At 40.6% G+C, this 144,179-nt stretch overlaps 10 protein-coding genes across 17 annotated transcripts in view; 5 read left to right on the forward strand and 5 right to left on the reverse strand.

The window, feature by feature from the left end:
- Window positions 1-3,206, forward strand: part of LOC124132584 (retinol dehydrogenase 16-like) — a 5,683-nt gene extending 2,477 nt beyond the window's left edge. The window contains exons 2-7 of the mRNA XM_048392524.1: window positions 1-162; window positions 452-649; window positions 1,490-1,642; window positions 2,041-2,234; window positions 2,540-2,770; window positions 2,997-3,206. The exon at window positions 1-162 is cut by the window's left edge and continues 58 nt beyond it. Coding sequence (XP_048248481.1) covers window positions 1-162; window positions 452-649; window positions 1,490-1,642; window positions 2,041-2,234; window positions 2,540-2,770; window positions 2,997-3,119 — 1,061 coding nt within the window. The 3' untranslated portion in view covers window positions 3,120-3,206. The remainder of the gene's footprint in view (window positions 163-451; window positions 650-1,489; window positions 1,643-2,040; window positions 2,235-2,539; window positions 2,771-2,996) is intronic.
- An 8,864-nt stretch (window positions 3,207-12,070) lies between these two features.
- On the forward strand, window positions 12,071-23,188 carry LOC124132582 (D-beta-hydroxybutyrate dehydrogenase, mitochondrial-like). 5 transcript variants are annotated; one of them, XR_006860809.2, is made up of 8 exons: window positions 12,071-12,454; window positions 12,828-13,028; window positions 13,798-13,950; window positions 14,381-14,574; window positions 16,024-16,260; window positions 16,797-16,902; window positions 17,595-17,734; window positions 18,825-18,961. XR_006860809.2 is itself a non-coding variant. In XM_048392526.1 (7 exons), exons 1-7 carry the CDS (start codon window positions 17,693-17,695, stop codon window positions 22,952-22,954), a joined length of 1,077 nt encoding a protein of 358 aa, XP_048248483.1. In that variant the 5' UTR covers window positions 17,595-17,692; the 3' UTR covers window positions 22,955-23,082. The 5 variants fall into 5 exon arrangements, 3 of the variants coding, with proteins under 3 accessions (XP_046352509.2, XP_048248483.1, XP_048248482.1); XR_006860810.2 differs by lacking the exon at window positions 18,825-18,961 and adding an exon at window positions 18,379-18,448; XM_048392526.1 differs by lacking the exons at window positions 12,071-12,454; window positions 12,828-13,028; window positions 13,798-13,950; ... (1 more) ...; window positions 16,024-16,260; window positions 16,797-16,902 and adding exons at window positions 20,034-20,186; window positions 20,548-20,741; window positions 22,129-22,365; window positions 22,644-22,714; window positions 22,951-23,082 and having other exon boundaries at window positions 17,595-17,909; window positions 18,825-19,025.
- A 592-nt stretch (window positions 23,189-23,780) lies between these two features.
- On the reverse strand, window positions 23,781-33,091 carry LOC124132581 (D-beta-hydroxybutyrate dehydrogenase, mitochondrial-like). Its single transcript, XM_046496552.2, has 7 exons — window positions 32,812-33,091; window positions 30,263-30,477; window positions 28,576-28,776; window positions 27,162-27,314; window positions 25,881-26,074; window positions 25,128-25,364; window positions 23,781-24,332 (listed from the first exon to the last, which is right to left on the reverse strand). Exons 2-7 carry the CDS (start codon window positions 30,474-30,476, stop codon window positions 24,228-24,230), a joined length of 1,104 nt encoding a protein of 367 aa, XP_046352508.2. The 5' UTR covers window position 30,477; window positions 32,812-33,091; the 3' UTR covers window positions 23,781-24,227.
- LOC124132580 (D-beta-hydroxybutyrate dehydrogenase, mitochondrial-like) lies at window positions 32,890-41,975 on the forward strand. Its single transcript, XM_046496551.2, has 8 exons — window positions 32,890-32,907; window positions 33,069-33,194; window positions 35,466-35,679; window positions 36,220-36,420; window positions 38,409-38,561; window positions 40,087-40,280; window positions 40,523-40,759; window positions 41,822-41,975. The coding sequence occupies exons 3-8, from the start codon at window positions 35,466-35,468 to the stop codon at window positions 41,918-41,920; spliced, it is 1,098 nt and encodes a 365-aa protein (XP_046352507.2). The 5' UTR covers window positions 32,890-32,907; window positions 33,069-33,194; the 3' UTR covers window positions 41,921-41,975.
- Window positions 41,976-45,533: 3,558 nt separating this feature from the next.
- On the reverse strand, window positions 45,534-51,956 carry LOC124132579 (arrestin domain-containing protein 3-like). Of its 2 annotated transcripts, XR_007219977.1 has the most exons (8): window positions 51,740-51,956; window positions 50,454-50,600; window positions 49,333-49,559; window positions 48,357-48,539; window positions 47,838-48,020; window positions 46,967-47,144; window positions 46,326-46,535; window positions 45,534-46,292 (listed from the first exon to the last, which is right to left on the reverse strand). XR_007219977.1 is itself a non-coding variant. In XM_048392527.1 (7 exons), exons 1-7 carry the CDS (start codon window positions 51,855-51,857, stop codon window positions 46,384-46,386), a joined length of 1,188 nt encoding a protein of 395 aa, XP_048248484.1. In that variant the 5' UTR covers window positions 51,858-51,955; the 3' UTR covers window positions 45,534-46,383. The 2 variants fall into 2 exon arrangements, 1 of the variants encoding a protein (XP_048248484.1); XM_048392527.1 differs by having other exon boundaries at window positions 45,534-46,535; window positions 51,740-51,955.
- Window positions 51,957-56,022: 4,066 nt separating this feature from the next.
- LOC124132572 lies at window positions 56,023-60,792 on the reverse strand. The gene is made up of 2 exons (XM_048392528.1): window positions 60,577-60,792; window positions 56,023-58,873 (listed from the first exon to the last, which is right to left on the reverse strand). Exon 2 carries the CDS (start codon window positions 58,728-58,730, stop codon window positions 56,556-56,558), a length of 2,175 nt encoding a protein of 724 aa, XP_048248485.1. The 5' UTR covers window positions 58,731-58,873; window positions 60,577-60,792; the 3' UTR covers window positions 56,023-56,555.
- A 7,431-nt stretch (window positions 60,793-68,223) lies between these two features.
- On the reverse strand, window positions 68,224-71,840 carry LOC125378004 (E3 ubiquitin-protein ligase TRIM56-like). The gene is made up of 3 exons (XM_048392529.1): window positions 71,705-71,840; window positions 70,331-70,631; window positions 68,224-70,046 (listed from the first exon to the last, which is right to left on the reverse strand). Exons 2-3 carry the CDS (start codon window positions 70,629-70,631, stop codon window positions 68,395-68,397), a joined length of 1,953 nt encoding a protein of 650 aa, XP_048248486.1. The 5' UTR covers window positions 71,705-71,840; the 3' UTR covers window positions 68,224-68,394.
- A 9,662-nt stretch (window positions 71,841-81,502) lies between these two features.
- LOC125378089 lies at window positions 81,503-82,722 on the forward strand. Its single transcript, XM_048392938.1, has one exon. The coding sequence runs from the start codon at window positions 81,503-81,505 to the stop codon at window positions 82,658-82,660; it is 1,158 nt and encodes a 385-aa protein (XP_048248895.1). The 3' UTR covers window positions 82,661-82,722.
- A 6,760-nt stretch (window positions 82,723-89,482) lies between these two features.
- Window positions 89,483-131,466, forward strand: LOC124132626. 3 transcript variants are annotated; one of them, XM_048392531.1, is made up of 18 exons: window positions 89,535-89,604; window positions 92,150-92,286; window positions 93,363-93,411; window positions 95,915-96,075; window positions 96,228-96,312; window positions 98,834-99,012; window positions 99,590-99,671; window positions 102,712-102,863; window positions 105,035-105,140; window positions 106,801-106,982; window positions 107,637-107,694; window positions 107,807-107,991; window positions 111,865-111,928; window positions 119,408-119,583; window positions 123,891-123,975; window positions 126,162-126,433; window positions 127,085-127,148; window positions 127,512-131,466. In XM_048392531.1, exons 3-18 carry the CDS (start codon window positions 93,372-93,374, stop codon window positions 129,257-129,259), a joined length of 3,639 nt encoding a protein of 1,212 aa, XP_048248488.1. In that variant the 5' UTR covers window positions 89,535-89,604; window positions 92,150-92,286; window positions 93,363-93,371; the 3' UTR covers window positions 129,260-131,466. The 3 variants fall into 3 exon arrangements, with proteins under 3 accessions (XP_048248487.1, XP_048248489.1, XP_048248488.1); XM_048392532.1 differs by lacking the exon at window positions 92,150-92,286 and having other exon boundaries at window positions 89,524-89,604; XM_048392530.1 differs by lacking the exons at window positions 92,150-92,286; window positions 93,363-93,411 and having other exon boundaries at window positions 89,483-89,604.
- Window positions 131,467-138,572: 7,106 nt separating this feature from the next.
- Window positions 138,573-140,830, reverse strand: LOC125371570 (protein lin-41-like). The gene is made up of 2 exons (XM_048392533.1): window positions 140,708-140,830; window positions 138,573-140,669 (listed from the first exon to the last, which is right to left on the reverse strand). The coding sequence occupies exon 2, from the start codon at window positions 140,637-140,639 to the stop codon at window positions 139,857-139,859; it is 783 nt and encodes a 260-aa protein (XP_048248490.1). The 5' UTR covers window positions 140,640-140,669; window positions 140,708-140,830; the 3' UTR covers window positions 138,573-139,856.
- Window positions 140,831-144,179: the final 3,349 nt, after the last annotated feature.

Genomic DNA, 144,179 nt, shown 5'->3' on the forward strand with positions numbered 1-144,179 from the left:
CAGTCTTCTGTCTGCTTTACGTGTCAACATTTGGACTGATCCTTCCGAGTTTTCTTCTCACTGGAATAATTTCTATATGCTACTGGGTAATTCGAAATGCAGGCACAAGGAAGAGGATTGATACACAAGGGAAATATATACTCATTACTGGTTGTGACACAGGTAGGGTTTAGTTTGAAGACCTCAAATAACACAAATACAGGCGTTACCAGCTTGGCTTTAGAAACTATTAACAAATACCTGAGAGTGATGACGAAGGCTTTTTAAGTGAGTAGTTAAATTGAGTACTGAGAGTCAAAAATATATCTTGTTATTAATCTTATCTGTGAGAGTGTGCATGTGGTTGTCACATGGCTTGTGTGCATTTTCAGCGAAGCTGAACACGTAAATAATAATCTATCAGCGTCACTGCAAATTATTCATTTTTTTTGTAAATGTTTTCTTGATTCAGGTTTTGGAAATAGTCTTGCACGACTCCTTGATAGCAAGGGTCTTAAGGTCTTTGCCACCTGCCTTTCTGAACAAAGTGAAGGTGCCAAACTATTAAGGGAAAATGGAAGCAAGCAAATGCGTGTATTACAGCTGGACGTTAGTTCCGATGCGAGTGTTGATGCCTGCCTTGACAAGATCAAGCCCATATGTCTTGACGGTATGTACGGTATGTACGGACATTTCATGGAATGCATACTGAGACAGCTTTGTAGATAATCTAAAATGTTTTATTCACATATCTAGGCATATGATATATGCGCATGCAGAAAGAATGGTTAACAACGTAACCTTCACCAAAACGTAAATTCTTTTCCCATGCCAACCTAGTTTTTTGGAAAGTTGTTATTAACAAGCTTTATGCATAATTATTGAACGATGGAATTAAAGATATATACTGACCATCAAAAGAAACGCGAACCATCGACACATACAGAAAAGTAGGTACGTAAAGAAGGGATGTTTCCAATGTGTACCACTTAATGACAAACCTAACAACCAGCCAAGTGTTACCACAGAGTGTCTTTGTTCTCATCAGGATATGCTGCATGTAATTTCCAAAGTTTCCACGCAGATCATGCACGAGACAAATGGTGCATCTCGAGTCACGTATCTATGACGTCACATGTGATGCGTTCATGAGCGCCGGTTCAGACAACATAACAGTATGTTCGTTTGTGCATCAAGCAAATGTAATATCACTTGAGTATGAGTTAGTCTTCATATATTAACCAACATGTATTGTACTCGCGGTACTTTTGTCGGTGAGTATATGTACAGAGAACAATGCAGTGCTATGGTCCCTACGGTCACCAGCATATTGGCCCTGACATACCACTTTGGTACTAAATAATAATCTGGTAAGAAATTATCAGACATTATGGAATTCAAATTCTAAATCCAAACCTTTGAAATGTAAATTTGAAAAAAAACAATCATACTTAGTTACTGCAATTACCTTTTTAGCAATGGTGCATTTATGGTGTATATATCATTTCAGGTCTATGGACCTTGGTAAATAATGCTGGGATAATGGGCAAAGGCGATGTGGAGATACAGAGCATGGACACGTACAAGAGAATTGCAGAAGTCAACTTATTTGGGGTGGTTCGAATGTGTAAGGCTTTTCTGCCCCTTGTCAGACAATGTAAAGGTAAGCTTAGATTTGTTGATTTCAGTTATGGTTATGAGAATAACTCTACAAGATGTAGAACCATAATGATCCGGGGTAGAATAAGTCTTCAGCAACCCATGTTTGCCGTAAAAGGCGACTATGCTTGTCGTAAGAGGCGACTAATGGGATCGGGTGGTCAGACTCGCTGACTTGGTTGATGCATGTCATCGTATCCCAATTGCGTGGATCGATGCTCATGTTGTCAATCACTGAATTATCTGGTCTAGACTCGATTATTTACAGACCGCCGTCATATAGCTGGAATATTGCTGAGTGCGGCGTTAAACAACAGACAAACTAAAAAACCAAGATGTAGATGTTTTTAAAAGTCGAATCTTAGATTAATGAAGACAAGACATATGATGTATATGTTTTAGGTCGAGTTATTAACGTTACAAGCGTCAGAGGATTACAAGCGTTCTGTGCGGATTCGGGTTATGTTATGAGTAAGTTTGCTCTCGAGGGTTTTACGGACTGTCTGAGACTAGAGATGAGGAGGTTTGGAGTCAAGGTCATTCACGTGGAACCCGGAATGTTTGGGCTCAACACTGGTATATTCAATGATGAAAACGTAAGTTAATTTTGTTCTTTGCTGTCTAGATATTGTATCTACATTCACTTGACTACATGCTATATATTTACATCGAACACTTTGTGTCATCACTGATGTTTAATGATCCATATATATATTTTGCCTTGTACAGCCAATGGAATCTGTTTCAGCGAATCATCAAGACTGGTTATTCGCTAGCGTCGATGTAATATTGCGGGATTTCATATTTGACATGAACACTTATTGATCATAAATCATGAATCATCATGTGGTTGTATAAAAAACTACATGTACTATGAATTATTATTAACCAAAAACAACAGGTTGAGCGATATAAAGACTTGAACAAGAAGCTGATCGACAACGTCGGCGATGAAATTAGGGCAGCGTATGGACAAGAGTACCTAGACACATATATGCGACTGCCCAAGATGCGCCCAGGATCTTCTGACAAGGATCTTAAAGCAGTTTTGGATGCCTTTGAAGATGCCATACTGAGTCATCGGCCAGACAGTCGTTACCTTGTTGATGGGAAGAGGTTTGACGGCGACTGTGTGAGTCTACATGTATTTGAAGTATAATGAAGACTATGATCACTATGGACTACTTTGATTACTGATCAATCATGTAATCAAATCCTATGCATTTATACATCATTTCGGAAACTAATAAACAAAACTGCCATTATGATTTTGGTAATATATATTTATTAAGTTGTTCTCGTCTTGTATGTTGCTATTTTTTGTTTAATAATGACCTAAACTTGTCTTAACCTTTCAGATGATGGCTCGCCTGAGAAATATTCTGCCTGTTTTTATTATGGACCCACTGTATTTCTACCTACGTCCATTGCCAAAAGAAGCTTTCTATTCATGTACCACTTCAGGGCAACGAAGAAACTAAAGTTTATGATATGCATTTGTCAAAAGAGATCGACATTGATAATGCTGAAGAGTGTTAATAAAGCTTTTTGTATCTCCTCCACATCAATTGGAATCCATATTTCCGGTGTGGGGTGTGGCTGGGGGTGATTGAGGGCAGATATTTCTTTTAGAAGCCTGACATTAATTTTGTCAATCACAGCTTCAAGATATATATGTGAACCTTTGTTATGAAACAGTTATGAAACAGTTATGAAGGTATGATTGATAAGTTTCTGACCCTCACATAGAAGGAATTGAGTAAGAGTGAATTCTTTTGCTGTTGATATTACATATCAGAGGGGTACATCCTAAAAAACTGTCAAATTAGCAAACTATTTGCAAGTCATTAATATTAGCAGTACACGTTGAACGTGCAGTGATCGAGTCAGAATTCATTAACGAAAACTACAAGGGAAGGATGCCCCTTTCTATGTCACCTTAAAGAGATAGTCATCAGAATGTAAGCATTACAGGGAGTGCCTTGAATCCGAACCCTGACCTGAAAGGCCTATACCGCCAGCAACACCAGAAATGAATGACCGACCAGCGAATGACTGAGCCTCATATTGCTAGTTCAGTATGCATTTCCCAGGAGAGGACACTTCATTATCACAGAAAATCTGGCAATGACGAAAGTATCAACTCGTCGGGTTCCAAAGCTTCTGACAAAACACACGCCATGCACAACATATCTCGTGATAATCTAGCTATGTTTGAAGCTGATCCAAATAGTTCTTGCATTGATTTGTGACCAAGGGGGAAACCTGGGTTTAAACAACAATCACAACAAAGCATTTGACATCACACCACCAAACAAGGCAAAGACTGTCCCATCAGCTGGGAAAATTAAGGCCCTCTGTGTTCTGGGATGCTGAGGGTGTCATTTTAAAAAAAGATAGATAATAAACGGAGCATATTATGCTGAGCTTTTGAGGCAATTAAAGGGATGAAATTAAGACTTGCAATTGGCGACGTGGTAGGCTGATAAAGGTGTCCTCTTCCATCAGGACAATGCACCAGTGTGCAAGTCAGGCTTTGCCATGGCTACTGTTCACAACTGTAGCTTTGAACTCCTTATTCTCCTGATCTGGCTCTGTCATACTTCTATCTGTTGCAAAACATGACGAAACTCCAACCCGAACCAAATTCGATCGAACGACGACGTCATAGCATATGTGGAGACAGCCAAGAGAAGGACTGCTACGAAACTGGTATAAAATCATGATATTGTTGAAAAGGAAATGATAATGTCCTTTGTGAAGTAGTTCTTCGTGGGGCTCAGAACATACCAATCACCCCTCGTATTGTATTTCTCGTCTTGAGAAACATCACAACTCACCCATAGGTAGTTTTGCTGTCATTATATGCGTCGTGTCGACTTGACAAGTGTAGCTGTTCATAAAGAAGCTTATCAGTGTTATTAATATTACTGGCTACATTGCACAGCTATGCATGCGGAAATGGCTGATTCACGAGCAACAATGACATTTACAGTTTGCTTTCAATGGCTGTAGCAGATTAAATTATGAGCATGTAATATATGCACTTTAGTGATCGTCATGGAGACAACATTGCAGTTTCACGTTCCTATTGGTTTCCGAAATTTCTTTCAAAATCGTGATATCGGATGCTGTGTGTACAAAGGACACTGAATAGTAGAAATATCATGCTTGCATCCAATTAATTTTGTAATACATATGTGACAATTGCAATTTTTCAATGGAACTTCCTGGTCAATCATGTTTTAGTGGATAGTCTGCGATCTGAGCTTGGTAGTAGTTCCAGAGGAGATATCGAACATAGGGAGTGAGTGAGTATGGTTTTACGCCGCTTTTAGCAATATTCCAGCAATATCACTGCGGGGGACACCAGAAATGGGCTTCACACATTGTACCCATGTCGGGAATCGAACCCGGGTCTTCGGCGTGACGAGCGAACGCTTTAACCACTAGGCTACCCGACCGCCCCTCGAACATATGGAAGTCATTACTGACAGACTGACTGAGGGGCAATTATATATCTCTCGTTTGAAGAATGAATAAGATAGAAATTATACTGAGTCAAATTAAAAACTTTACATTTTAAAACGTAATCCCATATATACAACGGACAAATGTATCAGAGAAGGTAATTTTAATCATTAATGTCCAAAGAAATATTTTAATTAATGGTGGTAACCATAATTTGTTCCAAGCACCACGGTATTCGGTAGTAACATCAACAGTTTAAATCATAAGTCCTAAGCACGAGAATCTGATGGCACACAAGTTCAGTAGCGTGCATGGCCACCATGTGCGTTGACAGCTGCCACACAACGTCTCCGCATGGACCTTGTGATGCTTGTGAACACATGATTGGAAACACGACGCCATTGTTGCTGCAAAATGGTGCCAAGATCTTGCAAATTCTGTGGTTGGTTCTGGAGAGTGCGCAGACTTCTGCCAAGAGCATCCCAGACGTGTTCGATGGGATTGAGGTCGGGAGACCTTGACGGCCAGTCAATGACGTTGACGTTGACTGAAGGAATTTCTTGTCAAAATTGCTGTGTGGGGTCTGGCATTGTCGTTTTGGAAGATCAAACCGGGTCCATGTGCTGCCATAAAAGGCAGAAATTCTGGTGCCAGTACCTGGTCGCGGTAAGCAGCAGTGTTGAGGTTGCCACGGATGACAAAAAGCCTGGAACGTGCATTGCCACAGAAAGCACCCCACACCATGACACTTCCGCCTCGAAATCTGTCAACTTCCTGTACACACTGGACGTAACGTTCATGACGGCGCATCCACACCCTCGCCCTACCATCAGCAAATCGAAGATTAAATCGGGATTCATCACTGAAGACGACTTGATTCCATCGTAAGTGTCGCTGTGGCCACAATTGACCTTGACGTCTGTGTAATTGAGTCAGAATCGGCCCGCAGTATGGCCGTCGTGCTTGAAGGTGAGCAGTTCTCAGACGGTTTCGAACAGTTTGCGAACTCAGTCCACCCCTAAAGAGTTCATTTCTGGTTGATGTAGCCGTCAAAAATCGGTTACGGAGGTGACGTAAGACAATCTGACGATCCTCTGCATGTGACGTCACACGTGGTCGACCTGGCCGAGGGCGATCAGCGGTGGTACCCGTTTGCTGTAGATGCGTCTGTAAATCATAAACAGTCCGTCGACTACAACCCATCGTCCTTGCGACTTCAGCTACAGATGTTCCCGTTTGCAACATGCCAATGACACGTTTACGCTGCACATTTTAAAGGCGTGGCATGACAAATGGCCGTAAAGACTTTTTTTCTTGTGTTTTTTCTGGCTGAAAACACGTGCGGTATTATGGCCACGTGACCAGCTGCACGTGAAAAAACACTTTTGCCACTATAGTGCTGTGCACATGATTTTGATCGATTCACCTGCACAAAAACGGGTGTCATCTGAAGATAATACGTGGTCATTACTGTTTAAATACACAATAAGGGCCCACAATGATAACTGGTCAAAATGTTAAAATGTTAGGATTGTGAAGTTTTTAATTTGGTTCAGTATATTTTCTCCTAGCGGTATGTCTATCAAGGTGATTATGTGCCCCTAGGTGGCGTGATTAAGGGAGTATATAAGGGGTAGCACAATTTTGAATTGTTCTCTCTCGCTCACTGTGCATACACGGCCTCACAAATGTTTTCTTCAATATGGATACAGAAGCTAAACTGGACGCCACTTTGCAACAGCTTTATTCGAACAGAACAGAGTTTCAATCCCCTCTTAATGAGATTGGTTCATTTAGGGAAGAGTTTATACAGACGTCAAGAGATTTAAAGAAGTTGAATGCAGAAAAAGATTCTACATGGTCAAGAGAAGGGAATAAAATTCAATTCAACTTGAATCAGGACAGTATAGATTGTCTCAAGACAATTCTGGAAGATATCTAGTCTTCTCGTCTGGACGAAGCAGGAGTTTCCGTAACGTCAGAGCTCGACAGGATGAAACAGAAGGAACAAGCTTATTAAAATAGCAGATACATCTGAAGGTGGATGGCAAACGGTTAAGAACTATGTTTCGCATGAGCTGGCGGATGATTCCGATGACGACAAACGTATCAACAGAACTGAAAGCAAAGCTGTCCGGAAACTCAAACAGAAACGTGCCAGGCAAGCGCCGCACTCTACAAATAGGTCAAGACGTTCGGCGACTGTCACCCATCCCGTGCAAGTTGCTGTTCAACCTGGTTCTACTTTACATCATATGCAGCCAATTACAAACCAGCTTTTTCGTGGAAAAGGGCAACGATCAGGGGCCTGTTTCGCATGTGGCGAATTCTCTCACTTTAGGAAAGACTGTCCTTGAACAGGTCAAGGGGCGACAGCCGGCGGACAGGTTGCCTCAAGTCAGCAACGCCAGTAGTTCTGGTCAAGATTTGTCAGTTAAGTATTTCAATGATAACTTTGTTATCAATGATAGCAAGTTCTCTGATAACTATTTTGAGTATGAACAAGGGACAGCTGAAATCTTAGTCAGGGGCCGTCTCAAAAGTAATATACAGTATTGGCGTGAGATAGGTGCATCTCTATGTGTTATTGATTGGATTGCTAATGGATATATAATTCCGTTTATTACGACTCCGCCTAAATTGCATAATAAGAATAACAAGTCTGCTATTAAACACAGAGATTTTGTCTCGCAGGCTATTGGGAGTTGTTGAAGAAGGACCTGGTGTGCCAATGTGTTGCTCCCCCTAGTGTTGTTAGTCCTTTGTCTGTTTCAGTACAGTCGTCAGGACAAAGACGTTTAATCCTTGATCTTAGCTGAGTCAATAACTATATCTTCAAGCCGAGTATTAAATATGAAGATTTGAAGACTGCATTAGCATATATTAATATGAATGATTGGTTGATAAAATTTGATATCCACTCAGCATACCATCATATAGACATATTTCCATCTTATACTAATTTTCTTGCTTTTGCATGATTAACGAAGCAGGTAGGATGAGCTACTACAAATTCTTGGTTTTGCCTTTTGGTTTGACGTCTGCTCCATATGTTTTTGTACAAAAAGTCATGAAACAGCTAGTCAAAAAGTGGATGTTTGATGGCCATAAGATAGTTACCTTCCTAGACGATGGCATTCTATCTGTATCTACGGATATTGGAGCGCAGACAGCTGGGTGTCATATAAAGAGAGATCTGCTTTCTTCAGGCTTTGTTCCTAAAGTTGAGAAATCACTTTGGCTACCGTCACAATCTCTTGAATGGCTTGGTTTTGGTATCGATACTACTTCCATGACTATGACTGTACCTCTCAGGAAGGTTGACAAGGTCAAACAAGCTAACCGTGTATCGGTTACATCTGTAGCATCAATTGTTGGTCAATTAATTTCTATGAAATTAGTGAAAGGACCAGTTATACAACTCATGACAAGAGCTGTGAGTATTGATTTTGTTGCTGCTTCATCATGAAACAGTCTTATATACTTGTCAGATACTAGCATCAAGAAGTTGACATTTTGGCGTCGCAATATACATAGGTATATTTCTAGAACGATTGTGATGCAAGCCAAAGTGGTTATGGTGGATACTGCGTGGATGTAGACTATGTCGTATCCCATGGACAGTGATCCAGTGATGAAACTACTCGCAGCTCTACATGGAGAGAGCTGAAAGCTGTGTTTCTGGTTCTCCAAAGCTTTTTGCAACCCTAGGTCATCAGAGAGTCAAATTGTTTACTGACAATCAAAATGTTGTATCTATTATTGAGCAAGGTAGTATGAATCTTCATTTACAATCGCTTGCTTTGCAGATCTTTGATCTATGTTTACAGTACAGTGTTGAGCTCCATCTCCAGTGGATTCCTCGCTATGAGAACATGCAAGCTGACTATCTTAGCAAGCTTATTGATTACGATGATTGGGGTATTTCCAAAACTATTTTTCAGGAACTAGATGAGAAATGGGGACCCCATCAAGTTGATAGGCTGGCTTCATATAATAACACAAAAGTTGTCCAGTTTAACTCTCGTTTTAGTAATCCTGGATGCCAGGTTTCACTGTTAACTGGAGAGGTACAATTAGTTGGGTTGTTCCCCCTATTTGTTGGATACCGCGAGTAATCAAACACATGGCAGAGTGTCGTGCAATTGGAACGTTGGTCGTCCCAGAGTGGCATTCAGCGTGATTTTGGCCACTGTTATATTAGAATTCTGAGGGCAAATATATTTGCCTTGGGCCAAAGAAGCTTATGTTGCAAGCAGAATCAAAGATGGTTTGTTCGGTGAACACGATTTGCAATTTGATATGATTGCACTTTAGGTAGATTTTAGGTAATATTTTGTTGTGTATTTACAGATATCCTTCTGAATGCCTAAAGTGATGAACTTGATGAACTCCCTTTGAATGTACGCCAGTTAGCTGGACAGCTACCAGGTTTGTTGGCACGGTCCAGGGCAGATTCTACATATAAAACATATAGCAATGGATTTGCTGCTTGGAAAAGATGCGCAAACGCTAATAATGTGTGTGATCTGTTGCCCGTTTCACATTTGCATTATGCTATTTATCTGTTGTCTGTTGTGCAACAGAGTGAAACATTATCACCAGTGTTAACGGCATTTTATAGTTTAAGGTATGCTCATTGTAGCATTGGACTAGAGAGTCCCACTGAAAATAGCCTTGTCAAGAATGTTTTGGAAGGAGCAAGGCGCAAACTGTCTAAAACCAGTGGTTAAAAGGAGCCAATCACAGTTGATATACTTGAACGTTTGTATGATTCAAAAATGATCAATGCATCTTTAATGGATCTGCGAATAGTATCTATGTGCTTATTAGCTTTCGCCGGATATTTAAGATCTGCAGAATTAATTCATATATCTCGATCTGATATTTTGTTTTATAAGTCACACATAGTCGTTTTTATTGAAAAGTCAAAGACGGATTTATACAGGGATGGCGCATGGCTTGTTATTAGTAGGACAGTATCTATGTGTTTATTAGCTTTCGCCGGATATTTAAGATCTGCAGAATTAATTCATATATCTCGATCTGATATTTTGTTTTATAAGTCACACATAGTCGTTTTTATTGAAAAGTCAAAGACGGATTTATACAGGGATGGCGCATGGCTTGTTATTAGTAGGACAGATTCCAAGCTGTGTCCAGTACCTTGTGTGGAGAGATATTTACAAGCTGCATCTATTCATCCAGATTGTGATCAGTACATTTTCAGGAATGTAAGCAAATGTCGTTCAGGCTATGTTCTTAGGAAGGACAATGCTCCACTGTCTTATACCAGGTTAAGGGAACTATTTATTGATGCTTTAACTTCATTTTGTTGACAATATCAAGAAGTATGGTCTGCAAAGCTTACGCAGTGGTGGTGCTACTGCAGCTGCAAATAATGGCATACCAGATCGTATGTTCAAACGACATGGTCGTTGGAGAAGCGAAAACGCTAGAGATGGTTACATCAAGGATAGTATTGATAACAGAATGAAAGTATCACTTTCCTTAGGCCTATAACTTTCTTTGTACATCTCGGCCGTGTATCACACAGCGTATTCCTATGTTTTTGGTGTTGTGTCTTGATTAAGTGTGTATAGGATAAGGAGAAATAATATTTCTCTCGTTTGAAGAATGAATAAGATAGAAATTATTTTTTCCTAGCGGTATGTCAATCACGGTGATTATGTGCCCCAAAGTGGCGTGATTAAGGGGGTATATAAGGGGTAGTACAATTTTGAATTGTTCTCTCTCGCTCACTGTGCATGCACGGCCATACACGTGTTTCTTATATTTATTTTATAAACATGTATATAAAAATTATATTATATATTTTTTTTAAAAACGTGTTCTTCATTTTATGATTTATTGATTTCGTGTGTTGAAGATAATCGTAGAAATGGAATGCACATTTGAGGGTAATGTGTACTGTTGTAAGTGATGCTATTGCTTGGCTGGCGAGTCTTTACAATACAGCGTTGCTTCATTGAGAAAGTCCATAGTTGGATGCAGGGATGTTGCTTGGCCGGCGGGCCTTTATAATACAGCGTTGTTTTATTGTGAAAGTGTGCATTGTTGGATTCAATTATATTGCTAGGCCGGCGGGCCTTTATAATACAGCGTTGCTTCATTGTGAAAGTGTGAATTGTTAGATGCAATGGTATCGCTTAGCTGGCGAGCCCTTATAATACAGCGTTGTTTTATTGTGAAAGTGTGAATTGTTGGATGCAATGATATTGCTTGCCCGGTGGGCCTTTATAATACAGCGTTGCTTTATTGTGAAAGTGTGCATTGTTAGATGCAATGATATCGCTTAGCTGGCGAGCCCTTATAATACAGCGTTGTTTTATTGTGAAAGTGTGCATTGTTGGATGCAATGATATTGCTTGGCCGGCGGGCCTTTATAATACAGTCTTGCTTTATGCATGATGTGTAATTTGTACATCTGTTAAAACTATCATTTTGCTGCAGAGCCCTTATATCACATATCTTCAAAATAAGACCATATTTACTAAGCTGCAGAGCCTTGATAATACTGCATATACTATGCGAGTTGCACTGTATATAATAAATTATAAAAATCATTTGTAACATGATGTACATGAATTGTTAGTATTTCTGTTTGGATTTGCATATACATGTCATGAGTATACTGTACACCCTCCAGTATTTGCTGCTGCATCAGTTGAGGGAACACGGTTCCAGATGTTTTCTTAAAAAAGTTTTTATATCTGGTTTTACGTGTCGGGCTTCAGCAAAATATAAATATTCATAGCATATTGCTGACCATGTATATACAAATGTGTGGAAATGAATATCTTTGTCTTTTACTATACGCAAATAAATTTGCCGTGTATCACACTGCGTATTCCCATGTTACTGGTGTTGTGTCTTGATTAAGTATGTATGTGATAAGGAGAAGACGACGTGACATGGCGTAAACCCATTTTAACCCATAGTTCAGGTGGATCACATGATTTACGCATTTAAGCACGAATTAGGTCAAAGAGGCTGAGCATAACTTTTGCGGTATGAACTGGTTTTATCACAGTGGGTTTATCATTGGATTAAGTAACTTGAATTGACCTACTGACCTATTATCCTTAGAGGGAATCCTGTTCTCTCTGGTAGATCATGTCTACTTCGTTTGGTCTCTGCGTCTTCGAGACTATTTTATGCGTGTCGTTTATATTGCTGGTATTCGTATCAGTATGGGGTCATACTGTCTACACTTGTCTACTCGGTGCTGTGCTATATGTCTGTTACTGGATCATACGCAAAGTAGGCAGAAACAGGGTTGACATACATGGAAAATACGTTCTTATTACGGGGTGTGATACAGGTAAGTCTCCACGTCTCTTAGATATTACAACATAGGTTTAGACTATACATGTAAAAATATAAGAAAGCCTGCTTAAATAGCAAAACATAATGGTTTGTTCAAATATGTCATCTTATTTGTTGTCCAGACACCAGGAGGTCAAGACTATTTTCGTAAGAAGTTGCTAATGTAAACAAAGAGAAGACTAACTAAATACATAAAAATGGAAAATATACACAATTACATCATTATGGAAATGTGCGGTGTATCTGTTCTTGTAAGTTGTAAGGGGGTGTGATGTTATGATTCCACAATTTCGGTATATCAGACATTGAAGTTATATTGTCACTGATGTCAAGCTTAACTTCCACATAATGACCAATGTCATATACAGGCTTTGGAAACAGCCTTGCTAGATTACTGGACATCAAGGGACTGAACGTCATCGCCGCGTGTCTCTCTGTGGAAAGTGACGGTGCCAAACAATTGAAGACAACAGGAAGCAGGCGCATGTGTGTTTTACAGCTTGACGTAACTTCAGACGAAAGTGTTGCTTCGTGTTTTCACACGGTGAAGACTCTATGTCACAAAGAAGGTACAGTGTGTAGTCTTAAATACACTTTATATGTTACAATGTTGTTGACCGCCTTCGGTGTGTAGTTGATAGAGCGTCTGCCAGAAGAACAAAAGGTCAGATGTTCGATCACCTGGCCTACCAAAACGACGTTGAAAGATGGTGCTTGTTGTTACCCTGCTTGGAGTTCGCCATTTAAGGATAAGGATAAGGATAAAATAAGGACCGGTCTGCTCAGTGTCAGTATGCTGTGTTTGAGTGGGATATACATGTTTACCTGAAACAAAATACCGGTGAAAATCAGAACCGGAATAAGGCCCAAACAAAACGCAGTCCAGTTCCAGGGAAACGTATGATTAGAGCTAGTGGGTCAACTTAACCACCAAATACCTCAAACCCGTGGCTTTGGACAACATCAATTGTTGAGGTATGACTGAAAACAATAAATGACTGTGTAACCTGTAAGTAGTAGTAGTAGAATGTTGTTTAAACGCTGCAGTCAGCAATATTCCAGCTATGTGACGGCGGTCTGTGATTGACAATGTCATCATGAGCATCGATCCACCGATCCTGCAGTCGACTCTTACGACAAGCATGAGTTGCTGAAGACCAATATTCTAACCCGGAATCTTCACAGGACGTAACCTGTAAATAAGGACATTTTGTATTAAAATATCCTCTTTGGTTTCTGACAATAAGTAACGGTTTAGCAATGGGCTTGGTTTAGCGCCGTTTTATGCAGTAATTTGTGTAAATCACATTACTTGAAAATTAAAATGTTACGTTTCAGGATTATGGGCCTTGATAAACAATGCCGGGATACTTTACACAGGGGATGTGGAAGTACAGACAATGGCTATCTACAGGAGAGTTTCAGAAGTCAATTTGTTTGGTATGGTGCGAATGTGCAAGGCGTTTCTGCCTCTTGTGAGGCAAAGAAAAGGTCAGGGACTCACGTTTTTTATTATATATTATATTCAAGTTGCTGACATAATTCGAATTTATGAAAAAGTATACACATAAATGCTACGTTCATTGCATGCGATTATATCTACAGAATATACTTAAGTAATAAGAACAGGGTTTTTTTTGCAAACATGAGACACCAGAGAAAAACCTTGGGAAAAGGCTAGGAACGTTTTATACTTAATGTATTCATACTGAGATAATTCGAATTCATTAAATAGTATAAACATAAATCATACGGTCATTAGATGCTGCCATACCAACGAAATATATTAATATCCAAATGTGTATAGCTCTTGCCAAAGCATGTAACAATGTCTCACTATGTTTTTGACAATCAGAAATGAAAGAAGTGATCTGAATATGGTAATCTCCATAAATGACCAATTGTGTGATCTTTTGTCCAGGGCGCGTAATCAACGTAACCAGTGTCCGTGGTCTACTGGCAGGTCCTGCTCACTCAGCTTACGTCATGAGTAAGTTTGGTGCAGAAGGATTCACAGACTGTTTAAGGCTGGAGATGAGGAGGTTCGGGGTCAAGGTCATCCTTATACAACCCGGCAGTTTTGGGCTCAGCACTGGTTTATTTAGTGTGGAGAATGTACGTATTACTTACAGTGTGTATACATTGTCAATTATCTAATTTATATTTAAACATTAATGAAACAAAATCAAATAGTATAATATCATGGGTAAGACCCCCCTCCTCCATATGAGGGGCGGTCGGGTAGCCTAGTGGTTAAAGCGTTCGCCCGTCACGCCGAAGACCCGGGTTCGATTCCCGACATGGGTACAATGTGTGAAGCCCATTTCTGGTGTCCCCCGCCGTGATATTGCTTGAATATTGCTAAAAGCGGCGTAAAACTGTACTCACTCACTCACTCACTCCTCCATATGTATATACTGAACCGCAAAAGAAACGTCACCCAAAGTAACATTGCGTGAAATGTTGTCATTTAAATATCACACTACTGTTGCAAAATGTATGTACATGTAATTGTTATATCCTCTGAGGTTCTTTGGTATCAATATATTGATATTCTTATATTTATCTGTAGATACTTGTGTAATTCTTTTGTTTCGATTTGTAACTTGCACCTGGAAATTGTTCGCGCCAAGCGCACACAACACTCATGTAGCTATGTATGACTTGATTATGTAACTATAGTCAATGATATTAAATGTATACAGTCCTTGTGGGTATTTATCAAAATTGTTGTATCAATCGATACGTCACACCATGTAATATTCACACACTCCAGAAAGGTTGCGTTCAGTAACAATACGTACATATTTGTTCTGAAATACTGAGCGGGATGAGCAAAACACAATACATGTACTGGAATATATTTATATATAAATAAAGCGACAAAATTAAAACCCTTTCCATATCCAATAGAAATCTCTGCATAAAGCATAACAATTCCGACAATATCATGAGCATGTGTTTATGAATCACTATCAAATTGTAATGATACCAGGTGTTTACGAAAACGTGAGCGTATCCTGCCCCACCAGTGGTACCCGTCATAAACACATACAAAGGCAAGTCAATTGTTCACCTCAAAATAAGAAATTTCATCGGACAAAAGTTTTGTCACTGATGCGTCAAATTTGGAAATGTCCTCCACATGTCTACCATAAAACTTTTTGAAAGCTTTACTAAGGCCTTGAATGCTGTAACCTTGATCAAACAAATTCCAAGCAAGAGTTACAGGACCCTTTTTGAAATCTTTGGATAGTGGATATTTAATTCTTTATCAACGATATCAAATCATCGATATGCCTGAAGCTTAAGATGGCCAAATCACCTTGTTTTGACTTTGCCAATCCGAACAAAAATTCCGATTTATATGCATAATGAAAAAGATCCGCATGAGGGAGGGGGGATAACTGGTGCCCATGGGGATGACTACTTCTTGTCACACACGCGCTATTTAACAGCAAACATCTTGAACATTTCCGAGCTTTAATTACCTCAACGGTATTTTTCAAACCATTAGATTGTGGTACTCACTGTCGTTTGTTTAACATTTTTCCTTAATCACAGGTTCGGCGCCAAAAGGTGGCGTACCAGCAGTTAATAGACTCTGTAGATGATGAAATACGGGCGGCATATGGGCAGGACTATTTGGATACATATCTGCGCGTCCCAAAGATGAACTCAAGGTCCTCTGACAAAGATCTCAAGAGAGTTTTGGATGCATTCGAGGATGCCATATTGAGCACTAATCCAGACAGCCGATACCTGGTGGATGGAATTCGCCATTGGATTGACGTATTATGTGTAAGTCAAACCTTTTTATATTAATTTTGTCATTAATGTCCACAACATACAATCATCCTATTGAAGCTACTGCAAAAAATACGATTCCTATTAACTGTAACCAGGACTGCACTTTTAGCATGAATGCAACTATTCCCTGGTCCATCCAAAGCAAAACGGGGGTCATGGGTAGCCTTTTCATCTAAGTTACATTAATTCCAGTACAGTTGCTGCCCTTTGTCGTGTTAGGATCCGACGATCATTGGTTAAAAATCTATGTGCCTTGGTTTTATGAGCACACCTGCTTATGACAGTCAATGAAGTAAAGTGGTAAGGCATAAAGCCTCTTTGAACTGTGATATCGTGGCGTGTCAGCCTAACGTTGTAGGTGAGCATGATGGTGGTTTTAGAAGTTGACAGCTATAGTGAAAGTTACAGTTGAGATACCACACATTTATAATTGAAATACACTTCAGTTCTTACGCTGTTTCAGCTGAAACTAGTCGACAACTAATGCTGTTATATAAATGTTACTATAGCTTGAAGTATGTTGATAGATGATGGCACGACTACGCAACGTTCTTCCGGTGTCCCTGATGGATGCTCTTTACCTCTGGCTCCAGCCAATGCCAAAAGAAGCCTTCTATAAAACTTAATCGTGAAGTAAGGTATTATTATACCTAGCCAATGTAATGGATCATTTATGATTTGAATAATAAAATGAAGTTGCTTTGCTCGAGGTATTGCGTTCAAACTTCAAACGTAACACAGTCTATGCATTAACACAACATACTCTCTAGCTGTTATTCCCTGTAGGCGTCTGTCACTGTAGGCATTAGTAGACCTAACCACTGCAACAACTACTGCGAGACGTGACCATAATAGTTAAAGTTCAGAGCATGTATGATGTGCACCATAGTGATCGTCATGGTCACAACACTGCCGTTTCACTTCCTTAATGATTTCCGAAGGTCCTTGAAGTTAAACATTGCAGTAGCGACTACGTGTGTACAAAGTCCATTGAATGTTACTACAATCACGCTTGCTCCAAATCCAAGTTAACAAGAAGATAAGGAAATGGACAAATCACAATTTTCAATTTACTTTCCTGGGCAATCCTATGTTTTTAGGGGATCGGAAATATGTGGTCAGACAGGGTCTAAGCATGGTAGTAGTTCCTGGTGAGATATTGAACGTATGCGTGTCATACGGACAGACGGGCGGAGGAGCGGACAACAAGGCAAGAGCTCATTTTTAACCTCGTTTCAGGTGAGGTAAAAGTAGACCATGCCATTTACACAGATAAACACGAATTAGGCCAAAGAGGCTTAACAGAACTGTTCCTTTTTGAACAGGTGCCGCCACAGTGGGCATATCCCATACCCTATTTCACAGGTGTCACACTGCGAATGCTTATGGTGTAGAAATGGAAACCGGTTCCCTACACTAGATCATGTCGAGTTTGGTGGACATACTTGGTGTGTGGGTCTTAGAGGTCACTTTTTACGTGTCATTTATATTGCTGGTATTTGTCTCAGTACTGGGACAGGCGCTCCAAGCTTGTCTACTCTTTATTGTATGCTATGTCAGTTACTGGGTCATACGCAAAGCAGGCGGAAATAGGGTGGCCACACAAGGGAAATACGTTCTTATTACGGGGTGTGACACAGGTAAGTCTCCTCGTCTCCTAGATACTCTGAGGTTCAAAAGTTTACATGTAAATTAGTCAGAAGAACGGTTTTATCATTTAACCTTATCTTCAGTTCATTCGACATTAAAATATTGTATTTTATCTGTTATCCAATATTTCAAAGTTGAGGCTATATTTTAAGGATTTGCCGAAACAAACAAAAAGAAGATTAGTATTTGTCTTTTGATAAACCAACTGATTAAATACAATAAACATAGAATGTGTGTAAAATTTTATTATTACAATCCCCGTGAAGATCTAGGTTAGAATAGGTCTTCAGCAACCCATGCCTGACTTAACAGGCGACTGTGCTTGTCGTAAGGGGCGGCTAACGGCTGGTCAAGCTCGCTGACTCGTTTGATGCATGTCATCGTATCCCAATTTCGTGGATCGATGCTCTTGATATCAATCACTGGATTGTCTGGTCCAGAGTCGATTATTTTTTACAGACCGCCGACATATTGCTGGAATATTGCTGAGTGCGGCGCTAAACAGACAACATAGCTACGGAATGGTGTAGTGTGATCTGTTCTTGTACACTTGTAAGATGGATGGTATGTAAACTGATTCAACAATATCGGTATATGAGACATTGCGGCAAAAGCTATACTGCTACCAAGACTAGCTTCCACATAGTGACCAATGTCATACACAGGCTTTGGAAACAGCCTTGCTAGATTCCTGGACTAATTGAATACATGAACATGGAACACATATATAATTACATTAGTACGGAAAGGTGCAGTGTGATCTGTTCTTGTGAAGTCGTAAGGTAGTGGTGGTGGGGGGAGGGGGGTGATGTCATGATCCCACAATTTTGGTATATCAGACATTGCAGATACATCGTCACTGCTGTCAAACCAAACTTCCACATAATGGTCAATGTCATACACAGGCTTTGGAAACAGCCTTGCTAGATTACTGGACATCAAGGGACTGAACGTCATCGCCGCGTGTCTCTCTGTGGAAAGTGACGGTGCCAAACAGTTGAAGGCAACAGGAAGCAGGCGCATGTGTGTTATACAGCTTGACGTAACTTCAGACGAAAGTGTTGCTTCTTGCCTTCAGAGGGTGAAGACTCTATGTCACAAAGAAGGTACATAGGGAAGACTTAAATATACTTTATATGTTACAATGTTGTTGACCGCCTTCGGTGTGTAGTTGATAGAGCGTCTGCCAGAAGAACAAAAGGTCAGATGTTCGATCACCTGGCCGCGTCCTACCACAAGACGTTGAAAGGGGGTGCTTGATATCCAGCTGTCTTGCGTTCGGAATTGCGTGGCTAAAGAAAGGACTGGCCGGTTCAGTTAGCGTTTTTGAGTGGGGCACACCATGTTTATCACTGGAGTGGTATCTCAGCGGACTATACTATAAATCTACAGCCCAAACTCATTAGTATTTGGCGAGTATCGTGTCGCGCTCGTACGACTGCTCTCTCTCTCTCTCTCTCTCTCTCTCTCTCTCTCTCTCTCTCTCTCTCTCTCTCTCTCTCTCTCTCTCTCTCTCTCTCTCGTGACGTTAAACCCCATTTTCACATCACCACCTATATGTTTTACTCAGGCAAATACACAGTCCAAGTCCAGGGATACGTTAGTATCAAAGCTATTGTGCCGACTTAACCACCACATACCTACAAAACAAAACTGTGGTTACAAATATCTTGTCATTATATTTGTCATGATACCTTGACCTTAGCTTATTTCCATAGGCGTCGTATATGACCACATTATGTGCATTGTGTCATAATATCATGTTTGGTTTCTGTGAATGAGTAACTGTTTAGCAGTGGATGTTGTTTATAGCCTCTTTTAGCAATATCATAAGAGACACTAGTAATTGGCATCACACATTGTACGTATAGGAAATGGAACACGGGCTTTAGGCGTGACGAGCGAACGATCCAATCACCGGGCTACCAATTCATGAAACTGAAAGGTCATTGACAGGATGCAACAACGAATCTAATTAACTGACAACTTATTAATGAAAATATAGACAACAGTTTTAAAGTTCAACATGTATTAAACCTATATATACAATTGTATATTCTCTCAAAATACGGCGTGTAATATCATGACTTGAACATTAAAATGTTACGTTTCAGGATTATGGGCCTTGATAAACAATGCCGGCATACAATACACAGGGGATGTGGAAGTACAGACAATGGCTGTCTACAGGAGAGTTTCAGAAGTCAATTTGTTTGGTATGGTGCGAATATGCAAGTCGTTTCTGCCTCTTGTGAGGCAAAGAAAAGGTCAGAGACTTACGTGCTTTATATATTATATTCAAATCGCTGAGTTATTTCGAATTTATGAAAAAGTATACACATAAATGCTACGTTCATGGCATGCGATTATATCGACAGAGTATACTTAAGTAATATTAACTGTTTTGTGAGAACATGAGCCACCAGAGAAAACCTGTCTCGATTATCCGACGAAACAGATTCCATTCCGTAAAAGGCAAAATTGTTGTAGGCAATTATATAAATGGATCACTGAAAATCGGTGATGCCACCAGATGTTCGTAAAAAGGTAGTTTGACGATCAGAATGAAAAAAATATTCTGAAAGATGTAATCACCACAAGTCACCCATACTGTGAGCCTTTGTTCAGGACGCGTAATCAACGTAACCAGTGTCCGTGGTCTGATAGCATGTCATGCTCACTCAGCTTACGTCATGAGTAAGTTTGGTGCAGAAGGATTCACAGACTGTTTGAGGCTTGAGATGAGGAGGTTCGGGGTCAAGGTCATCCTTATACAACCCGGAGGTTATGGGCTGAGCACTGGTTTATTTAGTGTGGAGAACGTACGTATTACTTAAAGTGTGTGTGCACGGTTCAGTATGGTTGTGACTATTATTTAACATATTAATTAATTAAATAAAATAAGAAGGGTATAAAATCATGTTTTTATAACAATAATATCTTTAAATACATTACATACTAGTTAAACAAATAGTAAATGTAATTGTGACAACCTCTAGGATTTTTTTTGTAAAAACACATTTAACTATATTACCTTCACGGGCAAAGATATCTTGTTTTCATAAAGATCGTATGTGCCTTAGCGTTAGATCACGTCACAAGAAACAGTGTATTGTTTCCGTGATTTCCGACCTCCGTGATGAATGCCTCTCCACACCATGACGCTTCCCGATCCACTTGCTGAATGCAATTTTCAGCGGAACGTTCGTTACGACGTCGGTACACACGGGCACGTCCATCAGCACGTCTCAGCATGAAACGGGATTCGTCTGTAAAAACAGGTCACGGCACCATCTCCGTCTACATCTTGAGTCATGTAACTCTCTGACGCGTCAGGATGTTACGCCGCACGGGTCTCCTGGCTAGAATACCAACGGTGGGGTAGCCTAGTGGTTAAAGCGTTCGCTCGTCACACCGAAGACCAGGGTTCGATTTCCAACATTTCTGGTGTCCACCGCCTTGATATTGATGGAATATTGCTAAAAGCGGCATAAAACCATACTCACTCACTCACTCAGATTTGTTTTGGCGGTTCAATATGTTTCTCTCGGTTAGTCACAACACAAATGGACATTATGGGTTCTTGAGTTGGTTCGCACTTAATGTCACTGTCTTAATGTTTAATCTTATTGCATTAAACATTCTTTTTCGATATTAGCGGATATTATGATATATGTAGTGCTCCGAAATCACATTTCTAACAAACGGCGTTAGCCAGAAGTTACAAATGTAAAAACCTCCTTGCCTCGATATAAAATATGTTATTTTAAAAAAACAGGTAAATCTCCGTAGCACTCTCTTTGTACATGTACTCTAACAGTTGTAATACCGGCATAGTGTCACTGTGATATGCTTTAAAGACACGAAACAATGGCTAGAAATATGAGTAGGTTCATCAATCAAAGCCAAATTGGTAATATGTAAATATTTTTTATCAAACGTAATTGTTACTGTAATAGTGTGTGAAGCCCATTCCTAGTGTTCCGTAAATATTGTATAAATCATCATTCAATCAATATCAAACTTATATGATATTTATCTCTCCATGTGTCGTTTTACAAATTTGGAAATGAAACGAAACAATTTTATTTATCAAGAAAAGTGACAAGTCGACACGACATTCGAGCCCAGAGCCCCCAACAATATATTTCAACTGATAAGATTGGAGCTGTCACACTTATTCGTTTTACAATGTAATGTTAATCACAGGTTGAGCGCCAAAAGGTGGTGTACAAGGAGTTAATAGATTCTGTCAATGACGAAATACGGGCAGCCTATGGACAGGACTATTTGGACACATATATGTGCGTCCCAAAGATGAACCCAGGGTCCTCTGACAAAGATCTTAAAGGTGTTTTGGATGCATTCGAGGATGCCATATTGAGCACTAACCCAGACAGTCGATACCTGGTGGATGGCATTCACCCCTGGATTGACGTATTGTGTGTAAGTCAAACCATGTCATATATCACTGTATTCAACATTATAAACCGTCGGGTAAAAGACGTTATACACCCATGTTTGATGGTGGCTGAACATGAAACAAACAAGAAATGGTTATTCGGTGGTAATCCGGTATTATAAGCCACATTACACTCATATAAATCAGTATCTCACATGACGACTAAAAGGGTACGGAGGTCGCAATTTCACAATTTACAGTATACGTAGTGAGCAGAGTGAAATGTGAATTTTGCAAATGTTTACTTTCTTTTGCCATGCAGTTTACAATCATCTTATTGAAGTTACTGCTTACTATCCCTATTTACTATGAACACGACTTCACTTTTAGAAGGTAAGCAACCGTTCCCTACCCCAATCCCAAGCCAAATAGGGGTCACTGGGTGCCTAGTGGGTGCAGTTACGTCCCTTTGTCTTCAAGGATCCGACATTCATGGGTTAAAAAACTATCAACTTAACAACTTAACTGGATGTTAACAACTTAAAAAGCGTCAGCTGTTTCACGTGGGAAATGAAACTAATGCTGTTACAGTATAATAAACGTTGCTATAGCTTGAAGTATTTTAATAGATGATGGCACGACTACGCAACGTTCTTCCGGTGTCCCTGATGGATGCTCTTTACCTCTGGCTCCAGCCAATGCCAAAAGAAGCCTTCTATAAAACTTAATCGTGAAGTAAGGTATTATTATACCTAGCCAATGTAATGGATCATGTATGATTTGAATAATAAACTGGAATTGCTTTGCTAGAGGTATTGCGTTACTTGTCTTCTTCGGATTGACACATTGTTGGTGTAAGTATCCATGTCTAGGAAAGAGATACATTGATGGCTCTAACACAATGATTATCAAGTCACTATGCTGGAACATTTAGAGTGAGTGAGTGAGTGAGTATGGTTTTACGCCGCTTTTAGCAATATTCCAGCAATATCACGGCGGGGGACACCAGAAATGGGCTTCACACAATGTACCCATGTCGGGAATCGAACCCGGGTCTTCGGCGTGACGAGCGAACGCTTTAACCACTAGGCTACCCGACCGCCCCGGAACATTTAGATGTGACCTGCAGCTGTAGGTAATAGTACCTGGGCCGTGAAACTAATCATGGTGCTCCTCTACTTCCATACCGATCAACGGATCCATTCATTTGTAAGCACCGTACATACGGGTCTGTTATCTGTTCTATGGTCCATACTCAAGTATTCACAGACCCCCGTCATAAAGCTGATATATTGCTGAGTGCGGCGTCAATGAACAAACAAGCAACCAAATAAACTTGTACAAATATATAATGGAAAGTAATATTGTATACATTTCTATAACAAATAAGGTCCACAATGGCATTAAAAAACAAGGAAACTGCGATTTCTACACGCGACTTCTTTATATTCAAAATAGTTTTTCTCATTCATGAATTACTTATATCGCAGTGATACACAAAGTGCGATGAACATTTTCTGAAGGACTAAAATATGCGTTTGCGGAACATGACACTTGCTTTCCTTTCGTCAAAATACTGACAATCCAGAAACTACTTTTTTGACACTCAATCAAACTTAAAGAAAAGTATGAAACACATGGTTTTACATTAAACAGCAAACATGTTTCTAAAACTTAACAAACAATTATATGCATCTGTCTATCAGTGGTTAAAGAGTTGCTTCCCCTTTCCCTATCCTAGAACTGGTGTTTGGGGCATCCGTCCAACACAAAGAATCACGTGGAGATATTTAAATGTGTCCTGGTGCATATTCCGAATACTATTACTCTCGTCCATTGTGCATGTCAAACTCGGTACACTCTGGGACATGCCGCTGTTTCACAGTCTAAGCACCATCTCTGTGTTTCAATGGAACTCCGGCTGTGCAGCAACTGGAGGTGGACCTCGCACCTTCAACATGAGATAGTCCAGGATTCCTACGGGGACGAAAGGACGAAGACGGGCCATAACCTGCCATAAATGTAGAATAGAACAACCGTATTACAATATCAAGATTGTGTTTTAAAAGAAAACAAATTAATGTACCGAGCACATATCGTCATACATTTTATGATTGTGTGAATAGGATTGTGTTTTCATTGCTGTGTTGTTTACATTAACGGCAAGACAGTGGCAATCGTCCTATAACATAAACTTTTCATCTGAATACGCCATCCTCGATTAGCCAGTACGGTATATCTTCATTGTATAATGAGCTTAATAAATATTCTGGACCCACTCTCCACTCAAGCCCGATACGGTGCTAAAATCAAAATGATCATGATCATGAGCGAATCGAATATTTACTTTTTTTCGAGTTTGGAGAGATTTAGAAGGTAACGTCGCTTCCGAAACGAAGCTATGGTGACGGATGGTTCCAGAGTATATTCGAATCCAGATATTGAGTGAGTGGGTGAGTTGGGTTTTACGCCGCTTTTAACAGTATTACAGTTATATCGCGGCGTGTCAGCTTAATGTGGGAGGAAATCCCGAAGTGATGCAGGTCTCAGACGTTTACCACTTCGGTGAAACCCACCAGCACGGGTATGGTGCTGACAAACCTAGAAACATAATCAGGGCGTTCGAACCCACAATCATAGGTTTCTGGCGTGCCCAAGGGACGCAACTCTGCACAGCGAATCGCGGCGCCTTAGACGACTGGGCCACCCGTGCCCCCGAATCCAGATATAGTACATATGCCAGTGAAAAGTGAGTTGACTTAGGTCAGAAAAATATGTGTTACATTGGTTGAACACCAGGTCTTACACAGTCAACGTCGAACCATTGGTTGCTGCCATCAACGAGGTATCGGTTTTGAGGAGAAATGCTCCTGACAGAAGCAACGAGGGCCGCCATCACTGGTTCGAGGTTGGGAAATGAGGTGGAACATCCTTTCACAGCCCTTTCGAACATCGTGTCTAGGTACTGGGGGCCATACGCTGTGATGACGTCATGACTAGCTGCTGACATCATTTCTGTATTAGCGTTCCGCATCCTCTGAACCTATATGACAAAACAAGTCTCATCTGCATAGCTGAGAAGATGAACCTAGTGAACAACATATCCATTTTGTAATTACCATATGCATTCAACGTTCCTTATTTCTTTCCAATCCTACCATGCATTTATCAACATTCAAAGATACAGTTTGTTTGACGTTTTACGCCGCATTAAGCGATATTTCTTCTTTATTACTGAGTCCAGACAACCATGTGGTTAATATTATGAGCACAGTCCCACGACGTCGGTGTGCGAAAACACGCAATCAACCAAGCCCTCGATCCTGACAACCTGATCCATGTAGGTCGAGAGAGCTTTGGGTTCATTATACATGTTCATCAAAACGTAAATAGATTTCTTGAAATAGTTGTACCTCCTTAGAAACAAAATGTATTTGTACGAGTTATTCGGCATTTGTTATAATAACTTTAAGTTTCAAATATGTTGGTAGATACCCTTTGTTTTGTTTATGTCTCAGGTCACTTCTGCATCCGAATACCCAATTCCTCATATACGTACATTGGCGTCATCCCAGAGTGCTGTAGCCCCGCCAAAGTTCCCTGGTTCTACGATAACGACCTTGACGCCAAACCGCTTCATCTCCATACGAAGACAATCAGAGAAGCCCTCAGCCCCGAACTTGCTGACGACGTACGTGGAGTTGGCCGGAAAGGCAACAACGCCTCGCACACTTGTTACGTTGATGACACGACCTTTCCAGTAATCAAAATACATCACTTTATTTTATGCTTCATTTCAGTCATTATAATTCTATATATTTTATTATGTTTTACTCAATAGACTAAATCATTTGTCTGTTGCTTAACGGTGTGACGTGTTCATTATTATTGCAGGCGGTGGTCTGTAAATAATCTAAACTGGACTAGACAAACCAGTGATTGATGTCACAGGTCTCGCCATCTTTGGACTTTTGTTTTGAGATGCAGCGGTATATTTAACCAGTGATGTAGTAACTCTGAATAAATCACATGTGCACTTCGGTGTGTGTGTTTGGCCTAGGCCAAGGCGCCGTAATTCCCCGTGTCGCGTTCCATAGGCGTGCGGACTAATGCCGGTTTTATAGTGCTATAGGCGTGCTGACAAATTCCGGTTTTGTAGAGCTACCTTGCCGCAATTTAACATGCATACCCCACTCAGACACAGTACACTGACACAGTACACAGGGAAATGACAAGTGCCATCTTTCAACGTCTTTTAGTATGACGAGGACGGGGATCGAGGCCCCGACCTTCCGCTCCGGGCAGAGGCGCCATGCATTTCACCATTGAGACGGTCGAAATGTTAAAGACTTGTAGATGGCCTACAACATCACCTTGCTGAATGGGGAATGGAATGTCACAGCTAAAAGGTCCAACAAAACAACAGCGTAACTAATTTAAAAAAAAAATTTTTTATAATTCTATATGTAAATGTACTCTTTTATATGCATTGTTTAATATCTATACATCACCTCACAAGTCAAAACCCGTATAGGTGGTAGAAGGACGAGCGATGCATAGATCCTCAACACAGCTACCCGTGAAGATCAGGGGAGGATAGGTCTTCAGCAACCCATGCTTGTCGTAAAAGGTGACTAACGGGATCGGGTGGTCAGGTTCGCTTACTTTTGACTTTTGATGCATGTCATCGTATCCCAATTGCGTAGATCGATTCTCATGATGTCAATCACAGACCGCCGTCATACAGCTGGAATATTGCTGAGTGCGGGGTTAAACAACAAACAAACAAAAAACACAATAACTACAGCCCTAGCTAGCGCTGGATATGTGAATGACTTACCTTTAGTTTTTCGGATCATTGGTAAAAAGGCCTTGGTGGTTCTAATCATTCCGAAGAGATTCACATCGGCGAGTCGTTTATACATGTCCATGGTGAGAAGCTCTACATCTCCCATACCTATAACACCTGCGTTGTTGACGATGGCCCAAAGACCTGAATAAAACCATGCGTTCGCTCTTTATTTCATTGTATCAGTTCTATATGCATTTCATTAACTAAAGAGGTTGTTGTTTGTACATATATTGCAACAGAAACTAAATGAGGATATTTTGCCACTATTTATGTATATTCTGGTATGGACTGTGTACTGAATTCACAAACATGGTAACCACGCTTGTGCTATGTACGAGTAAAGTGTTAACACAAAGGGTTGAACACAACAGAAATAATTTAAGGGAGCAAATGAGATGCCTCATTTCTTTTACTTGAAATCTGCAAATACCTCAAATTATATTCTTGACATACATTGTTTATATTGAACGCATTCGTGACACGCCGTATGTCATCGTGCTGTGTGTTAATGTCTGTTATTGGTATATATCACATAACAATAACAGCACATAGTGAACATAGGAGTGAGTGAGTGAGTGAGTTGGGTTTAACGCCGCTTTTAACATTATTCCAGTTATATTACGGTGTGTCAGCTTAATCAGGGGGGAAAGCCAGAAGTGATGCAGGTCTAAGACGTTTACAACTTCGGTGAAACCCACGAGCACGGGTATGGTGCTGACAAACCTAGAAACATAATTGAGGCGAACCGGGATTCGAACCCACAATCATAGGTTTCTGGCGTGCCCAAGGGACGCAACTCTGCACAGCGAATCGCGGCGCCTTAGACGACTGGGCCACCCGTGCCCCCCAGTGAACATAGGAAGTAAAGGCATCTTAAGCAGTGAGTGAGTTGGGTTGAATCGAGCTTTAAACAGTGTGCAAGTTATATCACGTCTCGCCAACTTTATGTTATTGTGAAGGTCCGAAGTGATGCAGGTCGTACGTTTACTACTTCGGTGAAACCCACGACTACGAACACCAAGAAACCTCGAAACATAATCGGGGCGAGCCGGCATTGGGAACTCATGACCATAGATTTCTTGCGTGCCCAAGGGACGCAACTCTGCCTGCACAACCAGACGACTGGGCCACCTCTACAGCAGGTAAACGTACACACGATAACGTGCCCCACGCATACACTATAATGGCATTCTGCTATCATGGAACTATATGTAAATTATTCAAACCCAAAAGTGATTTTGTCTCACTATATCTCGTGCTGTGCCCAGGTTTCGACACAGCATATGTTTTATTCCTTTAATTGTCTGAGAATCTACAACAGTATTCTTAACAGTTCAACGGGCAGTGCGCATCCATAGTTTTAACATCCCAGTCTACTGACATGCATGTGTGTGTTCAATACCTTTATCACCGAGTTTCTGTTGAACTGTTTTAACGCAGGCTTCGACACTATCATCGGAAGTGACGTCAAGAGGAAGCACGTGCAGTGTTTCACCTCCATTTTCCTTCAGCTCAGATGCACCGCTACCGTTAACATCTAAACACGTGGCCAGTACGCTGAAGCCCTGAGCGACCAGTCGTTTGGCAAGAATTTTGCCAATACCTAGGTACCAGTAAAAGAAAACAACAAAGGTCTAAAAATATAAAAAAATAAAAATGTGTGCCTGTTGTAACAATTCATTAAAATGAAACAGTTACACATTATGATATGTTCATTCGAAGTAATGCATTAATCTGTAATAAGTCCCTTACATTTATTTAGTTACTGGTCGCCAATTCATATCGTGTTGTGAGTGAGTGAGTGAGTGAGTGAGTGAGTGAGTGAGTGAGTGAGTTGGGCTTAAGGTGGTCATAACACCACCTGCTGAGTGAGTGAGTGAGTGAGTGAGTGAGTGAGTGAGTGAGTTGGGCTTCAGGTGGTCATAACAACATTCAAGACATCGGGGTCACTAAGAATGGATATGAGTGAACTCATGATGGGAATCGGTCCCGTGCCCCCGACGTGACGAGCTAACGTTATTACCACTTGGTTACCCCAACTCATCATATCGTATAAACATATATAGTTCATGTGAGTATCTTTCAGTCTCATCTCAATATACCGTATTCGACGTAATAAGCGCCCACGGCGATAATTGCTAACATATTGAAAAGTGAACAATCCCAACTAGCACCCCTTCCGATTGATCAATGTACACAAGACTTATTTATTCGCGTATAATACGGACTCGTGTGTTATATGCACCCTTAATTATGGGCAATGAAATTCTGGAAACATTTATCTGTCGTACATAAAGATTTCAGGCTGTCAGCATAAACCACGAAATTAAAGATATTAAACGTCTCGATTATCCGCCGAAACAGATTCCAAGACACCAAAGAGAAATATATGCTGTTTGAATTAATGATATTTCTATCTCATGAAGATAACTTAAAGATGTACCACCTACGATGTTATTACATGTTTTACATGTACCCATATGTTATTGTAATAATATGAAAGAGGTGAGGTGAAATGGGGTTTAACGTCGCGTCCAAGATTATTGCACCTATATAGCAACGTGCATGTACGTGTGTGTGTCTCTGTGTGTGTGGCTGTTTGTACTAGTCAGGACTGATGCCGATTTATAGTGCTAGCTTACTGAGATACCATGCCGCAGTTTAACGTGAATATCCCACTCAGACACAGTATACTGACTCCGAGCCGACCAGTCCTTGTTTTAGCCCTTTAATGCCGGGCGCCAGACAGGGTAGCAACAAGTACCATCTTTAACGTCTTTTGGTATGACGCGGCCGGGATCCGAACCCCGAACCTTCCGCTCTCTCGGCGGACGCTCTACCACTAGGCCACGGAGGCGGTCTAATATTAAAGAAGAAATCGCAGGACCTATATTCTATATCAACGAAGGGACAATTAGTACGTCATAAAAGAAGGATTTCATTACACGGGAACCTTCTTGCTGTTGTATACTCCACTAACGTATGGACCTTTACTTATAATAACATGTATTCATTCTTCAGTTTGGGTTTTCGTTGGTATTCACTTAACGGCCAAATCGATCGAATGGTACCCGTGAAATATATAGTACCTGTATCACACCCTGTGATGAGAACGTGTCGGCCATCTGGCGTTATCCGTTCCGTGCCTCGTTCCTGTATGACCCGGAAGGAGTAAAATATGATGAGGCCGACAAGACAACTGACAAGCACAGCTTTCTGGAGACAGGCATACACCAACAGGACCACACACCCACAGAATGTGACCTCAAAGAACTGCAGCCCTAGTGATTCGACCAGCCCCATACTGAAACAGACATTTTGTATTGTCACATTTGCAAAGAATTCGAAATACTTGTATACATGAGTTCCCTAATTTGACTTGTACCATTGTTCCCATGTTGAACAATTGACTTGCCTTTGCATGTGTTTGTGCCGCGTGCCCCCGGCGGGGCAGGATACACTCACTTTTTCGCGAACACCTGGTGTCATTACTATACTACCCATCAAAAGTTTAGACTCACCAGTGTAAATGTAGCCACTCACTATACTCAACTGTTTCAAACCAGATAATGCCAAATATTCTAAACTTTTGATGGGTAGTATATTTGATAGTGATTCATAAGCACATGCTCATGATATAGTCGGAATTGTACAATCGACTCTGCTTTATGCAGAAATCTCTTTTGGATATGGAAATGGTTTTGTCGCTCTATATATACATACAAACACATATACTCACCGCCAAAAGAAATGCGAACCATAGAAACATATAGAGAAGTTTGTACGTTAAGAAGAGACGTATCCAATGTGTCCCGCTTAATGACAAAACTGACAATCAGTCAAGAGTTACCACAGAATTTCTTTATTCTTATTACCATATACAGCAGGTGATTTCCAAACTTTACACGCTAATCCTGCACGAGAAAAATAGTGCATCTCGAGTCATGGATCTATGACGCCACATGTGATGCGTTCATGAGAGTCGGTCCACACAATATACCAGTATGTTCGTGTGTGCATCGAACCAATCTAATATATCCACAACATATATTAACCAATATGTATGGTATTCGCGTTTCTTTTTTCGGTGAGTATATGATGCATATGCATCTGTATTTCTGCCACAGGAGTTCTTAAGTTGTGCATGTATTTATAATATATTCACAAATGCTTAATTATGGCGATAACTGCGGTGAGTGACAATGAAATAAACCAGTCTAAATCAACGTTGTCTCAACAGTTCATCGTGTACATGGGGCGGTCGGGTAGCCTCATGGTTAAAGCGTTCGCTCGTCACGCCGAAGACCCGGGTTCGATTCCCGATATGGGTACAATGTGTGAAGCCCATTTCTGGTGTCCTCCGCCTTGCTATTGCTAGAATGTTGCTAAAAGCGGCGTAAAACCATACTCACTCACTCATCGTGTACATGTCGTGCGATTTATACAACGAAGTCGGATATAATTCGATTCCCCAAGTGCAGTTAAATAAAGTTATTGTTTACACGAACATCGATTTATATAAGAATACGTTCCGTTATCTCGAACAACAGCAACTGGTGATGATGATGCTATTGTTTAACACGATGTCATATTATTGGATCGTTTGTCGAGAGATACTGATTACTCGATGTGATCTTGCGAGTTACCAGGATTTCGAGTAACGTTTCACTCTACAGAAACGTGTATAGCACATGATGTACATTGCCAATGCCTGCGAATGTAAGAGACACGTCTCGAGTTATGCACCTGTGATCTGATCATGTACTGTTATCAAGAATAACACGGGTGCCTAATGCTAAAGTCCCATCTCAAAATGGTAACGTATATATTTCCACAAATACCACACAAACAGTAGACACAACTTATGGATGTTTGTCACGGTATTAAGATATATACCGAAACGTCGCCTTTACAGGAGCTAAAGAAGATGTTATCCATATTGTGTCTACTTTGTTTGTTTATTGACGTCAACTTTGTCATCCGTCAACTTCTATGTAATGCCACGCAAACCATACAAACATGTTTGAACCATGAGTGAATGAATTCGTTTTACGCCGCTTTTCGTTATATTCCTGCAATAATACACTAAGGGACGCCAGAAATGGACTTCACACATTGTACCCATGTGGTGAATCGAACCGGGGCCCACGGCATGACAAGCGAACGCTTTAACCACTAGGCTACCTCACCGCCCCGTTTGAGCCATGCCAAATACATCCAGGGATTACAACTACAAGTGAGTGAGTGAGTGAGTATGGTTTTACGCCGCTTTTAGCAATATTCCAGCAATATCACGCCGGGGGACACCAGAAATGGGCTTCACACATTGTACCCATGTCGGAAATCGAACCCGGGTCTTCGGCGTGACGAGCGAACGCTTTAACCACAAGGCTACCCGACCGCCCCTACAACTACAAAGACGGTACTCGAGTTTGCATACATTTTTAGTAAGATGATATGTTTTCTGAATATCTCTATACAGTGAATGTATTCACGTCAACCCTTATCTGTTGATAATACTGACACGTACACCTATACACATATGTGACGTGTACACCGAAACTGAACTAACTTGAATGTAAAACATTCGCTGAATTATTACATAAAGATGACACTCAGTCAAATTATTTCTACTCACGTTGGTTCGATAGGGTATGTCTCCACAGCAGCATACCATCAGACACTGGGGTCGAAGTTCACTGTTAGCGCAGGGTAAACACGTGCTGTGTGGCTGGTATGTCTCCTCGTCTCAAGGAAAGTCCATTTACATTATTACGACGTTTTAACATTACAAAAACCGTTCGTGCAAACGTCACATGTAATGCACTGCTGTATCCGATTGTAATATGTCATTTAACATGGTAATCATTATTAAAAATCGTTAATACTCTTCAGCGTGATCCCCAGATGTGCAGCGCCACAAAGTGATAACAGCTGTGGCCTTGGCCCATGTAGAGAAGACACCCACAAGCAGCATACACACACTCGGGGAGCGTGGATTTGTTAATGTGACCTGACAAAGTAAGAATTTTGACTTGTATCACACTCTATTATTATGTTTCATGAATAGCTGAAAATTTACCCTGGGAGTCTGCCTATGACGAGATATGACGAAACATAAGACCATCACGCACGTGACATACTCACATGCATGTGTCATATTTGGGAGGACAGTGTACATGTTTCTTCTGTCGGGTGAAAATATATCAAATCTACATTTGTTCCTTCTTTCATGCAGATTAGTTTGCATGTTGACAACAGACAACGCCATTGAGGAGAGTCTTTATCATCTGTTCGTCAACAGAAACCGTTAGTTGTGAGGGTCTGAACGCATGGTCCAATCACCATCGAACTTAAACAGTTAAAAGTGTCCTTGCTGCTTATCAAACAACTATAACCTGTATTTATGCAAGTTCTTTTCATTATGTGTTAGTTTTATGATGTTGTATCTTTATAGACGTTAAAATATTAGTAATGAACTAGTTCATGTTTATGATAACTGAAATCGTGGTACAGTATACTATGTTTATAACGAACACGCCTATAACGAACTGACGGATATAACGAACTGTTTTTTGGCCCCGTCCATTTGATGTGTATATGCTGTGTATGTGCTTATAACGAACTACGGTTATTACGAACTAAAATTAGTGGTCCCTTTAAGTTCGTTATAAGCGTGTTCGTTATAAACATAGTATACTGTACCACGATTTCAGTTATCATATAGTTTACTGTACTTTAATATCGAAAATTGCATGTGTATGTGTGAAGTACTGTTTTAAATCTCCACTGAATATAGTGTATAAAAAGCGTACATAATTATATATTTAATTCAATCTGAATATGTCCATCAATACTCAGTATATGGAACTGTTATATATGTTACACTTGCTCATAAAGATAAGTGTGTGTTAAACACAAATATAGACAAATATATTGAGTATGGCACTAGTAATTTCCTAGTATGAGGACATTTACAATGATAAACATGAATATTGCTTAAACTGAATTTCTTAGTTGTTGGGTAAGGTCGGCTTGCTTCGTCGCTAGATGAATGGGGATGCTTCTCAATGCGACTTATAGCACAACTCACACACTCACACACTCACTCACGCACTCACTCAAGCAGTTTAATGACATATTACGCATATTTAAACAATCATATTATTCGCATGTGAGTTAATTTATACACATATTGCTCCGTTTACGGTTGGATTAATGTACAAAGCTACGTCCGACACAAGAATTAATATAATTACAAATATACATCTTAAAGAGGATTAATGTACAAAGACGTTTCTTAAACGAGGATTAACGAAAACGATGTATTTAACACGAGGATGTACAACGATGCATCTAACACGAAGATTAACATACAAAGATGCATCTAGCACGAGGATTAATGTGCATAGATAAATCTAACACAAGGATTAATATACAAAGATACATCTTAAAGAGGATTAATTGACCAAGATGTCTCTAAAACGAGGATTAACGTACACAGATACATTTAACACGAGGGCGTACAAAGATGCATCTAGCATGAAGATTAACATACAAAGATGCATCTAACATGAATATTAACATACAAAGATGCATCTAACATAACGATTAACATACAAAGATGCATCTAACATGAAATTAACATACAAAGAGGCATCTAACATGAAGATTAACATACAAAGATGCATCTAACATGAAGATTAACATACAAAGATGCATCTAACACGAGGACTAATGTGCATAGATAAATCTAACACAAGGATTAATATACAAAGATACATCTAAAAGAGGATTAATGTACAAAGATATCTCTAAAACGAAAATTAACATTCAAAGAAGCATCTAACACGAGGATGTACAAAGAGGCATCTAACATGAAGATTAACATACAAAGAGGCATCTAACACGAGGATGTACAAAGAGGCATCTAACATGAAGATTAACATACAAAGAGGCATCTAACACGAGGATGTATAAAGATGCATCTAACATGAAGATTAACGTACAAAGACGCATCTAACACGAAGCTACATCTTTGTACGTTCACCCTACCCCCTTAAACAAATCAGCATCCGCTTACTAAGTTTACTGAAACGTGGTTTAAAGCAAGAAAGAAGTTGCTATCCAATCCAATAAAACGTTTTATGTCTTGACATTCTCCCAACGTATAACTGTCTATCAAAGATTTATACCGTGACATATAGTGACTATTCCTGTGAATATATCAAGTAGAGACCTGTTGTTTGTTTACACGGCGACACTCTCACAATTTACCGTTGTGAACTGTAGATGGACCTGCTCCAGACTTTGGGACCACAGGCCTTTGAGGTGACTTTCTTCCTCTCCTTCCTACTGCTGCTATACTCGGCCATAAATCTCCACATGCTAATGTCCATGGTCTTATTTTCTCTGCTCTACTACACGTACCAAGTCATCAGAAAGAGAACTGTCAAATATACATCACCTACAGACAAGTATGTTCTCATTACCGGCTGCGATACAGGTGAGTGTGAAGTTTGTTTGTTTGTTTGTTTAACGCCACACTCAGGAATATTCCAGATACATGACGGAGGACCCTGAATAATCGAGTCTGGACCAGATTATGCTTGGACGTACAGAATGAGGATCGATCTACGCAATAGGGATACGATGACATGCGTCAATCCTGTCTGACTATAGAGTCCATTTTGTCGCCTCTTACCACAAGCGTAGATTTGCTGGGGACCTATTCTAGTATGGAATCCACACGGTCGAAAGTGCTGATTCAGTTACATCCCAGTAATTAGGTATTTGTTCAATCGACGTTAAAAACGAGTAAGTTGAATGTTTAATTCCATATATGAGACGTGATTATAAAATTTAAAAAATTTAAAATACAATTACAAATACTTGTTTTTAAATTTATTAACAACTAGCTTTTCCATTTCAAAATCTAGATGGAGGAGAACATGTCTAAATTATCTATGTTTTTTTATAAACGTAGTGCTTAGCTATGAACACACGAATGCTTACAATTGTGTAAGCTATTCCGCCTTCTTTCAAGGTATCGGACACAGCTTGGCTATCACCCTAGACGACATCGGGTTCAATGTGATAGCCACATGCTTGCATGCAGAGGGAGAGGGTGCAAAGCAACTGAGAAAGGCGGGGTCGAAGAGGATGCATGTATTGGAAGTGGACGTCTCAAGTGATGACAGTGTTGCAAAATGTCTCAAATATGTCGAGAACGAATGCCAAACAATGGGTAAGCATGCAGCTTAAAAGTTGTATACTATTTTCATGATTATGAAGATACCAATGCCTATTCAGATTATGTAGTAGTATTGGCGTTTTGTTATTGGACTTGGTATAGGCCCAAAGTCAATTAGATAGGCGGGATATGTTGGTCAGAGGCAGCTGTTGTCATCCTGGTCCTGAGAGATCTGTTGTCTTTGTGGCCCAAAGCGGGTTATATTGGCCCGAAATAACTGGTTCATGGCCCAAGGCGAGCTATGTTAGCCAAAGGAACTGTTGTCATCATGGCCCAATGCAGGCTATGTTGGCCCCAAATAACGGTTTCATGGACCATGGCGGGTTATGTTGGCCAGAGGGAACTGTTGTCATCATGGTCAATGGCGGGTTATTTTGGCCCGAAGCAGCTGTTGTCATAATGGCCAAGTTCGAAGGCAGCATGAAAACATCCATATAACGGCACTTTTCTAATGCCCTAGTCTGCCAAATAACTCAAAATGCTCAAGATCCTGGATTCTCATACAATCACTGTCTACTCTCTTGACACCGGGGTGACCTCACTTTCGTAAACGTTTAATATTTTTAGTCGCTTCACATTTTATACTTCATAATTCAGCCACTACGAACATTTTAGAGATATGACACACTTTTATGTAAGATGACAAATAAGTACTTGTCCGGGTTTAATCCGACTTGACCTTCTAGTTTCCTTATTTATGGTTCCGGCTGACTTGGGTGTAGTATTGTCACTTGATTCATAACATATGTGGGGGCACGGGTGGCCCAGTCGTCTAAGGCGCCGCGATTCGCTGTGCAGAGTTGCGTCCCTTGGGCACGCCTGAAACCTATGATTGTGGGTTCGAATCCCGGTTCGCCCCGATTATGTTTCTAGGTTTGTCAGCACCATACCGTGCTCGTGGGTTTCACCGAAGTGGTAAACGTCTGAGACCTGCATCACTTCGGGCTTTCCTCCCACATTAAGCTGACAAGCCGTGATATAACTGGAATCACTTGATTCATAACATATGTTACATCTACTGCACATCAAACGGCCGGGCACCTGGCTTGGCATTATATCTCGGTCGCTGTAATGCATGTGGAGTAGTTCCGGTCAGTGTCAAGACGAGGCCAGATGGGAACAAATATTGTATTCTAAGTCTCCATCCACGTACAAATAATTGCAGATAGTCCATTCATTAACGAATCTTCTTAGCTCGGACCGACTGACCAACTGTTGTTCTGGTTGTTGCTTAACGCCGATCTCAACAATATTCCAACTATTTGACGTCGGTCTGTAAATAATCGACACTTAACACAATCCACGCAACTGGGATACTATGACACGCAATAAACTCAAGTCACCGTACCCGTCCACCAATCTGGGCCCTATATTTCACGGGTCTCGGACTATTTCAGTGTGTATAATGGTCATAATGTACACTAAAATGTTTTCATGTTATAATGCTAGTTTACTGACGAAATAGTTTTATATATCTGTTGGAAACCGAGTAATTTGGGGTAATTATATAGTGCAAAGGGCCATGAGTTAGTAGTGGGGTTCGATCTAGACAATCCGCAGGGCCAGTGCACTCTGCTATCACTGGGCCGCTTCAGGCTGGCCACGCCTATTACATCCAAGGGAATTTTGAAACGTCTAATTTTTTTCCAATTTCATCCCATGTAGGTAGTACAAAGTTAATTTTACTGGCAGCGTGTAAAGATATATGTCGGGTTGGCACATGCGCTATATCTAATACTTATTGATCTCTGGATAGGTTGGTATGGATATTTGCGATATATACTATATCAATAACACCTGTCGCCAATATCAGCACGCCATTGAAACATAAAGTATGTTATAGATCTCTCGACAGACATCGAGACTGACACAGTAATGCTATATGATTGCATTACATTTCATGTTTTACGAGACCACGTATCGTATGCAATGCACAACATTGTATCGTAATATTATTAAATGCTTTGTGTTCACTGTTATAGGATTATGGGCTCTCGTCAACAACGCTGGAATAAACTTTTTGGGCGATATAGAGCTTGCAACAATGAAACAGTACATCTACATTAACAATGTCAATAATTTTGGTCCTCTAAGGATGACGAAAGCATTCCTTCCTCTCATACGAAAGGCAAGAGGTATGTCAATGTTTTTATTTACAAACCAATAATACGTTGTACAGCAACTGAACGCAGATTACATGCATCACACACATCCGGAGAGGGGTGGCTGAAAAAGTCTGAGCCTCATGATCACTACGAAAGATGTACATTACATCCTCAACAATTTACATGTCTTACGTACACTAGTTCCCATGCTTACAGACGACATTTGAACCAAATACACAACCTGGTAGCATATTTCCGCAGACATCAAAGTGACTAAGAATGCTGTTGATTAAAATGGACAAAATTGACATCAAGTATCTCAAACTGAAAGGGCTAACTCCATCATCTACGGATGCGGACATGGTGTCGAGTTTAGGGATGATTATCCTTCCTTTGTCACGGTTACAAGGTGGGCAGTGAAGAGGAGAAGAAAGAGCCTCAAATATGACCCAAGATCTGGAAGACCACCAACTGCCACCACTGAGGCAAATGTTGATAAAATCCAAGATATGAATGTGAATGAACAACCACTCATCACACGTCTCCCATGAGAGAGTTGAGAACATTCCGAATAATGAATTGGGCATGGCAAAGGTTTCATCACACTGGGTTCCAAGGCTTATTCCTCCTGATCAGAAACGTTCCGGGCTGACCATCATCTCTCATGATGATGTACGTCCTTAAGAAGTAGCTCCAGCTTATTTTTTCACCAGGGATGAGTGTTGGGTTCACCACTAACAGTCAGTGCAAGCATCTAACACCTCCTCTGAAGAAGGCAAAGTATATTCTTGGATTCAACAGAAATCCTACTGGTGGCCCAAAAGTCACTTTGATAGCCATTAAGAAGTTGGAGTACTAAATTAGGATTCGATTTATGGATGAACAACTTCTTTTTACAATTAAGAGCGACGTTTTGTTGTAGATTCTAATACTGTTATCAAGCAAGTGATGACTTGCTTGATAACGCTGTTAGAACCTTATTTAATTAATGGCTAATATTATACTAATCTGCTTAGGAGAATAACAGTGTCGTGGAAAGCTCAACAAAGGTGTGTTCCACGAGGAAAATGCATATGTGTACAAGTCTGTTGCCGCCATGACTGCAGTGCATGACTGTTTCTTTGAACTTATTGAACATTCTCCATATTCACCAGATTTGGTCCCCGACAGCTTCCCCCTCCTTCCAAACTTGAAGCTATACCTCGATAGCAATTTGTAATACACAATGACACCCTGTCTGATATGGAGGAGTTTTTACATCACCAGGAGGAAACCTTCTACACCAGTGGGATCCATGTACTCCAGCATCGGGGATTATTTTGAAAAACTCCATCACTGCAGGCCATCGTTGTTAGGTTCAAACACTCCTCGAATAACACCAAGAACATGTTGACCATATCATAGTAATGTGAACCATACCACAAGATATAATCTTGGAACTTGCTTACCGTTACCCTTAGTATCCAGCTATATGAACACGAATAACCTCTATCTCGTTTTTAACGCATCAGGCTTGTTCTTTGGTTTCAAATAGATTATCTTCAATTGGTTTCAGGTCGCGTCGTGAATGTGACCAGCGTCAAGGGTAGGTTTGCCTTGCCCTCAAACGCTGCGTACAGTATGACCAAATGGGCAGGAGAAAATTTCTCAGATACTCTTAGATTAGAGATGAAGAAATTTGGGGTCAAGGTCATTATCATGGAGCCAGGGCATTTTGGTGGTGCCACTGGGTGCCTGAACAAAGAAGGGGTATGTATCAAAAGTTTAAATCGTTAAATGCATTTCAATCACTTCACCGTACGCCTTATATTGCATGGACAAAAAATGGGTTTTGATATTACCTCTTTTCAACGATTAAAACCCATCCACTAACCTCTTTTTGAAGGACTACTGTTTCCTTTGAAACTCAAGCAACATGTATGTTATATATAAGCCACTAATCAGACTACATGTAGTTTGATGTCACTCATGGTGTCTCCCCTGGACTGCAGGTTGCCCGTATAAGAAAGGATCTTGACGAGCAGTGGGAGGAATCGTCCGAGGACGTGAGATATACCTACGGGAAGGAGTACCTTGACGAGCAGTTCCAGGCAGCCATCTCCTCCTCCTCCACCAGCTTCCCTACACTGCATCCCATTATGGCAGCTTTCAAGGATGCCCTTTTGAACGAGCAGCCACAGAATAGATATCTAACGGATGGCAGCAACGGCTTGTACGATCCATATTGTGTAAGTAAATCTGCCCGAACTTTCCAGGGTGGTTGTTTTTGTAATAATACATATCTATGCCAGAATTCCTGTATACTTGCGGTCAACTGCTTTTCCTTCACAAACACATTCTCTGTAAATAATCATCTTGATACGGGCTCAGAAATAACGTTCCACACTTCCCAGTGATTCTACGATATTTGTTGATGGATAGTTTGTCATATGTCCTAAGTGTACTGCCTAAATATACCATGATCTTATGATCGCACTAATTATCATGTAACGCTCTACGGTATCTCTGCTGAATCTAACCTAAATACGAAAAGAAAATTTGAATTGGGAGATGCTATAGGTTTAATCATCTATGTCCGTTGCCCCTTTCAAAGTTGTGTGTGTTTGTGTTTGTTAATTATACTCTAAGACTATATTTAAGTTTATAGGTCAAACTTCATGAATACTGGCACAAACGTCAGTTGTATGTGCCTCCTCTCCTGATAAACACTACATAGCAAAGTACACACGGAACATGCACAAACGGCCACACAACAGGGCGACGTGTGATTTCAATATGGCTGCCATGACGCTTATCGAACCTTGAGTTTAGTTTCAGTTGCTCAGTATTATCCTCGGATATATAAAACGTGAAAGGTTCAAATGAATGTACTTAACGAAGACGGACAACTGGTCGTTGTAATGAAAAGAACCGACGGATCTTATAATATTGCGGCTCATTAATTTTGAAGTGATTCTGTGTCAGATTATGGTAACCTGTTGAGACAAGGATACAACAATTAAAGTCATATTAACGCAATAAGGACTAACCGAACAACCCGATTATACAGTCAATATCTCAGAGAGAAACTTGTTTAGTTGCAGACAGGTTTTAGAAGTGGTAGTTATGTTCAAAGAATTTATATATTACGCAAACAGAGAGGCACTGACACACTGACTTATGACTCTCCGCCAATATCTAACAATCTCGCTATTTCATACTGACTTTTTCTTCTTTCTTATCATTTAACAAACAAAAATTATCTTGTATATATTGTAAACTATCTCAACAATGTTTATTGTCTGTTTCAGTTGTGTGCCCGCTTGTATTGTGTTCTCCCTGAGACGTGGATGGATAAGATTGTAGACTATCATTTTGGAAGAGGGCCAGTCGTTAATGCCCTGAAATAGGAAACATGAGTGTAATGACGCTGGTTATTTTCCCAAACAAAACTATCTACCGTGTTGTGTTCATTTGAGTTATATATTCATCCTCAGACATCAACAGGATTGATAGGAATCAACAAGGGCATTCACACCATTGGAACACACAGCCAAACGAACGCACTCACACACACACACACACACACACACACACACACACACACACACACACACACACACACACACACACACACACACACACACTAGTTATATATTTATCCTCACACATCAACACGATTTTTAGGAATCAAAAAGGGGATTCGCACCATTGGAACACACAGCCAAACGCACACACACACACACACACACACACACACACACACTAGTTATATATTTATCCTCACACATCAACAGGATTAATAGGAATCAACAAGGGGATGCGCACCATTGGAACACACACACACATACACACACACACACACACTAGTTATATATTCATCCTCACACATCAAAAGGGCTAATAGGAATCAACAATGGGTTGCGCACGCACGCACGCTCGCACGCACGCACGCACGCACACACACACACACACACACACACACACACACACACACACACCACCTCAACACTCACACACGTCTCCGGATTGCGTATGTTGTTTGCTGTTTAACGCCCCCTCAGTAATATTCCAGTTATATGATGACAGTCTGTAAATAATCGACTCTGGACCAGACAATCCAGTGATTCACACCGTGGCATCGATCTACGCAATTTAGATACGATGACATACATCAACCAGTCAGCGAGATTGACCACCCGAACCCATTAGTTGCCTGTTACTTCAAGCATGGGTTGCTGAAGATCAATTCTTACCCGGATCTTCACGCGTATGTAGTTGACGCTATATGTTCAATAATTCGCTTCGAAATATGCAGCATTTTCTATCTTACTCAGATATTCTCAATGTTCAGGGATTCTGAATCATTTTTTGATTTAGTAGTAGAGTAATAATTAGTTGTAGAATATTAATACTCTGGGATTTTCCAGCATACACCCAGGAATACACTTGCAAACACACGGAGATTTTTTTTATACAATCAGTGCTTCTCCTTCACTGCTCTATGATTCTCTAGCACACACAGGGATTATCTACCAACTACTCTGGGTTTCTCTATCGAATTCTCAAGGATCTCTGTCATATACTCTGTTATATGTCAGGAATTCTTCATAGTACACCAATAGAGGTTATCACGCGAGTGTGTTTGGGGATGGTAAATATTCTGCATTAGGAATAAACATTGTATTTAGCGAGCCTTGGCGAGCTAAATACATAGTGTTTATTCCTAATACAGGATATTTACCATCCCCAAACACACAAGCGTGATAACCTCTTTATCATATCATGTCATTCTTTAATTCTGTGTTTCAAAATCGCTTTCCCTCTCTCATAAACATTACCGAAACATTGCGAGTTTTCCTGGAATGCGCGCATTAATATTTATTACGTCACAGGGTAAGTGATGTGTCAGTCGGACAGTGACAGTAGCCAATATAGTTCCAACTGAAATCTGTTTCTTATACAGTGGCGAAGCAATATATACGCAAAACAACAGTTGTTTGTAAATGCCTTTCGCGGCAATCCATCGGTCTGTCCGCTAGAGAAACTGCCCTTTGTCAAAGGGAAGCTACTCTAAACCTAGTCTACGAGACATCACGGCCACGGTCAGACGTTGTTGACAGTCGGCCTGTCCTGTCATAACGTTAAGAAGCGCAATCAATGTACAGACAGCGACAAAACGAAACAAGGTAACAATTCAAACATATTTCGGCCAAATCCAACTGTTTTAATTTGTGGAGAAGGTTTCAAGCACAGATATGGCTCCTGATCCCGCTTGGCTAGACCTCGTGCCCTCGCAAAATTGTTTCTCCAAAGTTGCCAAAACTTATAAAATGCCTTCGCTACGTCACAGTTAGACACTGATTTTCAGTATATTAGACTCTTCTTTTGATAATAAAAGCAATTATCTCTGTAGTTTATCCAGATTCCCGATGGTTAGGGCGCATGGGTGGCCAAGTCGTCTGAGGCGCCGCGATTCGCTGTGCAGAGTTGCGTCCCTTGGGCACGCCTGAAACCTATGATTGTGGGTTCGAATCCCGGTTCGCCCCGATTATGTTACTAGGTTTGTCAGCACCATACCGGTGCTCGTGGGTTTCATCGAAGTGGTAAACGTCTGAGACCTGCATCACTTCGGGCTTTCCTCCCACATAAAGCTGACACGCCGTGATATAACTGGAATACTGTTAAAAGCGGCGTTAAACCCAACTCACTCACTCACTCACTCCCGATGGTTAATTCTAACTCGATCGCGAATGACAAGGGCGACGCCATGTTTGTTTATAAACAGTGAAAGTAGTCCCTACTTGACCTTTGATATTTGTATCTCTATCCGCATATGGCCCCAACGGATATCGTTTTTATCCGTTGGCTTTATCCTGCCGAGAAACTTACCCATTACATGATAAAGGGATATATCCAGCGAGACTCATCAGGTCCATACTTGTATATATAAACGTGATAAACGAAACGAGACTTTAAACTGATATTTTTCGTAAAAATCTGATCATATATAGACAGTCATGTATATACAGGTGAATGACAACTCTATGATTACACATGTTGGCAGCGATTTCCAAGTTATAAAAATAAATCATGAAATAAGCCTATGTACAAATTTTAAACATATGTATATATGTGACATAAACAGAAATCACTGTGGAGTCATTAGAAGATCATGATGAAGATCTCCATTGATGCGAATGTTTGAGATTGTCAAAGAATATATATTTTTGCATCATCGGGTAAAAACTACTTTCCATTTACGGGTTACATATAAGATGATAATTCAGCAACAAGAACATTTGGATACACAATATCAGTAAAGCATGACACGTACAATGTACTTAGTTGTTCGATTACCATTAACTATTTTTTCTGGAATATTACTAAAAGCGTCGTAAAACTATATTCACTCACTTACATACTACTGCACAGATACGTTATAACTATGCTAATTTTGTAAAGCCTCACAATGATGTGACGTAAGTCACCATACGCCTCACAGAATTATACATGTATAAGACAGCTGATATCCCCTTTTCTGGAATAGTATACAGTGACAAGTATCACAAGAGCGCTTTGGTATCAAAATGATTTGGTCACTGCCAATAGGAGCATATACTGTTGTATACAGTCAGATCACATGGTTCCAGTTTAATCGGGAGATGCTGCATTTCGACTCCTAGATTTTGTTTGTTGCTTACATCCTCAGGAAGATTCCAACTGTATCACGGTGTCCTGTAAATTAGCGAGTTTGGTTGATATTGTGATCATCGTCCCACGACGTTGTGGTACCACCATGACACGTAATCAGCCATATCACCGAGCCGCGCCACCTAGGACGTTTAGTTGTTCATTACCAAAAGCATGACTTCTAATATAAAATTCGGGGGCACGGGTGGCCCAGTCGTCTAAGGCGCCGCGATTGGCTGTGCAGAGTTGCGTCCCTTGAACACGCCAGAAACCTATGATTGTGGGTTCGAATCCGTGTTGGCCCCAATTATGTTTCTAGGTTTGTCAGCACCATACTCGTGGTCGTGGGTTTCACTGAAGTGGTAAACGCCTGAGACCTGCATCACTTGGGGCTTTCCTCCCACATTAAGCTGACACGCCGTGATATAACTGGAATACTGTTAAAAGCGGCCCTAAACAAAACTTACTCACTCGAATATTATTCGAATCTAACGCTGTGGCTGGGTGTGAAATAGTAGCGATGAAGATGCATCTTTTGTGCTGGAGTTGATGTCTAGGCTTCTGCAAGTTGTTACAGATGCTACTGGTGAAGATGTATCTACTGTGGAGGAGCTGAATGCTGAGGTGGTGCATGTTGAACATTCTCGCTATGAAGATCGAACTAATGTGGTTGAGTTGATGGCTTGGCTGCTGTATGGTGCTACAGATGCTATTGAAGAAGATGTGTCTAGTGTTGAGGAGCTGAATGCTGAGGTGGTGCATGTTGAACATTCTCGCTATGAAGATCGAACTAATGTGGTTGAGTTGATGGCTTGGCTGCTGTATGGTGCTACAGATGCTATTGAAGAAGATGTGTCAGGTGTTGAGGAGCTGAATGCTGAGGTGGTGCATGTTGCACATTCTCGCTATGAAGATCGAACTAATGTGGTTGAGTTGATGGCTTGGCTGCTGTATGGTGCTACAGATGCTATTGAAGAAGATGTGTCAGGTGTTGAGGAGCTGAATGCTGAGGTGGTGCATGTTGAACATTCACGCTATGAAGATGTAACTAGTGTGGTTGAGGTGATGGCTGGGCTGCTGTATGTTGCTACAGATGCTATTGATGAAGATACGTCTTTTGTTGAGGAGCTGTCAGCTGAGCAGTTCCATATTGTTTCAGATGCTATTGAAGAAGATGCATCTATTGTGGAGGAGCAGAAGGCTGAGCTGTTTGTTCCCAGTTGTAGTACGTGTACACTGGAGCATAGTTCATTTCTCCTTTGGTATACTCCGTGTCGGCATCATCCTTTATGTCCACTGTGCCGAACACACTTTCTGCGTAGGATGGAGGTGCTAGAAGAGAAAAACGGTACGTTTACATTCCGGAGTTGGCAAATCACAGAGATTTGTACGTAAAGAACACGATATCACAAACATGTTATTATAGATCAAAAATAAGAAACGTGGGGCTTGTTATATAGCAAAATCACATTAGAATGATAGGTGTTTGATGATTGTTAAAAACGTCAGTGTGATAAATTTTGAGACGACTGTGGTTACTGGGGTATACATGTATATATATCATTTGACACTTTGATATTGTGACGAACATTTGCAAAGGAGTTCTGCCAGGACTGTGAAAATATACATACTTTCACAGTTTCCATGGGATAAAAGGCCCACAACATGAAATATTGTTCCAGTTATTGCTCTAGCAATTTTAGCCGTTTTATGTAGAAAGTTGTTGAAAATTCCAAATATGATGATATTCCAAGTGAGCTCACGCATTGTGTATTGAGCTGAAGCCTGTGCCCCTCCCTGGTGCAGCTGGGACTGGTCGGGGCCCTGGGGTGGAGGAGCAAACCCGTACTGCTGGAGTGTGGACCTGAGTGGTATGGATCCGATGATCAGCCTGAGCGGTACTTCTAACTGGAATGCGGGTCCAGAAGGATTCACACAGAACTGAAACATTGTAAATTGTCCATGCAAGAGAATAAACAGTCTTGATTATCCACCGAAATAGATTCCATTTGGCTTAAAGGGAACAATAGCTGTGAAAAGTATATGACTGTACCACTGAAAATCAGAGAAGACACCAGGTGTGAGGGAGAAAGCTAAGTACGTACCACTTGTATAATATACTTCGTTTATGTTTGATTTCGAGATGTAGAAATCAGAAAAAGCTGTGAGTGAAGTATGCTAGATATGGAAATCATACATTTTTCATTTATGATGGTATCGGGGGCGAAAGGAGTGCGAATCTTTGTGGGAATTTGTTTTGTTAAGACCAAATTTTCCGAATCAAGTGCTAAAGAATCCGATCATTAGTTCACATTTAATTGGGTCAAGAACCTACGTGTCCTTCTTTCGACTGGAATATCAAAGTTCGCCCAGCCTTATACTGACACGATCTTCTCTGAAAGTTGGTCAGAACTTCACGCAGAGAAAATCGTATCATGGTAAACGATCTGATTTAATTAAATTCATTTGATAGCACAATTCTACGTTTACTAAATGCTAAATGGAACTGTAATTGTATAGTATCCCGACATGGAGTTTTTCCTGTGAGAAACAGTGATGACCTTCTGAGCAGGAACACAGCTCTGTTTTGGTTATATTATTATGGATATTTACAGAACTTCAAAAAGACAATACCTTTACGAAATACTCAATTTCGATTATTCTGCATCCCTGTAACTTGGATGGCGGCACTGGTGGTATCCTCAGAAGGTCCCCATTCCATGAATCAGAGTCACCAGGAAGGATTTCTCCATGTGATATTTCCCCTATTTTCTGAAAGTTTGTTCGTGACTTCCGTGTTGCGTGGTACTTCACGACCTAAAAACATCGACTGTGTTTTCAAAAGCAAAACATCGTCAGGCATCATAGCGTGAGTAGAAATTTTAAAGTATATAAGATATAAGTTTTTGCTTGTCATTTAGAATCTTGAAGAACATGCAATCATGACACTTTCATTTGGTTCTTAGTCACGACGTTTCAGAGCTACTTCTTCCTCTTTCATCCCTCATTCACGTGATGAAGGAACAAGAAAGAGCGCTGAAAGAGTTGTTCATTTGTCGTATTTAAGGTGGAAGAATAATGGCATTGGACGTGTACATAAAGCTCTATTGTCAGAGATACGATATATTTTCTTCACATACTCTCAATACTGACCATGTATAATTCAGCATATGATCTGGTCATTCTCCTGTTACTGTGGTTGATGATCTCAGCTTTGATAGGAATTGATTCCCCCGGAACATAGCCACATCGGTCAATTTCAAACCTACAGCTGATTGGTCCAGATTTGCAGCATAAGCAACACAGAGTCTTTTCATTTTCACCCCTTGCACCTTCCTGCAATCATAGATCGCAAACATCCAAATAGTATATAGTTATACAAAACGATAACGTACATTCAGACAATTTATCTAAATAACATTTTCTTTTTAAGTTTCCATTTGCTCGGGGTGTGTGGAAGAAACAATGCATGGGATAGCTTAGCGGCAAAAGTATATAGTAGAGGAATGGCCTTTCTTGGTGGGCGATCAAATTAAATCGACATTCAGGTAGGTAGGTATTCATTCAATTAAAATTAAACTCGAGACATTGTATCTAGTGGTGGCTATCGAGGGCATATCCTTACTATTGCAATAATTCAGTTATGCAATTAATGCATGAGTAACTCTACCGTTTTGCAATGTAGATTTCCGTGATTTATTCGACATGATGACAAAGCCTAACAAGTCCGACAAGTCTGACAAGACTCAGTCTTATACTCAAGACATATACTTGTGGCTTACCTGAATGGATTGAAAAATGGGAAGCCGTACATTTTGAAAGCGAACGACCAACAGTTGCTTACAGTTATCGAATGATACGGTGTTTTTAATTAATTTTCATGTTGAGTTATCATTTAACTGGTGATTATTAATTTAACTTGCCCTCAATTTCACATGTACATGTTTATGTTTAAAGGCAAATAATGCTTGGCCTGAATATTTGTCTATGTCAGGCAAATGCTCAGACGGAACTATAAACGAAAGAAAACGCGTTTCGGATTGAAAAGTCATATTATCACATCACATTAGACACGTTACGTTAGATACATAATTTATACGTTAGATACAATTTCCTTGAGTTCACTCACCATAGCCCCAAGTTCAGTGTTGAGGTCCAAAAGATTGACAACTGTAAAAGCCCTTTTCGTTGTGTGGTCAAATTTCCATGGCTTGTCAATGATACCACTGAGCCAATATCTTATCCTCCCTACAGAGCCCTCAAACGAGGAGGGGAGTCCAGCTGGCAGTTGGTATCGGAAGGGGTATGTATAACGTCCTGCCGGTAGAGAAGGGTTATCCCCCCCTTGTCCTGACGCTGCAAAATACCAAAAAGAACCTGGTTGTTCTGTTCACTATAATTTCTCTACAATTTTGCATAATGACCTAAAGTTTACCTGCTAAAATGTACGTTCCAAATGGCTCGCGAATTCATGACTCAGAATCAACTGCAACAACAAGAACGTGACGTCATAATGGTTTAACCCGGGTTAACGAATGTCCAGTTAAATGATTCAAACATACGTTGCAATATCTCTTTCTTGAATATATGTTCCGCGAAGCAGACTTCCGGATTAACGTCGTCCGAATTAAAGAGGTTTCACTGTTCATTGTAACGAGCAGGACACCCGTTCCTGTTTCCAACTCCGCTTGTGTCAGATGTTAATTATATATACGTTTGATTTAAGTCATGATTTCTATATTTCCGACTCTTTTCGTGTTTCAGCTGCACAGAAAAGACATGTCAAAAGTTATTTTCAATTGGTTGATTTTACATGCACGCTACAAATCAATATTCTTGATAAGGATTTATATCAAGGGTGCGTATCATAATGCTTTAGAATTTTTTATCAGTGGTACTATCATGAAGCGGCAGTATCTATATCAAAGGTAGGTATCATAAGAATTCAGTAACTATATCAATGGCACATGTATGTATCATGAAGCTCAGATCGTCTTGACTGGGCGCCGCCATGTTGTTTGATGCAAATGCAAGTGATATGAGCAATGGAATCTGATTGGTCAGTAGGAGGGACATAGAAGGGACATAACTCGTAATAGCCACTGGTGGCGCTAATATCGAGCCTGGAAATTCCAGCGTAATTCGGCAAGGGTGGAACTGGTCTTTATAGTCAGTTAAAGCCTTGCCTCGGGAAGTTGGATCAGATATGACTTCTGTGGAATGTTTATAATAACTCGTGGGTTTTAATACCTTTCCCAAATAAAACCAGTTCATAGCTGAAGTAGTTCTCCTGCGATGAGTAAATTCTAGTAGTAGTCCGTCTGTTCTTCCCTGATCCCGTCGAATGTGACTCCGACCATCTCACAGTAGCACCACCGAAGAATTGGAGCCTTATGCCTGCAAATAAATCAAATTTTCGTCTTACATATTTCTGCCAAGGCGTATTTATTGCGACTGGATTGGTCTGCTTCTTTCCTTAACTTATGTTTGTTTGTTGTTGCACTCAGCAACATTCCAGCTATATGATGACGAACTATAAATAGTTGAGTCTGGACCAGACCAAAACAAGCAACGGTCAACGCCGTCGGGGTACGATGACCTTCAATCAACCAAGTCACCATGTCTGACCGCTCGATCCATCAGTCACTTCTTACGGCCAGCATAGGTTGCTGTGGACCAATGCTAACCCGGAAGCCCTAATTGGATAGCGTGTCTATCATTATGGTATCATGAAATCCCGTTAAAGGGGGGCAATGCTTGGGTGATTTGGTAGTACTGACAAGTTTGATTCAAGTCGTTCGTAGACTATTATATATGACTCTTGTCCTGCGGAATGTTTAATCACAAACACTGAACTTTATAAGGGGAAATATTAGTGTGACACATTAGTTTTCCCAAAGTGTGAACACAACACACGTCACTCGACAGGAGAGTCATGTCGATTTACAGGCTAAATAAATATTATGTTGATCCTCGAAAAGAAATAGGTCATGGTCGGATAATGCTAAGTATACTACTATATGCAATATGTATTTAATGCATTACTAATATTGATATACAAATATTACATTCAATGTTCTATGTACAATGAATTAACCCTTAATGCTTTATCAGTTCATCGGATAATGTTATCTGTCAAATAATATCAAACAAACATACACATATATACTCTCATCCCCCACCTATGGGATAAAAATGTCAACTGTGCTTCATATGTTCGTTTAAAGCAAAGTGATTTTGTCCTGTTGTCCTCACAACCTAGATACACACACAGACACACACACACACACACACACACACACACACACACACACACACACACACACACACACACACACACGTTTCGTTTTTCATCTTATAGATATTTCAACTGTTGGTGATCATTTGAACAACGTTCCATTTGTCATGCCATGACAGTAAATAGTATGCTTGGAAACGGTCATTTTCATCATACTTCATACTTAAACTTCAGTTGGATCACATGTTGGTTATACTATTTGAAACTTGTTTAGAGATAGTTGTTATTCAGTACTGACCTCTCATTTTCATTTCCCCATTCAGTTCCACTGTGACATGTCCCTCAAGGACCTGGCCCGGGTAATACACTCCTTGGGGATTATTTAAACTTATTGCAAATATGTTCAGTTTGCCCATGGTAGAAACTCCTGCGTGTAGACCGGTGTAGGTTCGCGATCAGACAATATGGAGGGAAGTATATGTTATCTATGCATTGCGACATATTGACATACAACGTCACGACAATCACACCGCCCGCTAAGGGGTGTGTGTCCTTGACAACGTGGTGATTCAGGTCACAGCTAGATAGCGGTTATTAACATACAATCTTTTGCGTTCGCGCTTCCTTCAGCCGTATATGTGAATATCAGTACGACAAACAAATGTTTAAAGCAGTTGACGTTTTGGCCCTGTTGTTTTTATCAACTGAGGAAGAAAGGAAATTATACCGAGTTTGTTTTTTATGTAATATAAAATTAAAAGAACTGTTGTTAAATTTGAATCTTCATGTTAAGCCGTCACTCAATCCTGTGGTAATTTGTATAAAGTAATCTGTGGGGAATTTTTGTGGAAAAATAAATAGTGTTTGAAAGGCATTTAGAAGTGATACATATAAGGAAGAGAATATATGGATGACTGACCTCTCATTTTCATTTCCCCATTCAGTTCCACTGTGACATGTCCCTCAAGGACCTGACCCGGGTAATACACTCCTTGGGGATTATTTAAACTTATTGCAAATATGTTCAGTTTGCCCATGGTAGAAACTCCTGTGTGTAGACCGGTGTAGGTTTGGATCAAGGGAAGTATATATATGGAGGGAAGTATATGTTATCTATGTATTGCGACATTTGATATGATGTTAGCACAGCGAGTGGTCGACAAAGAGGCTCTCGTAATACAATCATATCAGCGTCGACATATTTCGCAAGGCCTCGGCGTCACTACACTTACGCCATCCTGTCAGGAAGGTGTTTCCGTGCCAATCTGATGATTCATGTTTCAGCTTATTACTATACAACCTGTTTGACATTTTGGGTGCGACTCACACATGTTCAATGCAGTTGACGATTTGGCCCAATTGCACAATATATATTGAACTTTTCAATCAAACCCCAGCATCCCACCCCCACTATATCAAATGGTCGGTCCCTTAAGGTTTAACTGCCAGAGTGACACATTCTTGTATTTGGTTAAAGCTTCATTTAACGTACGCGTTGTGGGCTATGCACATCATCGTTAGTCTGGAAACCAACATATGTGTGCATATGTTAATGTATGTATAATATATACATATGTATATAATATGTGTATGTATATAAAATATGTATAAAAGTGTGTAATACTATATATATAGTATTACAAGTTTTGACAAGCACGAATATCTGGCCCCTGTTTTTGTGTATATTTAATACTTAAACACCTGATGAAATCACTTGTTTAAATATGTGTGTGTGTGTGTGCGTGCGTGCGTGCGTGCGTGCGTGCGTGCGAATGTATATACATTGGTCGGTCAAAGTTCGCGAAAGGTCGTTCTGTATCTTGTATCTTGATTTGAATGAGATTGAGGTAATCTAAGCATGTGATTAATCTTGTTTGGTTATTTAAAGCATTAATTGTTTATTTTTAAGCAAGTATATCTCTGCAGCCGTTGTAAAATGCAGCTACTAGCCGACTCATCTCGAATCAAAACACGCGATCACTGTGTCGGATAAACGAGACTGATTCATGAGTGATTTTAGTTATTTGTTGCAAATTAGGAGTGTCAGAGTCGGAGTGCGAGACTTCGAATTAACGGGTTTAAATAGCATTGATATAAGTCCATCATTAGTGGGGTTATGGGCAGGAAGAGCGAAACCTAGCCATAATCAACTCTAAAATCTCTTCGCTTTCGTGAAGCTACAGTAAGACTGGTCACGCTACAGTAAACACGGGATATTGCGTATACACAGAAATGCGTATACCGTAATTACAGTAGTAATTTATTAGATGCTGAAGTATAGTATAGTTGCTCAAAAGTACTTTACATTTAACAAATTTAATAACTCTAATACTTTAATATTTCATAGATGTACATTATAATTTCTACAAAACCAACAATAACTTATATCTTAAAATATAATGGTAAATACATAAATATATTCTATAATAAATTTGCGGTTGCACTGGCATACACGTTGTGTTCAAGTCATTCACTCCAAGTGGATCAGGTCACCAACGTGATCTGTGTACTCAACGTCGCCGATGACGTTGTTGACGAGATTATCTTTCAGAGCCTGAAGACGGTTGTCAATCAGCCGGTATCTTCTCTTTCTGGGTGGTGCTGACCAGTGGGCTCCAATTCGTTGAATGGCGACTTCTACGTTGGATTGTTCTCTTTGACAACTTCCAAAATGTTCGGATGGCTCTTCCTGGCAAGTTTGTTGAGTTTGTGATTCCACCCTATGTCTTTAAGATTATTATCATCATTATCATGTGCGTTATTTTCTTACCTGCAAAGCCGCTTGAAGAATGCCGTTTTCAGTGATCACCGACGCTCTGCAGGCAGCAACAACGCAGTTCCAATACTTCTTCTCACGGACCGTTTTCTTACAACGAAACTTGAATCCCTCATAAAACAAGTGCTGACCACCTCGCACGGTATCAACCATGGTCACTCGAACTTGTGCATTAGCCATTTTGGACATAGATAAATAAGTTGCACTCTTTATATATACCATCAAATACATACTGTATGTATTCTTAAGAAACGACTCTTCTCTAAACCCACCGGTACCATAACCCATATCAACTAAGAAACTAATTGTTTGTTCAATTAAGAAACTGATCATCATACATACATACATACATACATACATACATACATACATACATACATACATACATACATACATATACAGTCAGGTCTCGTTAATCCGACAATCGGCGTTATCCAACAATATTTATATATGTGTGCTTCTAGGATCTGTTTCTGTTTGTGTGTATACATGTATATGCCTGAGCGAACCGTATTGTGCAGACGGGATATGATGGTATGTGTTGTGTATAGTTTCTTTTATCTCTCGTCATTTTCCAGAGGGTCATTTTCAGTTTGCATTTCACACCATATCTCTTTTCATATTACACACTTGTCTTCCTTATTCCTCACAAGGCCAGTCAAGCCGCAAAAGCGATATTTGCACGGGTCCTTATTAAAGACTCTAACGGACGCAAAATACGACAAACATGAATATGTTACATATATGCATGTAATTATACTCAATACCGTATTCGACGTAATAAGCGCCCCTCTGTAATAACCACCCACGGCGATATTTGCTGATATATTGGCTAGTGAACTATCCCAATTAGCACCCCTTCCGATTGATCAGGGTACACAAGACTTATTTCTTTGCGTATAATATAATGTGTTATATGCACCCTTAGCTATGAGTAATTGATATCTGGAAAAATATATCTATCGTACATAAACATTTCAGGCTTTCACCATAAATAACATATGTTATATTTGGGATAACACTTTCTTAGTAAAGTACAGATTCTAGTACTTTTTGGGGGTTGAGTCCCGTACGGGATTCGAACCCACACCTGCCAGGGTGAGGCACCTAATCGCCAGCACACAAAGCGAAGAAACATTTTCATCTTTAACCCCATTTTACAACCTTGTGCAAGTGTACGTTCCACTTCAATTCGAGAAATGATACAACTAACTCTCACATTTCTTAACCAGTTTTACCTCCAACCTATGCTGGTGCTAACCTAATAGACACTACTACTACCGTATTCGACGTAATAAGCGCCCTGCTCTAATAAGCGCCCACAGCGACATTTGCTAATATATTGGCTGGTGAACAATCCCAATTAGCATCCCTTCCGATTGATCAATGTACACAAGACTTACTCATTCGCGTATAATACGCACTCGTGTGTTATATGCACCCTTAGTTATGGGCTAATAAATTCTGGATTATATATATTATATCTGTCGTACATAAATACTTCAGTCTGTAAAAAACACGAAATTTATCTTTCAACTCTGTTTTTTACACCAAAATAATATTCTAATAAGAGCCCCCTATTTCCAATTTCCTGGGCGCTTATTATGTCGAATACGGTAATTCAGACCAAACCTGTGGCTGTCACTGACTTCAGTTGACTTTCTGTTGAAAAGGTTTTGGAAATAAACGCATTTCCCGAATCAGCCGTGTTTGAGAAAAAAAATGTAACGAGGCTTAAAATAGATTAAATTCTTCATTTGCAAAATGTTTTGTTCAGGTTATAACCTTTGTGTATGTGCCTACCTATGACATCACATCACTGTCATAGCGGGTAACCGAGCGTGATGACACATACACAGTGTCACGATGAATCGTTATCATAACATTCCCCAAGGCCAGCCCCACGACGTGTATAACGTGATAACTAATTCCCGAGGAATCAGTTTCAGATTACTTGAAGTAGACGAGTTGTAAAATGAGATATTGAACCTGCTTACAAATGACGTTGTACTAAACAGGTTTGTAACTGAACCACGTATGACAAGGCGTAACAAAGGTACACCTGAATCACCAATACATCCATAGAAATGATTAAGTTGAGTTTTTCAAAACGGTTAGTCGTGGAAACTCAAAACGAGATTTGACATGTTAAGTACAAAGTAACACAGTTTCTTTACAGACTCTAAAATATTCCTATTCATTAAAACAGTTCATTTGAAGTGAAAGGAACAAAGTTGTCACGATCACGAATCCTCTTTCAGCAGTCCTTCACGACTTTTTGCCTTAGTTTTGACGCCCATTTCTTGAATATAGTCTCTTAAATTGGGAACAGTTATGCTCACGGATCAGCAGGTTGAACCGCTTGACTGTTTATTTCATCCAGTTTTGCTCGCTTTGCGCTTCGAACTTCACGTATCTCCTCATTCCAGTATTTAGGTCTGCGCTTGGTGTATTGTCGCTTGTCTCTTTTGGACTTGGAACTTTCTTCCATGCGTTTGCAGATCTGTAGGGCCTCCACGGTGGGGTCCCACTTGTTAGATTTCCGCTGATGTATTTTCTTGACAACATCATTGTGCTTCTCAAATGCTTGGCAGCTGAATTTTCTCAATGTACCAAATTTTCGTAGCATAAACGGTACGTGGTACACCATGCAATGAACATAAGGGGTTACGTTCTTTTCAGTGTATCCTGATAAGTGAGGGCCAAGTGACAAGAACGTTTCTACCCAAGTTTGTGATAACTTGAAGACTTCTTCTGCTCTCATGGGCTCAGAGGCGGTAATGGTGCTGTAGATATCGTCTAACAGCTTCCACAAGCTTAGGACTTTCTCCTCAGTGTTTGATTGAAGCTTCCCTTTCAATGCTTGTGGAAGTTTAGACAGAAGTTTTCTTTTTTCCAGCCCATTCAAACTTGTCCATTTCAGTTTCTTTGTTTCCTTTTCCTCCCAATAAGAAAATGGCACCCCACAGGATTTGATAGCCTTTACAAGTTCACCCATATGTTTAGGGTTCTCCTTCACTGCTGCACGCTCTTTATCTCGAGTCATTGCATCATTTATCAGGTTCTTCTCCAAGACGTCCGTAATCCGGAGCAGGAGATGCAGCTCATCCAGAATAAAGTCCTCCATCTCTATTTTCAGGAAAGGAGTATGATGGACCCCATACTCGCGTTTTACAGCATGTTCTGTTACTCTTTGCCAGTTCCTCATCATGTTGTCGCTGTTGAAGTAGTCCAATGGGTGTGTCATGTTGTGCCTGTCATCCCTATGCACTAAGCACCAAGGACAGGAATGATTGCAAGAGACTCCCCCAAGCCCCATCATTGTGAGGATCATCTTCATGTCAGCACAGAACACAATATTAACTGCTATCTCCTTGTCATCAATATGAACTCGCCCTGCTTCAATGACTGAGTTAATTTCTTCGCATAGAGGCTGTAATGAAGTTTTGAGTTTGAAATAATCTTCTCTGCAGTTTAAGATAGCCAGAGTTATGACGTTATCAGCACTGTGATTATCCGTGTACGTTGCGTCTACCAACCGAAAGGCAAATATTACGTAGTTCGATATGCGACTTACATGGGTTCCATCACTGCTTAATTGAACCATGACTTCCTTCAGATTTGGGTTTTCAAGTATTTTTTCCTTCAACCTTTTATCTAGTTCCTGTCTGAAGCTAACCATCGCTCCATTAACTTCTCCTGGCACTCGACTGATGGCGAGAGTGGCAGTCATTTCTCGACGGGTATTTATCACGGAATGAGTGCGTGGTAGATTTGGATATAACTGTGTAATTTCATGATAGGCAGCCTCGCTTACACAAAACCTGTCCATGACACCGACGAGAGAGCGGAGGCTATCACACGTAGACCCCGACGATTTATCACCTTTATTTTCAAAGTTGATTTGAACCTCTTGTCCACAGGACGAAGTACTGATGATGGCTTTGGGGACCAGTTGATACTGGGTGAGAAAAGACAGACTCTTCTTGGATTGTTGCTTGATAAGTGTCCGTCGTCGATGCTGTTGGCGCTTGTTCAAATCGTCATAATTCTCCTGTTTCTTAGGAATACTTGCATCAGGTTGACACCTAACTATTTCTAAGGATGCAACCTTATCCCAGTCAAAATAAGACAAAGGCTCATTCGGATCAACATTTTTGTTCACCAATTCATTTGTGAACAAGGCCAAAGAGAACGTTTGAGTTTTAAGAGTGTGCTTGTTGCTATCTTTAGTTTCATATCTTTTGCAAACGTCTAAACATTGACAAAGAAGAGTTTGCTCAATTCTTTCACTCTGCTGTAGCCTTGTCTTTGTGAGCTGTGTATTGAGCAGGTCGATCATGGAGCAAGTTTCATTTATCTCCTTGCTGATTCGGAGGTTGACCATAAAGGGGTAGGACATTTCGAGGGACACTGTTCCTACCCCTCCTCCATTGTTTTTCTTTTTACTGGGGCGTGGTCCTGAGGCTTGACTTTTTGGAATTATATTTCCTAGATCTGTACTGTTGGACATCTGTAAGGGATAGGAACCTGCGTTTTAATGAGTCAGCGTGTTAAGACAACGTAACTTGCGTGGTGTTTCTGACGATAGTACTTGCGTCAGTTCGACTACACGCACAGAATGTTACACTTCCGAATGGCTGTCATAAACTGAAACTGAAACAGAGAAAGTACCATTGAGACTTTAATATAGCGTGAGAGTCATGTGTGGTGAGGTTAAATGGGGTTTAACGTCGCGTCCAAGATTATTGCACTTATATAGCGACGTGAAAGCACGTGTGTGTGTGCAGCGGGTTGTAGAAAAAACAAAGCCCGATGCTCTTTGACACGTGTGTGTGTGTGTGTGTGGGGGGGGGGGGGGGGGGGGGGGGGGGGGGAAGGGGTGCTTGAACGAGTCCGGACTGATGCCGAATATATAGCGCCAGCCCACTGAGATACAATGCCGCAGTTTAACACGAATACCCGAATCACATACAGTATACTCCGTGCCGACAAGTTCTTGTTTAGACCCAGACAAGGTAACAAACAAGTACCAACTTTTAACGTCTTTTGGTACGACGCGGCCTGGGACCGAACCCCAGACCAACCGCTCTCGGGGCGGATTGTCTACCATTAGACCACGGAGGCAGAGTCATGTAAATAAGAAAATATTTATGTCGTTTTTTTGGCAAATGGTTTTGTGTATGCGGGTTGTAGAAAAAACAAAGCGCGATGCTCTTTGACATGATGCCATAGTGAGTGAGTGAGTGAGTTGGGTTTAACGCCGCGTTTAACATTATTCCAGTTATATCACGGCGTGTCAGCTTAATGTGGGAGGAAAGCCCACAATCAAACCAACAATCATAGGTTTCTGGCGTGCCCAGGGGACGCAACTCTGCACAACGAATCGCGGCGCAAAAAACGACTGGGCCACCAGAAATGACGCCGACAGATGTTTTAAGAAATCAGCTACACACACACCACAGGATAAATGTAGTCCTGTTTTATTGTATCGTAGATTTGTTGTTCTTTCGACCTTAAGTTAGTGGTCATGGATGATCTGCTTGCATAAAACACCACGATGTGGCGACTTGTGACTCTTATCTGTGCAAATATACGCTGCCTGCCTTACACAGGCACCCAACCCTGCTTCACAAGCCGACAACCAACACTCTACAGTGAGACCCCTTTAATCCGGACCGTGGCTGGTTACAAAAGTTTGGATTAACGAGTGCGTGAGTTTGGTTAAACACAGCTGTCTGCAGTATTTATCAAAGCGTGTCAGATTCATGCAGGTCTCAGACGTTTACCAGTTTGGAGAAACACTTTGGTGTTATGAAACCTAAAGCCTAAAACCTAAAACCGAAATCTTGGCTTCCAACCAGCGACCATAGGTTTCTGGCCCGCTCAGCGAAATGTGGCGCCTCGGACGAGCAGGTCACACGATTTCCCCTCGGATCAACGAACGATTCAAAGGCATAGGGTAATATGGTACATGCGGCAGATGACCACAACTGTCATTGACAACCATAGTCGTCTAAGGCGCCGCGATTCGCTGTAGAGAGTTGCATCCCTTGGGCACGACAGAAACCTATGATTGTGGGTTCGAATCCCGGTTCGCCCCGATTATGTTTCGAGGTTTATCAGCACCATGTCAGCTCGTAGGTTACACCGAAGTGGTAAACGCCTGAGACCTACATCACTCCTCCCCCATTCAGCTGACACGTCGCGATATAACTGTAATACTGTTAAAAGCGGCGTTAAACTCAACTCACTCACTGACAATCATAGGCCTGGCAAAAATGTATTTTCCTCTGAGTGCATATATAGAGTTACTGGTAACAACATCTCTAGTGATGGTTAAAATAAGACACACTCACGTTTACAGTTCCTTGGGTCATGAGAACACAGGTGAATTCCAAACAGGTTCCTCGAACGCTGTTGTAAATTGATACCAGATTACTTACGCAGTACTTGAAGTATGACGTTTGTTTCCTTATCAACCTATAAACGTGTGCATAATAATACCATAAAACAGGATCAAACATGTCCATTAACTTTCTATTGCCTTTTAAAATTAATCGGCACAGATATATGTAAAGGTTTCAGTAGCATGGCGCTGCTTAATCAGGAGTAACACACGTAGCGTGAAACTTTTGAATCCAATGCGCTAGTTACTATACACCGACCGTACTGCTCAATCAAAGTATTGAAATGTAGGATGCGTTGCATGAATTGAATGATTGGAACTATATCAATGAGGATATAAAATGTCACGTGGTATAACTATGTAATCGCAACAATTTATTGAGTTCCAGGAACATGATTGTTCATTTGTACATTTGGCGTTGAACTTTATCCGTGGACCGTAGGCGGATAAAATTAATTATTCTCGTTTGATAATAGAACGAATATCTATACATATATTTGCGGATTGATAAGATAGAGAGGTTTGTAAGATGTATGTACAATCAAACACCGTATTCATTCTATATTCCCCATCATCGGTTGTGTCGCACCTCGGATAACACGTATTTATGTAGGTCCCTTCAACTTACATATATACATCGACAGACGGGGAGATTGGCATTGGACAATAACCCATTGCAATGAAACTCACTCATTGTCCGACAAATTTATGTAAATGCACGTGGTCGATATACTGGGTGTATCGGAGGTGACGGTTCACGAGGTCATCTTTGAGGGGCTATGCTGTCCACATCCTGGAGGTCGGAGAGATGTCGGTTCACGAGGTCATCTTTGAGGGGCCACGCGGTCGACATACTGGAGGTCGGAGAGATGTCGGTTCACGAGGTCATCTTTGAGGGGCCACGCGGTCGACATCCTGGAGGTCGGAGAGATGTCGATGAACGAGGTCATCTTTAAGGGGCCACGCGGTCGACATACTGGAGGTCGGAGAGATGTCGATGAACGAGGTCATCTTTGAGGGGCCACACGGTCGACATTCTGGAGGTATTTGGGTTGGATGTGGAGATCTGGGTGGTGTCAGACCATGAAGTCATCAATGAGGGTCCACGTGGTCGACACACATACTGGAGGTCTGAGAGGTGTAGGTAAACGAGGTCATCTTTATGGAGCCACGTGGTCGACATATTGGAGGTCGGGGAGGTGTTGGTTTACGAGGTCCTTTTTTTTTGGGGGGGGGGGGGGGGGGGGGGGGGGGCACGTGGTCGACATACTGAGTTCTGAGAGGTGTCAGTTCGCGAGGTCATCTTTGTGGTCGACATATTGGAGGTCGAGGAGGTGTTGGTATACGAGGTCATTTTTGGTCTACGTGTTCGACAGACTGGAGGTCGGGGAGGTGTTGGTTGACGAGGTCATCCTTGTGGAGCCAAGCGCTCGACATATTGGAGGTATTGGAGGTCGCACGGTTTAAGGGGCCTGTGGTTGCCGAACAAGAGTTCATGGAGGTCATGTCGTCGCATCAGGCTGCAACTGAGAATTATGCCACTTTGATACTATCAGTATGTCATTTTTATTAATTAATTAATTATTTTATCAATGGGTGTAATCACAGATACCCATGTGTGGGAGCTGGAATATAAACAACTAACAAACAAAACTAAGATTGTTATTCATTCTACATGACATTGATTCTGATTGGTTAAAAAGAGGTTTCCTTTTGCTACAGAAACCCCTTTCAAATATACTAAGCAACTTCACGCACAAAAAACGTGCGTATTAATACATCGATAGCTGACAAATCGATTCATTAAAAAATGTCTGCCGATCGATCACCCCCATATGAACTGTAAAACTATCTATATTTCCTCTATTACACGCCAGGTTCTTAATGCACGCCAGGTCTCTAATACACGCCGAGTCAAGGGCTCTCGGGAAAATTAATAGACGGCCTCGCGTCTAATGGAGGAAATACGGTTTGATATCGATGTTTTTGGCGTCCTAGCTAGGCCGCGACCCTGACTGCCACGGTGTTACATTACAAGATTTAACGAAGGCATTTCTTTTCCATACAAATAAAATGTTTATGAAACTGGAAGGGGCATTCTATGGCGACCAGAATCGGAACAGTCTATTTCCTCATTGAAACAACCGGTTAGGGAAAAGTTAATCATATTTCCTGGTATTCGTTTGCATTTTCGTTTTACTGATTCGTAGAACTACGTTCAAGTTAATTGTTATACCTAAAATAGACTTTGTTTAATCGGACTCCACTTCCGTGTAATATGTTCACGTGATAGATAGTAATGGACAAGACAGTGTAGGAAGTATATATTTGTGCACAATACACTTTTCAGAACATTAATAGAATATTAAAAAATACTATTAAGTAAACCTGACTAAATTTCTTTTCCTAGTACTTTTCTCGGATACAACGTTTTAACATTCCTCCGAGTTATGCCAAGATAACCGAATGGTCGGTTATTAAACACGGTGGCACGGGTGGCCCAGTCGTCTCAGGCGCCGCAATTCGCTGTGCATAGTTGCGTCCCTTGGGCACGCCAGAAACCTATGATTATGGGTTCGAATCCCGGTTCGCCCCGATTATGTTTCTAGGTTTGTCAGCACCATACCCGTGCTCGTGGGTTACACCGAAGTGGTAAACGTCTGAGACCTGCATCACTTCGGGCTTTCCTCTCACATTAAGCTGACACGCCGTGATGTAACTGGAATATTGTTAAAAACGGCGTTAAACCCAACTCACTCACTCACTTATTAAACACACTGCATCACACTTCGTACACTTTGATACCTGCAATGCAATACGTGCACTGGTACATGCAAAATTACATACTGAGACAGTGAGTGAGTGAGTTGTAACAAGTCCCAAGCACGAGAATCTGATGGCACACAAGTTCAGTAGCGTGTATGGCCATGTGCGTTGACAACTGCCACACAACGCCTCCGCATGGACCTTGTGATGCTTGTGAACACATGATTGGGAAGACGACGCCATTGTTGCTGCAAAATGGTGCCAAGATCTTGCAAATTATGTGGTTGGTTCTGGAGGGTGCGCAGACTTCTGGCAAGAGTATCCCAGACGTGTTCGATGGGATTGAGGTCGGGGGACTTTGACGGCCAGTCTATGACGTTGACTCCCGCATTCTGAAGGAAATTCCTTGTCACAATTGCTGTGTGGGGTCTGGCAATGCCGTGTTGGAAGATCAAACCGGGTCCATGTGCTGCCATAAAAGGCAGAAGTTCTGGTCGCGGTAAGCAGCAGCGTTGAGGTTGCCACGGATGACAAAAGCCTGGAACGTGCATTGCCACAGAAAGCACCCAACACCATGACACTTCCGCCTCGAAATCTGTCAACTTCCTGTACACAACACTGGGCGTAACGTTCATGACGGCGCCTCCACACCCTCGCCCTACCATCAGCAAATCGAAGTTAATTCGGGATTCACTGAAGACGACTTGATTCCAATTCCTCTGAGTCCATCGTAAGTGTCGCTGTGCCCACAATTGAGTCAGAATCGGCCCGCAGTATGGCCGTCGTGCTTGAAGGTGAGCAGTTCTCAGACGGTTTCGAACAGTTTGCGCACTCAGTCTACCCTTAAACAGTTAATTTCTGGTTAATGTAGCCGTCAAAAATCGGTTGCGGAGGTGACGTAAGCCAATCTGACGATCCTCTGCATGTGACGTCACACGTGGTCGACCTGGCCGAGGGCGATCAGCGGTGGTACCCGTTTGCTGTAGACGCGTCTGTAAATCATAAACAGTCCGTCGACTACAACCCATCGTCCTTGCGACTTCAACTACAGACGTTCCCGACTTTTCTTTTCTTGTGTTTTTCTTTTTTTGTTAATGACTGCTAACAAATATGGCTGAAAACACGTGCGGTATTATGGCCACGTGACCAGTTGCACGTGAAAAAACACTGTTGCCATTATAGTGCTGTGCACATGATTTTGATCGATTCATTTGCACAAAAACAGGTGTTATCTGAAGACAATGCGTGGCCATTACTGTTTAAATACACAATAAGGGCCCACAATGAGAACTGGTAAAAAATGTTAAAATTTTAGGATTGTGAAGTTTTTAATTTGGTTCAGTATATTACTGATGAAACAAACACAAACCTGCTGACAATACAGTGGATACAACAGGAAAGTCATATATTCCGAGACTGGTCTAGCTATGCAGTGTGCGTGATAAGGGCCAGACATCATATTATCTGACTTTGATAGTATCTCTACATTTTGCCTTGGAGTATGATAGTAATGAAATTAGATGGGGATTTTTATCTGATTTTGTTCCCTGTTTCTGATTTCTGAGAAGGGCAATGACAATACGTTATCATGTCGATACCTTCCATTTTAATAAAGCGAACGGAATGAAAACTGCTTTCTTGCTCCTATATAGGTTTGCGATACAGGTGTAGCACAAGGTTCGTCTTTGTTGTTTAACGCCGCAGAGATAGCACAGCTATGGGCAAGATAACCTTGTGATTGACATCATGCAGTTGACGAAGCTCGACATCTGATCAATAAGTCGCCTCTGACAACAAGCATGGGTTGCTTGAATCTATGTTCTTATCCGTAATACCCACTTGTCGAGTCATAATAGTCAAATTATTAAAATAAACTTTACGATTTGTATGATAGCTATTGAGATCAAATAAAATGTCTTTGTAACACAAACATAAAATAACGAAAGTTTCATTAGAACTTGAGTGTGGGTTATGGAACGCGCACTGTATGCAAATGTCTACATTCAATTTCATTTTCACGTGACTGGAGTTTTGATTTTCTGTAATACTCGACAGTTACTACTCTTCAATGTTGAACAGGACATTGCATGTTCTTGTAAACTGTACTCGGCATTCTCGACTCGTTCAAAATAAATAAGCATCTTGCAATTGTCCACACTTGATTATATTACTTAGTAAACCTAATCAATAAACCCCGGCTCTTCTTTATTCTGTATGACAAATTGTTTATGATAAGGCTGAATACATACTTTACTATGGCGACCAAATATAAAATCCTGAACTGGCACAGACCAGACGCTTTTAAGATCAATACAACTGGTCGTGGACCGGTGATAACTAAAGTTGCATGTTACTCTGTCCAGCATAATAGCGTTTTCAGGTTGATGGGGTACGGGTATGTCTATTTGTGTAACGTTGCACACAGACGTCGGGCTCAGGGAGAGTACGTTTACCCCCATACATTACACGTGACCTCTCGGTGTACTAGTGGTAGCTCAATGTTTGGACTACATACATTTGATGATAATGACAATAAATAAAAAATAGTTATTCCATGGCATTTGATTGGCTGACCAAGAAAATGTTGTTGTTTTTTCGTCTATGTTTCTATAAACAGACAAACAATTAGGCCGCGCCCATTTGCGGCCTGGCTGGGCGATGCTTTGGTTGTATCATTAATATTGCGCTGAACAAGATGAATGATTAATATAAATAAGCAGTCTTTAAGTTATTTAAGTGATTCAAGTGTAAAGGGATATAATCACTGTCTCATTAAGAGACGCTGTAATATTATTCTGTTAATTAATATGAGTGAGTGAGTTGGGTTTAACGCCGCTTTGAAAAGTATACGAGTTACATCACGGCGTGTGAGATTAATGTGGGTGGAAAGTTCGAAATGATGCAGGTCTCAGGCGTTTCCCACTTCGGTTAAACTCAAGAGCACGGGTATGGTGCTGACAAACATAGAAGCATAATCGTTGCGAACACGGTTGCAATCTTGTGGGCGGTGGGGTCTAAGGTGCTGATTTTACATCTACAGTATTTTCACTTTGGCGACACCAACTATCATGCTGTCATAGTTGAATCAAGATTAAAAAATCCCTAAAAGAAAGTGGAGCACACATCAAAGGGCTTCTAAATGTGCCTTGTTTGGACTTACGTGAGTACTTGTTAATCAACACTATTGCTGGAATCTTTCTGCATACGCAATTAAGTTTCCAAGAAAATGTCAAAAGTGCAGTGAGACTGGAAGAAAATAGGGTGCATGAACGTCAAACGTCGTACAACATTACACATGCTACACATCAAACTTCATGATGATACTTTGACATGGCTCGTTCATTCGAGCAAATGACATTGAATGTGAAAATGGCCGCCGGTAAGGCCATGTTTAAAATCGGGTCGAATAATGGCAGCACTGTTAGAGATACGATACCTGAGATCATTAAACGTTCAGATTGATAGGCCTAGTAGTTTCAGAGGAGATGTCGAATAACGAGAAGAAAGAAGTTTCATTCAGGTGAGCTACTAATTAAGAAAAACTTATGAAACTTCACTGAATGCATCCTATTGTTAAGATGACGTAAGGCAATCAACTGAAGGCTCAACAATGAAGTGTTGTGATTCCATATGGCTTCAGGGGGCACGGGTGGCTTTTCGCATCGTACGGGGGTGGGGAGGGGGTTGGGATCGAACCAGGGTCTTCGGCATGACGATCGCCAGTGAACACTGTGACCACGGTGCCATACTAGTAACTGAATCAGTAGCAGGCAAACCCGTGGTTGAAAGTTGGAGCAACGATGCACGACGATGGAGTGCCATCAAACACCATCAGCCACAATACAAAGACACAATTAGCATTTAGTTTGTACAGTTAAACACCGTTCAGTCGAACGTACGCTTTTCCATGCGTATTCGTACGTTATTCATTATTTTCGGTTGTGTCAAACCTCGGATAACTTGAAGTGTTTACGTAGGTCCCTTCTAACTTTTGGACGTCCAATCAAAGATCCCACTTCAATCGAGCAGTGGGCAACTCATCTGCTAGAACTAGTGAAACCACGTGCCCTGAGTAAACTTGACTTTACCATCGATTACCATGTACCTGAACAACAGGAAAACTTTGGAGAGATCGGTGGTTTATGGAAGAGTAAGACAAGAGTAAGGCTTCCTTTGCAGTCATTCTTATTATCATTAAAAGCAGGTTCCCAAGCCTTTGTGCTAAATGTCAGACCGGGAGGAAGAAAGAACCTTAAGTTTAAAATCTGTCAAAAATCGGAAAGGTCCATTTATCATATCGTATTATAAGAGAATATCCACAATGTCATATTGTAAAGACTTTATCCAACATGTCATATTGTATAGTGAGTGAGTGAGTTAGGTTTAACACCACTGTGAAGAGTGTTTCATTGTGTATCACGGAGTGTCAGTGTGACGTTGGAGGAAAGCTAAAGTGATGTAGGTCTTTGACGTTTACCACTTTGGTGAAATCCACGAGCACGGGTATGGTGCGGAGCAGAGACACCAAGAAACATCACCAGTGCAAATCGGGGATTCGAACCCACAATCCGAGGTTTCAGGTGTGTGTCCCATATTGTAAAGGGTTAATTCAGAATTGTAATGAAATATTTCACACCTACAGCTGTACTGAACATTAAAGTACATGTGATTCAGGGTCGAATGTGTAAGGCCGAATCCCAAATTGGTGGAATATTTTAAAACATTCAGATATGTCACGACTAACCATTTGCGAGTTTGACTTGTCTTGCAGATACATAAATAGTACTTATCACATGCAACAATCCAACAAAACAACAATCAAACAAGAGTGTTAGGTTATTGATTTATTTGACGGTCGTCCATGAATTGTATCTGATTTCGAAATTCATATTATTTATCATGTGTACATTTCATCTATAGAGGTGGGGTGTGTATGGGGGTAATAATGACAGGCGGATGTAACGAACAAGCAGTTAGAGAGGTCTCCATATGCATCCAGTCCCTATGTGTTGATAAATTCCTTGATCTTCCCATCACCAGTCACAAATATGGAGCCATGTTTGTCCGACCAGAGACCTTTTGGAGCGCGCACACCATCCTGTAACGTGAGAACATCTCTGACATACTCCCCCGACTCTGTCAGCTGTATCACCTTGTTGGTGTCCCTGTCTACAAGCATGATGTCTCCTGTGCCTGTAGTTGAGATACCATAAGGGAAGCTGAGTGCTCTGTCTCCGGTAGGGGCGTATCTCCACACAACATCCCCCTCTGACGTCACACATGTCACGGACTTCTTCTCCCAGTCAGACACGAGTATGTTGCCCTTGTTGTTGACACACATGTTGAAGGGGTAGGTAAACAGTGTCTCAATGTTGTGTGTAGTGACTGACTTCAGCACGTGTCCCACCATGTCCAGGATATCAACACAGCCACAACCACCTGCTGCTAATGATGAATGACTCAGAACAGCGAGACTGATGTAACACTTGCTTGTTGTGATGGTAGAGAGCAGCACCAGGTCAGGGGTCACTTCTACTGTTACAATCTGACTGGAGTCATGGACAGCAACCATCACCTGGTTCCCCTTCAACTGTGTTAAACCCCATGGAGAGTTAACCAGGGGAAGTCTACTTTGACATGGTTGATTGTTTGTAGTGTAGAAAGATTTCACACACTTGTTGGAGCAGTCAGTGACAACACATGTCTGTATACCATTTACATGCAGGACTGTGACGTCACGTAGATCAGGTTTCTCCACATCTCCCTCCACCCTGCCGTTAGTCGTGTCAACCATTACCGGAGAAGATTTCCGACAGGTTTCAGTCTGGTATGTGACGTCAATCTTCCCCAGCTGTAGGTCATCTAAGATGTGCTGGGCGTTGTCAGAGTCAGGTGTAAACCTGATGTCATCTATTCTCCTTGTGTCTGCTGTGTCTGTGTCCCTGACATCCCCCAACTCTACAGCCCCCGACTCCCAGGCCTGATACGCGTCATACAGGTCCATCTCACAGTCCGATACCAAGGCCTGGTCAATGAACTCACAATGTTGTCTGTACATCTGCATCTCAATCTCTTCAAGCTTTATAGCTGCCCGAACCTGAGAGATATGAGTATCTGTTTTTGCATCCAATTCATCTAACAGCTTCTTTTCCTTGTGCTTGATGTGTTCGACGAGTCTGTTTGTAGTTGATCTGATGTGTTCTTTTACGGACGCTTTATTAGCTTTTATTTCACTTACTCTTGATTTTTGTTTTTCTATGTTTTTGCTTTTACCAAAAAGCTTTTTCTTAAGACCATTGACTTTACGAGATAACCCAAGCTTTATCCTCGTCATCTGAGAGCTGATTGTGACGACAGAGTCACATTTCCTGTGGTAGACCACACAGCATGACTGACACAGTGACTTTTTGCAGTCCAGACAAAGATATTTGACTTGCTCAGACCTGTGTTCTTGACACATGACCTTGCGTCTCTTCTTAACCTTCACCCCTTCAGACAGGTCACACAATCCATGGTCACGAGAGCCAGAGCTAATACGGTGTATTTTGGCACATCTACCACAGAGGGTCTCTTCACATTCAGGACACCAGGAGGTCCCCGGAGTTGTCTCCCCTAGTCTGTCACACAAGGAGCAGTTTTTGTTGGTGTCATCAACTGCGAATGAAATCGTCAATAGCTTAAATGTGTCCTTCACATTACATTAGCATGTAATAATATAACAGAATACCTCAAACTATACTACAACAGACATGTAACATATCACAAGTAATGTGAGGAAAGGGAAAATTATTCCATTAAACCCATTTCATAATCATCCCCAGCACTTGCATGATAGAGATCTCTCTTTATGTGCTTACAGATTACTTTATTATAACCTCCACAGTCATAATTATTATTTCCACTAGCTTATTGTGTGGATTAACAAGACATTGTCGCACCTGCCGTTGTGGTAGCAGATTCCTGTGTGTCAATCAGCCCCTGTATAATGATGCTGGGTTTGATCTGCCCCGCCCACTCCTCCACTGGCCGGGTGGGGTGGGGGACCTTGGTATCTTGTCGACAGAAGGCACAGGGGATCGTCTTGGACTGTACTGCATCTGGTCTGGTTTGGATGTATCCTGTGACACATTTCCTGCAGAATGTGTGATCACACCTCAGTGTACAGGGGTCTGTGTACAGTTCCTGGCAGATCACACAGGTGAGGAATTCTCTCACTTTCTCAATCTGGGCTGTGGCCATCTGGAAAACATGAAATATCCACAGATGCATGTGAATAGTACTTTCTAGATTGGTGTCACCATAACTGGAACATGTCTTACAATATGAATAGTTCAAGTTCTGTAAAGGCTCCTACTAGTCTCATAAAGAGATACGACAAGGACAACGTTCTGTCTTCTGGTGATGTTAATATTAGCAGTTGCTGAATTCCAAGCCCGCCAATGTGACCTGCCTATTGTTACTTAAGGCTGTCTCTTATCTCTCCAGTTGTGTATACCTCATCTTTCTTTCTTTTGCTACAGTACGACTTTGTGTAACGTGTGCTGATAGCCTCATATAAATATAATACTAAAATACTGACATCACACAAATTAATTTTGTTTTTATGAAGAAAATGACTTCGGAGGTACTTCCCTCACATAACATATACAGGTCTATAGCAATTCAAACAAACAATCAAGTGGGTTTATATATTCCAACCGTATTTAAGTTATATATTTAATTTGACATTATAAATAATGCTGATGACATGACAACATTTCGTACATGCAACTGTTGTTACTCTCTTTACATTGAGGCTACAGTATGTACAAACTAACAGATAGGTGTGACAGCTATTTTCTGGTTGCATTTGATTATTTCCGTCTATGGAATAGTTCTAGCCTATTGCTACATACATGTACATGCACGTGTAGGAAGACAACATATACTAGTATAAATGACCCCACAACCCACTCTTTAACAAATGTACCACGTTTGTGTTGGGCATCCTACATCCTACATATAGTAGTAGCCTACATCATAATAACAATATCTATCCTATTTACAGAAACTGAATGAGGAAATGTATGCATATGATTCTGAATCATTGTTATTTAATATGCATTAACAAAGTAAACATAAGTATGTACATGTAGTAACTTTGGTGTCAACTTATGACAATACCGACGTCTACAAGAATTGTTCCTCAGCAGTGTATTTCTACTTTCGGTTTCTCTTCAGCTAAAGACATGGAGTCTCACCGTGTGGACAGACAACAATCACCAACCAAGACAAACACAAGTACACTGTTGAATACACGACGGAATACATACCCTAAACTCACAGGTGATGTTTTCAATACTACTTCATCTGTTGACTGATTCTCCGTCTTGATATTTCATGCTACTAGTTTGGCAAAGCTTTCCGCGAAACTTCCCCGTCCTGACACACACCGCCCTCATACATCCAAGGGAGGTAAGTGCGGGCGAAACCTCAACTGACACAGTTAGGCTAGCGATACTGAAGAGAATATTCGTTCTAGGATCGAATCACTAAATAGGCCGTCAAACTTTTACAGCAATATCTCTACTGTAATGAATATATTATTTAGTAAGTGAGATAATTTGAACACGAAACAAAACAATGTGAAATTCAAAGATATATTTGAAATAATTCTGACAAGTTAGAGTTGTCATTAATTTTTATTAACATTTAGGAGATAAATATTTCGTTTTGTAAGATTTGCGTGATGTTATGCTGAATGGATGTACGGAAATTTCATTAAAAATTTCCGTACGGTGCTCCAATGAGTGAGTGAGTGAGTGAGTATTGTGTTACGCCGCTTTTAGCAATATTCCAGCAATATCACGGCGGGGGACACCAGAAATGGGCTTCACACATTGTACCCATGTCGGGATTCGAACCCGGGTCTTCGGCGTGACGAGCGAACACTTTAACCACTAGGCAACCCAATCGCCCTCGGTGCTCCAATGACGATGGTTCATTTTATGAAAGGGGTGGTCACATGTTCAAGCCTATTTCTCAGAAAATTTACAAACAACAGGAAATTTCACAAATTCAATTCTTTATCACAGTTCCTCATCTTACTTGTAATTTGTAGTTATGCATATCTATAAAATACAATAATCAAAATTTAAAAAAAGACGTACATACTGTTTTGCCCCTATACAAGATGGTGTCAACTCGCCTGAAACAGAAGTGGTGACAAGAGACGTCAAACATGTTCAAGATTTTATACATACAGCTTAGCTGGGATGGAAAATGTTGTTTACTGTTACAGTGGAATTACATATGTGAAAGAGACCATGGGAATTAGACAATTGGAAGTTATTCACGGGAGCAGTGGACAGTGGCAGGATATTTGTATCTTGGACAGGTACCAAATTACGTTCGTTAGCCAGCTGCTGCTATCCCTGAAGAATGTTCGAATAATGTCGTTTTTGAGCCGAGCTGGAGTCAATGGAATACGACTTCAACAATTCATCGTTTTTTTGGCCGGTTATTTTGCAAATCTCGCAACTTTCAATACGTGCGTTTGACAGCCAAGTGACGGCAGTTGCCCGAAGACAATGGTTTGTATACACTTTGAGACCAGCGTTGGTAGAAATTTCTTTCATTATATTGCCAATGACATTTACACCAACTGGCCTCGTGGTCTACCATTCGGTGTCGTCGACGTGGATTCGTCTCTTGGGAGCCTGGTAAGAAGCACCATTGTTGGGATTGAGGAGAGACATGTAATTCTTTAATGAAATTACAGGACAGAATTGGTCAGATGTTCCTTAATTGCGTTTTTTGGGCCCATTTGAGTCTTTGAGGTCCCCTTTGTGATTTTTAGTGACTTGGGAGTGTGTCATTTCAATAAACTTGAACCCCTGTTCATCAGTGTATACACGACAGGAAGATGCAGATAAATCCCTTTGTTTTTCTTTACCACGACGAGCGAAACCGAGTGTAAGGTCGAACCATACTTTACAAAGCAAGCCGGAGGGAGTTTCCGTTTCCAAACTTTCACGAATTGTTTTTAAATCATTCTCGGGAATGGCAGCATGATGTGTTGTCTGGTCAAGGCCATCGCGCTTATGTTTTATTTTATTATGGACAGAAAAATATTGTTTGCAGTGTGAAATTCCCGGTCTTGGATAATGTTTATGTTGCGCTCAAATGGCGGTCCCCTGATGTGCCTGTGTATGGCAGCACGCAACCCAACAAAACTCGATTGTGAGTAAAGATCTCCCTCAGCATTTCTGACTTCGGCATAAAAGAACCTCAGTTTCTCGTTCAGTTGAGAAGCAGGTAGCTCTTCGAACTTGGGTTCAAAACCTCGGAAACCAAGCCATTCTGGAAGTGAAGAGATTGCCTTATTCAGGGTACAAATGTGACTGTAAGTGGGCGTAATCTGTTAATAGCACAGGGTTGTGTTAAAAAGAAATTTCTGTATCCATTTAGCATAACATATCTCAAATCTTACAAAACAAAATATTAAATTTACGTTGGGATTTTGGTCAATCTCATTATATTATTGCCAAGTTTTGCGATGACACATTGGTCACGCTTTACATTGCTATCATGGCAATGGTGTAAGGGAGGTAACTCTCGCTGATGTTGATCGAATCTGCGTAGGAATTTTAGGTATGTGTGTTTATGTATTCTTTTATGTTTCAATGGCTTACGTCGAAATATTTTAACTCCCCAGGAGGTATTACGCCCAGTAGATGTCGAGAGGTTCCCATCCACGATGTCCTGTACTGCTTTTGCATCAAGGGACGCGAAGCAGTCACTGGACGCTTGAACTTTGGGCTCTACGGAAACGCTGGCTGTATTTCCTAGTTCAGGGGCCATCTCAGAACGGTTTTCAGCTTCAACAGCTGTTGTGAGTAATAATAATAACAAAATTAGGTAGGTGTATGGAAGTTATAACTATTATAGAGTTGCAATAAATGTTTTTTACTCTGTTTTAAATTGATTTTGTTTTGTTTTTCCCTTTGGCCAAGCCCAAGAAAATTACATCAATCATGATTATGATTGTGTAATTAATGGAAAAAAGGTAAATAACGTTTGATTAGCTAACTATGCAAATTTCTTTTTTCGTTTATGTTTCCATAAACAGACAAACAATTAGGCCACGCCAATTAGCGGACTACTGTGGCCTGATTGACTGATATAGGGTGTGCTAGGCTATTTTTATTATCTTTGAAGTTATTTTTGTTGACTGTTTTTTTCCAAGAATTGTCTACGTGGTTTATTTTCATTTTGCATGCCTTAAACGCAAAAAATATTGAAGTTGATTATTAAGTACATTGTAATTTGAGTTACGTAATTTGATAACGTTAGTTAATAAAGTGTCTATGATTCTCGTACCTAGATGATGGTATATAATCAATGTCATCTCATTAAGGGACACCATAATATTTTTCCTCTAACTAATATGAGTGAGTTAGCCTGGTTTCACGCCGCTTTGAAAAGTATTCCAGTTACATCACGGCGTGTCAGATTAATGTGGGAGGACAGATTGAAGTGATGTGGGTCGTTTATAATTTTGCTTAAACCCACGAGCACGGGTATGGTGTTGACAAACCTAGAAACATAATCGGGGCGAACCGGGATTCGAACCAACAATCATAGGTTTCAGGCGTGCCTAAGGGACACAACTCTGCACAGCGAAATGCGACGCCTTAGGCGTGGCCCCATTATTATTATCAACAAAGTTTACAATTCATGAATCACTTGCTATCTGCTACATGTATATGTACACTATCCTCTGTCTGTATAAGCCCTCCAAGACTGATACAGTAATATCTTCTGAGATTTCACAATGGGAGTAATCATGGTTTGAAGCATCAGCATTGATTCTTATAAAAAATACTTACTGAACATGCAGCGAAGCTAGAAAAAGATACAGAACACACTGGTAGTCAACTCACTGACAGGACAGAGAACTAAGTAGTAGTCAACTCACTGACAGCATAAAAAACACACATTAGTAATAGAACAGAGAACACAATGGTAGTCAATTCACTGACAGGATAGAGAACTCAATGGTAGTCACATCACTGATAGGATAGAGAGCACAGTGGTAGTCAACTCACTGATAGGAATGAGAACACAATGGTAGTCAATACACTGACAGGATAGAGAACACAATGGTAGACAATTCACTGATAGGATAGAGAACACAATGGTAGTCAGTACACTGATAGGATAGAGAACACAGTGGTAGACAATACACTGATGGGATAGAGAAAACAGTGGTAGTCAATACACTGATAGGACAGAGAACACAGTGGTAGTCAACTCACTGATAGGAAAGACACAATGGTAGTCAATACACTGATAGGATAGAGAACACAGTGGTAGACAATTCACTGATAGGATAGAGAACACAATGGTAGTCAGTACACTGATAGGATAGAGAACACAGTGGTAGACAATACACTGATAGGATAGAGAAAACAGTGGTAGACAATTCACTGATAGGATAGAGAACACAGTGGTCGTCAACTCACTTGCATGATAGAGAACACAATGATAGTCACAACACTGATAGGATAGAGAACACAGCGGTAGTCACATCACTGATAGGATAGAGAACACAGTGGTAGTCAATTCACTGACAGGATAGAGAACACAGTGGTAGACAAGTCACTGATAGGATAGAGAACACAGTGGCAGTCAACTCACTGATAGGAAAGAGAACGCAATCGTTGTCAACACCCTAACGGAGGGCTACTAGTGTTGACCGAGAGGAAGCGGTTTCCTTGGGTATCTGATAGTTATAAGTAACAGTGTGTGTCTCATAGTTATCAATATCGGTATATGTCGCATAGTTATCAGTATCGATATGTCTCTGATTGTCTTCAATATTATTTGTTTGTTTGATTGCTGTTCAATGCCGCACTCAGAAATATTCACGCTTTATGACGTGGTCTGGAAATAATTGAGTCTCGACGAGACAATCCAGTGATTGACATCATGGGCATCAAATCCACGCAATTTGTGATACGGTGACATGTATCAACCAAGTCAGCGAGCCTGACCACCCGGTGACGTCAGTCGCCTCTTCGACAAGCATGGGTTGCTGAAGACATATTAACGTGTAACCTCTTTCGGAGACGCCTAGCAAGCCATGCTTTGTATGTGGCTGCTGAATGGATCGGGTGGTGAAGTGCGGTGACTCGGTCAATTGCTTTCATCGCTGACGCTCAAAACATACATCACCGGGTTGCCTGGTCCAGATGTTCGTGTGTTTAAAGCCATCGTCATATAATTGGAATATTAACCGTACTTGGATCCGCTATCCGTGTTTTCGTCTTTCGCTAACGTGCTAAATGCTATCGACCTGACTAACCTTTTGTTAAGGTATAAAATACTACTGCAAACAGCATTAAACTACTAAAAAATAGTCGAGGATGATCTTTACTTTTCCTTGCCCCATCAGAAAGTGAGATGAAACACAGAATTTGCCATTTGTCCGAGAACGTTTTGGAGCATGTCGTATCATTATTAAAGTAAATGATGTTTTTAATATACATGCATGTAATGTACACCGCAATTACACATCATGTGTAGATCTACATCAACGCACCATCACATTATGAAAAGATCAAGCATTTAGAAAACGAAACAGGTGGAATAAGAGCGTAATCACGGAACTACGAGGAATCACGGCTGATCTGTCCCAGGTAAGGAAAGGTGAAAGACGCGAGCCACTGGCGAGACCTGCAGCATTCACCCATGAGGGACAGATACTCCGTAATTCCGACTTTCGAGATGGTTAATCTAATTACTCATTCACATTTTAAGAAAGGAAATACAGCCACAAGGCTTTGTACATTTGTCATTCACCTGACTTTACTTTGATACACATATCTGTGGTGAGGTAGCGATACAGTGCTGCAAAACATTCTGGAGAAAACAACATTCTTGCATTATCTATGAGTGCAAATAGTGACGCCTAGAGCAAACACGGATTTTCTTAGGGACCTACCGTTTGATATCTTGGGGAAGAGGCTTCCAGAAAATTCTTGAAAAAAATAATAATGATTCAGACTTTTTTGAACGAAATATTAAGGCTCATACTTAGAATATAAAACAATATCTGGTTTTGCAGCTGCAGTTGAAAACATATCTAGTCTCCAAACAAAATCCCCAATGCACGCAGATATTTGGATGAAACACGGTTGACACCAACTGTTATGATGTAATGGTTGATTCAGGGTTAAAATTCATGATCCCTCAAAACATGGAACACATATACCCACACGCAAAAAAAACGCAAGTGGAGTATGCAGTATACATGTTATTTTTTTTTCAACAGTAAAGACAAGAAATACTAAAAGGGCAAGATTGACAAAATTTGACTGAAGACAGTTTAATGGATTAAAAGGCAGATGACATAATTGTTTTTTCAAATGTTAAGGGCTTTTCGGGTCAATACCCAAAATGTCAGTAAATACCTGGTGTGACCATCATTAACATTGATCACTGCCACACATCTCCTGTACATTGAGTGGATCAGACGATTTGTGAAGGCCCTAGGGATCCTCCTGCACACATCCAGAGCAGCTGTGCGTAGATCATCGGCAGTTGTAGGGTCTGGGCGCACATTGTGCAGACGCCTTTGAACCTCATCCCACAAGAGTTCAATGGGGTTCAGATCAGGGCTGAGGGCTGGCCACGGTAGAACACGGATATTGTGTTGTTGCAGAAAGGCCATGATAGCTCCGGCAACGTGGGGACGAGTGTTGTCCTCCTGGAAAATGTGTTGTTGATGTTGTGCAAAAAATGGAACAACCGTGGGTCTGATCACTTGGTCGATATACCGCTGAGCAGTGACGCCATGTTCCCGACCTAGACCAACATTCAGAAAGCACATGGGTCCACGTCTCGCGTTAAGTCCAATCCCTGCCCATATCATGACGCTAGGTCCACCTTATGGATCTCTCTCCACAACGTTTCTGTCAGCGAAACGATCACCTCGACCCCGCCAAAATCTGACTCTTCCGTCTGCATGGGAGACACAAAAGCGACTTTCATCAGAAAAGATGACACGCCTCCACTCACAATGATGCCAATTGAGAAGACCCTGTGACCACTGAAGTCGTGTTTATGGATGCCATGGTTGGAGAACAGGACGACGTGCTGGTCGGCGACATCTTAGGTTGTTGGAACGTCGACGTCGGATCATAGTGTCCCGGCTAATGTGTCAATTATTTGTTTTTATGGTCTGTCGAGCACTTTCACTTGCAGTTAGGAGCTGGTGTTGACGGGTAATCTGCCGATCTTGTCGAGGTGTGGTGACCCTAAGACGACCGCTCCAAGGAAGGTCACCTGTGGTCTGTGTAGCATTGTATCGATGCAGGAGACGGTAAATTGCGGTTATGTTAACGTTGAAATGACGGGCAACATCTTGGACAGACTCTCCAGCTTCCAAACGTCCGATAGCCTGGTTTCTCTGAAATTGAGTTAGGCGTGGCACTGTTGACCAAGGAGTGGTAGGTCCAACAAACGGCCACAGTTTTATACCCACTCCAGTTCGTGACAGTTCGTGCATTTTCGATTTCGCGAGAAATGGGTGCATGATACCCACATATTCATTGAAATGGTGCGGTTTGGCGATTCATTTTTTATGTTGCGTTTTTACTCGGGGCTTCCAAAATGCAACCAAAAATATTGATAACACCATCAGGCTTCACTACATGCTCAAACTCGTATCAATTTATGGTTCCGTGTTTGTTACATATTTGCTTAAAACCACTTGCGTTTCTTTTGCGTGTGAGTATACTTTAGGCCCTACTCATCAAGGGGCTTCTAAAGGAGCCCGGACTTAATTCAGTGTGAACATTTTAGCAGCTGTATAGCTGGGATCATTCAAATTTCGGCTGCATATGCCCTGAAGGTTCCATGAAAATGCAGTGAGATCAGATATAAAGGGGTACATGAACGTCAAAGGTCGTACAACAACACAATTGCTACATATCAAACTTCATAGTGATACTTTAGAAATGGCTAAGTCATGGGAGCAAATGGCATCATAAATATCAATATGGTATTTTAGAGATACGACAGCTGGGATCATTGACAGTTTCAGCTCGACAGGCGGAGTAGTTTCATAGGAGATGTCAAAATTTAGAAGAATCAGATACTTGCAGTCAAGTTAGCTAATAATAAAGAAACTGTATGTAATGTCACCCCTAAAGAAAAAAACTTCACTAAATGAATCCTATTGTTAAGATGACGTAAGGCAATCAAATTGTGACGGTATGAACAAAGGCTCAACAATGGCTCATACGGCTTCAGTGGGCGTCATCTAAGGCGCCGCAGTTCGCTGTGCAGATTTGCGACCCTTATGCTCGCCAGAAACCTATGACTGCGAGTTCGAATCGAATAGATTTGTCAGCACCATACCCGCGCTTGTTGGTTTCACCGAAGTGGTATGTAAAATGCTTATGTGAAAATATCGGAAAGATATTTCATACCATCGTTCTAGCCTATGTGTGATATATTAATATCCCTTGGGTGCATGTTATACGCAGTGTACATATCTAAAACAACAGCATAAATTAGTATTATCTCCCTGGTTGATAGGGGCGTAGTTAACTCAGCCCTGGTAATAGGTTACCTGTGTCATCAGTATGTAATAATGTTCGTGTCAGAAATAATGCAGTGAGTGAGTATCATTTTACGTCGCATTTAGCACTATTCCAGAAATTACATGGTGGAGGACACCAGAAATGTAAAACACCGTTGTGTCGAACTTTTATGTGTCGAACTAACACTTTTCCCGAAGTAAAACCTTGGTCCCTGCGTATTTCTTCTTTAAACTAATCAATTTTGGTTGTGTCGAGCATCGGATAACTCGAATGATTTACGTAGGTCCCTTCATCTTCCATAAAAAGGTGTTTGGTTGTATGAGCATTAAATAAGAGACGCCAAGAATCAAATACACCGACATTCGGTATTTGAAATTCTGTTTTAGAGTTTAGCTCATTCAAGTTTTGGACGTCCAATCAAAGATCCCGCTTCAATCGAGTAGTCTGCAACTCATCTACAAGAGGGGCGGTCGGATGGCCTCGTGGTTAAAGCGTTCGCTCCCCACGCCGAAAACACTGTTTCGATTACCGCCATTGATACAATGTGTAAAGCCCTTTTCTGGTGTCCCCCACCGTCATATTGCTGGAATAATTCAGAACGCGGCGTAAAACTATGAAAACGACCACCGTGAGTAAACCTGATTTTACTATCAATAACCATGTAATGTCCCTAAACAATGTGAAAACGTTAGACAGATCGGTGGTTTATGGAAGAGTAAGACAATACGGTTGGCTTCCTTTGAAATCACTGAAATAAAACAAACGATAACACGATGCATCAGTGGCAAAAAACGGGCGCAGCTTTAATACAAAAAAGTTCGGGCGGAAGTCGCGACAAGCAGTGTTACACAGTACACAGAAATGCAGTTACATTGTTTGCGTCCGAGGTTTAGCTGGGTACACATCGTGACGCAATGTAGTGACCCAACTACAAAAGCATGACCAAAATGGCCGGAATATACACATCATGACCAAAATGGGCCGGAATATACACATCATGACCAAATGGGCCCGAATAGAGGTGACAGTTCAGTTCATCCTCCGTGGCTAAACAGAACGTGAGGCGTGAGCTGCAGTCCATCCTGTGTCATTACATACACAATCATCCTCTGTGGTTTGGGTACACTACATAACAATATTAACATGCAAACCCCTTTGAAACAGCAGGCAAAATTGGGCTGGGAGAGAAGGGATAAATAATAAGTTGCCTATGAGATATGTGTTTGGCTGCTTGCTGGTGTACGCGGAAAGAGGCTTGATGCAGTCCAGTCACGTGCTTCACGTGATCGGTTTACAATTACCAACACACACTGGTCTAAGGGAGGCAAATCCACTGAACTGTGGTAGGGTGCCTAGCCTCCCACGTAAACAGATTTGTTTCATACTGGCTTATCACATGCAAGAATCCAACAAAACAACAATCAAACAAGAATGTTAGGTTATTGATTTATTTGACTATAAATTGTATCTGATTTCGAAATTCATTTTTTTATCATGTGGGTGTGTATGGGGGTAATAATGACAGGCGGATGTAACGAACAAGCAGATAGTGAGGCAAATACAGATACACACCTGTCACAGATTGATGCAGATGTAAAGCTTGAAGAGATTGAGGTGCAGATGTACAGACAACATTGTGAGTTCATTGACCAGGCCTTGGTATCGGACTGTGAGATGGACCTGTATGACGCGTATCAGGCCTGGGAGTCGGGGGCTGTAGAGTTGGGGGATGTCAGGGACACAGGCACAGCAGACACGCGGAGAATAGATGACATCAGGTTTACACCTGACACTGACAACGTCCAGCACATCCTAGATGACCTACAGCTGGGGAAGATTGACGTCACATACCATACTGGAACCTGCCTGAAATCTTCTCCGGTAATGGTTGACACGACTGACGGCAGGGTGGGGAGAGATGTGGAGGAACCTGATCTACGTGTCGTCACAGTCCTGCTTGCAAATGGTATGCAGACATGTGTTGTCACTGACTGCTCCAACAAGTGTGTGAAATCTTTCTACACTGGAAACAATCAAGCATGTCATAGTACACTTCCCCTGGATGACTCTCCATGGGGTGTAACACAGTTGAAGGAGAACCAGGTGATGGTTCTTGTCCCATTCTCCAGTCAGATTGTAACAGTAGAAGTGACCCCTGACCTGGTGCTGCTCTCAACCATCACAACAAGCAAGGGGTACGCCAGTCTCGCTGTTCTGGGTCCTTCATCTCTAGCAGCAGGTACATATCGCTGTGTTGATATCCTGCACATGGGGGGACACGTGCTGAGGTCAGTCACTACACACAACAATGAGACACTGTTTACCTACCCCTGGTACATGCGTGTCAACAACAAGGGCAACATACTCGTGTCTGACTGGGGGAAGAAGTCTGTGACAAGTGTGACGTCAGAGGGGGATGTTGTGTGGAGATACGCCCCTACCGGAGACAGAGCACTCAGCTTCCCTTATGGTATCTCAACTACCAGCACAGGAGACATCCTGGTTGTAGACAAGAACACCAGCAAGGTGATACAGCTGACAGAGTCGGGGGAGTATGTCAGGGATGTTCTCACGTTACAGGATGGTGTGCGCTCTCCACGAGGTCTCTGGTCGGACAATCATGGCTCCATATTTGTGACTGGTGGTGGGAAGATCAAGGAATTTATCAACACATAGGGACTGAATGCATATGGAGACCTCTCTAACTGCTTGTTCGTTACATCCGCCTGTCGTTATTACCCCCCCCCCCCCCCCCCCCCCCCCACCCCATACACCCCACCTCTATAGATGAAATATATACATGTACACATGATAAATAATATGAATTTCGAAAAAAGATACAATTCATAGACGACCGTTAAATAAATCAATAACCTAACACTCTTGTTTGATTGTTGTTTTGTTGGATGTTGCATGTGATAAGTACTATTTATGTATCTGCATGACAAGTCAAACTCGTAAATGGTTAATCGTGATATATCTGAATGTTTTAAAGTATTCCACCAAATTGGAATTCGGCCTTACACATTCGACCCTGAATCACATGATATGAACTGACAAACTACTTTATGTTCAGTATGTAGGTGTGAACTATTTCATTGCCATTCTGATTTAACCCTTTACAATATGGGACACTCACCTGAAACCTATGATTGTGGGTTCGAATCCCCAATTTGCACTGATGATGTTTCTTGGTGTCTCTGCTCCGCAGCAAACCCGTACTCGTGGATTTCACCAAAGTGGTAAACGTCCAAGACCTACATCACTTCAGCTTTCCTCCAACGTCACACTGACACTCCGCTGAACTTGACTCACTCGCTCACTTTACAATATGATGTGTTGGATAAAAGCTTTACAATATGACATTGTAGATATTCTCTTATAATACATTATGATAAATAGACCTTTCCGATTTTTGACGGATTTTAAAGGCTTTTTCTTCCCTCCGGTGTGACATTTAGCACATTGGCTTGGGAACCTGCTTTTAACAATAATAAGAATGACTGCAAAGGAAGCCTTACTGTTGTCTTACGTTTTCCTGTTGTTCGGGTACATGGTAATCGATGATAAAGTCAAGTTTACTCAGGGCACGTGGTTTTTACTATTTCTTGCAGATGAGTTGCCCACTGCTCGATTGAAGTGGGATCTCTGATTGGGCGTCCCAAAGTAAAATGAGCCTGTGTATATGATTCTTGGCGACTATTATTTTATGCTTATACAACCAAACACCTTTGTGTCGAATAAGAAGGGACCTACGTAAATACTTCGAGTTATACGAGGTTTGACACATCCGAAATAATGAATAACGAAGGAATACACATGGAAAAGCGTACGTTCGACTCAACGGTTTTTAACTGTACAAACTAAATGCTAATTGGGTCTTTGTAACGTGGCTGATGGTGTTTGATGGCACTCCATCGTCGTGCATCATTCCTCCAACTATCAACCACGGGTTTGCCTGCTACTGATTCAGTTACTAGTATGGCACCGTGGTCACAGTGTTCACTGGCGATCTTCATGCCGAAGACCCTGGTTCGATCCCAATCCCCTCCCCACCCCCGTACGATGCGAAAAGCCACCCTTGCCCCCTGAAGCCATATGGAATCACAACACTTCATTATTGAGCCTTCATTTGATTGCCTTACATCATGTTAACAATAGGATGCATTCAGTGAAGTTTCATAAGTTTTTCTTAATTAGTAACTCACCTGACTGAAACTTCTTTCTTTTCGTTATTCGACATCTCCTCTGAAACTACTCAGCCTATCAATCTGAACGTTTAATGATCTCAGGTATCGTATCTCTAACAGTGCTGCCATAATTCGATCCGATTTTAAACATGGCCTCGCCGGCGACCACATTCACATTCAATGTCATTTCCTCGAATGAACTAGCCATGTCAAAGTATCATTATGAAGTTTGATGTGTAGCATGTGTAATGTTGTACGACGTTTGACGTTCATGCACCCTATTTTCTTCCAGTCTCACTGCATTTTCGACATTTTCTTGGAAACTTCATTGCGTATGCAGAGTGATTCCAGCAATAGTGTTGATAACAAGTACTCATGTAAGTCCAAACAGGGCACATTTAGAAGCCCTTTGATGAGGGGGGCCTAAAATGTGTGTTCCACTTTCTTTTAGGGATTGTTTAATCTTGATTCAACTATGACAGCATGATAGTTGGTGTCGCCAAGGTGAAAATACTGTAGATGTAAAATCAGTACCTTAGACACCACCGCCCACAAGATTGCAACCGTGTTCGCCACGATTATGTTTCTATGTTTGTCAGCACCATACCCGTGCTCGTGAGTTTAACCGAAGTGGGAAACGCCTGAGACCTGCATCATTTCGAACTTTCCACCCACATTAATCTGACACGCCGTGATGTAACTGGAATACTTTTCAACGCGGCGTTAAACCCAACTCACTCACTCATATTAATTAAACACGTCCCATTTTAATTCTGGAAACCCCAAAGTCCAGAAACTCTACGGTCTTTGCCCAGTCTCGGTCAAAGGTATTTACAAAATTAAACATGCTGTTTTCATGGGAACATACCAAGGAAGAAACAATGAAAAGAAAATTGTTCAAAAACTCAATATTTATACTATGTCGCCCATGGGCCTGACCATCGGCGAAGATTGGCCCATGGGCAGGCCCATGGGCAGGCCCATGGGCGAGAATATGTTCCTTTACTTTACTTACTCCACACCCTGTCAATTCACGTTGTAAGGGCATTCACATGCAGCAAAACATTGTAGCCTTGAGCGTCTTTGTATGTCATGGCCACAAACATGTCTACGCCAAAATACAACAGCCGTACGGCACACCCACTCATTGAGCACCTCTTACCTGGGACAAGTCTTTCGAAAGACAACCGACACTGCACATTGAAGCTTTAGACGCTCAATTGAACACAATTCACGGAAACAGGTAAGTTGTCTTGTAACTCCGAAAACTAAGCAGTAAACTACTTCAGTATTACTTACATATTTACTAACACTATAAAGCTTTCAAAAAGGTTTATGGCGGACATGGAGGACATTTCCAACTTTGACGCATCAGTGACAAAAATGATGTCAGATGCAATTCCCAATGTTGACTTGTACCATCTGTTCCCGTGTATTTTCAGGTGAACAATTGACTTGCCTTTGCATGTGTTTGTAGCGGGTACCACCGGCGGGGCAACATTCACTCACCTTTTCGCGAACAACTAGTATCATTGCTATGTGATAGTGATTCATGACACTTGCTCATGATATACTCGGAATCGTAAAATCGACTCTGCTTTATGCAGAGATTTCTATTGGATGTGGAAAGCGTTTTGTTGCTTTAATCATGGCACAATATGGAGTTGGGTAGGCTCATTAGCTTGACGTTCATTTCGATGCCACCAGACACGCTAATGAAGGTACAGTAAACTACGGTTGTAACGAACTCAACTGGACCACTAATTTTAGTTCGTTATAACCGTAGTTCGTTGTAAGCTTATATACAACATCTATACAGCAAATGGCCGGGACCAAAAAACTAAGTTCGTCATATCCGTCAGTTAGTAAAAAGCGTGTTCGTTATAAACGTATTTTACTGTTGTGGAAAGTGATTCTAATCGTCGATTTGATTCGCCGTTTGATCTTGATTTCGAAGGGCCTTGCTACAAGCCAATCGATCCGATACTCTTGACCCGGGAAGCCCTTGTTAATTTTGTAATACATTTGTTGATTGTATACCATCTGACGGTTTGGAATCGACAGTTGGAAAGATGCAACAAGACTAGCTACACTTCATTGCATCTGACGAACTGGAATTTATTTACTCAGCATTATTTGGTATTGTTGGCGCTATTATTTCAAAAGTTTACATGACACTCACATGACACTTCAAACATTAAGTTGGTATAGATAGATATTATATGTCAATATTTATTTTGCGAATATTAACGGGATAAACAGCATTATTTGTGAATGAAGCCTTCTTCCATGACACAATCAGTAAAGGCAGTAACTTAACTTTAAAAATATTGGGTCCCTACCGTAGTAATTAGGTATACTTTCAATGCTAGCTACTGTTTCCTTTGTGAGATAACTGATAAAACAAAAAACCATATATGAACAGACGTTTTTATCACTATTTTGCCAATTACGTCCAATATAATCTGTTTCGGCGGATAATCGAGACTGGTTATTCTCTGGCGTTGACGTGCTACCTATATGATCCAAGATGAATCTTTCATTATATGATTCTACAAAGCATACAAAGTCTATTCCCTGGCATTGACGTTTTATATTTCCGAGTTCATATGCCTGAAATATTTGCATAAAAGATATTGCACAGTCATAAATATATATGTCCTAGGCCCCCATGACCCATTGGCCTCACACTATTCTGAAGAAAACATTACACATTAACATTCCCCATTACGCCGCGTTCACCTAAATGTTGTTTAAGGTGTTTGTGACAGTTATACATTTGATGCAGAGAAGACGATAGGGATCAGCTAAGATAGAGTATTTCATGTTTTGAGCTAGCAAATAGTTTGAAGTAGCACTTTTCAGTACCTTACTCTGATCTGGCATCGTTATGTTACGCCACAGTGGGCGGTGTGACGTCAAAATAGTCACGTGCAGTGTACTTCACGTGACCACTCAGTCTTTATGTTGTTGTTTCTGATCAATCGCGAAGGATGACGGAGATAAATTGAGATACTATCGCCTCCGTGGGCCTTCCGGGGCAAGAATGGACCCCAGCATGCTTGTATATATAGGATCGTGTGGTTGCAATTTGTGATCATTTTTTGACAATGTGATGATGGTTTCTCAACCTACCAACCGCTGGTCTAGAACCGAATATTCTCTGATCCGAATATTCCCTTGACTCAATTGTCTCATAGCTTTTTATGACCTTGAGGTAAACTACTACCTTATCGTATTGGATAGACATTTAGAAGTTGGGAGAACATGAATACATTGCACTTTTTATGGACAGCGGCTTCTTTATATCCTTTGTCACGACGTTTCGGGGCTCCGTCTTGCTCCCCTTGCTCCTTTTGTCCCCTTCATCCCTTTATTGTCCGTTAACACCGATAGCTGCATCTAGGATACAATGAGTCTAGCCAGCTGGCTGGCCTACGTGTCCTATTTATTTATTGTTCTTCCGTGACAACATGGTGCAATGTTTATTCGGTGAAAACTATAAAATGTCCCCTTGAAATAATGAACGAAGACAATAGACATCCGAGCACTCGGTCCTAATGCTATGACCTGTTGGAAACCCTCGTGGTATCATAATCCACAGCTAAATCATTGTATGTATGTAGTATACGTTAGAAGTGTTGATGAATATTGTTGATTAAGTCTGGCGTTTGAACCAACGAAAAGAGGGACACAACTCTATAAGGCAAATTGCTCTCAACCACTTAAAGCCTCACGTAAATAATCCGACAAAACACTTTCCATATCCAATAGAAATCTCTGCATAAAGTGAGTGAGTGAGTGAGTTGGGTTTAACGCCGCTTGTAACGCCGTATTCCAGTTATATTGCGGCGTGTCAGCTGATTGTGAGAGGAAAGCCCGAAATGATGCAGGTCTCAGACGCTAACCTCTTCGGTGAAACCCACGAGCACAGGTATGGTGCTGACAAACCTAGAAACATGATCGGGGTCGACCCGGGATTCGGACCCACAATCATAAGTTTCTGGCGTGCCGAGGGACGCAACTCCGCACACCAAAGCGTGGCGCCTAAGAGGACTGGACCACCCGTGCCCCCTCTGCATAAAGCAGACTCGATTGTACGATTCGAACTATATCATGACCATGTGTTTATGAATCACTATCATATAGTAAAAGGCAGTTAATGTCTGTTAGACCACCTCCGTGGTCTCGTGGTAGAACGTCCGCCCGGATAACAGAAAGTCCGAGGTTCGATCCCCGGCCGCGTCATACCAAAAGACGTTACAATATGGTACTTGTTGTTACCCTGTGTGGCGCTCGGCATTAAGGGGCCAAAACAAGGACTTTTCGGCTCGGAATCAGTATACTGTGTCTAACTGGGGTGTTCATGTTAAACTGAGGCATGGTATCTCAGTGGGGTAGCACTTTAAATCGGCATCAGTCCGGACTAGTACAAACAGCCACACACACACACACACACACACATACACACACACACACACACACACACACACGCACGCACGCACGCACGCACACACACACACACACACACACACACACACACACACACACACACACACACACACACACACACACCAACACACACCAACACACACACCAACACACACACCAACACACACCCACACACACCCCTGCCCCCACACCCACACCCATCCCCCCCACACATATATATATATACACGCACGCACGCACACACACGCACACACACGCACACACACACGCGCACACACACATGCACGTCGCTATATGAGTGCAATAATCTTGGACGCGCCGTTAAGCCCCATTTCACCTCACCTCACCTCACCTCACCTCACCTAATGTCTGTTATATACAATGTACCTGCATGACTACTCAGTTTTCCTTCTCTGAACACCAAGGTCATAATTTGACACAGAGCTGTTTATACATTGTATGGGGACTGAAAGTACATGCGTGTAGTTTAACCCGAGCGAACCTCCATGTTTTTCCTAAAGAAACTCTTAAAATAACTTCAAAGAAAGCTCACACACGTTCGCCATGTTCGTCTTAAGTTTAGTAGAAACGCTAACCAGATATTTTGATTGTGTAAAGAGTCCCCGTTATATACAGGTTGTTTTACGAGTCTAATTTAAAACGTTATCTACCTACGATCGATCAAAGGCAAATGCAAAACCTCACGGACTTGACATATTAAAGTCAAATATATATGTGATATTTTTCATAAATGTGCATCGTATTTGAACGGGAGATCTTTTCACGGATCAATACTAACGACTTATATAGCAATGAAGGGGGTCCTTATTCCAGGAATTCACGTGACACCTGTTTTATTTACCCATGGCTGTTTTGAGCAAGTATAAAGCTGTGCACCAATGACACACGACCATACATACCAAAGGGTGTGGGTGAATGTACATCTATCTGCAGAACGATTGGAGACTATACATTCATGTAAGTACTTCATAGTTAATCAATTCAGTTCAGTCGGTGGGGTAGCCAAGTGGTTAAAGCGCTGAATCGTCATGCCAACTACACAGGTTTGACTCCTATCAAAGTATAATGTTTAAGGTCATTTCTTGGCCCTGTCGCCGAAGAGGCCTCAATTCGCAGTTCATCCCTTAGACGGGCCGTGATCTGTGGTGATGGGTTCGAATCCCAGATTTACCTGTTTATGATCATTGGTTTGCAACACCGTCCGCACCCATCTTTACCGGTGTCACGGAAGTGACAAACCTCTGGCTTCTGCATAACGATGTGCTTTCTTCATTAAGATGATACGCCGTGATAGAACTGAAATACGTTCATCGGACCATGCAGACTCTGAATCTAATACACCCAATACAAATCTATAATAGTTGGCAAATCTAGATCAGTGCAGTTTCAATTTCTGAAAATGAAAAAAGTCTTTGCACTTCTTTGGATTATGTTTCATTAGGATAATTTAGCAACTGTTTTTCTGGAAAATATTTTCATTTCGGAGACTTGATATTTCTTTCAGTTTTGGTAAATGTATCTATTTTAATCATGTTTCAAGAAGTATCGCATTAACCTTTGACAGACTTGATAGAGTACATTTTATTGCTTAAATAACGTGTTATATGTTTATTCTTTACCGTATGCGACACTATCGTAAATTATCTTGTCTAGTTCACAAGTACAGGTTGAAGTGGTATATCAATTTACAGTAAACTACGGTTATATCGCACCCAAAGGGACCACTAATTTTAGCTCGTTGTAGCCGTAGTTTGTTATATGCATATACACAACATTACTACAGCAAATAGTCAGGACAAAAAGTAAGTTCGTTTTATCCGTCAGTTCGTTATAAACGTGTTCGTTATAAACGTAGTTTACTGTAATACTTCCAATTATGCCGTCGTGTTTTGAGCGCGTCTTACAAACAAAGTGAATGAGTTGGGTTTTACGCCGCTTTTAACAGTATTCCAGTTACTGTAAATCGTGAAATTAATGCGTCTCCAAAAGAATGCGACCGTTTTCCCCTAGCCAAAAGAGCGACTCGATATGAATGCGGCAACTCCCTCTTCTCAAGAATCAGTGGATTGATATCTAAAGAAAATTTCCTCTGTCAGGTTTACAGGAGAATCCTCACCTTAGTCCAACCTTACATTAATCCAATCACTCCAAATAGCACCGCTTATTAACGCTGAGTAGAGTACTACTGACCCCAGCAGTGACAATTCACAGGATGTACGTAATTAGTGTTTGAATGACATTGTTTATATACTTGTTACACATGCTGCTCAATAAACAGTTATGTGGAATATATAGTTGTTTGTTTCCAGCGTATGTCTAAGTAGGTATTTTCTTCTATCCAAAATGTCCTATTGTGGATATAAATGCAATGTTTAATAATGCGAGCAAAGACCACTCGCATTTTTCGCATTTAATTCACTCTCGCGTTATTTTCAAGATTTACAGTATATCAGCTTAATGTGGGAGGAAAGCCCGAAGTGATGCAGGTTTCAGACGTTTACCACTTCGGTGAAATCCACGAGCACGAATATGGTCTTACAAACAAAGACGTGTTATATATATCAACAACAGATACTATACTACTTATAAAGTGAGTGAGTGAGTGAATGGGTTTGATTTTACGCCGCTTTTAGCAATATTCCAGCAATATCACTGCGGGGAGACCATAAATAGGATCCACACACTGTATCCATGTCAAGAGTCAATTCCTGATTTTCGGCGTGACGAGCGAACGCTTTAACCCATGGGCTACCTCACCGCCCCTTACTTATAACGCCGTAAGTTATTCCTCCTAGTTCATTCTGAAAAAAGAGACACTCGCATAAAGAGAAACAATTTAATGTAATCATATATTCTTTAAACTTATATTATTACAAAACTGAATTTGATTTTTTTCATAATTGAAACAACAACAAATTAAACTGCATTCACCAAAATGCCTCGATTGGAGGAAACGTTCTCTGTATAATAAACGAACAAGGAGAAAATACATCAGATTCTGTCCCTGAGAACACTATGCAAAGCGTCCATATGAGGGTCACGTATATCAGTTTTTAACATTGCGTCGATAACTATTTTCCGTAATATTTGTTAATTATATTCTTTATGCAAAATGTGTCAATGGCGGGTGCTAATGGCAGAGCAGGACACGTTAACCCTTTTCGCGAACACATGGTGCTACCACTGATTGTTAGTGATCCATTCACATATTTACATGACTATTTTGCCTTGTACGCCTAATGGAATGTGTTTCGAATTATTTACTGGCTTTGACGTTGTAAATTCAATAGTCACAAAACTGTATTCTAACACCTTACTCAATCCAGTATTAACATTTATCGGGGCCATAAACAGTCGTGTCACATATGAACTTTTTATGAACGGATAAATACATTAATATATTTTGTAGAATTTTAGTACACAAATTATATGTACTATAGCAGACAAGTAAAACGTTAGATTAACATATATTGATGTCGAAAGACATCACTTTTATTTACAGGTACATTGTGTAAGCAACATTCTTGTTCAAAAGTATGGCGACACGAGGCCTTCATGATCTGCATGCACTGTGGGGGATATCGCTGACTTACTGAAAGATTGATCGCACAGCTGGGGTGGAGGTTACAACAAGCTAGTGTAAGCTACATACATGTATATTGAGGCGCCGTCCACCTATTGATCAAGGACTTTAAGTAGAGAGCGATTCAATTACGCATATCACATGCATACAGACTACGGAAGGTAAAAACTGGTCAGGCAACTCTCTGGCAACTGACTGGATTCTATTCACACTCAAGTCCCTTATTATAATAAGATATATGTCAGTTTGCATGAGTACAAACTCGATTTGGAAAGCTTTTAAAGTGACTAAAATTAAAAGACGGCTCTACGCCCAATTGAATCTGTTTCGGCGGATAATCGAGACTGGTTATTCTCTGGCGTTGACGTGTTATATATATACTTGACCCAAGATGAATCTTTCATTATATGATTGTTGAGAAAGTTCAAAGCATACAAAGCATACAACATTCATATCAACCAAATTTTCATGACGAATTTTAAACATTTCCCCACTTCAAGGATGAGTGCTGCTGATGGGTCACTGAAAGCACCCTGATAAAGTGGCATGTACTCACTAGCAGTGTAGACCCACGAAGGTCCGGGTGAAAATAGGTATTCAGCAACCCTTGCTTCATGTAAAGCGACTGTGCTTGGCTCGCTGACTTGGTTGATGCATGTCATCGTATCTCAATTGCGTAGATCGATACTCATGATGTCCCTGGATTGTCTGGTCCAGACTCGATTATTGACAGAACGCCGTCATGTAGCTGGAATATTTCTGAGAGCGGCGGTAAGCAACAAACAAACAAAACAAACACTTGCAGTGTAAGACTGTTTTTAATCAAAAGCCGCCCGTCTCGTATCTATCACAGTAAGCAGTTCAGTTGAGTAACGGGTTATGGAATAGTGTCGGGGAATATGGTGACGTATTGGAATAGGTTTTGTTGTCGACGAAGAATAATCAAGCCTTTTGGAAGAAAAATCAAAATGACTACTACCCTGCAGACACCCAGGAAGATAAAAATAGAATTTTCACAATGCACACAGTGTCACGTATTTACGACATTTTGAAGCTTCATTGGTGCAATAATATTTTATCAATTTGAAAGGGTTTGTGCCAATGTTTATTTTTTGATTCTCTGATGTTCCAGTAAATCACAATGGGCGTTGTTGTGTCGTCCCCAGTTCACCCATCTGAAAGTAAGTATAACCATTTCTTTCAGGACCCATTCTATCCCGTGAAACTCTATTGAACTAGTGTCCAAAAGAAACGATACCAACTTATTTTCAAAATTGTTTTTTACTGAGTGAATTGTCAAGTATGAAAACATGCCAATTCGTAGTGCACATCCCAAACACAGCATAGTCGATAAAAAATACCGGGAACACGTGATCACTTCCGGGAAAAAACGTAAATTTCGTGAAAGTGACATTTTCCCTCTCTAGCATGTTTTGGACGTGCAGAAAAACTGTATTAAACGGCTGATCAGACACGTTGATATCACAGCAACAAAAAGAACACAAGATATGCCACGTTTGACAGCCATCGAGAGAGAGAGAGCCGTTGGAATGGTCCAACAAGGAGCGTCACACGTCGACGTCGCCAGAAGGTTGGGCTGAGCACGCATCACTATCACCAAGTTGATGCAGCGGTTACGTCAGACAGGTCAGACGTCAGACAGGCCCAGGAGTGGAAGACCACGAGTAACCACGCCCCGTGAAGATCGTTACATCCGGGTATTACACCTGAGGAACCGTACCGTAACAGCGACGTCCACGGCGGCTACATCACTGGGACACAGGATCAGTCGACAGACCGTCTACAGGAGACTACGGCAGTATGGTATCCGGCCACGTCATCCCTACCGCGGACCGCTCCTGACGCCTCGACACCGGAACAACAGACTGATCTGGGCCAGGCGAGTTCGACGTTGGCAACGGCGGGACTGGGCACGTGTTATGTTCTCTGATGAGAGCAGATTCCTCATCTTCAGAAACGATGGACGGCAGCATGTATACCGACGATTTGGTGAACGTTTGGCGCCTAACTGTATCCAACAGGTCCGGCCGTTTGGAGGTGGAGGGTTAATGGTTTGGGGTGGCATATGTGGTGACGTCAAAACGATGCTTGTCGTAATTCGTGGAAACCTGAATGCACAGCGTTATCTTGATGACATCCTACGGCCTGTTGTGGTGCCCTTTATTCAGCAACAGCCTCGTGGACTCCTTTTCCAACATGACAATGCAAGGCCACACACAGCAAGATTGACACAGAACTTCCTTGCCAACACCAACGTACAGGTTTTGCCATGGCCCGCATGTTCACCGGACATGAATCCCATCGAGCACTTATGGGACCACCTCGATCGGCAAATCTGACGTCGCCGTGTGCCTCCAGTCAACGTCCAGGACTTGGAACGATGTCTCCTCGAGGAATGGCAACGCATCACTCCCAACGTCATCAGACGTTTGACGTCATCAGCCCGTAGGCGTGTTCTGGCATGTATTGATGCTCACGGTGGACATACCCGCTACTGACTTGACTTTGAGACGTGTGGTGTGACATTTCCCGTTGTTTCTGTGATCAGTGCTCTAACGAAATGTTCATTTTTCGACCCCACCTATCTTTAAAGGCTTGTCATATTGGTTGTACAGATTTTATTGAAATGAAATTTTTGTACAGATGTTGTGAAAGGATTTCTCAAAAGCATAACACCAATCCTAAACTTCTGCATTGTTTAGTTTTTCTTTTATGTCGTTGCAAACAGGTGGTATCGTTTCTTTTGGACACTAGTTTATATTGGTTTCCACCATCGATGCTTTATGAGTACACTTTAATTTGGTTCACGGCTCATTCCCATTTGCTTCTACCCCCTCTACCTTTTTTACTAAGAACCCGGGGGCACGGGTGGCCCAATCGTCTAAAGCGCGTCCCTTAGGCACGCCAGAAACCTATGGTTGTGGGTTCGAAACCCGGTTCCTCCCAATTATGTTCCGTGGTTTGTCAGCACCATACCGTGCTCGTGGGTTTCACTGAAGTGGTAAACGTCTGAGACCTGCATCACTTCGGGCTTTCCTCCCACATTAAGCTGACACGCCATGATATAACTGGAATACTGTTAAAGCGGCGTTAAACCAAACTCACTCACTCACTACTAGAAACCCGTGAAATCCGGGTTAGAATTCGTGCTTGTTGTAAGGCAACTTTCGGGTGGTCAGACTTCCTGACTTGGTTGATGCATTTGCGTAGATCGATGCTCATGAAGTCAGTTGTACATAGTACTCGAATATTTACAGATTTCCTTAAAATAGATGGAATATTACTGGGTGCGGCGTTAAACAACAAACAAACAGTTCTCCAAATCTGGCTCCAAGTGACTAACACCTATTTTCAGTGTGCGGGGTCGGCGATTTAACCAGGATCAGATTTTGACCTTGTACAAAACTAACCTTCAGAAGAGAGGGACTGCAAGGATAGTACTACCATGTTAAAAGATCACGACAGTATTTCAGCTCTATGTATCCTGGACTCGAAACCGTTCGACAAGACCTCGTTCTTATCGATGCAATGAGACAAATTCTTACTCGTAGGATGCTCATGAACTTATGCTTCAAAGACCTTTGTATCCTGATACTCTGTACTCGTCACTGTCAGGTTATCTATTGGGCATTGGAAGCTTTAGTTTATGTGGTTTACTTACAGACGTACTCGTCGATCTTGACGTTGCACTGGGAAAGGACCAAACAATCGAGGACAACAGAAAGGAAACCATAGGTGTGCTGAGACGTTTGCCCAATCTCAAGAATGTTACCGAGAGGGATGTGGTGGACACTTGCGTCCTTCTTCAAGAGGCAAAAGAAAAGGTGAAAGAATCACAACGACCTTAGCTTAGACCAACAGATAAAGTTAGTAATCTATGTCATCTGTCTCCAAGCATTACATTACTTCATAGAACAGTGACACACTGAATAGCTGGTGTTTACAATTCAAGTAATCTGTAATCTTCTTGTTGTAGAAGGTTCAAGTAGCGCAAGGAACAGGCTCTATACCCAACAAATTGACGCAGAAAGAGATAGATGACCAGATACGTATTTACAACAGTAAGTATATGTTACAAGAATCACTTTAACCACTATAGCCATTATAGCCATCGACACTATCTCGAAGATGGATTACGTTAACGCCGCCTTTGAAGAGAGCAAATGATAGATCTCATAGCATTCCGTGGAAAGTATATAAAGTAGACCGTATATCTACTAATAAACAAACAGTTTTGAACACGTGGAAAGAATCATTCAATTCCCTGCACGCCGACGATAACGATAACTCATACGATGACGATCATTATAGTCATATATCGGACGAATTGCTTAAACAAATAGCTGAACCTTTTCCATCTACGATAAACTGTGATGTTTTAAACAGCCCCATAAATTTGTGTGAGGTACAGAGCGCCGTATAAGATCTAAACGAGGGAAGTCACCGGGACAAGATTTGATACCCGCTGAAGCTTTGAAAACGCCAAATTTCAACTTCTGCTTCGAAAACCAAACATATCCTGAACTTTGGAAACTAAGCATTATTCATCCTATTAAGAAAACTGACCCTTGGGCGTCAGCTGTAAAACCCCTAACTTGGCTGTCAGGGGAGAGATGGGTTGGCTGTCTTCGCTTACCCTGCAGAGAATTGAAGTCATTAGGTTATGTAAGAAGTTGTCGATCATTGAACAAGCCAGAATAGTTCATAAAATCGCTACGTGGTCCAAAAGAAGATGTAAACCCTGGATAAATAACGTTCAATCAGTCTTTGCGAAGTTAGGCATCGATATCCCAAATATACTGCAGGTGTCAAATCAAGATTTTAAGACCATTAAAGAACATTTAATCCATATGGACTCTGTTACGTGGTTTAACGACCTGTGGAATGACCGGGGACTAGCCAACGGTAATAAGCTTCGTACTTATAGGAAATTTAAAGTTAATCCCTGCACAGAACCAGACGTTAAATTAATCAGAAGCAGACAACATAGAAGTGAGCTTGCTAAATTGAGATGTGGCACTCTACCTCTTCAAATTGAATTAGGAAGATTTAGTCGACCACCAATTCCTCTAGAGGAAAGAACATGTAACAATTGTAATCAAAATATCGTAGAAGACGAATTTCATTTCCTAATGAACTGCAGACTATACTCAGATATCCGTTGTAACTTACTGATGGATGCTCACACCACCGACAATAATTTTCTCAGTTTAGCCAAATATAATCAGTTTGTTTACCTTATGCAAAACGAGGAGATACAACATTGCCTAGCTGCAACAGTGTCCCTGATGTTTCGACGACGTATGGATGTAAACATATCATAATAATATAATGTTTCCATCGGTCTGTATCCGAATATTACACTGCGGGTCGTCTTTAAGCATTGTATTGCAGGTTATATTTAGATATTACATCGTGGGTAATATTTGATATTGTAAGTGCAGGTTGCTCGTGTGACCCAATACTTATATGTTTTAAATATGTGATTTAGTTTATAATTTGTTTATATGTTAAATGTCTCTCATAACCCAGAATGGGTGGCCATGTTTTATCTTGTGTGACAAAAATAAACAATTTTTCTTCTTCTTTATTATCTTGATGATGATGCATGTATATATAGCGCATAAAAGGCGCAAAACGTTGTGTTCAGTGCGCTTAGCATTGACAGTGTTTGTTTAAAAGGTTGGCTTTTGATGTGTGATTTAATAGACTGAAAGAGATAATTTCATATTATTTGGAAGAGAGTCCCATAGAATCGCTGCGGAATAAGAGAATGTTTTTTCGCCGTACGTGGATGTTCTGATTTTCGGAATAGAAAAAAGTTTCTGTTGTTGAGATCGGAGAGTTCTCTGTGGAGAGTAGACTGGAAAGAGATCAGTGAGATATTTTGGGGCAATGTTGTTGAAACATTAATATGCAAATGTTCGGGTTGATTTATACCTTATTTCAAATTTGGCTTTAAAACTGAGATGTACAAAAGGGATGGCACTAAGGTATGATGACGTGACATTGTCACGTTCATATGTTTTCAATATTTCCAATCTACCGTAAAGATAAAATACATTTCATCCACCTACAGTAAACACTATGCTCCAGTAACTTCTTTGAGGGGCATTTAGAAGTTGGATTACTAAGTAAGGATAAGATATATGGATGAACAACTTCTTTATAACAATTAGGAGCGACCATTATCAAGCAAGTGACGATCGGTGTTGAATCCATACGGAACGGGTATAGTGCACATTTAAGCTGCTTCCTTGAACAAGGGCGACATATGTGTATTTGTATACTGACAACATAATGTGAGTAAATGAGAGCTCTTTAGTCAGCAGTCCTGTCATGGATGGCACAACATCACCAAAGTCATCAAGCATGACTAGCCTATAGTCATTACTCGGCTCTACGATCAGCATGGGGCATTAGGAGAACGTTCAACAGAGATATTCCAACGGGGATTTAAAGTACGTGGTGATGTCTCATTAAGATGCGTCCCTGGTGCCAGCAGGTGCTAGTAATTACATGTTTACATGCATGTCTTCCGATACATTATTGCATTCTCATGATTCTTTTTTTTTATTACAGCCGAGAGGGTGTGTGTAGTCATTGATCATAGGATCAGAAGATTCTATGAGGACGACTCCTGGATTACGGGACTAACATCTGGAAAAATAAAAAACGTGGAAGTGGGCACTCATGAACTGAATTTTGCTCAAGAATACATGGACGAATTCCGGAAAAAGAGAACTGAAAAGCAAGACAAGGTTAGGCCAAACCAAAGTTATTGGGCTTCTTTATTAAAAACAGATCCAGGGCCGGTGTTGCAGGCTCAAAACAATCCCCTATAAATTCACTCTGGAGCGATTTGAGCCTAGGCTCAGGTCTCTCCCCTCTACTAGGCCTAAAACACTCACTCCTGGCTCAGATCTCTCCCTGTTGGGCTCAAATCAGTCCTTTACATTTAACAGGATCCCATTTCTACTGTTTTGGCATAATGTCCTGAAACTTTCAGGTGTTCATGAGACCTTTCTTTTTCTTACCTGAAAAAGGGGGGGATCGGGTACCTCAGTTGTTAAAGCGTTCGCTCGTCACGCCGAAGACCAGGGTTCGATTCCCGACACCGGTACACTGTGTGAAGCCCATTTCTGGTGTCCCCCGCCGTGATATTGCTGGAATATTGCTAAAAGCGGCGTAAAATCAAAACCACTCACTCACATACTTACCTGATGATAGATGATTGTCGACAAACATTATATTTAAAAACCTAACAAAAAAATCAACAGTGATGCTTGGCAAGACATTTAATTTATGTAGACAAGTATATTTCTATGTTTATTTTAGGAAAAGACTAAGAACCTCGCGAACATCTTCTGTCGACGACTGAACATCCAAGAAATCCAAGATGCTATTAATCATGTGAACAGTAAGTACTATTATCGTTGTTACATTGTTACGTCTAGAAAAGTAAACACAGTGATCGTCATGTGGATTACGGGTAAGAATACATCTCCAGCAATATCATGGATCGGGTGGTCCAGTCAACGGACGCGACAAACAATGGTCAGAATCAATCAATCTATTATTACAAAGTAGACACAATTTATGGATAACAACTTCTTTAATACTGTAGAAAGCGACGGTTCAGTATAGATCCTTATACCGTTGTCACGCAAGACTGAATGAGGGACATTGTACAGAATATATATAGTAGGTGGAGGATTAAAAGAAGAGGATAAGCAGTAACAGCAATTGCATACATGACTGGGATAACATGAGTAGGTCATGACAACAGAAGGATAATCCTGTCACAACATGATGGGCGGAGAACACATAGGTGGAAGCCAAATAAACAGAATAAGTTGTATAGGTGCGGTGATTCTTGCTTAATGGGCCATAGACTGTGTCTATTTTGTCATCCGTCAACTTCTAAGTAATGCATATCATACAATTCAACTATTATATACATTGTACGTTGATTGTGTGTCTTTGTACCTATCTGTCCTAAGTTGTCATATATAGGGAGAGTTTATTGCAACAATGACATACGTGCATAGACATATTGATATAAATACATGCAAAAAGTAATTAGGTTACATTAATTTGCAACAATTGCACAAATTGTTCACTGTCGTAATAATTTTTACAGTGTCATTGACTGTCATCAAAATGTATTAGGCCATATTGTGTCTGACTTTGAGACTCCAATCGGTGACCACCAAACACTTACAAATATTCTTGATGATATTAATAAATGTATTTATTAAAGTCACTATTTGGCTTTAAAATAACCCAATACAACGAAATAAACATGTTACCCGACAACCCCAACCCTGTTGGGGTTGTGATTGTAAGATCAGGCGAGGTAAATATAATCAGACTAAAACTATTCTCCAAAAAAATAAAACAACAGAAAATAAACAAAGATATGTCAATGCAAGTAAAGCTTATAAAAAGACAGATAAAGTTTAACAATTCACACCCGAAATGCTTCACAGAACAAATTATCTAACTGACAAATTGATGATACGAAATCATTATGAAAATTGTTGTTGTTTGAAAAGATGCTATTGGGCCTTATCCCACTTGAAGGACAATTTAAACACTTCAAACTCTTCAATGACGATACGCTTAATGAAGAACCTGATGATCTCTCGCTGATCAGTTACATATAGACACTGACGACAGTACTTAAATTTTAAACAGTGTAATTACAAGTGAACAAATACTGTTAGCTGTTTCTGATCTGAAAAACGGTAAGCCCGGCCCCTGATCAGATAATTAATGAATGCATCAACACCGCTAGATACATTATGTTACATTTATATGCTTAATTATTAAACCAAATATAAAATGATGGATTATGGTATTCGTTCTATCTACAAGGGTAAAGAGAATAAACACAGAATTGTTAATATTAGACCAAAAATGTGTTTAGATGTTTTGGAAAGTTATTTACCAACATTCTTAGTAACGGAATTAATTTTTTTAACTATCAAAATAATGTGTCAGAAGCAGAGGTTGGATTTCGTAAGACATATTCCACTAATGACCATATATTTACCCTTCATTGTTTAGTGGACCTTTTAAATCTCGAAGGAAAAAGAATGTTGTTTCATCAACTTTAAAAAAAGCTTTCGATAGTATTTGGATGGCTGCACTGTGGGCAAAGCTATTTGAGCAAGGTATAGACGGTAAATGTTTAGGAATGATTAAATCAATGTATAAACGTATAAAATCATGTGTTTCTGTATGGGGAACTGACTCAGAATTCTTCCCATGTCTTGTCGGTGTCCGTCACGGAGACATTGTATCACCAGTATTGTTTTCTCTATTTTCAAATGACTAAGACAGCTTCTTAATATCTAAAGATTGTCCAAGATTATCAATCATTTCCTATACACCCGACTCAATGCTTGACCTCTCAATATCAATGTTTGTTGTATTGTATATCGATGACACTATCCTATTAGCCACGTCAAGTTTAAACATACCCAAAGCAATAACACATTTTTGTCATCTTTGTCAACAGGCCTCTAAAGCTATGTATTTTGTCCCATTATAACTTTTTGATAGCATGATTTTTCTTGTTTTGTGGGTGTGTAAATAAAAATATCCATGTGTGTTTTAGGAGAAAAAAATACCTGAAAAGAAAAGTCCTCCTTTGTGTATGCTTCATGCGATTTAGGCTGAGTTCCACTTTCTGTTGACGTTAAATTCCGTATGTTAACGTTTTGGTCGAAATTAACTAAAGTCCATGCCATTAACTCCAGCAATATAATTACTCTTTTTCCGTTTACCTATTGAAAAGGGACGTCGGAATAAGATACCTTTATATGATAGAAAAAGTAAATTGTGTTGTACAGATGATATTGAGGATGAATTATATCATAAAATGTACACATTAATGAAAAGAAAGAAAACTGTATATATCTTATTCATATTTATTGAGAACGAATATATTAAAATTTCAAGCATTTTCTCCAAGGACATACAAAATTATCTGTAAAGGAGAACCTATGTAAATTCTGGAGCCAAATAATGAAACTCTGAAAATCTCCCTGCAAGAATTACCCACCATCACTAACTGTATGTATATATAATGTCATTTGGACCTCATATCCTGAATAATTTGGCATGAACGTAATACATATCCGTTCTGCCCTGTTCTGATAATGTTTAACATATAAATATAGAAAGGCACAATCGTGATTGAACAACTAGTATGTCATCTTGTATGTATGGCCCTGAATGCAGAAACGTCAATTGAATATTGCAAATTCAACTGTACTTCAGGTGCTGATATATATTGTAATAAATGTTTTGTGAGAGATTGTCAAGAAATGTTTCCAACTCGAAGGTTCGCCATTGTTATGTTATTATTGCATGCATAATCCTATTTACACGAATATCCACTACCCCACTCAACAGAACACCCACATGATAACAAGTGTTTGTGATTACAGGATACCAGTCGGTTGTCAGGGTGATGAGGTCTGCAACATCCAAAGAACTAAGGGCATCAATGAAGATCAAATATTTCGACTTAAACGAAGTCGTGAAAGGAAAGAAGGAAGAAACGTTTGTCGCTTATCACAAATTATTGACACAGAGCAAGGTGATAAGGCACACTAAGGGTTATTTTGTTGTTTTGTTTTGTTTCTCGGCAGATCATTAAGATTTGATTAAATGTGCATACATGACGACGCTTAAAAGAAAAGCGCTCCGAGGCATCTCCAAGGCATGCCCCGTTACTTAGAAACATCTCACTTAAATAATGTCCTGTTCTTCGTTGCGATTATTAGTATATATACTCTGTAAAAATGAAAGTTTCAACGCATAGTGGGTAAGAATACCTTTAAATGTACTTAAGTAATCCATGTTGCACTATTAGATGAACATAAAGTCTAACTTTTCCTTTTTACCGACAAAGTGTCACAAAACGGGTTTATTGTGACAGTCCTTGATAGAGTGAATATCGATGAACATTCGACATTTACATGATTCGTTTTCTTGGGGACTGAAATGCACTTTTCACTTGCAAGTCATGGAATTGGGCATCCGTTTTATGGGCAAGTTTATGACTCAGGTAACGAATGATTTTGTGACAATTGTCAGGCCTCGAGTCACTGATAAATGATCAAAATGCGGGAATAGCGCTATTGGTAGGCTTAAGCTGGTGAATCCCAAGCGTCAGTTGCAAGGCATTTCAACGTTGCCCAGAGCACAATTTCCCAACTTTCGAAAAGATATCGTCAACAAGATCAGAGAAACCACATATCACCACAGTAGCCAAGGATCGCTACATGCGTGACCTGCATCCTTGTACACGATGAACACTGCAACTCAAACTAAAAGTTTACGTCTCATATGTAAAGAGACTGTCCTTTACCGTTTATGCGCTGGCGGGATCCGCGTGAATGAGTCTGGTGTAACGCCGCTTTTTACAGTATTCCGGTTATATCGCGGCGTGTCAGCATAATGTTAGAGGAAAGCCCAAGTGATGCTGGTCTCAGATGTTTACCACTTCGGTGAAACCCACGAACACGGGTATGGTACTGGCAAACCTAGAAACATAATCGGAGCGAACCGGGATTCGAACCCGCAATTATAGATTTCTGGCGTGCCGAAGGGACGCAACTCTGCACAGCGAATCGCGGCGCCTTAGACGACTGAACCACCCGTGCCCTATCCGAGAAAGAAGCTTCCCCAACTTTCGCGTAGCGCTTGGTTCAGTGTCGAATCTCGTCTGTTTCTTCAAAGGAGAGATGGGTGGATCCGTGCGTATCCACGACGGAAATAAGCGTTATATGTTGCGTACAAGAAGTAGACAGATTCGGTGGCAACGTCATTATGTGGGGAGCAGTCTCTATGGCGAAGAGCAGATCTTGTTCATAGCCAATGCAACTTTACAAGTGTGCGTTTTTGTGACGAAATCTTACGTCCCCGTTTTAGGCCCCATTTGAAGCATGACACTCGTCCCCACATGCCACGAGTCTGAACCGATTTCCTGAGAGGTCAGAACATACACATACTGTCGTGGCTGCCAAGATGACTTTAGCCTCGTTGCGATGACGTAGACAGACGTTTACGTCAACGTCAACGTCAACGTCAGCCAGGGCCAGAGAATTACTCCAAGTTCTTCAAGAATTCTACAATTCCACACAGTGTCATCCACAGTTCTATGTTCCATAGGCAGGAGGCGTCGTGCAGCCATTCAGGTCTATGGTGAACATATACGGTACTAAGCATTGCGATGGCAGTGCTTGAGATAATCATGTTACCGGTACACCTAAAGACGTTAACGTTTGACGAACTCTGTTTCACTTTGTAATCTTCCAAATACACCCATACTCTTAAAGCCTTGTAGATGTCACAGATAAATATATTTAAAACCACATCTATTTTTATTTTGTCGGTGAGTACATATTAGTCACATTGCCAAACGAAGAAGTATTTCTAGGTTAACAGTGAACATTACAGTAAACTACGGTTATAACGAACACGCTTATAACGAACAAACGGATATAACGAACTAACTTTTTAGTCCCGACTATATGCTGTAGTTATGCTGTATATAATTATGCTTATAACCAATTACGGTTATAACGAACTAAAATAAGTAGTCACTTTGAGTTCGTTATAACCGTAGTTTACTGTACATGTGTTAGTGCTTAAGGCTTTTGGCCTTTGCTGGTTTAACTAGTTACGTCTACAGTTTGTTTTTATGTTATTTCCAGCCAGGCTCATACGAAACTACTTATATACTTACCATTATTTGTTCTTTAGGACGAAGGGGAGAAGAGAGCTGTGTATGTAAAGGTTGCAGGAAATGACAATGTAACTGGTGAAGACATTGAACAGTGTCTCAAAGAGATCAAAAGAATAATCACGCGTATGTATTATATATTCACCATTGTGTTCACCTTCCAATATTCTTATCATACACAGGGTCATACACAGTCATGCGAAGTTCTCTTAACCATCTGTTGGCAAGTACTTTAATAAATCAGACCGCCTCCGTGGTCTAGTGGTAGAGCGTCCGTCCGGAGAGCGGAAGGTCCGGGGCTAGATCCCCGGCCGCGTCATACCAAAAGACGTTAAAAGATGGTACTTGTTATTAGCCTGTCTGGCGCTTGGCATTAGGGGGCTAAAACTAGGACTGGTCGGCTTGGAGTCAGTATACTGTGTCTGAGTGGGGTATTATGTCAAACTGCGGCATGGTATCTCAGTGTGCTAGTATCCAAGGTACTTTTAACACCTTAATTACCGGCGTTAATTGATGTTAATTGCAGGAGTGTAACAGTTGTTACCTCTTCACCTGACTACGGCAATCCCCTCGTTCTTTTTGGTGCTGACAGTCTGGGATGTGCGAGAGGTACATTGTCAGTACCCGAGGCCCTTGGATAAATTACCGTAGTTCTCCCAATGAGCACAAAAGAGTTTTTTTCCGTCGATGGCTTTATTCAATCACAAGATTGATCACCAACTTCTGGTCACGATGTTCTAAAGGACTTAAGCCGCGAAGCTTAAGTCCTGGCCGAAATACTGGAGGTATGGTCTGGTGTTTCTCAGAGTAAGGTCGAAACCGTGGTGCTCAAGTGGAATCCTCCAGTCTCCCCGTCCCTTGGGTCTCCCCGTCTTTTTACCCCCAAGCTTACGTCAAGGTTTTACCCATTTTTTCATGTTCTATTGGTCAAACACCTTTTCCCCCTCACCTTAAGTCGTTCTTCCCCACTCTTCTCTAATAACCAGAACCTTATTCGGACTTGCCATAATGTAGCTTCTCACCCTTTTGGAATTCGAACTATTTCCACCCCCCCCCCCCCCCCCCCCCCCCCATACCATATATGTCCCAAGTCCCTGACGTTCCCGTACCTCTAAACTCTATTCTACCCCTTTATCTATTTCCTCATCTGGCTAATCATTTTTCGTTAATGTATAGCCCTCGACCTACTACCCTCACCCCTGGATGCTCGTGGCCAGGCATGCTCCCGTAGTCTTCAACTACCAGAGCTGCCTGTATTATACCTATATATATTCCCGACTTACCGACCCCAACTCCCCTTCTTTATCTTTTATATCAGTATGTCTCTCAATGCTTTATTAAAAACTTTAATTATTTGTTAATTATTTAAATATATATTACACTTTTATGCCTATAATACTAGCACTATAAATCGGCATCAGTCCGGACTAGTACAAGCAGCCACACAAACACACATACACGTACATGCACGTCGCTATATAAGTGCAATAATCTTTACGTTGAGCGACGTTAAACCCCATTTCACCTCACCTCACCTTTAATAAATCCGAAAACCAAAAGGTATCTTTGGCCCCTTGCAAGTTAAGAATATATAACTCTCTGGCACACCATACCAGGTGCAGTCCGAGTGCCCACTTCGCCATCGACGGTTAAAACAAGCTTAGCGCTATTATCATTATTTGGTGTAACTTATTCACTTCCCAAATAAACGGTTACCCGTTACTGAGTTAATAAATTGGAAGGTGTCCCAAAGATATAAATATTCGTATACAACTTTTATTTACAGATCATGCTGCTATCTTGAAGATCAATCAAGTTATATCAATACGAAAGGCGGACACGAAGAACATCATGTCTGCTTTACAGCATCAGAATGCTGAGCTAGAATTACCTTCAGAAGAAACAGATGAAGACTCTGACAGGGAGAGAGAATACCAGATACTACTGTACGAGGCTTACACAGATAAGGTACAAACAGAGACAAATCTAATGGGAATTTATAGCACATGCTGTTCTACACCAAGAGACCACACCAACTGGGGATTTACTGTTAGAATTGATCCCAATCAAAATGTACTTGCTACTGAATGGATCAGCTGGTCAGGCTCGGTGACTTCGTTGCCATGGTACCCCGACGGTGTGGATCGTTGCTCATAATATCAATCATTTGATTGTCTGGTCCAGCCTCGATATCCGCCGTCATATAGCTGGAATGTTGCTGAGTGTGGCGTTAAACCATACCGGATCTTTTTCAAAGATATCAAAGCAGCCATCTCATTATACACAGACCATAGAGCGTTATAAAGTAGATAAAGCTAAATGGTCATGAAGAAATGGTCCTTTAGTCCTGTAACTCAGTGGTAGAAAGCGCCGTAATTCGCAGCGTTAATTCCCTTAGGCAAGCCAGGATACACTGATCTTGGGTTCAAATATGAGGTTCGCCCTAATTAGTATCCTTGTTATGTCAGTTTATTATTTGTTTTGTCACGAAATCCTCGCATACAACCCCTTCACAGCTGAAACAGGAAAATTATATTATCCAGACAAATACTCAGATATGTGAAATCAATAAGAAATATAATCTTGTCACACGCTTTTGAAGCGAATGATGATGTTTTGCAGGCAGTCGGTAAAGCAGATATCAGAATGGAGAAAGATGACATCCAAAGAGTCCTATTAAGTAAGTACCGTTATTATTATAATGGATCGGTTTAGGGTAATTTGAATCGTCAGCGTGATTTGGAAACCCTAATCCTTAAATGTCTAAACAATTATTTGATAAAATGTTTCAGGTCGGGATATACTTAAGAAAATAGACCTGCTAAAGGACGACCAGAAGGATGATACGTGTTTCTTGTTAGAAAGCCTCAGAAAAGATGAAATGAACATTTGTGAATATCTTGAAGACGAAATGGACGAATCTGATGAGTGGAGCCTCGCATCGTTAATTTTTGATGAGCGTGACAACAAAAAAACGGTGCGGTATACCTCTATTATAGTTTTGTTTGTTTGTTGTTTAAAGCAAATATCAACAATATTCCAGCTGTAAGCTGGCAAATTGAAACCGACCTAAAGATAGTTTTCATTAATGTGTTTTTTTTGCCTTTTATGATAAAATGGATACACCTACTAATAATGCATCCTCCTGTGTAATACAAAACGGTCATATGTCTTCTTTCTTTATTAATGAAAGAGGATGCAGACAAGGAGACCCAATATCGACATATCTTCTTATATTTCGTTTTGCTGTAAAAGTCTTAGGTTGTATGATAAGAGACAATAAAAATATTAAAGGAATTGTATTGAATGATTACGAGTGTAAATTAGGTCACGACGCAGACGACACACAATTATTCATAAACGGAGAGGCGGAAAGCATGTATGCAGCAATAAATACACTTGATTGTTTCTTCAAAATGTCTAGACTTACAATAAATATTGATAAAACAAAATCCATATGGATCGGGTCGAAAGCAGGTAGCTCAACAAATATTTGTGAAGATTTAAAATTAGACTGGCATGTAGGCAATTTTGAAGTGTTAGGAATTACTCTCAACCCCCATTTGCAAGATCTATGGGTTATCAATACTCGAAAAAGACTTGAAACAATAAATAGGCTATTGACAAACTGGAGAAGAAGAAACTTGACTCTTATAGGTAAAATTACTGTTATCAAGTCATTGGCTCTTGTCCATATTTTTATGGCACTGCCAAACCCCCCAAAAACTATATTACAAACTTAAACAAATTTATGTTTAGATTTTTATGGAATGATAAACCAGATAAAATTAAAAGACAAAACCTGAAAAAAATATGCTGATGGTGGGCTTAGAATGGTGGACATTAAACTATTCATAGAATCACTAAAATTATCTACATTAAGAAGGTATTTAAAAACGAGTACATATGATAATCCTTCAGTTTTTTCTTTCACTGATATGATTAATTTAGGAGTTAATGCTGCTAAATATTTATTAGTGAAAAACCCGTTTTGGAGAGAAATTTTAAATGTTTGGAGAAATTATGGAGGAAATTTACAACAAAGTCAGAAAAGATTTCCGAAATTCTATCACAGCCACAACTACATAATTAAAAATTGGTTTAAAAAGGGTATAATGACAACTTATGTATTGAGAATGGATTTCTTCCATTTGAAATATTAAAAGTACGTTATGATAAACAGGGTACAAAACTAGATTATAATCAGGTTAAACTTAGTATACCTAAAGAATGGAGAAACACTGTCAATCACTATATCCAAATACCAATATATTACTTAAATCTCAGTCCACAATTGAGTCCCCGTTCAGGGATCTAGGTACTTTAATGATAGACTAATTACAATAACAAAACCACCCGAAGAAAATGGAAAATGGCAGACTCTTTTTGACGATGATATTCCATGGAAAGAAGTTTATTCAAGCTTCAGAAAATGTACTAAAGATACTAAATTGATTGACTTTCAGTTTAAGTTTATCCATAGAATCATTTACACCAAAAAGGAATTATTAAAAATGAAACTAGTTGACAATGATATTTACTCCTTTTGAGATTTAAATGGTGAAAAGCTTATACACATATATTGTGAATGGGAATATGTTAAACACTTTTGGAGCAAACTGGAAACCTTTTAATCCTTGATATCAATACTAGGATCTCATTTACCGAATACTCAGTTATATTTGGATTTGACAAAAATAAACTTATACTAAATCATGTTATAACATCCAGTATAGAACATCCACCCATAGATATATATCAAGTATTAAGGGTGAGAAACCAAGTTTTGATAATTTTAGGAAAATTGACGTCCAAAAGAAACTTTACCAGAGTTTGAAATCACTCTTGCTCAAAAACAACAAAACATACATGCATGAAGTAAAGTGTATTGAGAAGATCAATATATCAACATAATCAACACTGAAAATGACAATCATACCGCGACCGAGAATGACGTCCGAGACCCCCAAAGTCGGGTGTGGTACAAAACTCGAGCTTTCAGAATCATGGACAATAGGCAGAGTACATTAACAATCGCTCACGTTCAAAAACAAGTCATTAGTAGAGCGTGTGACCACCAAATGCCTCAATACACGCAAAAACTCTTCGACGCCCAGAAAAAGTTAGTCGTCTGCTGAGGTCACTTGGGATTTGACGCCATTCGTCTTGGAGGGCCAAGATCAGTTCTTGCCGGTTGGCTGGAGAGTGTGGTCGTTGTCGAACACGACGATCCATCAAGTCCCAGATGTGTCCTCTGGGGGACATCTCGGGTGAGCGTGCAGGCCACGGCAGGGCGTTGACGTTGTTGGCTGCGAGGAAGTTAGTGACAATTCTGGCTGTATGGGTTCTAGTGTTGTCATGCTGATAAACGACACCACGTGGCTGCTGTTAGAGAAATGGTAGGACAACTGGACGAAGAATGTTATCCATGTACCGCTGAGCTGTCAAGTTTCTGTCAACGATGACCAGCGGTGTCCTCTCCTGCCAACAGATCCCTCCCCACACCATGACACTCCCTCCACCATATGGTACGACCTCCTGCACGCAACACGCCGCCGTTCGTTCAAACCTTCGGCGGTAAACACGTTGTCTTCCACCAGCCCTAAACCTAAAGAATCGACTTTCGTCAGTGAAGACAACCCTCTGCCAGTCACGTCGTTGCCAACATCGTACAGTCCGGGCCCATCTCAATCGCAGACGACGATGTTGCGCTGTCAATAGCTGTCCTCTGTATGGGCTAAAAGCCCTGATTCCATAAGCCCTGAGTCTCCTGGCCACTGTCTGTCGACTAACCCTGTGACCTGAGGCATTTGTCGCCGATGACGTCACTGTCAGGAAGCGATTTCGGAGGTGAAAGATACGCAAGTACCGGTCATCATGGGGCGTGGTCACCCTGGGTCTGCCTGTTTTTGGCCTGTCAGCGGTCCGCCCTGTCTGTCTGTAACGTTGCATCAAGTTGGTAACGGCAACACGGGAGCAACTGAAGAGTCGTGCAATACGGGCGTGGGTGGCTCCCATCTGTACCATACCTAAGGCTCGTTCACGTTGTTCGACTGTGAGTCGTGGCATTTCTTTTGTGTTTTTGTTTTTTTATCACTGTGGATGTCTGACTTGCCGTTGCAATCGTTTTATACCCTTACCCGCACGTGCATTTGCAGTTGTCGTGCACGTGTTTTTCACTTTTTCGCGTGTTATCTCGCAAACATGTTACAGACAATTAACATTTTCTGCATACACTATTGTTGTATTTAGGTTATGTGTTTTAGATAGACTTCATCGAAAAAAAATTGTACGTTTTCTGAAATTTATTTTTTCAGTTGGTAAAGTTTCTTTTGGACGTCAGTTTATATATATATGGACGGTCGGGGCCCTCAGCGGTTAAAGCGTTCGCTCGTCACGCCGAAGATCCGGGTCCGATTCCCGACATGGGTACAATGTGTCCCGCGCTGTGATATTGCTGGAATATTGCTAAAAGCGGCATAAAACCATACTCACTCACTCACTATATATATATATATGTATATATATATTGTATTTCAGTTATACATGCTATATTTATATCACAAGAAATGTACATCCATGTAATTACATTAATGAAATCGTTATCAATTTAAATTTAAAGAAAAAATACAATGATGTAATTGAAATATATATAATCACACAAGCACAAATCAATGAGCCCTCATCTAATGTCATACAATGCGTCTTACCCAAAGTACAATACATAAAAAATAATATGACGAACACATCGATACCAACTACAGTCCACGTGGTAACTTATCAGAAAGCTCTGATTGTGTTGTATACACCGAGAGAAGCATATTTTCTCTATATTGAATTCTCCTTTTAGGGGACCACCGATGAGAAGAGATGCAAATTCCTGACACGACAAGAAATAAAGGGCATTGTCAAAGGTATGGTAATTTGAGAGATTTCACTTATCGTCTACACGGAATTACCTGTAACACGAGTTACCTGTGGCACGCTTAAAATGCACATTAGAATTGCTTCCAAAGATACAAGCCGTAAACTTTAATTCTTCAGACGTTTAACAGTGGTTTTCAATCAATAATGTAACAACATAAGAAATGTAATTAATGTGCAGCGATGGAACGCCTCTTGTATGCAACACAAGGGAAAATTCCAATATATACAAAATATAAAATTTGTATATATGGTATATCCAAAAATATACAGTTTTGTACATATGAATAGATTTTACCACTGCTTCACACAGTGTTTTCTTACCGGATTCTCACAATATGTGGTTGATATTGAAAATATTACTAATAATACCGGACAGTATTATTGCATGTGGCAAATATACTTTAAAACTATGTTCATTATGACAACTATATTTGTAGTGTTATGAAATAATTGGCATTTATTCATGTTGACAGCATTTTACATAATAGAGAAATAGATGATTTCTGCAGACATCTGTAACAGTTAGATATATAATACGTTCGCCCTACTGTTAACAAATAAGATGATCTATACATACAAGTAGTTTGGGGTAGTTTTAAACAGTGACGGTAAAATAGATTTATCGTGAATAGCGGCAAATATGAATATACACAATTTAATAAATATGTTTCTGTTATGTCATGGTATGGTGATTCTGAATCTAAAATATTGCTTGATATTGTTTGACAAACAGTTGTATGCACTGTCCATCGTGATACTTCTGCTTAAGTATATAAAAAGGATGTTTGGCTGGTCAATTGAGATGCGTTCATTGTAAACAAGGATTAGTGTGACAGAAAAACTAAGTTTGTCATCTGGTATAATGCACTTCCTCGATTAGCATAATTAGAACAGAGTTTGTAATTAGTTATATCCGGACTCCAGTTAACCAAGACAGTTAGCATCATTGGAGAGTGTGCACAACTGGAGAAGAGGCGAGCAACTCAATGTGATTTATGAATTTGTGGAATTTTAATAAATAAACGAACACCTGTCACAAAAATGCAGTCGAACATTGAACACACGAACGCAGATTTTTCTATCGTACATTTGAGGGTAAACGTGAACGAAGCCGTGCAGGATGCCTAACAGGGATTTGACTTCAGAACACACAGTGAGCTCAGGTAAGTTTAGATATGGCAATCACGAGCGCGGACTCTATATGTGTTCGCAATGGAACATTTGGAAGAAATAAAATTTACTTCAAGACTAGTACACAACAAAGTCATTAAGTAATATTAAATAAATTGAGTCACGATATGACAACATCAAATCCTATATTTGTTTGATGAAACAGGTTTAAAGCAATCCAAATTGTACAATCATTTTTATAAAATACAGCATGTGTCGCTACCCCTCCCACATCAAATACATAAATGTATAAAAATGTTTTAATATAATTCAAAATCACTATAATTTTTACATTATAACTAAAACTATGGAGCTAAGTATGTCGAGCCAACAAAATATTGTATATATTTTTACCCTTAGAATCAAACCCAGAAAGTTTACACTTAGATTCATTACGGACTATTGTGGGGCGACAAGGGGTACAAGTCATGAGGAACTTTATGGAGAAACTAACATAACCAAAAGAAAACACTATTTCACAGAGTTTGAAAACATCTCTTCTGTTAGTGATTACTTTTAAAGAAATCGAACCAATTTACAGGCTACAAGTTGCTGAACAGAATGCTATGCCAACTCATTCCTTCCTGATACCATTAATAATTGGAATAGTCACCTGATATAGAGGATTACTAAACTATTATTATAATTGGACATATATTATATTCCTCATTCACTTATATATTTTCAGATGACTTAAGCGATCATACTGAACCGCAAAAGAAACGCGAGATTGTAAAATATAAATTTTATATGGTACAATGCGGAAAATATATGTCAAGACTGTATATTGTGTGAATATTCTGTGACGTCCTGATGCGTTTTTGAGACAAACATTCCATCGAACGGTACAACGAGGCCTGAAATTAGTCGGCACAACGCAGCCTTGTCCAAGGCCGTGGGTGACAGTTACCATGCTTTGCCGTGGACACCAACATGGACGTGTAACTCATGGAGGCTATGGGTATAAAAAACAACTTGAACTCCCTTTGTGGCAGTCGTAATTTTGATGCGGAAGGTATGCCTCGATTATCCACACAACAGAGAGAACAAGCGATCGGTCGATTACAAGCTAGACAACGGTCCCAGGTTGTGACCAACACTTTCAATGTTCACGTCAGCATCATCCACCGTCTGTAGCAGCTTGACATCACAAACAGTACTGCAGACGGCGTCCGACGTGGACGCCCCCGAGTCACCACGCCAAGGCAGGATCGGTTCATCCACCGCCAACACCTACGGAATCGCTTCAGACCAGCCAGTGTGACAGTTCGAAACACCATTGGCACTAGAGGGCGACCGATCAGTTACGATACGGTACGACGTCGGCTGACTACCAACAACCTGTATTGCCGTCGGCCTGCTCGAGTGCCCGTCCTCACCGCCCGCCACCGCCAGGCACGGCTGCAATGGGCTACACAACACCGACATTGACGGCATCAACAATGGAGGACAATTGTCTTCTCTGACGAGAGCCGGTATTGTGGATCCACGTCTGATGGGAGAGTGAGGGTGTGGCGAAGAGGGGTGAACGCTATACGGACCATTGTGTCGTGGAAAGAGACCCGTGGAGTGGTCAGAGCATCATGGTTTGGGGTGCTATAGGCCTGAACCAGAGAATTGGCCCTCATGTGTTTCACAATATTGGCGCTGGCAGGGGGAATGGCATCACAGCGCAACGCTACATTGACCAGATCCTGAGACATTACATCGTTCCCTACTTCGCACGTCACCAGAACCACGTGTTCCAGCAGGACAACGCGCGTCCCAACACGGCCAGCCTCACCAGGAACTTCCTGCACCAGCACAACATTCAAACCATGTCATGGCCGGCCATGAGCCCGGATTTAAACCCGATCGTGCACATGTGGGATGAAATACAGAGACGGCTGAACCAGGTGGTACCAACAACAAGAACTCGTGCTGATCTGGAGGCAGCTTTCGTCAGAGTGTGTGCACAGGTGCCTATGGCCTTCGTGAACCGCCTGCTACACTCCATGTACCGTAGGTGTATGGCTGTGTTGAACACCCAGGGAGGGCATATGAGGTACTGACATTTCCCACCCCACCATTTCCATGTGTGTGATCGGCCCAAAGCAAGAACTTACAAGAACGTTCCATGGACTGTGGTCAATGTGCATGCAAAACATGAACTGTCTCAGACTTATCATAATTGACCTCTCTGTCGCTTTGTGAATTAACCATATTTCACAGTCACACAGTACTCGCGTTTCTTTTGCGATTCAGTAAAACTAGTGTACAAATATAAGAGTTCATTTTGTATGAGTATAAATATGAAGTTATCATTTTTTAACTTCAAATACTACGATGTGTCTACTAATACCGTCATTTTGTTGATTGTTGAGTTGCGATATGTTAAATGATTGCTTTGGTACTTCCATTGGTACTGAATTTTCTTTGCGCAATAACCAGAGTACTTTTTGTTTTAGATTTAAGCAAGTTTTATGCCTTGTGGAATTGTATATGAAGAAACACAATTCGCATTTATATAAGTAAAGCAAAATATCAGTTAAATCTGAATACGTCAATGTGTAAATTTCTTATTCTAAAAAGTACAGGTATTAGTCTTTATATTCCACTTGTTAATAATTTGGATTTGTTACATTTTTTTTATTTTCTTGCATCGGTTGTACAATACATTTACGGTCGTAGTTTGTTGACTAAGCCCCCAGAAATATTTTAAACATTGCATTTTTAGCAATTTCGTGCCGTTTGGACAATATTCATACCAACAAATGTAATAAGTCAGTGGCAAAAGTAAAGTCAAATAAACAAATATGGCGGATGCAGTAAGATATCGAAGTTAAATCAGTACTTTAAAAAAATGGGAATAGCTTCAGCGCACCCGGCTCCCCGCCAGGTCTGCGAGCAATACTGCTACAAACGTGCAATGTCTGACTCTTTCCCTTGTTAAAGCATATTGAGAAAAACTTACCTTGTACCTACTTTCCTTTTGTAAAACATAAGACATTGATACAACATATATCCCCGTGTTATGATTTTTCGGACGCTGAATAAACATTCATAGTTTTTTTTCACATGAACAACTGTAAAACATCTCATTCATTTAAAAAGACTACGTTATCTTAAAAACAAGCCTTGATCGGAGTATTTACAATTTCTGTGTGATGCCACACCCCTCGTTATAGTGCAAGTATTCGTCTTAGAAAACGTATGATGCCCGGAAACTTAAGATCAGACAATAATAGCATTGTGTTATGAATAATAATAAAGGCATGTTTGGTGCTGAAAGCTCTGATCAAAAACAGGACAATCCGCGACGGTTTTTCGGAGTACTTTCTTTTAAATCTTTGATTATATTTTTACACGGAAGTTGATTTTTCCGAGGACTACTGTTTTAAAACACGCGATTTTCAGCGGAGATTTCACATTATAACAATGTATGCCGTACAATTAAACCGTAAAACCAAATTCAACACATTTAAGTAATAATGATATAGCTTTCATCCTCTGTGCAATCCACCCAGTTGGCTAATCTGCTATGCACAAATCATGTTACAAATCACTTCGCGACATCCCGTACAAACCAATCTGAGCTCAGCACGAATCGATTTCAACACTTTCAAGTGATAATAATAAAGAAGTCACCGCCAATGCAATGAACCTCCGACTGCTAATCCGCTCTGTGCATTTGACCATAAAGTCTACACACATACTTGTTCTGTTTTTTTGCAGTGTATCTAATATATTACACGCAGGAATAAGAGACATGTAATATGGTATGATGTATGTTTTTTTCATTTGTACCAAATATATTTTACTGTCCAAGGAGACAAAGGGATGGGACACAAGTGTCATACTTATTGCCATTTACACGCTATATACAATTAAACATAATATCTCGCATCGGAAATGAACACTTTCCACTTGAAGTCATTGTGGAAACATAGTGCACAGTATTTATACACACACACACACACACACACACACACACACACACACACACACACACACACAGAGTTCTACACTCATCACAGAAATCTTTTCCTCATTTGCTTGGCATTTCTTCAGCCGTTATAATAATGCAGTGCGCTGTCACCGCATGTTGTGTAGGTCTGTTCAGCACAATGTATTTTATTAGTAATTGGTAGATCATATTTTGGCCATTCATTTCACATATGCCTCGGTAGAATTGAGGTAGGGGAAGGACTTCTGGTCAGTTAACAAGGTATTCAGATATCCAGAAACTCATTTATCCGGACAACATTTTAGAAAAAGCAATTGTCCGGATAAGCGAGGCTCGACTGTATAGCGCGTGATACATGACAAAACAGATGTGTCAGGACCTGATTCGCACTTGCTGAAGGGATACCAATGAACCCTGATCATAATACATTGGTTGCTTATACATGTATGTATCCACGTCACACACACCATGAACAAGTAAACTTATTTGAATATTACTAATATTACATGAATGTTACTGAGCAGTCAGCGAGAGTTTATATATTTGCGCTTAATCAGCAACATTAAGACTTTCACGTATATTACAACTTTGTAAGTTTACTTTCCTTTCCAGAAATACCATAGAATGGTGACAGAGATGAACTTCTACCCCAAGAGATGGGTCTTTGACTAAAATCTGCTTTGTTATTTTGATTTTAGGTGATAGCCTTTACCGGGAAGGAATTTATATTAATTTGTATTATTTCAATTTTTCTTTTCAGAAATATCACTCTGAATTTTGGGTTTGAAATGGCATGTCGCAATTATAACATAGAACCAGACGCCGATAAGATACTAGGGAGCACGGCAGATACAGAATATGATTTAAACAGATTTATTCTCACAAAAATGTGAACATGGATTGTAAACAAGCGAAGCGCTTATGTTAATACCGCTCCATTTCACATAAGACATAATACAATAAATACATCAATGGAGGTGAGATGTATCAAGTGAATTGCACATGCCAAGCTAGATGTGTATATATAATGAATATATTTGCTGTTTATATTTAACAATCATTTACTTAATTGAAAATCTGTCTTAAATCCGTTTTAATATGAAGTTTTGAATAGAATCTTTTGTTTGGATTTGCTTTTGCTTACTCAAATGCGAATTTCCGCTTAGCACGGTTTGTAAAGAATAACAATAACATTTCATTTCGAAGAATATAGTAATGTGTACACACACACAAAAAGTGTAAAGCATCTTCGGTATGATATCAACAGGAACAAGTTTTGATATCCAAAATATATCTATCGTACTGCTCTGCGTTAAGATCGCTGCAGCCATGCCTGAGGCGACTGTGAATAATTTGACATATTAAACCTGTTTCCATTATTTAAATCCAAGTGTATACCATTATCTCCTCTCATGTGAAGCAAATTCTTAAATTTTGTAACGGTCTCTGCCCCCGTTAGGTTTTCTGGTAACATATTCTGAAGTTGTGTTGTAACTGGTATAAATGAATCTGCGTGAGCTTTTGTTTTACACTTCACTTTGAAGATTAGTTTTATCCCTTAAGTTATAATTTGTGTTTTCCGAAACTGTATTAGGAATAAGCCTACAAAGATACTGAATATGGACTGGTCAATGCCTGTTATATTCGGACAGCAAAATATGGTGTTAAAGTGTAAATTGATGTTTACATTTGCCAAACGCCTGATAAATTCGCAACATATATTGAGGTGTATACAGATAAGCTAGATCATGACACATATTCAAAGTACTTGAGCGAACTTCGCATGGAAGGAATGTATATCAACCTGTAGTATTAAACGTGGCTAAAACATTCACATTGCATATTTGTCGCTTAAACTATCTGAAGGTGAAAATAAACGCCCTGATCACATACATGTTGTCATCACTGTCTCTACCATTCAGACCGCTTCCGTGGTCTAGAGGTAGAGCGTCCGCCCGGGGAGCGGAAGGTCCGGGGTTCGATCCCCGGCCGCGTCATACCAAAAGACGTTGAAAGATGGCACTTGTTGTTACCCTGTCTGGCTAAAACAAGGACTTGTCGGCTTTGAGTCTGAGAGGGGTATTCATGTTAAACTGCGGCATGGTATCTCAGTGTGCTTGCACTATAAATCGGCTTAAGTCCGGACTAGTACAAGCAGCCACACACACACGTGCTTGCACGTCGCTATATAAGTGCAATACTCTTGGACACGACGTTAAACCCCATTTCACCTCACATTTACCATGCATATACTTAATCATGCCTGTAGACCTTTCTCTTTAAACTTAAAAGGAAACCAAATGTTAAAATTTACTCACACTAAAACCATCAAACCATGTTTTTATTCAAGAATTCAAGGCAGTTTGGGATATACAGAAAGGAAATCCACAGGAATTGCAAAAACATTGGGATACAGTGCTCCGCGATGCCAACGTTCTTCCAGATGGCACAAAGAGCCAGAAAGAAGCAGAATTTGAAAAGTTAGAGGGCTATCGTAAGCTGTTCAAAGACGAAGTTGAACATCAGGTATAGCGTGAAATTATTCTGATGATATACATTCTTCCATATATATAACGTCGCCTAAAACACGCATTTTAGTGTTCGAGTTTGCATCCATTAAGAGTTCGAGAATCCCGTGGGCGTTGGTTCAAATCTCAGATTTGTCGTTAATTTTATTCTTCGTTTGTCCGGAAAATATCTGTGCCGATAGGTTTCAACAGGGTGGTAAACACCCTATACCTACATCACGTCAGTCTTTCCGCACACAGTAACCTATGGTGGCTGATGAGGGCCATCGCCATATCGCCCTAAGATATCAACGCGACATGGCGACAAAGCGATAGTACGACAATACATTGCGATATCGCGATATAATATAGCGACAACACGCAAGGACATTGCGATAACAAGACTCGTAATGGCGATAATACGACGCTACATGGCGATAATACCACCCGACACGGCGATAATACAACACGACATGGCAACAACACGACGCGACATTGCGATATGGTCACGCGATGCGGCAAAATAGCAAAAATCGATATTACGATATGGCGACATGGCGGGCGATATTGCTCAGTATCCATTTGAGAAGTAAAGGTAAGCGGACATATGTAGGATCCCAATGAACATATCTCATAATAAGAGAGCGGGCAGTAAGTTAGATAAACGCACTCATAAGCCCCTATACTGAATAAGCAAGCACGAAGGTATACCATATCTAACCCTAGCGCAACTGATGTAATTCAATAACAAAATATTCCATCCTCGCCGCAAATATGTTTTGTTATTCAATGACAAGAAGACTGATTAATCGAACAAATTAGAAACGTGTTATCACCGAATCGTAAAAAATAGGCTAATAGAATGCGCTGTTATGTTCTTGATGCATGTCATATTCGTTATGTGAAATCATACATAAAAAACATCCCCGCATCATTACGCTGCCACCCTCATGTCTGTTGGCATAAATCACTATCCTCAACGCTGTACTAATAAAGTAAATAAGAACAAAAGTATGAAATACTGTAAGGGATCTCGACTTTTGGAAACGAGCTAAATATACCAAACACACGAGAATGTGAGATCGCGAGAACGCGACATTTGGCCAAATGAAAATTAGGACATGATGAAAAATCTCGCAATCTCGACTTAGCCACAAAAACACAAAATCGCGAGTCAGCGTTGTAATTGTGGTATTTTAATCAACATTTTCTCGCAATTAATCAGTTTAATACTCATTTTGATAATATACTTTGAGTTGAAAGTGAAATTAATCACCACTAAATATAACAATATATTAGGTACCTCTCTCAATATAAAACCCAATGAGTTCAGTTCATTTGTGATATTTACACATTTGTCTGTAATGTACAAAACTACATGTTCGCGAAATTTAACTATTTGTCTATTTGTAATAGTTGTCTGAAGGGTCTATGGTTCTTACTGGTAATCCAGGAAAGGTTGGACCAACTCACAAAGCGCATTTGGGACAAGTAGGCGGTGCACAGAACTTCGGCAAACCTTGGTGTGTTACAGTTGGAGAGGTGTGCGCATGTTGTACACGTGCAGACCATGACGATGAAATTGACTACAGTCCGTTTGATTCCATCTGAGACCGATGAATTGCTTACTAACTCAAAATTTAATAATTGCAACAAAACCAAAATGTGCACAGCGACATGAATTGGACAGACCAACTCTGATGGTTTGTCTCATAATTTTGGTCACCCGAATAAATAAATTGTTAAACAAACGATCATCATATTGTTGATATTTTTCGCCATCCCATACCAGGGAGGACCAGTCGCTCATGGAACAGCCAGGTGGTAATCTGTTTGTTGATCTTTGTATGATCAGTGGTTTTGTGCTACAAAACAACAATCGGAATCTACTCAGGAGGGCAGTTTCCTCTGTAAATCTCCTAAAACTATTAATTGTTTCAGATCCTATCCTCTACTCAACGTTTATCGGCGACGAATCCGGGTCGGAATTGGTCAATAGCAAACTAAAACTAATAGTGCGAGCCATTCATGATTGAATGTGTGTGGTTCTGGTGGCGTGACTCGGTGTTCTTATAACGAGGATATTGCTGAGTGCGGCCTCAAATAGCACACACACACTTTTTTCAAACTGGAGAGCTGTAGCCATTTCGAATATGTCGTTCAAACCAGCTCACTCACTATGTTTCGAATATTTAGTGCAAGATATATGTTAACTAGCTGTGAGTTGAGATATCAGATTTCCGAATAAGTCGAATAAGGGGGATAAAGGACCCCTCACTGAGTAGGTTCGTGTTCACTTAGGAAATTCATATTTGATTGTATAACTAAATTTGTTGGTTTGTTGTTTCACGCCGCACTCAGTGATATTCCAGCTATACGACGTCGGTCTGTAAATAATCGAGGCTGGACCAGACAACCAAGTGATTGACATCATGAGCATCCACGTAATTGGGATACGATGTCATGCATCAAATAAGTCAGCGAGCCTGACCACTCGACCCCCTTACTCGCCTCTTATGAAAAGCATAGTCGCCTTTTACGGCAAGCATGGGTTGATGAAGACCTATTCTACCCCGGATCCGCATGTCGTTACATAAGTGTCAGGTCGAGGCCTTGATTATTTGTGTTACGTGTGAGGGTAGTGGGGGACATGGATGGGGTCTGCGCTCTCGCTATGCCGTGTTTCGTTTTCAGCTCAGTCACACGTGTTGTCTTTAGAAGAGTGGCTGATACAATACAATTATCATTCAATTGTATCATGACTTTCTATACACATTCTTCCAAAAAGGAAACGCACAGGTAGTATGTAGTTCATTGAACCTGACTTGTGGGTGGGGTGTGTGTTTGGGGTGGGTTTTTTTGCATAGGATAATATTGTTTTATTTCCCTACCTCCTGGATGCAGAAAATGGCACTTTGGTCTCTTCTTCAAATGTATGCTCATTGGGATCCCTGTTCAGATTCTTAGAACGATACTATCCATGTATGTGGATATGAACAGCTTAGACAGCTTACTGACTGCCCTCGCGGTGCCATGATTCATGATCTGAACAGCTCCTCCCTAACAAAAGCAGATGACATCACCCTGTTTTCTGGCTCGATCAGATGATGATGACCTTCCAGGAATATATTTGTAAATGGCGTTTTCGGAACGCTGCCACTAAACGTAAATTATTGTTGATTCAGACAACTCGTGACACAATGACATCATATTCATGTTTTACATACAAAGGTTGCTATTACGTTATCCACACTCACACACAGTCGCACACACACACGCGCACAATCACACACACGCGGTCACACACAAGCAGTCAAACACACACGCAGTCACACACACGCAGTCAAACACTCACGCAGCCACACACACACAAACAGTAGATACGATATCGTCTTTTCGCGTGACCATATCGCAGTGTCGCTATATCGCCTTATCGCAATCTCGTGTGGTGTTTTGGCCATGTCGTATCGTGTTCATGTCGTGTCATGGTATCGCCATGTCGTGTCGTGTTATAGCATTTCGTGTCATGGTATCGCCATGTCAAGTCGTGTCGTGCAATAGCTTTGTCGATTTATGTTATCGTTATTTCGGTTTTCTTTACTGTATGGCACTTTCACTATGTCGTGTTGCGATATCGCAGTATGGTGTCGTACTATCGCTTTGTCGCGATATTGCGTGGATATCTCAAGGCGATATGGCGATGGCCCTTTTCAGCTACCATAGTAAGCTAATATGCTGAAAATGAAGTACTGTTCAAAGCAGTTGACAGCAGCCCCTTCACGGAAAGACTTTTGTGGAATCCCCCTATTTATAATTGTATATGTGAACAGTTCAGTTAATCTGAAGAAAGGGAGTGAATAAAAGTCTTCCTTTGCAGTTTGCAAAATATACCTTTCACGATTTAAAATTTAAAGAAAAACCCACACATTTACTTACACTCAAATGGAAAATTATTGTGATATACGCCAACCATATGGCTCGCGAACTGTCCGTTCTACAGGTGAAATATTATCTTAACGACCAAAAGTGGTATTTAACTCTGCACTTCCGAACATTGCTTAGAAGGCATTGATATCTGTCATTTTAGAGAAGAGTAGAAGCAATCCCTTCAAAAAGGATATTTGATTCAAAACCAGAAATTCACAGAAAGGTTTGAGTATGAAAATCAAACATCCCAAGAACTGCTTTTGAGAATATATTACTTTCTTCTTTAATTATGTTTCGGAGCTCATATTGTACCATAATCAATTTCTCGTTAGCCAAATAAATTCCTTTATTATATAGTTTTGTTTTGATGGGCCATCATAGTTTTATTCTGTGCAACAGCAAGGGAAAAAGGTTCTCCCAAAGGCGAAACGTGGATTTGAAAATCTTCTGAGACGGAAAGATGTTCAACGCATAATGTTTGAGTGTGAGTACTTCATTTTCTCGGGATTTGACATATATTCCTTAGAATTACAACATAATGCATTTGTAGTTGTTTTGTTTTGTTTGTTGTTTAACGCCGTACTCATCAATATTCCACCTATATGACAGCGGTCTGTAAATAATCGAATGTTGACCAGACAATCCAGTGATTGACATCATGAACATCGATTCACGCAATTGGGATACGATGACAAGCATCAACCAAGTCGGCAGGCTGACCACCCGATCCCGTTAGTCGACTCCTACGACAAGCATGGGTTGCTGAAGACCGGATCTTCACGGTCGCATTTGTAGAGATATGCATAATCTCCAAATATGTCCAGGGGATCAGCTATCATGTTCATCGTTTCAATACGAACAATATTCAAATCTCTTGACTTACAACAGCATCCGTGGTCAGAGGATAGAGCGTCTGCCCTGAGAGGGAAAGATCGGTGGTTGGATCCTCCACCACTTTATAACAAAATACGTTAAAAGACGGTGCCCCGGTGCTGGGCATTAAGAAGATAAAACAAGGGCTGTTGGCTTGGAGTCAGTATAGGGTGAGACTGGGGTATCCAACACGCCCGTTGCTTTAAGTGCAATAATCCTGGACGCGACGTTACACCCCATTTCACGTCATCTCACCTAACATTTCAGTATGTGTGAATTTTGGGGGGGTTACGTTCATTTATTGTTACTTACTGTATCAATGGATTACCCTTTGCATACGTTGATGAGGAAAAGCTGTACATCGTGTTTTGTTTGAGTTGTATCGGCAAGATGCCATGATTGTTTCACTATTGTCATGACGCAGTTATTTGATTTGAATTTAAGACTTTAGTCATTTTGGCCCATGTCGCTTCTGACGGACATGTTTGGCATTTCTCGTGTTCAAACTAACCAAACATGATCTTTATCGAGAGTCCCTTTCTTACTTGACATACACTGCTCAATATCGCAGTATTGGCTAAGGTATGCTAATCGGTGGGAGGTGGGAGAGTGAGTTTGGTTTAATGCCGCTTTGAACAGTATTTCAATTACGTTACGGCGTGTCAGCTTGATAAGAGAAAACAGTCTGAGAGCTAGCAGATTTTACCACTTGAAACCCACATGCGCGGGTAAGGAGTTAAGAAAACCAGAAACGTGTCTGGAATGCCAGCTGATGCTCATTGCTTTCTGTCACGACAAAGCGATGCAAGTCCACATATGCAGCGAACGAAATGACTGGGCCACTCCTGGACAATATTAAGAACGTGGTATTATGATTCCATGGAAAGAGACATGGCAAAAATTCGTATCATTTGTACAGTAAACTACGGTTATAACGAACCACTAATTTTTGTTCGTTATTACCGTAGTTCGTTATAAGCATATACACAGCATATATATAACAAATGGCCTGGACTAAGAATAAGTTCGTTATAAGCGTGTTCGTTATAACCGTAGTTTACTGTATATTGCTTGACGAAACATCTTTTGTTTGTTTACAATGTGGCATACTCTGTGGCATCGAAATATAGAAACACAAATCGATTCTGTAATGAAATATTTTGTTATAAAAACATTCCATGGCAACAGTATTTGACTACCCCTGTATATAGCTTCCTTTGAATCTTCCCATCTAAGATGAGACCAAGTTATTGTGACCATCTGGCGGAATATAATGTAAATTGTTCTTTCTTAAACCAACTTTTCATCGTTGATCATTTTTAAAATGAGGCCAGCTTCATATAAAGATAATACCAAAGGTATCATTGTACAGTGAGTGGGTGAGTGAGTGAGTGGGGTTTAAGGCCGCTTTTAACAGTATTACAGTTATATCGCGGCGTGTCAGCTTAATGTGGGAGGAAAGCCCGAAGTGATGCAGGTCTCGGACGGGTATGGTGCTGACAAACCTAGAAACATAATCGGGGCGAACTGCGATTCGAACTCATAATGACAGGTTTCTGGCGTGCCCATCACTGTAAAGTCCCAAATGTACCAGTATATGAAAATAATAGAGTGATGTTTAACTCTTTCCAGGTGTAGTCATGTAGCATTTCTCATAAGTCATCAGGATGTAGTCGCCCTCGGTTGCTAAGAACTTTTGTGTAATAAGTAACGAGTTATTATTGTAAATCTAACTAAACTTCTGTGTATTGTGGAATATAATGTACATGTATAAGTAATACGATCTGTTCGATATAGTGTACCCTGCCATCATCTCCATCAATAAAGTCATAGAATTGTTCATCGATGCCAAAACGCAAGGAAAGAATGAACAGCAGGACAAGGTTAAGGATAGGCAGAGGAGGAAGTTAATCGATGATCTCGAGAAGAAATGTCTCAAAGCCATAAGTGAAAAGTCCGCCAATCTGGTGGAAGGAATCCTTGTAGACAACAAGAACAAAGGCTTTTTGACATTGCTCTCTGGAAAAAGAGAAGGAAACAAACAAGAAAAAAGGAACCAAAAAGACCAGGTTAGCTAAAAAACTTACTACAACAGAAGCTGTTCCTTTTGCCTGGAATCTGTTTCGTCGTGTATTCGAAACTAATTATTCTCCGGCGTTGACGTTTTCAATATTATGCACACGACCTGTTAATTGTTCCTCTCTTAGCGTCTCTGTAATGAGGGGAGCGACCATTCGAGAGGTGTGAAGAGGGGTTCTGTAGAAATATACTGAACAAAAAAGTTAGCGATCATGAATATTTTTGGGGATTTCTTTTATGAAATACACGACAAAAATACCCCCATCAATATTCCTCATCCCTAACTTTTTAGTTCAGTTTATTTATATACTTCAACTCCTCCATTCTTATTCTATGTGCATGTACTGAGGCAGTGACCTAACAATTAGAATGTTAATAACAAAAGTCCCTGGAACTTCATCGTCGCATGGAAAAGGAATGTGACAGTCACTAATACATACCCATATCATAATGTAACATAAAAGTTTACTAAAAAACTTCTTACTAAAAACGTATTCACTCTAAGCATCAAGTTGCCATGTTTCGTAAAAGAAATATTAAAAATATGTATGTTCTCACTTGAAAACCTGAGAAAGAAAATATTTTGATTATCACACGAAACGCGTTTTAATGACATTGTGCACACATGCATGTTGACCTAGGTTGCTGAAGACAAGTGTTTCAAAGAGCGGTTGACATGGAAGGAAATGCGGGAAACTCTTTCTGGTAAGTATATATGTTGTTGAAGAGGCCTCATGAATACATTACATGGATCAATGAATTCCTCGAATAAACATTTATTCCAGAACAACTGTTACTAATGTCAAGCTTTAGAAAGAATATTCATATACACAATCCATGTGTCCAAAAACACACCTACATTGTGTATTTATCATTCAGAAGAAGATGTTAGACATTAACCCAACACACTCAACACAGTTCTTTAATTAGCAAAACAAATGTTTTGTTTTATTAAAAATTTCGAAAGGCAGTGTTTATGTTTGACAAAACGATAGTTCGGGTTTACTAATCGCATAATGTACTGTGGAAAGAATGAATATGAATGCATATTTAATGTTTATTTTCCAGATATGAAAGACTTGGAATGTTTTGTGGTGAAGATTATCTCCAGGAAAGTAACTGATACCGAATGTCTTGATTATTATAAAAAGGAATTAAAAGAAAAGGCAGATATGATGAAATATTACCGATACAGAAGTGAGGGAGGGAATAAAGATGGACATGAAGGGGAAAACTATGAAGAACTTTGGGGCCACACAATTCTACATCTGGCAGTGTGCTTTGACAAAACAGAAACAGCTTCAGCTATTTTACAAGGTACTCCGGATCTTATCAACACTGACATTGGAACATGGCCTGATAATAAGGACACATATAAAGGACTGACACCCTTCCACATTGCAGTGGCCCATGGTCAGGTTGACCTGGTAAAACGCATGCTGAAAAGGTTTGGGAGGAAGAAAGCTGACAGGATTGGTCAAAGGATGAATGGAACAGTGTTCATGGGCCAGTTGCCGTTTCACACGGCTGTCCTGTGTTACTTGAACGACCCTAACAAAGACGATACATGCAGGGACCCAGAAAATAGATTTGTGAAGATTATCCAATTGCTTGTGGAAAAAGATGACGTTTTTGAAGAGCAAAACTACAGAGGAGATACAGTTCTTCACAGCATCATGCGATTTGTAAGATGTTTTCCTTCGCTGGAGCGACGTACAGTAGACATGATGTCATGGTTGGAGTCCTTAATGGATAAAAGAGCAATGGATGCTGGTGAAGATGTTATTGACTGTAAAAGAAAACTATTTTTTGCAAAAAACAAAACTCACATGACAGCACTTCAACTTGCAACAGAAAGCGGTCACATTAATCTGTTTGCCTACTTTATGAAAGTTAAAGGAGTGTATCTCATTGAATATCCCCATGATAACATCTATGAGATACGACGATGTGATGTGACTGAGATGGACAAGATTGCTTTGATCACAGCTCAACGATATCCAACACAGACGCGAAGAAACGATCAAACTGCCCCAGATGAATCTAGAGATGTTGGTTCCAGTTACGGAGATCTTGATGACGAAAAAGGTCAACCAGAAATCTGCAAATCTTCTTTTAGTAACTTCAGAAACCAATCTGTTGCTGAACTTCTCTGCTGTCAGAATCTACCAGTCGCAACTGAACTGGTTCGCGCAGACGTGTTTGAAGAAATGGTCCGGCGCAAACTGAATACATATTGGGTTCCCTTTTGGATTCTGAGTGTATTCCACGTCTCTCTGATTTGTTTGTTGTGTGTGTATGTCGTTGCGAGGGCTGGTGCTATAGAAGGCATATCCTGGGCACCACGAGGATTTCTTGAATTCTGTAACATTGTTACATTTCTCTGTTCAATTCTGTACTTTGTACAGGAATTCCCACTTCGGTATTGTTTTGCAAAACAACCATTTGCATGGGCAGCGGTACATCACAACGTCGTCTACCGGGTCTTCTTTGTCCTGTTTGCTGTTTGCTTGTTTGCCGATTCGATATTGTATAGGATACCCAATTCAGTGTTTGTTGACTACAAAACCACTTTTCTGATTTTGGCTATAGTTGTAGGGACATGGCCAATATTGTTCTTTCTGCGTATTAGCAGACGCTTCAGCTTGTATATTGTACTACTGAATGAGGCGTTGTTTAAAACTGTGGTGCCATTTGCCGTTCTCATCCTCATGCAGGTGTTTGTGTTCTCGGCGTGTATGCATGCAACATTTCTACACAATGAACAAAATAGCAGTGTTCTGGAGGAGTTTCACAATACGGCATGTCTTTACTAACCATGGGTAAACTGATGATTGGTTTAACAGAAATTGACCAACTATTGAAATCCCGTGAAGATGGGATAATAGTATTTCTGTTTGGTGTGTTCATACTGCTCACGTTTCTGCTGATGATCAATGCCCTCATTGGTGTGATGACCAATCGATTCCATGATACACAAACGAACACTGAAATGGTTTGGCGGTTACAAAAGTTGTCAATTATCATCTTCATTGAAGGTTGGTTTTGTGGTTGGACTTCAAAACTGAAATTCCCGAGACTTGGTGATGATCCTGAAGACCATACAGATGAAGCCTTTCCATTAAATATTGATGGATACACTACAAAGAGATTTGTTATGTCTTACAGGAAGGTTCGAAGTGCGACCGCAGATAATCCAGGAAATGCAGAACATATTCTAAGAAAACAGGTGAAAAAGAGTGAGGAACTTAATGTTAAAATTGACAGGTTATTAGATTTGCAAGAATCAAAGAGTTATGATGGAACCAGAGCTTTGCAAATTTATCATTACAAGTACTAGTTAATGGGGTAGCGCATGTATTCGTGTGTGTTGGTATTCATAACTGGGATTCTGATCCATAATCATACGTTTCTGGCGTGCCCAAGGGACGCGACTCTGCACAGCGAATCGCAGCGCCTTAGACGGCTGGGCCACCCGTGCCCCTAGACACAATGACCAGACACATCGTTTGAGTGCAGTTGATTAGTAAAAGTATATGTAAGAAATTGTTCCTGTTTATACAGTTATAACCATCTTTTAATATCAGGTTCATGTGTTCAGACACAAACTAATGTGTAATTTACTATATAAAACATAAACTATTATAGATCTCTTTTAACACGCACATTTTTATTAGTTTTAATCCCAACAGGGCATATATACAGCTGGATTGGTCGTGACACACACTTTCTGTTTGATTTTGGTAATTGATTAAAACCTCACGGCACGTTCTGTCTAAGTGATGTCGAGTCCAAAGTAAAATGGACAAAGTAGTAAAATATGATATTCCCGACCCAATATTGATATATTTGCAGAGTAATGTATCACCTATCTTCTCTTTGGACTAGGAAACTTCTAAATGTGCAAGGCTTACACATGTATATACTTCTAATGTAAACATCTTCATTAGGAAAGTTTTATAATTGGAGATGCCATCTTTGAAAATGTTGGTTCTCACCATTACCTTGGCGTTTCATATAGTCGCAATTGTACACTCGACTCTGCTTTATACAGAGATTTCTATTTGATATGGAAAAGGTTTTGTCGATTTATTTAGCTTGTTAACCTAGTTAAAGGCAGAATGATGTGAAATTGTCTCTGGTTATTTACAAACCAATTTTTAATGACCACTTTCTTTTAATCGTATGACCATGAATGGATAATCCGCATTAAGAGAACATTCGATAATCTTGGGTTAAGCCACATTTGGACAGCACAGAAATTCAAAAATATCCATTGGCTAAAAATTGTCATCAAAACTAAATTGAATGATATTCATCAGCAAATATGGGCATCTTCTGTAAAAAATAACTCTTCTGGAATTACTTATAACATTGTTAAAAAACTTCATTTTGAATCGTATCTAAGTATTCTGCAAGAGAATAACTGGAATATATTACTTACATTTAGAACCTCAGATCATTATCTCCCAGTTGAGACAGGTAAATTGAACAAAATCCCATTAATTGAAAGAAAGTGTAGTTCATGTCACCTTACATATGTCGGTGATCAATTTCATTATCTTTTTATTTGTCCAAACTTCGAAACTGATAGGAGAAAGCTTATTCAAAAACATTTTTACTCAAAACCAAATATATAAAAATGAATATTCTTTTCGATAATCATAAAGCAGGAACAAAAAGGAAACTCTCTATTTCTGTAAGATTATGTCTGCCTTTAGAAAGTAGGTGTGTTTATTTCATGTCAGTAGCTAACAATCTTTACTGTTTGACTTGTACCTAATCGTTCCTTTCTTTCTCTTTTTTGATTAAAGGTGTTACAACCCCAAGTTCAACATCAATGTTTACACTGTATATACCACGCACATATAATATGATGCAGATTGCAGCCTGGGTGTAAAAAACTTCAGTTCAGTCGATATATTGTCAAAGTGGTGATTTAGCTTCTCTCATTTTATTACTGTATCCTTTATAATGTCGTCCATTGATACAATTAGCGGATAGTAATAAAACTGTGAACTTTTACCACGTTTTCAATTATTACTTTATTCTTGTTAAGTTACACCCTGGTCCCAGGAGCAAAGCGCCGTGACACTGAGCAACATAGGGTGGCGCATACTGAGTTCTGAAGGGTCCTAACTGTAGTAATTAAATGGATCTTCTTGGTCATCTAGACACCCGTACCTCCTCTCATCCTTTACTACTATCTTGCGTGTCAGCACAAAGTATGTTTTTCATTTTCGTCAGACGATAGTCGTATGATCTCAAGATGTATAGGGTATTCAATCATAAAATAACTCCTTCTTGAGCTAATGTGTTCAGGAATACTGTGTGTACCTAAACGGTAGGGTTCGAACTTTTTCCAGTTTTGGTTGTTATAGCTGTAGTCACGACATGTATACAAACATTAATACATACTTGATAAACTACGTCAGTAATCGTTCAACCAATCGACACCACTGTGGTGTGTTGGGACTTCCTGGGCGATATGGTAAGTGTCAAGTACAAGTTTTTCAAAGTGATAAAATGGTCATTAATGTCACAAAATAAATGCCAATGCGTCAATAATGTGTATGGCCTCCACGTGTAAACATACAGGTGCGCATACGTCGGACATAGTTCGTTAGACGCTCATGTCGTCATCGGGAATTGCCCTACAGTCTTCTCTGAGTCCTTGCCCATCTGAGAGGTGGAACATTACTGGCAATGACGTGAAACAGCATTACACACTCACACCCCTATCCCATCATCCTAGCGTAATATGTCATCACTGTTAAAAGGGAGGCTAGGTTTCACATTCCAGACACCATTATCAATCTTAGAAATTGGAATATGTGTCATGAGTCATTTATTTGTTTGTTTCTTTTTTAACGCCGCGCCCAGCAATATTTCACCTATATGAAGGCGGTCTGTAAATAATCGAATGTGGACCAGACAATCTAGTGATTGACATCATGAGCATCGATTCACGCAATTGGGATACAATGACATGCATCAACCAAGTCAGCGAGCCTCACTACCCGATCCCGTTAGTCGCCTCTCACAAGCATATAGTCGCCTTTTATGACACGCATGGGTTGCAGAAGACCTATTTTCTACCCCGGCACTTCACGGTTTTATTGTGAAATTAGTGTAATTATTAACGTTTAGGGTGAGGCATCTTATAATTATTGTGACATACAAAGTGGACTGCCAATTTGAACGGGCACTGTGTCCCTTTAGTGGACATGTTCAAGCTGGCGTTAGAAGTCAGGGTAGGACCCTACATTAAGTAAACCATGTCATATGCTATCAGCGATCTCAAACGTGTCTTCACTGGTATCACACACTCAACGATCACTGTAGAGCCACGTGGGGTGTGAAGATGGTATGTACCACCCGCCTTCACACATGTCAACCATGCCGCCATTCTGTCCTTGTATATGTTCGTGTTTTCTTTATGACTTGGATAGTGTCTACCCCCATTTTCAATACAGTGATCGTTGAGTGTGTGAAACCAGCTTGAACATGCCCACTAAAGGGACAAAGTGCCCGTTCAATATCTTGTATCATCTTCTGGGTCACGGTAGACACTTCCAAGACCTGTCAATATTCTGCATACATTCACGTCAATATCGGAGTGGGCTCATTTGGCAAACATGCTTTGCAGGTGAGCTTTTCTGTAATACACTTCCTTGTTGCTAGCTGATTTATTAACCTGTCAAGCCGCTACAAAACACCGGTATCTTATCAGTATATCCAAGTAAACTTGACCTGCAAGTTATCTAGCATTGTCTAACAATAACACAGCGTTAAATCATGTTCGTCGACAGCACAGTAATGTATTCAATACGGTGCGGTAATCGCTCATCACAGTTCAATAGTTCAGACAGATAGATTGTTTGAAATTGAAGTGAGCCACCCGTTAAGGGTTGCGAGAGGCTTAAAATATTTCACAGTACATACAGCATAAATAGGTAAATATAAAAAGAGTTTAATATAATAAATATAATACCGATCACCAGCCATATAAAAGATATTTTCTTCGTTGGAGAGTAAAATGCAGTTTTCGTTGTAAAACATACATAATAATTAAAAAGTAAAATAAGCTTATAGGTGTCACTGAACTCTAGGAAGTTTGGATAGCTAAAACTGACCTTTTCGAAATAAATTTCACGCAAATCATCGTACAAAGAAAATCCAGCAATACATGACGTTCATCCTAAATACTTTTATTACACTTAAAACACTCTTTCATTCACATTCATATTCATATGTCTGCCTGTTTCCAACTATAGAGGAGCAGTACCTGATCTAAATTTGGAAAAGGAAGCGCGTTAAGAACGAGTGAGTGAGTGAGTGAGTTGGGTTTAAACGCCGCTCTTAACATTATTCCAGTTATTGTCAGCTTAATGTTGGAGAAGGGCCCGAAGTGATGCAGGTCTCAGACGTTTACCACTTCGGTGAAACCCGGGAGCACGGGTATGGTGCTGACAAACCTAGAAACATAATCGGCGCGAACCGGGATTAGAACCCACAATCATAGGTTTCTCTGCAACTCTGCACAGCGAATCGCGGCGCCTTAGACGACTGGGCCCCCCGTGCCCCCCGTTAAGAACGAGGCATATGTATACTTACATAACTTTTACAACCATGCACATTTTTAAACATTATGCACGTACGTTATATATTTCAACCCGTTCTTCCGCCAGGCTTGAATAACAGTTCATTCCAATCAGACACATACTTTCCCAAGGAAATATCCTGCAGCTACACTTTTCACGCTTACATTCTCTGTAATACTCAAACCCAATTTGTTCAGCTTTTTCCCTCACACGAAAAATCCATTTTTGCACTCGTCCTTACGCATACCGTTCAGATCACATAAACACACTATTTTAATCTAAAGAATGTTTTAGTAAAACGCCAATACTGTCTAACAATACACATCCACTGTATAACTATCGCTGGAATTCATCCCATATCTCCATACACTACAGTTTATTTTCTTTATTTTCAACCATCACAACAAACAAGACTACAGTACTACAGTCTCGCTGTTCTGAGTCCTTCATCTCTAGTAACGGCTGTGTTAATATCCTGGAGATGGCGGGACACGTGCTGAGGTCAGTCACTACACACAATAATAAGACACTATTTACCTACCCCTTCTACATGTGTGTCAACAACAAGGGCAACATACTCGTGTCTGACTGGGATAAGGAGTCTGTGACATGTGTGACGTCAGAGGGGGATGTTGTGTGGAGATACGCCCCTACCGGAGACAGAGCACTCAGCTACCCTTATGGTATCTCAACCACAGGCACAGAAGACATCCTGCTTGTAGACAGGAACACCAACAAGGTGATACAGCTGACAGAGTCGGGGGTGTATGTCAGGGATGTTCTCACGTCACAGGACGGTGTACGCTCTCCACGAGGTCTCTGTTCGGACAAACATGGCTCCATATTTGTGACTGATGATGGGAAGATCTGCATGACAAGTTAAACTAGTCAAATGGTTTCGTCGTGACATATCTGAATGTTTTAAAGTATTCCACCAATTAGGGATTCGGCCTTACACATTCGACCCTGAATCACATGATGTGAACCGACAAACTATTTTATGTTCTGTACAGCTGTAGGTGTGAAATATTTCATTACAATTCTGAATTAACCCTTTACAATATGGGACACTCACCTGAAACCTATGATTGTGGGTTCGAATCCCCGATTTGCACTGGTGATGTTTCTTGGTGTCTCTGTTCCGCACCATTACCGTGCTCGTGGATTTCACCAAAGTGATAAACGTCCAAGACCTACATCACTTCAGCTTTCCTCCAACGTCACCCTGACACGCCGTGATACACAATGAAACACTCTTCTCAGTGGCGATACAACTCACTCGCTCACTATACAATATGACATGTTGGATAACCTCTTTACAATATGACTTTGTGGGTATTCTCTTATATTACATTATGATAAATTGACCTTTCCGATTTTTGACGGATTTTAATTGTTTTCTCTTAGACCAGTGTGCGTTGGTAATCGTAAACCGATCACGTGAAGCACGTGACTGGACTGCATCAAGCCTCTTTCCGGGAACACCAGCAAGCAGCTAAACGCATATCTCATCGTCAACTCATTATTTATCCCTTCTCTCCCAGCCCAATTTTGCCTGCTTTGTCAAAGGGGTTTGCATGTTAATCTTGTAGTGTAAACATGTTTTTTCATCTGGACAATGTTTGGTAAATTAATACTTCTTGCATCATACTTCTTGCATTATACGTATGCATATCTGTTCATTAGCAATGTAAATCAATGATTCAATGAATGCATAAGACTGTGTTTCTTGCTCTAATTTTCTTGGTGTTTCAGTGCCTCTCACCAGCATACCATATAACAGCGATAGTCGTCGGAGGTCGTGTCAGGCAACTCAATTTTCTCATTAACACTCATTAACTGTCAGTAAGTTCAGCCTCAACATGCTAACTGCACCTCATGTAGTGTACCCAAACCAAAGAGGATGACTGTGTGTGTATTGACACAGGATGGACTGCAGCTCATGCCTCACGTTGTGTTTAGCCACGGAGGATGAACTGAACTGTCACCTCTATTCCGGTCCCTTTGGTCAAGTGTATATTCCTGCCCATTTGGTTATAATGTATATATTCCGGCCCATTTGGTCATGTGTATATTCCGGCCCATTTGGTCATGACTTTGTAGTTACTCCATTGCGTCACGATGTGTACCCAGCTGAACCTCGGACGCAAACAATGTAACTGCATTTCTGTGTACTGTGTAACACTAGTTGTCGTGACGTCCGCCTGTATTGTTATGTAATAAAGCCACTGAAGCATCGTGTTATCTTTTGTATTATTTCAGTGACTTCAAAGGAAACCAACCGTATTGTCTTACTCTTCCATTAACCACCGATCTGTCTAACGTTTTCACATGTTCAGGTACATTACATGGTGATTGATTGTAAAGTCAGGTTTACTCACGGTGGTTGTTTTCATGGTTTTACGCCGCGTTCAGAATTATTCCAGCAATATGACGGCGGGGGACACCAGAAAAGGGCTTCACACATTGTATCAATGGCGGTATTCGAAGCAGTGTTTTCAGCGTGAGGAGCGAACGCTTTAACCACGAGGCCATCCGACCGCCCCTCTTGCAGATGAGTTGCAGACTACTCGATTGAAGCGGGATCTTTGATTGGACGTCCAAAAGTTAAATGAGCTAATCTCTAAAACAAGATTTCAAGTACTGAATGTCGGTGTATTTGATTCTTGGCGTCTCTTATTTCATGCTTATATGCAACCAAACACCTTTTTATCGAAGATGAAGGGACCTACATAAATCTTTGAGTTATCCGATGCTCCACACAACCAAAATTGATGAGTTTAAAGAAGAAATACGCAGGGACCAAGGTTTTACTTCGGGAAAAGCGTTAGTTAGAAACATAAAAGTTAAAACAGATCAGATATAAAGGGGTACATGAACATCAAAGGTCGTACAACAACACAATTGCTACATATCAAACTTCATAGTGATACTTTAGAAATGGCTAAGTCATGGGAGCAAATGACATTATAAATATCAATATGGTAGTTTAGAGATACGACAGCTGGGATCATTGACAGTTTCAGCTCGACAGGCGGAGTATTTTCATAGGAGATGTCAAAATTTAGAAGAATAAGATACTTGCAGTCATGTAAGCTAATAATAAAAAAAAATTGCATGTAATGTCACCCCTAAAGAGAAACTTTACTGAATGCTTCCTATTGTTAAGATGGCGTAAGGCAATCAAATTATGACGTTATGAACAAAGGCTCAAGGATGAAGCGCTGTGATCTCATATGGCTTCAGGCGCACGGGTGTCATCTAAGTCATTTAGCTGACAAGCCATGATATAAATGGAATACTGTTTAAAGCGGCGTTAAACCCAACTCACTCACTTACTACCACATATGGCTCCAAACGACCAATGAACATTGATAATCTCTAAAATGCTAATGTGAAAATATCGGAAAGATATTTCATACGATCGTTCTAGCCAATGCACGACAATGGAGTGTCATCAAACACAGTCAGCCTCATTACAAAGGCCCAATTCGCATTTAGCTGAAACAGTTAACACCGATTTGTCGATTTTGGTTGTGTCGAGCATCGGATAACTCGAGGTATTTATATTCATCTTCGACATCTCCAACTTCGCTGTTTGATTGTATGAGCATTAAATAAGAGACGCCAAGAATCAAATACATTGACATTCAGCATTTGAAATTTTGTTTTACAGATGAGCTCATTTAACCTCTTGGACATCCAATCAAAGATCCCGCTTCAATCGAGTAGTCTGCAACTCATCTGCAAGAGAGGCGGTCGGATGGCCTCGTGGTTAAAGCGTTCGCTCCTCACGCCGAAAACCCTGCTTCGATTACGTCATATTGCTGGAGTGAGTCAGAACGCGGCGTAAAACCATGAAAACAACCACCGTGAGTAAACCTGACTTTACTATTAATTACCATGTACCTGGACAATGTGAAAACGTCAGACAGATCGGTGGTTTATGGAAGAGTAAGACAATCCGGTTGGCTTCCTTTGAAATCACTGAAGTAATTTAAAGATAACACGATGCTTAAGTGGCCAAAAAACGGGCGCAGCTATATTATATAAAAGTACAGGCGGAAGTCGCGACGAGCAGTGTTACACAGTACACAGAAATGCAGATACATTGCTTGCGTCCGAGGTTTAGCTGGGTACATATCGTGACGCAATGGAGTAACTACAAAATCATGACCAAAATTGCCGGAATATACACATCATGACCAAAATGGACGGAATATACACATCATGACCAAATGGGCCGGAATATACACATGACCAAATGGGTCGGAATATACACATGACCAAATAGGCCGGAAAGTACACATGACCAAATAGGCCCGAATAGAGGTGACAGTTCAGTTCATCCTCCGTGGCTAAATACAACGTGAGGCGTGAGCTGCAGTCCATCCTGTGTCATTACATACACTGTCATCCTCTGTGGTTTGGGTACACAACATGAGGTGCAGTTAGAATGTTGAGGCTGAACTTACTGACAGTTAATGAGTGTTAATGAGAAAATTGAGTTGCCTGACACGACTATTGCTGCACCAAGTTATATAGTATGCTGGTGAGAGGCACTGAAACACCAAGAAAATTAGAGCAAGAAACACATTCTTATGCATTCATGGAAACATTGACTTATATTGCTAATGAACAGATATGCATACTTATAATGCGAGAAGTATGATGCAAGAAGTATTGATTTACCAAACTTGGTCCAGATGAAAAAACATGTTTACACTACAAGATTAACACGAGGCACAAGAGGCACAATTGGGCTGGGAGAGAAGAGATAAATAATAAGTTGTTGATGAGATACGCGTTTGGCTGCTTGTTGGTGTTCGCGGAAAGAGGCTTGATGCAGTCGAGTAACGTGATCGGTTTACGATTACCAAGACAAACTGGTCTAAGGGAGTAATCCACTGAACTGTGGTAGGGTGCCTAACCTCCCACGTAAACAAATTTGTTTCATACTGGCTTTCACCAATTAGAATAATTAAAAGAAAGCAGGCCTGAACGGTAGCCAATGTGCTAATGTCACACCGGAGGGAAGAGAAAATAATTAAAATCCGTCAAAAATCGGAAAGGTCAATTTATAATATCGTATTATAAGAGAATATCCACAATGTCATATTGTAAAGAGTTTATCCAACACATCATATTGTAAAGTAAATGAGTGAGTAAAGTTTAACACCACTGTGAAAAGTGTCTCATTGTGTATTACGGAGTGTCAGTTTGAAGTTGGAGGAAAGCTAAAGTGATGTAGGTCTTGGACGTTTACCACTTTGGTGAAATCCACGAACACGGGTATGGTGCGGAGCAGGGAAACCAAGAAACATCACCAGTGCAAATCGGGGATTCGAACCCACAATCGTAGGTTTCAGGTGAGTGTCTCATATTGTAAAGGGTTAATTCAGAATTGTAATGAAATATTTTACACCTACAGCTATACTGAACATAAAGTAGTTTGTCGGTTCATATCATGTGATTCAGGGTCGAATTTGTAAGGCCGAATCCCTAATTGGTGGAATACTTTAAAACATTCAGATATGTCACGACGAAACCATTTTACGAGTTTGACTTGTCATGCAGATACATAAATAGTACTTATCACATGCAACATCCAACAAAACAACAATCAAACAAGAGTGTTAGATTATTGATTTATTTGACGGTCGTCCATGAATTTTATCTGATTTCGAAATTCATATTATTTATCATGTGTACATATTTCATCTATCGAGTAGGGATGTGTATGGGGGTAATAATGACAGGCGGATGTAACGAAGAAGCAGTTAGAGAGGTGTCCATATGCAGTCAGTCCCTATGTGTTGATAAATTCCTTGATCTTCCCATCGCCAGTCACAAATATGGAGCCATGATTGTCTGACCAGAGACCTCGTAGAGAGGGCACACCATCCTGTGAAGTGAGAACATCCCTGACATACTCCCCCGACTCTGTCAGCTGTATCACCTTGTTGGTGTACCTGTCTGCAAGCAGGATGTCCCCTGTGCTGGTAGTTGTGATGCCACAGGGGAAGATGAGTGCTCTGTCTCCGGTAGGGGCGTATCTCCACACAACATCCCCCTCTGATGTCACACATGTCACAGACTTCTTCTCACAGTCAGACACGAGTATGTTGCCCTTGTTGTTGACACACATGCAGAAGGGGCGTGTAAACTGTATCTGATTGTCGACTGACCTCAGCACGTGTCCCCCCATGTCCAGGATATCAACACAGTAATATGTACCTGCTGCTAGAGATGAAGGACTCAGAACAGCGAGACTGTAGTACCACCTGCTTGTTGTGATGGTTGAGAGCAGCACCAGGTCAGGGGTCACTTCTACTGTTACAATCTGACTGTAGTCAGGGACAGCAACCATCACCTGGTTCTCCTTCAACTGTGTTGCACCCCATGGAGAGTTAACCAGGGGAAGTCTACTATGACATGGTTGATTATTTCTAGTATAGAAAGATTTCACACACGTGTTATTGAAGTCAGTGACAACACACGCCTGTATACCATTTACAACTAGGACTGTGACGTCACTTAGATTAGGTTTCCCCACATCTCCCTCCACCCTGCCGTCAGTCGTGTCAACCATTACCGGATAAGATTTCTGACAGGTTCCAGTCTGATATGTGATGTCAGTCTTCCCCAGCTGTAGGTCATCTAGGATGTGCTGGACGTTGTCAGTGTCAGGTGTAAACCTGATGTCATCTATGCTCCGTGTGTCTGTTGGGTCTGTGTCCCTGACATCCCCCAACTCTACAGCCCCCGACTCCCAGGCCTGATACGCGTCATACAGGTCCATCTCACAGTCCGATACCAAGGCCTGGTCAATGAACTCACAATGTTGTCTGTACATCTGTATCTCAATCTCTTCAAGCTTTATAGCTGCCGGGACTTGAGAGATATGAGTATCTGTTTTTGCATCCAATTCATCCAACAGCTTCTTTTCCTTGTGCTTGATGTGTTCGACGAGTGTGTTAGTAGTTGATCTGATGTGTTCTTTTACGGACGCTTTATTGGCTTTAATTTCACTTACTCTTGATTTTTGTTTTTCTATCTTTTTGCTTTTACCAAAAAGCTTTTTCTTCAGACCATTGACTTTACGAGATAACCCAAGCTTTATCCTCGTCATCTGAGAGCTGATTGTGACGACAGAGTCACATTTCCTGTGGTAGACCACACAGCATGACTGACACAGTGACTTGTTGCAGTCCAGACAGAGATATTTGACTTGCTCACCCTTGTGTTCCTGACACATGACCTTGCGCCTCTTCTTAACCTTGACCTCTCTAGACAGGTCACACAATCCATGGTCACGAGAGCCAGAGCTAATACGGTGTATTTTGGCACATCTACCACAGAGGGCCTCTTCACATTCAGGACACCAGGAGGTCCCCGGAGTTGTCTCCCCTAGTCCGTCACACAAAGAGCAGTTTTTGTTGGTGTCATCAGCTGCGAATGAAATCGTCAAGAGCGTATATGTGTCCTTCACATTACATTAGCATGTAATAATATAACAAAATACCTCGAATTATACTACAACAGACATCTTATTAACATGTAACATATCACAAGTAATATGAGGAAAGGGAAGATTATTCCATTAAACCCATTTCATAATCACCCCAAGCACTTACATGATAGAGATCTCTCTTTATATGTCTACAGATTACTTTATTATAACCTCCACAGTCATAATTATTATTTCCACTAGCTTATTGTGTGGATTAACAAGACGTTGTCGCACCTGCCGTTGTGGTAGCAGATTCCTGTGTGTCAATCAGCCCCTAATGATGCTGGGTTTGATCTGCCCCGCCCACTCCTCCACTGGCCGGCTGGGGTGGGGGACCTTGGTATCTTGTCGACAGAAGGCAAAGGGGATCGTCTTGGACTGTACAGCGTCTGGTCTGGTTTGGATGTACCCTGTGACACATTTCCTGCAGAATGTGTGATCACACCTCAGTTCACAGGGGTCTGTGTACAGTTCCTGGCAGATCACACAGGTGAGGAATTCTCTCACTTTCTCAATCTGGGATGTCGCCATCTGGGAAACATGAAATATCCACACATGCCATGTGAATAGTGCTTTCTAGATTTGTGTCACCATAACTGGAACATGTCTTACAATATGAATAGTTCAAGTTCTGTAAAGGCTCCTACTAGTCTCATAAAGAGATAAGACAAGGACAACGTTCTGTCTTCTGGTGATGTTAATAAGTAGTTGCTGAATTCCAAGCCCGCTAATGTGACCTGCCTATTGTTACTTGAGGCTGTCTCTTATCTCTCCAGTTGTGCATGCCTCATCGTTTTTCTTTTGCTACAGTACGACTTTGTGTAATGTGTGCTGATAGCCTCATACAAATATAATTCTAACATTATGACATCACACAAATAATATTTTGTTTTTAAGGAAATATGACTTCGGAGGTACTTCCCTCACATAACATATACAGGTCTATAGCAATTCAAACAAACAATCAAGTGGGTTTATATATTCCAACCGTATGTATGTTCCATATTTAATTTCACAGTGTCAATAATGCTGATGACATGACAACATTTCGTACATGCAACTGTTGTTACTCTCTTTACATTGAGGCTACAGTATGTACAAACTAACAGATGGGTGTGACAGCTATTTCCTGGTTGGATTTGATTATTTCAGTCTATGGAATAGTTCAAGCCTATTACTACATACATATAGCTGTAGGAAGACAACATATATCACTGACCCAACAACCCACTCTTTAACAAATGTACCACGTATGTGTAGGGCATCTGACATCCTACATATATATTGAATTTTTCGAATCACCTTCTTTCATGGAATGTTGTTACATTTACTTAAAGTCCTACCATACAAGTTAATATATAATGAGTTGTTTGGGAAACACTAATTTAAGACCGAAAACAGTGTTGCTTAGCGATAATGTATGAAATGGGGGCGTGGCAATCAAGTTTGAAAGGTGATCGTGGACGGTTTGTTTAGAGAGTATCTCCAGCAGACAAATTTTTAAATGGCCTACGGGGAAAACGGATTATGCTTGCCTGTTAATTTTGGGTATCAGCAGTTTACCTAATAAGCTATAAATAAGTTTTCGGTGAGTCTCCGGCTACTACCGCTGTCCGGGTACATCATAATTACCACATCTATCATATTTACAGAAACTGAATAAGGAAAAGTATGATTATGCATAATTGTTATCAATATGCATTAACAAAGCAAACAAAAGTATGTACGTGTAGAGTCACCTTGGTGTCAACTTATTACAATACCGACGTCTACAGAAATTGTTCCTCAGTAGTGTATTTCTACTTTCGGTTTCCTTTTCAGCTGAAGACATGGAGTCTCAACGTGTGGACTGACAACAATCACGAATCAAGACAAACGCAAGTACCCTGTTGAGTACACAACAGAATACATACCCTCAACCCACAGGTGATGTTTTCAATACTAATTCATCTGTTGACTGATTCTCCGTCTTGACCAGTTTGGGAAAATCGTCCGCGAAACTTCCCCGCATTGACACACTCTGCCCTCAAACAAGCTCCTCACAGCGATAGCCCGTCCGCGGAGCTCTCTAAACCGATATGAAACGAAGGTGTCACGCGCTAGGAAGGACCTTGCTCCCTGATACACCCAAGGGAGGTAACTACTAAGCCACAACTGACACTTGAAGTTGGGCAAACAATTCTGATAAAGATATCCGATCTAGGATCGAGTCACCACATCTGCCGTATACTTTTCCCTACTGAAACTTAGAACGGCAATTATCACTGTTGTAACAAATATATTTCTTTGTAAATAAGATAACTGTGAACACAAAACGAAGAATTGTACGTTTCATTTATTATTTTTGGATATGTTATTATTGTAATTAGATTTCCTTAACATTTCTCTCAAAAGTTTACTATTCCATTCAAAACCAAATGATTCTCAGTTACAAACAATGTGTAAAGTTACATAAATATTTTTAACACTGTTTGTTACTCAAAAGTTGTTTGATCAAGTCTAAAACATGCAATGCCTCAGCAAAACTTTTTAAAAAATGTATAAAAGACATGTAAAGGACATTTCCAGATTTGACGCGTCAGTGACAGTGCAGTTTTTCAGGTGAACAATTGACTTTGT

This window comes from Haliotis rufescens, unplaced genomic scaffold (genome assembly GCF_023055435.1).
Source record: "Haliotis rufescens isolate VD_foot unplaced genomic scaffold, xgHalRufe1.0.p SCAF_11, whole genome shotgun sequence".
Classification (NCBI taxonomy): domain Eukaryota; kingdom Metazoa; phylum Mollusca; class Gastropoda; order Lepetellida; family Haliotidae; genus Haliotis; species Haliotis rufescens.

What these genes read in the sequence shown, in the direction of transcription:
- LOC124132582 (XM_048392525.1), top strand. Translation starts at nt 17,693, where the DNA reads ATGTCGAGTTTGGTGGACATACTTGGTGTGTGGGTCTTAGAGGTCACT. An exon ending in TATTACGGGGTGTGACACAG is followed by an intron (nt 17,910 to 18,824) that starts GTAAGTCTCCTC and finishes TGTCATACACAG; the next exon opens with GCTTTGGAAACAGCCTTGCT. An exon ending in GACTCTATGTCACAAAGAAG is followed by an intron (nt 19,026 to 20,033) that starts GTACATAGGGAA and finishes GTTACGTTTCAG; the next exon opens with GATTATGGGCCTTGATAAAC.
- LOC124132581 (XM_046496552.2), bottom strand. Translation starts at nt 30,476, where the DNA reads ATGGGGCTGGTCGAATCACTAGGGCTGCAGTTCTTTGAGGTCACATTC. An exon ending in AATGATCCGAAAAACTAAAG is followed by an intron (nt 26,075 to 27,161) that starts GTAAGTCATTCA and finishes ATTACTGGAAAG; the next exon opens with GTCGTGTCATCAACGTAACA. An exon ending in AATGGTTCGACGTTGACTGT is followed by an intron (nt 24,333 to 25,127) that starts GTAAGACCTGGT and finishes CATTTATGGCAG; the next exon opens with GTTATGGCCCGTCTTCGTCC.
- LOC124132580 (XM_046496551.2), top strand. Translation starts at nt 35,466, where the DNA reads ATGGACCTGCTCCAGACTTTGGGACCACAGGCCTTTGAGGTGACTTTC. An exon ending in CATTACCGGCTGCGATACAG is followed by an intron (nt 35,680 to 36,219) that starts GTGAGTGTGAAG and finishes CCTTCTTTCAAG; the next exon opens with GTATCGGACACAGCTTGGCT. An exon ending in TCTCATACGAAAGGCAAGAG is followed by an intron (nt 38,562 to 40,086) that starts GTATGTCAATGT and finishes AATTGGTTTCAG; the next exon opens with GTCGCGTCGTGAATGTGACC.
- LOC124132579 (XM_048392527.1), bottom strand. Translation starts at nt 51,857, where the DNA reads ATGGGCAAACTGAACATATTTGCAATAAGTTTAAATAATCCCCAAGGA. An exon ending in CATATGCTGAATTATACATG is followed by an intron (nt 48,021 to 48,356) that starts GTCAGTATTGAG and finishes CGATGTTTTTAG; the next exon opens with GTCGTGAAGTACCACGCAAC. An exon ending in AAATTGAGTATTTCGTAAAG is followed by an intron (nt 47,145 to 47,837) that starts GTATTGTCTTTT and finishes ACAATGTTTCAG; the next exon opens with TTCTGTGTGAATCCTTCTGG.
- LOC124132572 (XM_048392528.1), bottom strand. Translation starts at nt 58,730, where the DNA reads ATGTCCAACAGTACAGATCTAGGAAATATAATTCCAAAAAGTCAAGCC.
- LOC125378004 (XM_048392529.1), bottom strand. Translation starts at nt 70,631, where the DNA reads ATGGCCACAGCCCAGATTGAGAAAGTGAGAGAATTCCTCACCTGTGTG. An exon ending in ATCTGCTACCACAACGGCAG is followed by an intron (nt 70,047 to 70,330) that starts GTGCGACAATGT and finishes TTTCATTCGCAG; the next exon opens with TTGATGACACCAACAAAAAC.
- LOC125378089 (XM_048392938.1), top strand. Translation starts at nt 81,503, where the DNA reads ATGACAGGCGGATGTAACGAACAAGCAGATAGTGAGGCAAATACAGAT.
- LOC124132626 (XM_048392530.1), top strand. Translation starts at nt 89,526, where the DNA reads ATGACACACGACCATACATACCAAAGGGTGTGGGTGAATGTACATCTA. An exon ending in AATTATTGACACAGAGCAAG is followed by an intron (nt 102,864 to 105,034) that starts GTGATAAGGCAC and finishes TTTGTTCTTTAG; the next exon opens with GACGAAGGGGAGAAGAGAGC. An exon ending in AATAAAGGGCATTGTCAAAG is followed by an intron (nt 111,929 to 119,407) that starts GTATGGTAATTT and finishes TTTTTATTCAAG; the next exon opens with AATTCAAGGCAGTTTGGGAT.
- LOC125371570 (XM_048392533.1), bottom strand. Translation starts at nt 140,639, where the DNA reads ATGGTTGACACGACTGACGGCAGGGTGGAGGGAGATGTGGGGAAACCT.